The sequence below is a fragment of the Anguilla rostrata genome, chromosome 6 (assembly GCF_018555375.3).
Source record: "Anguilla rostrata isolate EN2019 chromosome 6, ASM1855537v3, whole genome shotgun sequence".
Lineage (NCBI taxonomy): Eukaryota > Metazoa > Chordata > Actinopteri > Anguilliformes > Anguillidae > Anguilla > Anguilla rostrata.
Window position 1 is genome coordinate 47,395,202 of NC_057938.1, and position 121,896 is coordinate 47,517,097.

A 121,896-nucleotide genomic window follows, 5' to 3' on the forward strand; every position below is an offset into this window, starting at 1 on the left:
ATTCAGGGCTTCTGAAAAGCTGTAACTGAAGAGAGCTCTCAATGGCTGTTTACAAAAAAGAATGAGCTTTTTATTCAAGTTTTGGCACATTTGCAAAAAATCAAATACCTTAAAAGAACCGGTGTAGAAGTCCAAGTCCTCTGTGGGCACTTAAGCTTTTCCCTGGAGAAAAACTGCAGGCTGTTTTTGTGTCTTTCAGTTGCACAACTCAAGCAGAATTTTAGTCTATAAAACATTTCTTCCATAACCTTGAGTTAAGCGGATTGTACTGGTAATCGTTTAACTTAATGAAAAAATAAAAAAATAAAAATAAATAGCTGTATCAGCTCACTGCAGAAGCTGGGCCATTCCTAAGAATGTCATTATGCTTTATTACACCCATATAGGTTGTTATTAGCATGTCATAACACCTCTCATAACCTTTAAGGTGCAATTCTTTCCCCATGCCTTGACACTGCCAAAAAGCATGCAGTGATTTGTACTGATTCACATTGACATGAAACACTGTGGCAAATGTTGTTTTTACTGCTGTCAGTGATTTGTATATAACCACAACCATATAAAGAACGAAGCCTGTGACAGAGTGAGATAATGTGAGGACGCGCGAGTATCCATATAGGAAGTGATGTCATCATGTTGAGCCAAGGCCAGAGTGCAGTTAGTAGCTGACCTTCATCTGTAGCCCAGTGAGCTAATTGTCTCACTTAGTGTGATATCCCGCAGTAGACCCACCCTATTATGTGGTCACAGAGAACATTCAGATGAATAGATGGTTTATGCTATGTTGCTGTTGTCACACATTCAGTTCAAAAAGCACAAATTGTTTCATATATTATTACTTGACTTTGAGACATTGACCTGGATTAAATGGGTATGCATCCTTTTTAGTTTTGATGTGTTTCTGAACTCCAAACTGCCTTTGTTTGGAAAGATACAGCCATTCCTTATGTTTGAGTCAAATCTAGGTATACATGATGGACCACTATTCTTATTATGTAACACTATAATTATGATATAGCCATAAAAGTCTTTTTTTTTTAATCAAATAAGCTTCCATTTTGGACAGCAACCGTTCAGTGTTTTCAAATGTGATTTCTGATGTGTCATTGCTGTAGCTTACAGCCTTGTCAATCTGAAATAAAATAACCTGAAAGCTTTTGCAAGACCTTTTTCAACAGCTACTTTTTAGTTTTTTACTGAGGATGATTCACGCATTGCTCTATCAATGTGCCTTTGGCCATTTATGGTATTTCCTTTTTGGATGAAGTGATGTGAATCAGTCCTTCTGTACACTTTACAACCCACATTATTTTTAAGGGTATGGCATGTAATTTAATCCAAAGATGGAAGGCACAGCTGTCATGGCTGTCTTGACATAGTTTCTTTACCTTTTAAGTCATTGAAGACTTTGAGATAAGTTCAAAGACATTATCTTATGCAAACATGTCCATTAAAAACTCTCATGTATAAATATACTGCATCTGATATTTCCTTTCTTCAGTCACTAGCCAATTTTAGTTGCCACGGCATCCACTTTTAAACCATTGGCATTATGTTTTGTAATCAAAAAGAAATTCTGTAATGAGGCATCATAAGTTAATTAATTTAAAAGGTTATTTCTGTATAATTACTTTCACTTCAATGGAAACTAAAGGATATACAGATATGAAGATATGCCTCTCAAGAACGTCCTGACATTTTCCTTTTTAATTTAATGAATTTGTCCTCTTCTGTGCTTTTAAGTCACATGATTTATGATCTTATAGGATAATCTCTATATCTAACATGTAACTGACCATAACAAACATTACACATATTGTCTTGAATATACATCGCAAGAATGAATTCTACAGAAAAATGTATGACCTCTTTACGTATCTTATGAGATACAAAATGATGGCAGTAATATGCTTGGCACGGAGCAAACAAGCCTGAAATAAAATTATTATTTTATTTTAGAGTTTGAACTGATATGCAAACTCTCTCTCTCTCTCTCTCTCACTATATATATACAATTCCTTGTGTTCCTTTTTGATTAGGTTTGAGGCCATGTTCTCCAGATCACAGCAGAACCCCATAAATCAGACTGGGGCAGTCTGTGTATTGGATAGTTTGCCCCTTTAACCTCACTGCATGGAGAACAATGTCACATCCTCACTCCACCCAAAAGACTGGAAATCTCATGACGATATTTGGCTTTCCAATAAAATAACTATGGTGCTATGTAATGGGAACCTTATATTGACTGAGAGTTCATAAAGCAGCTGATTAGGAATAGTACCCTGAAATATCATTTAAATGGAAAATAATTGAAAATAGCATATATTACTGCTGTGCACTCTCCAACATTAGAACACTCTCCTTTTCATACCGACAGGCCAAACCTAAATGTGGAAAAAAGCTGTGCTGCCATCAAAAGTCACACACTGTTGAATTCATACTAACAGTACATTAAAAAAAAAATACCATTTAAGGTAAATGGAGTCAGTAGTTCCCATGTTTTCTGGGTCTACATAACCGAGCTTCAGTTTGTGATGCTGGATTTTCCGCTGAAGAATAGGAAAACCATGATAACGTTTTGCAAGATACTTTACTGCATTTTTATGTTTTATTATCTTATTGTGTTTTATGTTTTTTGCCATGAAATGAACAAACTGTTCCAATATGGTGAGAAGAAATGCAACGCTAGGGCATTCACAGAGGTCAGAAGGCTGGGCCAGTCGGCCCAGTAAAACAGCTTCACAACAGCTGTTTCATTGTCATAAGTGATGAAGCCACCTTGACCTTATTTTGCTTCATTTTCAATATATACTCTGCATATTTTCTAGGCCTAACCCCTGTGATACTTGTGAGCACAACTGCGCACAACACAGAGAGGGTTTTGACACTATAGATGCTGGCACCGTTCTCTAAAACTCAAGGTCCACTGTTAGTCCTCACATTTAGGGCAACTGCATAACATGTTACATTTGCCATTCATTTTGCAGTTTCACTGGTGAAGGTAGCGATTTGAGACTTGCGAGAGACTTTCAGACCCGAAAGAATGTGTTGCCATGATTTCCATGCACCAGCAGAGGTCAATATGGAGCTTAAGGCTCAAGTGGCTCATAACAAGCAATCTATTTAGAATCAATTGGTTCAAATGTCTCTTGGTTTCAACCTGGTTCCTTTTCCCCATCACTAGACATAGTAACCAATGCACAGTGATGGGGAAAAGGCAACCAAAGGAAGACACAGAAAACTGCAACCAATTCAGCAAGAGGTTGCACTTCAGGTTTTAACCTCCAGACCAAAGTATTGTATTTAAACTGGAGCAGCTATGCCTAACCCTTGAGATAGATTAGGTTTGGTTGACATACTTATGCAGTCTGTGGATTTAACCTATGGTATGAACTTGTAAGTTAGTTGAATTTTCCTCAAAAAGACCAAAAAGTCCCAGAAAATATAGACTGAAACAGCCACAAAAATGAAGATCAATTTTCGTACACACAGCACACATGAAGACAAGCCACTACAAAAAAAAGGAGACAATCAAAAACCTAGGATGCATCCCAGTCCATCAATATTCTTTCATGCTAGGTCTGATGGAGGCAATAAGACACAGCTAGGCTGATCACCAAGCAGCTTCAGCTGTATGTGCCTATAGGCTAAACCACTGGCCAATGGCCTTGCAGAAACACTGTAATTGGGAGGTAACAGGAACACCTGGCATTGAACCGTAGCCTTCTGCTGCCTCACTCTCTCCATTGCCTTCACTGAAGAGCTCCATTTCAAAGGGTTACATTTATAAGAGTCTTAAGGGTCCACTGCTGGCAGATATACAGTGGTTAATGGCTTTGTTCTCTAGGATGGTTACTGCATCATTAATTTTAAAACAAATGTTTTATTTCTGAATCAGTGGTTCTTTTTGGGTCTTTGAATATGCAGTGCATCAGCCAGGACCATCCCATACCTCAGCTAGAACCTGTCTGAAATAATTCACTTGCTGTTGGTGATTTTAAAACATTACCTCGGAAATATTTACACTGAATAGCTCTGCCAAATTATTAAACAGTATTTAAGTTCATTTGTTGGCTTGTGAGGCACTGCCAGATGTGTAATAATGACGTTATACTGCTTAGCGGTCTGTAGGTTCACAGTCTTCCTGCTGTGTCAGTTCAGCACTGAAAGTGCTGCTAGTGAAAGCAGCCTTATGTCAGACAGTTATATTGTTCTCTGCAGTTCTTCTCAGAGTACTACACTATAAACACCCTGCTCAGGAATTGGTTTAAACACACACACGCACGCATGCACTCACATAAGCACACACACACACGCAGACCCACAAATTCACACAAACGCACACACGCACTCCTGTAAGGAACCTTTATGTTAACTGTGTATAAGCGCTTCATAAAAGAAAGAGCGACTATTTAAAAGTTGTTGTTTTTTTTTTTGTTTTTCTTATAGCTATGTTGTCAATTAATTTAATGGCCACTTTTTATGAGCCTGACTGGCCAACCTTCCTTAAACTTGGGAACGACACCACAAAGCTGAACCCTTGCTTGGCTTTCTCAAATGGATTTGTACTCTTTTTAAAATTTGTATTTTTTTCTATGAAGAAATGAAATGGCATTGATTTCCATGTCAGATAAAGTACTGGAATTCCCAAGATATACTGCCATTCTTGATAGAGAATCAACTATTGTATTGTGCATACCAACATGGACGTTTAATGAAACTTTTACAATTTATATGAAATCGTTGGCTATCTGAAGAGGAATATATTACTCCCAGAGTCAGTGTATATTTATATGCTATGCATCAAGCAGTCTAATGCTCTCTTGGGAATATTTATTTCATATATTAAGTAGAAATGATTTATTGAATGTCCATCGTGCATGGTTAATGAGATGTAAGCCACCTTCTAGGCAGACTGTGAAACTCGATGACCTGTGCAGTTGAAATTAATATCCGTATTTGAAAGCTCTTGTTATGAAAATAATATAAAATAGTTCAACATAAATATCACTCACCATTTCCTCCTTATTATACGAGTTATTGAATGTACCTAAAAATTCTGCATTAAATGCATACATGAGAAATTACATCCAAGATCCGGACGAACTCAGTGCTCTTATGCTGTCATCACTTGTTGCAGTACTCTATCACACTTTGTTCAGTATGACTGTTTAATAATATATTTAATAATATTCTTTTTTATATTTTATCTTTGCTGATAGCCATTAAGCAAGTTTCATGATATTAGACATTTTTCAAAAGACCCAAGTGGTTTGCTTGTGATGGGATAATATGGTGATAAATTATTTTGAATGACCTCCATAACACAGAAAATTACCCCCAGCTTACATATATTCCAACAGTGGCCACTGGAACAATGACCATTATGGAAAGATCCATTGTCTATATACACTGTCATAAAAATAATGTGAGGCTTTAAAAATCAATTATGCTCTAATGAATAGGAAGACAGTGATCGGTTGGAGCTATTAATGTTACATTTATTATACCCCTCATTGCTTTATTCAGATTTTTTTATTTATTCATTCTTAATATACATACACACACACACACACACACTGCAACAGCCCCCCACTGTTAGGGACAGATGGCCACATACAGGGTTCAGTCATTGTCTGTAAGGACATACAACAGCAGCAGACCAAATTGATGTCCCCGGGAAATCTGGGTTCAATGTAGATTCCTTCCTGGGAATGTTCACGCTTGGCAGTTATTAGACCCCTGACCAGGGTACTTAAAACTCTCACTTGTGGCTATTACGCTGAGATTCTGAACGCTTTGTCGAGACACCCTCACAAATCTCCCTTTGCGCATCGTCATAAAAACTTTTCAATCGGAAAGTGGTCGTCAGTGCGTTATTTCGTCGATCCCGACTTGGTTCCACAAAGAGGAGAAGATTCCCAACATCAGTCACGTTTGATAAAGGGTGATCAGATCAGAGAAAGTGAGTAGTGATGTTGGAACTATCAAAGAAACATTTTGGACCCTAATAATGTCTTTGCAACATAAAATAATATGAATGCAAATACATGAGAGATTTAAACTTGAACGTTCCCGTTTCTTCACATCCAGGTCTCGGGTGATGCAAACCCCAGAACGATGCCTGCGCTGCATTCTTTGAGGATTTGAACATCTCAGATGAAACAGTAGGGGACATTTGGAAGCCTGAGTCCGACGTAGGGAAGGTAATTAGTGCAGAAATCCTCACAGAAATGTCTCTCATTAAAAAGCAGTGAGTCCAGCGCTTCTCGGAGAACCTCTCCCGTGCATCTGGTCCCTTTTCTTGTTCCATTTTACAATGCGAATGTTTCCCTTTTTACGTTCTCCTCTTTAATGGCCTCCAGCACATATCCACCTGGCAATTACTTCAATCGTACGTTAAATGTGCCGACGGTATTTACAGTGCAGGCCTAAGACGAGCAAGTACAAGAACAGTAGTTCATAAAAAATGTCCATACCATGATATCCTTACTTTCGTGCACTGGATTTTGGTATTTGATATATGGACATTTTAACACTCCTTTAGAGACTCTGTAAAGAGTCTTAGCTTTCTGAAGACAAATGTTACAGGAGCCTTTGCTTTTAACAGGGCAATGCTGTTCTGCCTTTGGAGTCGGAAGGAAGTTGATTGGTGAGGACGAAATGGGAGCAAATCATTTTTTGCAAGCTGCCGCAAATTCATTAAAATGTTCTGATCACTTTCCTAAAAGCATGTGTTGGCTGTAACGAGCAACTGATTGATCCTTAATTACTGGATAATGAAGCGCTATGAACAGTACAGACAATACAGGATGCATCAATGTTTCTAGCTTCTGTATTGAATTTCTGTCTCTCAGCAAATCTTGTGTGTCTATTGTTTCCTTTAATTCCTCCAAATGCATTAGAGCCTCATGATTTAATTTTTTTCCTCTCCTGTCCTTTATTCCCTTATTTGGAATCCCCATGATTTATTTCAATCTTCGTGATTTATTTCACTCTTCAAAAGGAACTTCATGGAACTTCTGAATTATTTATGGAAAAATGTATACGATGGCTTAACTTCATTCTTACAGCCATGCTGTATATGTGTATATATGCATTCTAAAATGCCACCATACCATTTGAAAGAACTATGAAAAAAGCTACAGACATTCTGTTGCTGATGACAGCCATACAGTAATTAGATCATGAACAAAAGATAATTGTCAACGATTGATGAATGACATGGTTTTATACTTGATTGATAAATGTTTTTAACACAACTTTCAAGCCAGGATGTAACTGACATGTCATTCTTTCCCACAGAAAACTTTTGAACCCACTCTGAGATAATTCGTGAAAATCTACCCTGTGGAGTTGGATTTGACAACGCAGGAAAATCCAATTGTCACAGTGTAAGACAGCAAATAAAAACAGTCTGATTTATCTGTTAAGTATCAGACTACTAATCAGAATACTAATATGAGAAAAAAAAATTAACTATTGACAATCAGGTACTGCCACCATAGCAGGAAAAAAAACAGTATTTGTTCCAGTTATTGATCAAGCTGGGCATACAAGCTTTGCTTTTTTTTTCTCGCTCTTGATGTTTGGTGTTACTCCCCATCTGCTACTGATAGAAATGGAGCACGAAAACTGGAACCAAATCAGTGTGGTTTAAAACCGACATTTCCTTGCAACTTTGGGCGCACGCAGGAATCCTCATCCATGGGGACAAATAGAGCGCTGTTCTTTTTTTTGTGCGTCTTGGCTGATTGACTTGACTTTTCCATTGGCTTCAACATCCGCGCAACATCCGTTTACTGTTAGTCATACCAATACCAAAAGTTGTTTGCGTGGTGAACATTTAAAGTTCACGAAAAGTAAACTATTTTACACTGTTTTTCTTATTTATTTATTGTTTTATTCTGAGTTCAATGAGGTGGACCAATAATGTAAAAGCACCAATGTACCATGTGAGTCTTCTTCCACAGAAAATTGATTCTGCTGTTCTGCTGCATATTTAAGATTGAACTCCACCTGAGCAAACAGGTGCATATATATATATATATATATATATATATATCTTAGGAAAGCTATTGTGACACTGTTGGAACAGATATGCACCTGGGTGGGATAGCCTTCGGCCCGTCGCTTTTGGAGATCAAAGACGTTAAAATACAGGACCCGAGTACGAAACGAAGAGGAATTACAGGCGAACGCGGCGACGACCCGTGGGTCACACGGCGGGGGGCGGGGGGGGGTCCCGCCTAATTGAGACAGTTTAGCTCGCGGGGATGTCCTGGCTCCTCGCCCGGCATATGGGGGGGAAAAAAAAAAAAGCGACGGCTTTCAGGTCATCAGCTTGCCGCTCTAATCCCCGGTGATCTTGGAAGCCCTACGCCCAGAGCCGCTCCATAGCATGAGAGAGAGAGCGACGCTTTCATCCCCGTCGGGCCCCTTTGTTTCCTACGTCATGTTACTCTTTCATAGGTGACTGACTGACCCCTGCCTGGAGATTAGGTAATTTCTTTAACAACTTCGGAGCGATGTCACATCCACTGCTGTCTTGCGCGGGACGCTGTCCGTAGTAGCCGTGGAGCACGAGGAAGCCAGGTTCTGTTTTTTGCTGGCTGTGATTGACCGAAAACAACACGGGCATTGCTAACCTAGCTGAGAAAGCAACATTTGATATAGTCTAAAAACCACAGCAAAATATTTTACAAATGAGAGTAAGGCTGGGACTCTAGTATCAACATTTGTCATTAGTGTTGAAAAGTTGTTAAGCCATTTATATAGTAGGATAGAAAATGTTATTATACCAGTTTATATTGATTTATAAAGTAGTATTACATTATTTGCATATTTGGAAAAAGCCTTTCTGTTTTCATTTTGTAATGTACATTTTTTACTAATTATGTGTTGCTTGTAGCACTAAGCTAATGAGCCAAAACATTTCATTTAAAGACCTAAATTAATTCTCTAAATTGTCCATAGAGCCAATGCCAGAGGGCTAAGGTATTTTCTGGTTCATATATCTGCAAATATTTTAATTGTGCGCAATTGCTCATGAAATTTGAGCTGTCTTTCAGCGATTTGTGATAGATGTGACCTGCCAGCAGGTGGTCAAACAAACATTTCACATTCCTTCATCCCTCTTTCTCTGTTTCTCTTTGAGCTTCCGAAGAGGAGACTTCACTCGCATTTCTGGAGAGCCTATCTGGTTGCCTGCAAATCCAGCACATCCCCCCATAACGTGCGTAACCCAGGCCAAGAAATGCCAGAGAAGGTGAGCTACTCTCTCATCTGCTTTATTTGGTATTTCTGGAAAGGGTTCGTTTAGGGCCGGTCAGGGGGGGAGGGGGGGAGGGAGGGAGGGAGTGAGGCAGGGGATTTTGGGGGGTTATGCCCTTCACTATTTAATCCAAGCATTGCCCCTCACATCTGGAATGTGTGCAAGCTAGCCATAAAAATAATAATGCTTTGAACGAAAACTAAAAACGAGACCATAACTGTTTGTAATGCGATGTTTATGTTCTGGCTGGTTACATACAAGTGAATCATCAATGAGTCAAACGTGCTGGCTGTGAAATGAAAATGCCTGCGTGTGCAATGGAGGCAAAAAGGAATCTCTCTCCTCTGCACATGCGCAAATGCGTGCCCAGCTGTGGCTATGACAACAGTGCAAACAGCAGCCTGTTTTCAGACCAACAAAGCTACCTGGGAAGTCACATTCCAGCCAATCAGCTGTTCTGAAATAAATCATTTTTTTTTTCTTTTTTTTCTTTTTTTTTTGAAGGGACCAGGCTTTTTTGTCTCATTGTCTCATTCATATATTTTGCCACCTCGCTGTACCTTCCAGTACGTCCTACCTTCCCTAAGTGTGTACATTGTGACACTGACTGAATATAACGCTCAAACATGGTGCTTAATAATTGCAGACACAAAGCTGACATTCCTATTAAAATATCTATCATTTCAGTTTAACCATGCACATTTCAGTTTTTGGAGGTCAAGATGCAATGTAAACCAAACCCCTTGCCTAAATTTGCATGTTTAAGAAACTATTTCGGAAGCTTATGGAGTAGACGGTCAGTCACACTTCTATCTATGATCGATCTCACTTTGGTATTCAAAACTTTAAATGGGCACTTCCTGCCAGGCTACTCAGCTCAAAATGCAAACCCTCAAACCTTGCCAAAAAGGTAAACTGTCAATATATCACTGAAAGACCTGGATATAGAGGGTGGAAATCCCAGGTCTCATGTCCCTTTGCACAACTCTACCACTCTGCAAAGCTCACAGCTGCAGAATTGGTTTCCTAAAACATTTGTTCCATTAAATAGGATTGCTTTGGCCATCGTAGGCCCATGTGTTGATCAGTCCACTTCAGCATAGAAATCCTATCATGGATTTCTCATGTGAGATCCAAAAAGGGTAAGAAGCAATTAATCCGGTTTCATGGATCAGACCGGATTGGATCAGATTACTGAGACAAACATGATTTACAAATGTCCTTCTCTATTTCCCACTGTTGAATTTGCAGTGATTATATAATAATCAGATTCAGACGGGATGTGGAGAGCTCTGGCAAAGCCCAACATATTCTCTCTGCAAAGAGTCTGGCAAATGATCGTCAGAATATTTTGTAGTTTATATTTCAGAAAAGCGATTATTTTTTTTGCTCCGTAATTTGTCCGTAGGCGATACGTTCGCGTGTGGCTGCTCATGCAAAAGGCTACATGACTGTGTGCGTGCGTGCATGTGTGCGTGCATGCGTGCGTGCATCTGTTTGCATTGCAGATGGAAAAATGTGCCGATGGGTTCACATTTCCTTCAGGAGACACCCAACCTTCCAAAAATGTTACCGCAGAGAGCAGATCATAAAGCAAGACATTAAGTGAAGAGCTTGGATTGGGTACAGGAGGTAAACAGCACGTCTTTAGAAGCACATCAAGTAGGCCCTTTAAGTTAACCAAACAGAGCATAGCACGATGTTCCCCCAGTCTTAGCCTAGCATTTCCCAACTAGCTTTCACTAACTGCGAAGGAGGCCCATGTCAAACAAAGGAACCAGACATTTATCATTTGATCTTATTCAGTTTGTTAAATACATATGGCAATTCAACCCTCAACACTCAAAGGTCATAGATAGACAGACGTCCTATGACGTTGTATGCAATCGTGTTTGGAACTGTACAGAGCAGATATGTGGTGTTCCGTGCTATTGTTGCAAAGCACAGAGAGCCAGTGCCACAAGCCGGTACCATGACGTCTGTGTCGCAGGGTCTTATTTTTTTTGAGGGCAAGAGAAGGCTGACACATTCATCCGGCTTTATTTCTGCTCCCAGCTGTGTTTACACGACACAGAACCACCAGCACCACATGGGCATCCTGTCACTGCCACCAATGATGAATAATCTGTTAATAATCTTAAATGCAGTGACATTTTGTAAATATGAGTGTTTACTGGATTTAAATACAGCGTGCAACAAGCTGCTTTGATGCAGATGTTTTGGAAACAGGCATGATCACACTCTCCAAAAGGTGCTGAGTTGATGATTTTTTTTCTCTTAGTGAATGCCTAAAGTAAGTAAACAAATGCTTTCTGCTTTCAATAGATGTGGACATAAACACCTTTTTTTTTGACCGGAATGACAGAAAGACTTTGTTACAAGCAAAGTGGGAACACATGTCATCGTGACTTTGGTTTTATGCAATATAAAAAGGACGCTGATTTCAATGCAAAATTGGATATGCGAAATAGCTTTGGTGTTTTCTCTTGAAAAGCACACAGTGATGCCTTTTTGTTTTACACAAACCAATTTCAGCTACTTATACATTTGTATAATTGTGTATTTACATTTAAATGAATGATGAAAACATGTTATACTGGAAATGCAAAGCAATGTGATGAACCGCGTAGTCAAGTATGCTTTATGTTTACACAAAATTGCAGTGGCTCTTGAAGAACTGTAGATACTTTTTTTTAAGAACAACCATTTTTGAAAAAGAGGGAGGGCACATGCAAATTGTCCCAGCCAGCAAGCGTAAAAAAGGTGAGATTCACACTGTGGAGGACTGAACTTGCACAGTCTGAGCCCGTTAACAGGGGGGAAAAAAAGAACATGATGGTACTCATTATGAAGTCAGCTGTGTAAGCAATGGACATCTTCTAAAATAAACACTGAACCAAAGGCCTCAAAAGCCTTTGCAACAAAACTCATATAGTGGAGGCCTGTAAAGTCACTCTTTTGCTTTGTTCAATAAATCATCGTGAAATTATTACTAAGAGTCTGGGCTTTGCTAGTTTCAGCACTTGGCTCGCGTAGTCACAGTTGGATCACTTATTTTGCTTAAAGACAGCCTGTTTATCTTTACCTGAAACTTAGAAACAGGGATTTGTTCTTCTAGGAGTCCTCCTCCCAATAGATCCGGGTTTATATTGCATAATGTTTGTGCACCGGGTAGATGCTGCATACTGGGGGTTGATAAGATGACTCATGTTTTGTTACTTATGTAATGACTGTAGCAAATGCCCATTTTGTTCAGAAATGAACTGCCAGCAACACCTGTGCACATAATCATGAGGCATATTATCTTCTGTATAAAACACAGTTCTGTAAAATTTAGTAAAATTGTAAATCACAGTTCTTTTTTTACAACTGCTGAATGATCTCTCTCTCTTCTATGCAGATTATACATGTGCACATAAAGCTTACGTTTATGAGCTTTGGTGTTATCTTTGATCCAAATGTTAATTTTGAATTACACATAATAATCTTCTAAACATAAAAAACAAAAGTCAAGTCTTGGCACTTTCAGCAAAGAAATACGTCCAGAATAAGGTCAGTCCCATCATTTACTGACGCGGGAAGTCATTCACTCTATTCATGCTCTAGCCGTCAAGTGCTTTCCTGTCCTCGGCTACTTCAAAATTCAGCGGCTAGGCTTTCGGATAAGACAAACAAAAGAACTTACATAACCCCTATCCTGGCCTCTCTGCTCCAGTTTCCAGTAGCCTTTAAAATTGGTTTTAAAATTTTATTAAATACTGTTAAAACAAGAAAAAGATTAGCTCCTGATTATGTTGCTGGGCATTTAACTCCATACATAACTAAACACCAACATAGATCTTCAGATAAAACCCTTCTAACCATTTCTGAGTCCAGACTGTAAACTAAAGGAGATTGCACTTTCTCAGTAAAAGCTCTGAGGCTTTGGAACACCTCTGTTAAATAGATCAGAGCAGCAGTCCCTGTCTTCTCCTAAAACCCTTTAAAAATTACATCCTTACTTTTACATGCCAGTCTGTTTTAGTTGTACTTTATTAGAAATCAAAATTATTCTAAAGCTTTTGTAAAATGCCCTTTTTTCACTCTTTAATTTGTCTTATCTATGGTGCATTACCACAGAGTGGTAGCAAGTGCCTGTAGCATTGTCCAGGGAGAGAGGGCCTTTGGTTGGTAGGATGTCCGTGTGCCTTCTCAGACCAGCAACCCTGAACCCAGGGGTTATTTCTGTAATTATATTAGTACAGTACAGACTTCTACAGTTATTGTTAAACATTAATGTCATTGATGCTAAGAGTATAATGTTAGAAACCTTGGTTTCCTTTTAAACAGCAGTGATGCACTGCTAAACCTGACTGTGCGCTGTAAGCCCTTGTGAGCTGGCCAATGGGCACGCTCTCCTGTTCTGACAGGCCGTCTCGAGTCTCTCTGATACGTGTTAATTGCATTCTGCCTTACTCCCTAGATGAGAGGAATGCGAGTGTTATTTTTTGATTGAGGTTCATCAGCACATTCCTCCGTCAAAAAAGGAAAGCCACGCCCACAGGGATGCGGGGCACGCAATAAAACAAACACCCACACAGGCGCTCCCGGGCCACCCCCTCTCGCCCCTCCATTATCTCTGAGTGGCGGGATGCGGCCCGGTCGCGGGTGCGGATTCGGATGTAACTGTTGCTCGCCGTATGCTACATGTTCCGTAGCGGCACCCTCGTAGCATTGCGCTTCAAATAATAAATCGCGAAACGAAATAAATAGTCAGGGCGAGCCGTTAATATTTCAGAGGTGCAAACAAGACACAGAATGGTTTTCGTTTGCATTTACACGGTTCCCTTCAAATGGCAACTGTGCGGAATACCTCTTCTGCCAAAACGAAATTCTTGCCAAAGCCCTATTAATCAGAAACACAGTTAGTTTTACAACCGCATTGTCTAAACTGTCTGGCAGCATCGTAAAAACACATGATCTTAATCTCAGTCTTTCCTTTGGACCTTCCATTTTAGGATTTGTGTTCTTGCCTTATCCCCATCTTGGACAGGCTCAGTTTTCCTGAATTTAATCACATGTAATGACCATAATTCAATCAAAAAGGACATCCCTACATGCCCAAATGCCCATCATTCAGATTAAAACGAATTGGTTAAATTGCATCAAGTGATCAAAAGTGAATCACTTTACCGGAATTGCAGGAGAAAAAAAAAAATCCCTCATGGGCTTAAACAGTTAAAATTCATAATAGTCACTGTACTTAATCAGATCAAAGTATTTTCTGCCAGGTAAGAGCTGAAATTACATTTGAAAGCTGTTTTCTTTCATTTTGTTTTCCAGTTGAATGCTAGATTTATTTATTTATTCATTATTTTTCTTATAAGACCATGCAGACATGATATTCATTTGAAAACTCGTTGCAGAAAAATGATGACTCCATACTTTTACACCGCATTTCCCTACAATATTCTAGAATAAACAATTAAAATGGAAAGACACGTTGCTCTCCACAATACCAACACATCATACAAAAATTCACACATTTTTTATGACGAGGGGTAACATTGAATGTGATCTCCACAAAACATTTGCATTGTTGTCTTTCTTTGCTGACAGACGGACTAAACTTCCATCAGAGCTGTTGCAGCTGGTATACTTTGTTGCAAGCTTCACTATCCAGGGATCTTTGAGTATTTCTGAGAAATAATACAGTCCGCTTTCTTCATGCTTTGCTTTGATAAATTGACCGATCCAATGAGGTACCGGGATGGAACAATCTCGATCTTTTCCTCAATTGGTGCTCAAAAGCTAAATAAAATCCAATCCAACTTATCCATTTCCTGATGGGGACTTTGGTGATAGTTCAAACCCTATCTGGTTTACCAGAAATGCTTAAAAAAGTGCATTTTTCTAGATTGTGGGTTTGTTATGATAAATTATGAAGTAAGTCTGAGTAGCCTGCAGTTGCAAGAGGGCAATTTGCTGATGTGCAAATAGCAGAACATGAAATGTCTAAGCTGAAATGGCTTACCTGAAAAACTGTGCCACCACAATAAAGCAACCTTATCTACTTTCCCAAATGCAGATGATCACAGGGCCTTATAATCTCACATTTTTTAATTCTTCTTATCAAAGACTGGCTTTGCCATAATAAGAAGACGTCTGCATGGTTGGCAAATCTGCAGCAAATATTTACTTACAATCCAACTGTTATCAAAATGAAAGGCAGTCTTACAAAGAACCCTGTGTTTCGACTACGTTTTTCATGTAGTCATTCTGTCAATTAAAAAAAAACACTTAGGTCAGCTCTTTGTGCAAAATGCATATCTATCAATTACTACATACAAACCATTCAGTTTATGAGAAAAAAAAAAGACACACTGCTTATTTGAGGCGTGTAACAAATAAGCAGAGAGCATTTTGTTAAAGATTTTGAAAAGCATTTTGTTAAAGATGAAAAAGTTACATGTTACAAAAGGCTCATTGTGACAAGGTCATTTCCAGGTCTTATGTATGTCTTTGTCTGATGGTGTCCGTGACATTGAAAGATTGTATGCGTGCCATTTGTAGCCGGTAAATGTGTAACGTGTGTGTGTGTGTGTGTGTGTGTGCATGTGTTTACATGCATGCTTGTGTGTGTGTGTGTGTGTGTGTGTGTGTGGGCGTCTGTGTGTTTGTGTTTCATGCATGCGTGTGTGTAGGAATGCTGAGTTTGCATTTTTAAAACTTCCTCCTCCAAAAAATGCTGACCATCCTCAACAGCACTTTGCACATATTAAATGCAAGTGGTAACAATTTATATTTATTTTAAGAATGTTTCACAAAATTACAGGCTGGACTTTGGTGCTGATACAAAAATGCTTGTATCCTAATTGTGAGCACAGCTAAACTTTAAGCCATTGCCTGGTGCGATTTTCTGCATTTAGAACATGAAGATGAGCATGGTTAAATCTACTAATCTAATAATAATATAGTATAATATACCAACCAGTGACATAAAACTCGGGATTGGCCATACATTTCTTGTCCTTGTACGCTTTATCCATCCCATTTATGCAAGAAACAAAGAAAAAAGTTGATTATCTTTTTAATTAATCAAAGTTAAGCACATAGCACACTGAAGCGATGCCAAAATCCCAGGAAGCCAGGAACTCCATTGTTTCTGTTTAGAATAGTGCGCAGAGAGATGTGTCTTGTCCTACAAGTCAATCTTCCCTCAAACAATAACATCAAAGTATGACATGATGCAAGAAACTTAACAAACTTAAACAAACAACATTATATGGTCATATGTGGAACTTTTATTTGATGAGATCAATTTGAAAGGCTAAATAGTTAAGTAGCTTATTTCTGAGGTGAAATCATTAGCTCAGAAAATCTACATCTTTTCTTAAGTTTTACCACACGGAAAGATTTTGGTACGCTAGTGCCGCTCGTGGGGCAAAGCGTCTGTTTTGTACCTTCTCTGGCCCATTCATTTTCCCATGAACATGCTTACTGGTCCATTCCTAATCTCCCATCTCCCAAGGGAATGCACACAAAGCCAATCTCGGGCTGCCTTTGACTTCTTGGTTCTACTGAATGTGCTGGTTAAGCCTGTGGTGATTAAACGTAACCATCTGGTGATTCGCTGGTTTGAAAAAAACGTGAAAACATGCCTTTTTTTCTTTCTTTTTTTTTGTAGATCTGCAGTCCCGAGAGTTAGAAACATGGCAATGAACCATTTCTGTGTTTGATTAATTAGAAAATAAATAAAGGGTTTCCTGTAAGGATGGCGAAAGAGAAACAGAGTATCAGCAAAGCACTAGGGTGGTTAAGTTAAAGTTCATATTTAAATAACATATACTCTCTGTTTTTTTTTTTGCCACAACAGTCAAATGCATGCTTGTCTGTCTGTGAGACTGTGCCAGTTGTTCTCTTCTCAGGACTGACAAAGGAGATTGGGCAAAAAAGTGTCGTCGCATTCCTGAGATATCGCTGTGGCAACCTTGGAGCCGAACAATAGATGAGACCGTCTCCTGCTGGACAGGTGATGTGGTCAGCCAGCAGCCAGGCCTATAGAAGCCCACCATCTCAACGACTGCCCAGCCCTTCACAATAGATCTCCCAGATTCGATTTAACATAATAAAGTTCCCGGCTCCCTTCCCCGGGGTTTGGATTGTGTTCCGCATCGGAATGAAACGGAGGGGAAAAAAAGGCAAGTTTGATCTGACAACTGTGAATATCTTCTCCCGGTGCTTTAAACTGAAAAGGAAAGAGAAATGCTAATTTTAAAGTGGGGGGGAAAAAAAGTTCTGTCTCAGGCCCAGCTCCAAGGGCTTGTGTGCTTTTGGAATTAACGCTGGCTTTTCTGCCAGCGTGGCTGGTCCCGACCATTGTGGCCCATTTTCATGAGTGCCCAGTCCGAGAGAGGGGCAGCGTGACGTGAATGTGATTTTTTTTTTAAATGTCCTGGAATACTCAGAAATGTGTGAAAGTAACATGAGCTGACCCACAGCTGAGTCAGAATGATTCTCGATTCCAGTCAGGTGATCTTTAATCTTCATTTCCAGAATTGGAAAAAAAAGAAAAGTGCTCCTTACGGTCAGTAACCGGGTGGGGGTTCATAAGGAGAGGGAGCAGCTGAGCAGGAAGCTCTGAAGCCTTGTCGCGCTCTGAGAACAATAATGGGAAAACTGCTGGGTACGTCCCTGCCCATCGACTCAGAGCGCTGCTTCGTCGCCTGGAAATGTGTTCTCATAGGTGCAAGATTAATTTCCTATATAAGTTCTGGGAAGTTAATGACTGAATCACAGTATAACGGTTTCCAGCATATCGACTACAGTGACTAATATAAATATGATGCTCCCTGAAACTAAATATATACGTCACAATATTCTAGTGTTTGAAGTATTTTGCATTCTAGGTGTTTCAATATTGTGACAAAAACAAGATGATCTTAAATAAATATACTTTATGGGAGTAAGAACAATACAAACACGTGTCATGTTTGCATTCCCACCTTCACATCTGTCATATCATACTGTTTATATTGAACACATGTGGCACATCTGTCTCTGAGAGGTGAGAAGCATTTCTAAGCAAAATAAAAATCCTCGGCCGTTCGAGAAAGTTGCAACAGTTCCCATTTGTTCAGGTGGTATTATCAACAAATACGGCGTGAGAGGACGTTCGCTTTCTTCCTTTTGTCCGCGGGAACTCTCTGCGGTCGACCGGAGTTCTCTCGCTGTTGTGCTGGTGTCACCTGCTGCGTGGATATCGATACTGTGCATCGCTCCACGTGTTCCACCGCAGGGTGTGGGTTTCTCGTTACATATCCGACCAAGGCGTGGCTGAACTCGAGCTGAAGACCCTGACCCGTCCTGTTTCTCATTTTGAACTGGTCGAATCAGGATCGTACCAGATCTGCTTCGGATTCAATAAACTTTTAGAGGCACGTGCAGTCGTGCACCCAGAACTGCTGCCCGTGCTGTGCGTGCGCGCGCGTGTGTGTGTGCACGTGTGTGTGTGCGTGTGCGCACGTGTACGTATGTGTGTGTGTGTGTGTGTGTGTGTAAATACACATGCATTCTTATAAATGAATGCCCTAGAAGGTCAGATTCTTCAATATTTCATATGCATACAGTCATTAAATGTAGTAGTCACACAAGTTGTTTTGTGAGGCCTAATAGATTGTGAGCATGCAGATAATTTTTTTGAAAAGTATTCAACAATAAATCAGTTATTATTTATTAGGATCGCCATTAGTTAATGCCATGACATCAACTAGTCCTCCAGGACTTTGATATTAACATGTTATTAACATGTAATGAAGAGTATGTAAGCAAAGGTATGTAAGCAAAGGTAAGTGAAAAGTTATGTTTATATTTTTATATACAAGGAATTATGCAACTCCTGAAATAAAGATAACTTTTATTGTGTTCGCAAGACATCTTACACATGGTTAACTGGCACACTTACGCAGGCCTTTTTTTTGTGTAGTTTTCTTGTTATGAATGTATTCTTAAATTGTAAATATATGCAATTATATGACAGAAATTTTCAAAAAGACGATTTTTGGAATGTGTACTCCAAAGTTCTAACCCGCTCTATTTATGCAGTGAGTTAAGTCCCTCCATGAGGGAAAGATTTTTTAAAAAGCATAAAAGCTCTGTGTAGGTTTGCGGAGGGTCCCTGGAGCGTGCGGTCGTGGCCGTGCGGTCGAGCCACCCTCACGGTCGTCGGCCGCGCCTGCCGCTCCCAGGCCTGTGCGCGTTTATCTTCCGCGAGAGGTGTCCCGATTGTTTACTAGTAAACATCTGCCGACAAATAGACGCGGCTCTGGACACAATTACGTGCGGTTTGCTGCATTTTATTGTAAACAGACTGGATTCTTGTCAACCAATTTGCCCCATTTAAAATTTTTTTTTTTTTTTAAAGCATGCTTCTTGGCATCTGTATAACAGAAAGGGCACAATTAGGACTTGTCCCTATTAAATGCCAGGCGACTGTAAAATGCCTGTATGTCCGCATTGCTCCTTTTGGTTTTGATAAAGTAATAAGTATGTACTGTATATAATACATGTGTGTATGCTTGTGTGTGTTTGTGTGTGTGTGTGTGTACTACAGGTATTGAATTGCATCTTTTATTGCAATAAAAAAAGCAGTATGTAAAAGCACACTCACATAGCGCCACGCTTCACACTTTGAACATTCAGCTGAGCTGGCTGGAGTGGGTGGCATTCAGGCCGGGGGGCTGAGGGGGGGGGGTGGGTGGGGGCTCACGCTCCGTTTGATGGGATTTGCTGTGAAGTGCAGGTGTCGCGGCTCTGGGGGCCGCGCGGTGCCATTGTGAGGCGGACAATGGCGCGGAAAACTCCAGAACCTCAGTTCGGCTTTGTTCTCCGCCATTGTTCCTTCGCCAGGACGTCCTTCAGGAAAGTTACAAAAAAAAAAGTCACGTGGAGACATGACGTACAACGGCCCGTGTGAGAAAATGGAGAACGGAAGGAAAAGCGGTGTCTCTCGCCCTGCGTGATTTTTCTGAGAGCCAAAATAGATTAATACGCAGGAAATGGCTGAGCCCAGCTCTCCTAAAATACATTTGCGCAACTTTTCATAGAATGAATGAAATAGAATGAATGAAAAACCATGGAAACAGTGTTCACAAACACACATACACAATATTTAAAGACAACGTCGATGGTTTTTTAATGTTACTATTTCATTATTTTTAACATAATTTATAATGCATGTTATACATTGAGTCAACAGTAATGTACTTTTTCCCTGCCTAAATTAATAAGCAATCTTATAAAATTTATGCAAACTGTATAGGCTTACAGTGGTAGTCCCTTTGTCTAATATTTCTAGTATATTCAGGTTTTTATTAAATAAAAGTGTGACTTGTCTCAGCTTATTGCTCAACTTTCTGCACCAGCGACAATAAAGGGCTTGCTATTGTTACAGTTATGTCTACATTTTAAGCCTTTTTCAGGCATACGTGACATATGCATTTGTAGCTGTAAAGTCTGTAAAGCTGTGAAGTTTAGTGGTGGCAAAGGAAAAGATGGAGTGTTACTGGAAGTAGAGGAGAGGAGTAAACTGGAGAAGTGAAGAGTGTTGAGAAGGGGGGGGGGGGAGTGGGGTGTTTCTTTTTTCTTCTGGGGATACCTAAGAGTGAAAATTTTCATTTCCACCCCTGGGTATAATATGTAATAATGTATTCCATGCCAATACAGCCCTGTATGTATTACTGTAACATCGTTTCCATAGTAAATGATGATTTGTTCTCCCGCCCCAAGTTTTCCAATGTGTCTTGCTAAAGGATACAAAGGGATTAGCTTGGAGAGCTCCCTGTGAGTTAAGTGGTTGTCGAAGCCCTTTCCACAGTGGAACGTGGGTCACCTCACTGTATACACAGGGCACAAGTAGTACAGCCAGACTGAAATAACAAAGCCCTCCACAGAGGCGTCAACCCAGCCAGCGGAATGGAAGATGTGATGGCCCCAGTCTGGAGCCAGCCACAGATTACTCAGGCTACATTAGCCCGTAGTTATTCCTTACCAGAAATGTTATTTCTAAGGATTCAGCTCGGCAGAACTGTGCAACGCCAGACCGATGGGACTCTGACAGTGAGTCAATTCTCCTTCCGGTTCACTGCTCGCTATTTTCACTTTCACCGAGTGATGAAAATGATTTCAAGGAAAGTGTTATGCAATTTTAGAAACCACGTTTTTTGAAATGCACTTTAAAGAGAAAGAGAGAGGTGTGTCATGAGAATATGGGTGGACATCTCATGCCAGTGTGCATCGTGCTACGTGCTCGTGTGCCACCAGTCCAAAATGTTTAGTTTTGCCCCCATGTGCTAGTTTGTCAGCACAGGATAAATGTTAATTGTTGAAAATATATATCCTGGGTCTCGACCCCTCTCCTTTTGTTCTTTGTCAATGATGCCTTTCACCAGCCGTAGCTATTAATAATCAGAAATTAGACGTGCCTGACGCAGGGAGACGGGAAGACAATTACGACAGGAAGTGACCCGTGTCTGAGTTTACAGTTGTCAAGGCGAGGCGTGGAGGAGTACATCATGCAACAAATGAATCCAAACAATCTCCCTGCCCCCCCCCCCCTCCCCCTCACTACCACCACCACCCTCCCACACACACACCTAAAGCCCTGTATGATGCACATTAATACGACCAAGAAAAGTCTTACTGCTAAACTCTTAACTGTCCTAAATTCCCAAAAAACATTATTTAAGGATAAACATGGAAAAAATGTTTTTGTTTTTTTTCCTCTGTCCTGCAGTTTGTTTTGGAATATTTTGCTTACCACAAAGTTGCTTAATATTTTCCATTCAAGTATCTTTTTTCCTTTGAGTAACTTTCATTCATTAAGATCCACATTCTACATTTCTCAGTCATGAAGAGGCTTAAGATTTCAGTGTCTCTAAATGGTGCCTTCATTAGTGCAATGGTGTTATACGCAGGTGGCTGTGACTGAGTTCACTGATGTCAACAGTATGCCAAAATGTTTGAACCTTTAGCCTCATTACTGCTGAAAACTGTAATGTGGTAGACTTTCAAAGACAGGCCAAAAAGAGATGGCCTGGATTCAATCGACAATTGTCCTTAAATTTGCCCACAATCAAATGCAAATGTTTCTTTTTCTTCACAAAAGAAGAACTTAAAAAAATCCTAAATTGGTGAAGTCATAAGTAAACAAAACTGCATCCTGCAAACTGTGGTTGTGTAGAAAAGAGCAACACTTGCACGTTTGCCTAAGTCAAAGCTTAAAGTACAAACCTTTATTGAATTCAGGCCATTGGGTGGGTGGTCAATCCCTCACAAGCTCAGAAAGCAATAGCAAACAGCCTGAGCCCTTGTTTGTGTCTGGTTGCCGTCGGTAATGACACGGTAACATCTAATGTCGGGTGTGGGTGGTCATGAGAGACACTTGAAGGGCAGCAATTTTGAAATGATCCACCCATAATGACGAAAATTGCACAATGACAATGACTGTTATCATGGAAGCCATATATAAAGACCTCACTCTGTCCTCTTGTTAGAATTCATTATCTGATTTCACATAACATGCAGTTATCACTGGGGTCCCTGTAATTATAGTTGTTGTTTTTTTTTTTTTTTCTTTCAACCATGCTAAATACTTCCCATGACCTGTTTGGTCAGCAAAAGCGCTGATGCTGAGGAACACAAGAGGTTGGGCCACCTGATTCTTTTCCTCTGGGCCACCTGTATGCAGCGCAGTAAGTTGAGGTCACCAAGTGTAACAGAATCAGATGAGTGACACGAACACTAAGGAAACACATTTCCTGCAGTCTACGGGCCTGTGGTGGTCCCTGGGTTTTCTGCCGAGCCTCAGCTGACCTCATACGACACGCTGCATGGAATGTTTGTCTGTCACCGGTGCTTCAAAAGGTTCTTCACTGAAAACGCTGTAGCAGTCAAGTGGTCAACGAAATCATTTGTGCTCTATTTTATCTCCTAAAAAAATATACTACTTAATAACTTTCTTTTTAGAAATAAAATTTATCTGAGATAAGATAGATGGAACTTTAAAGAAAACCAGCATAAACCTGTCTCAATGAAAATTTGTGTCAATTAAAAAAACAAAACAATTGCAATGTGGTCTTCTTTACCTGTGCAAAAGTTTGTATTTTCCTCACAATCAAGAATAATGAATTGTGGTTTCCTATGCTAAATGAGGCTACCAGGCCTTTACTGAGCACTGCACTGTCCTTCTCTTGGTAGACTCACACAAATTACATTTAAAATTATGCTTTTGTTACAAATTCTTTTGGTTACATTTTAAAATGCAGGGTCTAAATTTTTGGCAAAGTTATTTCCTCCCTCCTTGGAAAACGCAGACAATCGTGTTCTCTCCTCTGAAGCACGCGATACCAAATGTCACTTCTTATCAGGCGTACTCGCAGATATGAGTCACAGGAGGACTCTTTATACGCAGCTTAACAGATGAACTTTCAGGTGGCCAATCGACCTATGGGGATCACTGGAAAATAATGATATGCGACTCCATTCCTACCCCAGGGCGATGCAACTCTGAATTACGCTCCACCCACTGGTGCTACTGGCCACAGCTGGCACTGGCGTTGTCAGGATTTGGTCACGGACTGTGGGGCCCATCCATTCACTAGAACAAGAATGGTGCACTAACTGAATGAGCTAGCCGAGTAGCCCCTCATAGTACTTTGTATAGTGTTTGTCTGTGTATTGTTGGGATAATAGCATGGATTGTTGCCTGTGCAGCACACAGATACATCTGTGTGGTTTAAAGGCGAATGTGTGGACCTGAAAATAATTACTTAAGTGGCCATTTAGGGAAAATGTCAAACACTGATATAAGAGTATGGAAAAATTGTTAAACTGTCTAGATTATCTGCTATGAAACTGGCCCTAGTCTTTCAATATGCGTGCCTGCTAATCTGTATGCTAAAAATAATTAAATAAAACCTGAAATTTGGGTGACGTTACCCTTTGAGAAGTCAAGAAGAAAGCCCCTATGCTCATTAAAAAAAATACATGTCTCCCAACAGGCTATCACGGTTACTTACAGGCTCTTTTATGAAAGTGCTTCCTTGAGACTGAAAATAGCACATGTAAAGGCCATAGACAATCCCAAGTTTTAATGCACAAACTGAGTGGAGGAAAGCTTCCCAAAATATATATACATGATACAATTATGGAGTGGTAGACATGAAATCCACAAATAACACATCAGGAAGGATCATGAAGGAGCCACAGCAGCACGTGAGTTATACAGCCTCATTTACAGAAGAAGAAATGTGACGATGGAGTGGATATAACTGCCAAAATAAAATAAAACCAAAAAACCTCAAAAATAAACAACAACAACCCAGGAAAAAGAATCGCATGCCGTCTCTCATGCCAAAGCCACTAATTGTTGGTCCATAGTAGAAAAGTATGAAGTGCACATTCAAGATGCATTTTCAAACAGCTCCTCGTTCCCATATCAAAAGAGCTTTAAAGGTGTCGTCGAAACCATAGCTGTTTATTTATATTGAACTCAGCCCTTCTCTTTCTCACTGCGCCCTCACCCGTTCCTGTTATTAGGTCAGAAGCCTTTAGCCTGGATTTTTTTTTTGTAACAACAATGATAACACTGAATCAACATTGTAAACGTGTCATACTCGGCATCCCCGTTGTCCAAGCTCAGATAAGATCCACAAGCTGCGATCTCAGGTATCCGAAAGCTTTGACAGCGCGTTTCATAAACAGTCAGAGATGATGTGGTTTTTATTTAAGGGCGTTTCAGTTTGACTTTTGCCACCGCTGCTTTCAAATCTCTATCAGGCCTCAACAAAGTACTCTGAAATGAGATTAGAATCCCTAATGGCTTATTTGGACAGCAGATCAACTTAAATAAACTATCCGACATAACAAAGAAGGGAAAATAATCCGATAAAATCATTTCAGATGAGTCTACCCTGCCCATAAAACCACTTCTGGCAAACTTTGATGTGCATTGTTACAATTTATCTTGTTAAATGTAATTTCGTAGTTGTAATAATTTGGCATAAAAGGGCAACTAGGTACAGCATAGTTATGTGGCCCATGCATTAAGAGGCCTGGTCATCCACTGGAATTTTTAATTTTTTGTTTCCTCACAGTACATAGCTGGGGCAAATCTGGGGGAAAATACAATGTCACCAAACAGGAAAATGGGTTGTATTTCATATACACAATGTAATTATGAAGCTAAAATGGTGGGCCAGAATTTCAAAGGGTTTCATGGTTTCCTGAAGAGTCTTGCTTCCATGATGTCTTGCATTCTTGCATGCTGACTGCCTGCATGTTGAAACTCTTGGAGGTTTCCACGAGAGATATTTTTATGCATCAAGATTTTCCGAAAACATGCCCGAGCAGGGACTATTTCCTGCCCCTCTTCCTTTCTGAAGAAGCTCTGACGTGCGTGACGTGTATCTCCGAAGGCTCTGGGGAGAGAGCGCAGTGTCACCCTGCAACCTAGAGGCCGCACTCTCCCACAGCCGCTCCTGACGCGGGTGCAAGTCAAGGCGCACGCTCAGCGCTGTCATAGTCTGTCGGATGTACACAGCCACCAATCCTTGCCTCAACTTTTTTTTTTTTTTCAAGAAAATTCTGGAGATATCAAAACATGTAATTTTGTTTCTTTGTTCAGGATGCACCACTGTCTTTGCCTCCTTCTGCAACACCCCTCTGGGAGGCAGTGGTCTGCCAGAGCCAAGGGAGAACAGTGTCATTTTGGAGTTAGGCACAGCAGGGGTCAAGGCTGTGCTTTCAGCAAAGGGAATACTAAGTTGTTTACAATGTACATCTTGCAACAAGGTCACAGCAAGGGCTTTTGAAACTCATTATTTTTCCAAAAAAAAATGCATTTTGTCCTCATTTTGTATGGTTTATTGTAGGGACGGCTTACAAATGTAGTTAAAGTTTTTAAGCACAGCCAACATGTTTAATTAAAACTGCCTCTTTTCGGCATGTTAGAAAACTTTGAAGTCAGTGTTTAAATGCAGTATATATTGGCCATTTAAAAAAGTTTAATGAAAATTTATGGATCTTTCAAAGTGCATTTAGAATAATCACACTAACTATACTAATGTATTTATCATGACAGGAAAATATGGATAAAAGATGAACAAACCACTATTACAGTGTGCACTCTTCAGTAGCCCAACAGTACAGACAGTGGCCATTATTCAATCAACTTTTCTCTTTAACGTCTACATAATTGTTCACAAACGCAGTTTGGCAACTTTATTCAGTAATTCGGAGTTAACGATCTGCTGTTTATTGAATCCAGGCCAGTGGAACCATTAGAGGTTATTTAAGGCGAGTGAGGATTTGACACTTACGTCTGAAGGGCGCCAGTGGTGGCCCACAGCACGTACTCACAACATACCCAGAGAGCAGGCTGGGCTGGCTCTGGACGCACAGCTAATGCTGAAAAGAAGGAGCCACTGAATGGAGCCCCGAGCCAGCCGGTGAGGTCGAATTTTGCATGTGAACAGCCAGTTCAGCACAAAAAGCGTCCGCGGCTGGCTTTGTTCCAAGGAAATGGAAACTGCAACTGAGGGGGACCGGAAAGGCCCACATACGCCGAGACAGGAAGAAGAGCCCATTTCCCTTCAGAAACAAACGGCACATCCTCTTCTCTTTCTTTCAACGCCATTTGAAAAGGATGGGGAAAAAAACATATTTTGCTGAGGTGCCAACCGCTCAGTTTTCATTACATACTCTAGATTCCTTCACAAATAGTACATAGGATAGTATCTATCACCGTACCACACATAGAACAATACAAATTACTGTCCTGAGCCTATCCTGTTCTGTAGGCTTTGTGTTCCTGTTAGGCCGGGCTGCCCAGCCCTGTTCCTGGAGATCTACTGCCCCGCAGCTATTCACTGGCACCCTAACAATAACTAGAGATGTTGTTGAGCTGCTAATTAGTAGAATCAGGTGTGCCAAACTGGGGTTGAAAGGAAAACCTACGGGACAGTAGATCTCCAGGAACAGGGTTGAGCAGCCCCAGTCTTAGGAATCATTGGGAATCTTGCACGGTTGAGAGAATAAAGCCCTGGCAGAAAGTGGCCTTACTGACAGCCATGTGTTAGTGTATTGCAGAGATTCATGTAAGTCGCCTCCCTCTGGGGCTGGGCTTTTATATTGAACGTGAAATGAGAGCTACGTATGTGTTGACAAGCTGTAAACCGAGATCAGAATGAGGTCACTCCATTCCAGCGACGGTCTGCGTGACCGCGTCTTTATTAAGATTCCAGCCGCGCTCTGCGACTGCCGATTTATTAGCAGCCACCCGCCACTGCCGTACGAGAAAGCAAAACACACTGCGACGTGACTTGCGTAGTCTCTCTCTCTCTCTCTCTCTCTCTTGCTCCCTTTCTCTCATGTTCTCTGTATTTCGTACGGTTAAAGGGAAGCGGTTATGGCGGCAACAGTGTTCGCCGGCAGCAGGGACTGTGCACCCTCCCAGTTCAGCCCGTGCTTTGCCGCGACGGCCTCGGAAGACAGTTGAGCCGTGACCCTGTCTCTCTTCCTGTTGATGCTTGGAGCCATTGCACATGTAGTCCCACTACCCGCTGATTCCCACGTTGACACAAATACTTGCGGCCCCTTCATAACATCCTGTGTGGAAACGGGGAACAATGACTGACACGTACATAAAGACATGGGAACTCTCTTCAAGGATACGGCCTCACACCTCTGACACTGCAGTCAGGTACACACTTACGTGCAAACTGACACCGTCTTAGAGCTTTATGGATTCATAATTAATAATGGATGTTATCCGATTGCATCACTGTACGATGTGAATTGCAAGAGCTGAATCATTTTTGGGTGTATACGTTCGTGTTAAGTATGATTAATGCCTTTGAGCAATCGGCTGCCTGTGCTTGTCATTGGAAGAATTCACACTCATCAGTTTCACTGTGAGAAGTTATTATCACTGAATTGACAGTGTGCTTTTATTGAGCAGACATAACAGAGAATAGATTTCATTTTTGCCATGTAAACTATGTGGGATATTCAAGGATATTCCTCTTCTTTTTTAATGTTATTTTAATTTAAGAGTAGAACTGGAATTTTTTTTAAATCCAGGAACAGCGCAGAATTGAATACTGAAAATGTCAGTGCTGACTGTGGGTTGGAGTTCCAGAGGTTGATGCTTAATTACAAACTTCCATTGAAAGTTGTGCCAGCTAAGTAGTTTGTGCAGCCCTCTTGTGCCTTTTACCTGGTCCATTGCAAAGTAGAAAGAATAAGTGCGTTTACTAGTGTAATTACTTCCAAAATTTTCAAAGGACTTTTCAGCCAAGGGATGGGCCTCCAGTTACAAGGAATTCCCAGGTGGGGAATTTTAAAAAATGAGGATAAAAAGGATTGGACTCATATTTATTTTCATTTTGACTCTCCGATTCACTTAAAACAACACTCCTAACATTTTAAATAGCAGCATTCAAGCCTGAACAGCTATGGTTCGGCAGACATTATAATTTCTCATATGCAATTAACTGTTTCTCCCAGACTTGCCAAGATAAGCAAGCCAGCCCTGGCATTGTTTATGGTGTTGGCTTTGTTTTTCCCTAACTTGCAAATGGCATTACTCTGCTTTATGTCTGAGACTGCAGGCGTGCTTGGTTGCCTAAAGCATGAACCAGCTTCCGCGGAGCCAGAGAGCAGAGACATTGCTATTAGCGCAACTTCCTGTAAATATGGATACACTTACCTTGAGTCCATAATGACTTCCTCTCCATACATGTGTGACTTCCCTCCCAATACTGCATGTATGCAGCACAACACAATAACATACTAGAAGCAGACTGAGAGAATACCAAAGAAATGTTCTTTTTTTGCTGTATCATCAACCACAGTGACCATCAGTATGGCAGATGAATGCACATAAGAGAGGTCAAGGACAGCTGTGACGCAAAATCATGTTTTGAGACAAAATAGTTACATCATTGTGCAACATTAACATCTCAAACTTTTTTTTTTTTACCTCAAAAATACAGCCTTGGAATTGTTGAGCAAGATATGAGCTTGCACTTATTCCGCACAGTAACTACTATGATTTACATTTCCAAACCCGCTTATTAATTCTTCTCAGTCAGAATTAAGTTCAAGCACGCTGCTTTGCCACCACCTGTTTTAAGCTCCTTAGTGTTTACTGTGCAACTTAGAAACAGACTTCGTTGGAACGAATGACCATGATTTTGCACTGCCCGTGTGAACAACTTGCAAGTATGATTCGACATTTTCATTTTCAAGGGTGATAATGTGATTTGGTACTGTATTGGTATAACCAGAGGTTTGCAGGTTTGTATCCATGCTAGTATACCGCTGTTGTACCCTTGATCAATACATTTTATCCCTGGCTAGTGGTATCATTTAAACACACAAGGTACACAACACATAATTATGATAATGAGAGGAGGCAAAATCGCCTTGGCGTAAATGTTCTCTGTGATACATGATATGCGAAAGCTTCTCTTTTAGTGGTCATGTCAACCCATAGATAGTGCTCAAGTATGCGGCTTTCCAAATGTCATGAGTTCAACAACAGGAAATGCTTGCGGTCTGATGTATTGCTGCACTTTTCTTAAAACTTTTGCTTAAATATCAAATAAATCACATTCATTGAAAGGCTATAAAAGTGGCCTTGGTTCACATACATTATGAACCCCCCCTCCACCCAGTCAGCTACTGAAGTGTCCAGGTTGATGTATGTGCAACATTTCTTTTACAGTGTAGTGTGACCACGGCATACATTCCCTTCAGACTGTCCGCAGTAGCGTTAGCATGGGAACAGAGCACCCAAGAGGGAGGCCTTAGTAAAAGTGATTATTTACGGCCGTGGGCCAATGAGAGGAGCAGTCACGAGAGGGACTGAACCCCTGTGATCTTTGCCGAAACACAGCTGCGCTCCCCGCTGCTCCCTGTCCTCACTTCCTGAACCGAGACAAGCGCAGATCCAAGTCTGCCAGAAAAGAGACAATCTAAGGGACAGGCTATCCCTGAGTACTTTCCCAGCAATGTGAAAAGGAGTACATTCTGTATGTAGGGTAGTGCTTCTCAGATTTCCAAAAACATAATGTCCAGTGATCTGTTTTCATTTGCATACAGATAGAGCCACACAACAATACAGGTATGTCAAAACAATGATGATGTTTATTTAACCTCTTAACCCCTCAAAACCATATTTAATCTTGAGGGATGCATGCTAATTATCTCATGCTCTCATCATTACTTCTTGATAAGTCTATGAGGCTTAGAGTAGCATTCCAGAAAGTTTATGACTGGACTTTCCAAAACATGAATTAAACCTGTGAAATGTCTATTTTGAAAGCATCTATACACTTGCATATAGATTAAGGCCATATATATATATAAATTACTGAGTAAAAAGTTCTGTTTCTTCCCTCGTTAGTTGGAAGTAGTTTTTCCCCATTCAGAAACACTCTGTCTGACCTACCCTGGAGAATCACGTGTTAATTAGTGTGGATTAGTTCAAAACATAGAGGCAGGCATTCGACTCCTGGTTGAAATTGGCTGTCTGGCCTTTTTTTTTTCTTTTTTTCTTTTTAATAAGCTCTAAGAGACGCTTTTTGGTGTGATTTCTCCTCATTACAATGGAGCTGTGAAAGAGACATTAATACACCAAGGGGCTTGTGAAGTGTCCATTATAACATTGGTGAGTTATGGCCAGTTTGTTTTAAAGCAGAATAAAGCTCTCTCACCATCACCACCCACCCAACTCCCCCTCCCCAAAGCCCGCTTTCAGAATTGCTTAGTGTCTAACCGACTGTTTCTTTTAAAAGCGTGGCTGAGGGCCCTATTGTTTTCTTGAAAAAACTTTGGCATGACTGGTCCATTTATTGTGTAAAACTAATAAAGTTTTATAGGAGTGAAATAACAATGTATATTTTGCCACTGTGAGTTTCATCCTCTGTTCAACAGTTTAGACGCTAAGTTGTATTACGTTTTGTGGTTAATCCGTTGACACAAGGTGGGCTTTCTCTCAACTTTCGATGAATCTATCATTATAGAACAGATGACATGAAATATTGGCTGTGCTTCAGCATGTAGAACTGTCCCCTAATTAACCAGCTTATTACTAGATTAAAGGATACTGTCCCCATATAAGGTGCTTTAATAAGAAGAAAGTGAAAAACTTAGTTGTGTTGAATTGGGAACTGTAATAACCTGGTTAACTGCGCTTTTATAAAAAGTAATGAACCCCCCTCCTACCCACACACACACATGCATACACACATGCGCCCACGCACGCACACACACACACACACAAAGATATTGGTAAACAGCTGGCAGTAGACCATTTAAGAATATTCTATCTGGGCCTTTGCCATGCGCAACATCTCCTTATTGTCAGGCCGAGGGGAATCTCTATTTTGTCCCACGATCTCTTAGAAACATGAAGTAAATCAGGGGCGACAGCATGACCCCCCCCAACTCGCTCTGTTTGGTGTGAAGTCAGCCCTGCAGCGCGGCTGCCCCTCCGCTCTCTCTTCTCTCCTCTCTCTCCGGCCAGAGGTTCTCAGAAACCGTCTCCAGTTCTTTCCCTTTGAAACGCAGCCCTCCGGTCAAAGGGACCGATTACAGGGTAGCGCTAGCGCCCTGCGGTCCGTGGCCCCAGCAAAGGAGCCTTTTATGAGCTCCTGTCTCCAGCTTGCCAGTTTGGCTCCACATGTAAAGGCAGGCTGAACAAACGCTAGAGTAGACCCCCCATTATAAACGCTGCCCCATTGTAGGGTACATCTACAAAGCTATAGAGGACTAAGGCAGAATGAAGTTTGCTCCTGAAAAATCCTACGTATCACATCTTATGAAGTAACAGCTCAATGAGTTTATTGTGATTATTGGATCCTTTAAAGGTATTCCAGGATATATTACAATGAAACTTGTAAGAAAAACACCCCACCCCCCCCCCCCCCACACACACACACACACACACTAAGTACACAAATGGAATAGCCTCACTTTAATTGAATAGCCGCAACTAACTTTACATAGAATATGGTTTTTGTGGTTCTTACACTGATAGGCTCCTTCATCATTACACAGGGCCCAACCAACCCATCACGGTCAAGTTCATAGCCTCTGCTGTTCCTTGCAGAGAACTGCTATTTTTCATTTTTAATAATATAGAGCGTACGTGTTAAGTTTAGATTCTCTATTGCATTTTCAGCCCCTGTTATTAATTGGTTAAGTAAACCCAAAAACACTGAAAAAATGAGGGACTGGGTAAACAAACGAGAGGCAATTTGTTTCTCTTAAAGTCTGTAAAGTGGAACCATGTGAAGCAGACTTATATCTCCAAAGACTTTGTGAATCTTTGCAAATAATTGGAAATCATTATTTCTGGATACCACATTTCAAACATAATTACAAGTTGCAGGCATAGTTTATTGTGTGTGATGTGGTTTATGGTGTTCCTTTCCTCTCTTTTTAAAGTTTTGAAGCAGCATCAATAGTTTTTTTCCATAAAACATATTTTTCTTTTTATTTAGCCCAAACAATGTCCTAATACAAAACCCAAACAACCACTTAAAGACAACATACTTTTACTTTGCCACACCATATTCTCTTTAGATGTTAAAAAATATTGCTGACAACTGTGATGTTATCTATATTTTTCCAAAATGCATTTTTCTCCAAAACAGCAATTGATATATTTCCAATAAAAAAAGGCTATTGGAGATAAAATAAAAGAAAATAATCTTTCTCATTCTTCATTTTAGAAAAAAAATGCAGCATGTTCTCTCTGTCTGCTTATCCCTGTGAGCAGGCCTGATATTATCTTGACAAAAATAGCAACAGCATGTGGTCAGGTGGTCAGTTATGGAAAGTAAGAGTTATGTCCTATAATTACGGGCCAAAGAGGGATATGAAATCTGCTGCTTGCACTTGTACAATATGTGTTCTCTGTATGGACTATAAGAATAGCAGAACATCATCCCCTTCTGCAGCAGTAATAACCCAGACACTTTAATACATCCCTCAGGCAACTTTGTTTATAGCTTATAGGACCAATTATGTTTGGCTGTTCTGCACAGAAAATGGTCCAGTGTTGAATCAACACCGTTAGAGTAAATATTAGCCCTTCCAGGCTCAGAGAAACCCAGTTAGAGATTTAATTAATGGTGCTAAGAGTCCATTTAACACTAAACAGCTCAAGTGGGCAGGAGTCTTTCTAGGCCACACAGGAACTCTCTCCTTCTGCTTCTGTGGCTGTTGTCATTGGCTATTTCATATGCCATTTGACACTGTGTCTGCCCAAAGTGCAGTTTGGCTCACTAGAATGTCTCCTCCCACTTTTGTAGTTTCAGATCGGTTCACTGCCACATAAAATCATTGACAACTTCTGCTAATGCATGTCACTTTCCCATCTCAGATTGAACTGTGTGGTTTATATTCTCTGATAGAACTCAATAGCATGTCAAAGCTCAGAGGAAAGTTCATGCAAAGACTCACTAGACTATAATATCCCTCAGTGGCTCCACCATTATAGAACCCAAATAAGGTAGATAGCAGATATTTACACAAGTTTCTAGACAGGACAGCACACCCTCTGTTGACCACAGAATGTCAAGCCAAGGCAGTGAAATTGGATTTATTTTCTTTGTTGGCAAGATTTTGGGATGTTTAGGGCCAGGTGTATAAACACAAAGGAGAACAATAAAATAATTAGCCCTAATTGAAAGAAACAGGCGATATACACAATAGCCAGACTCAACATACAAATTGTTTGGGGGAAGGAATCTTGCCTATTGAACTTTTATCACTAGATCAGAAACCTTCTGTACCACATTCCTTTTTTACTGGCTGCACAAAGAAAAATAATCCAATCAAGTCTAATTTCTGACACTGGGCGAAGACATGTGACTTAACTGGAGATGGCGATGATTATTAAAGAGGCTATTTTTGTGACTTTATACCAAAACATTTGGAACAAACTTCATGGTCATGGCTGAAGTGAGAAACATAATTGCACTTTCATTTTATTTTTGGCAATTAGAACAGATATTCATATGGGGCTCTACCATCATAATAAATATTAGTACCTGCAGTTCTATGGAACAACCAAGCATAAACAAACATAGCGGCACATGTACGAAAATTCATGTGAAGCTATGTTCACTTCAATTTAAATATTTACTCAGTAAGTCTGTACACATTTGTAAATGTCCCATTTGTGATCAAGGTTTCATAAAGAAGGCCTGATCTGTTCCACACACCCAATATTTTAATTCAGTAACTGCATTAATGATAATTAAGAAGCACCTTTGTCTAAGAATAAATGTCATATTTGTAAAATATGCCTGTGTACATTTTTGTGGTGAAAAGTGGGTGAAATGCTGTGTAGGCGTTCAGGTGAAAACTCGGCTACATTTTGTTGAAAAGTGAAAGCTTCCAGCCGACTATGGCATAGCCGGGCTATCGCCGGGTAAAACCTGAGCTATATTGACCTACAGTATAACCTAGTTTGTTTATGTCAAAACAGTTTGCCACTGTTAATTTGCATTGGTCTGTACTTTAGGGTATTAGTAGCTGATCTGTACTTTCCGTACTCAACAGAAGACCGTGCATATCCTTGAGACCTTATCCACTGTACAATTGTATCAAGAAGCTTCTTCTTCTATTATTCATTTTTAATAAATGAGTAATAGCTACATCACACTTGATCAAAAACACATTGGTAATGGTTAATCAGTGTTAATTACGTGTTAATTAAATGTATGCACTGTAGAGATGAGGATATAAACAGCTGAAACTCACTGATTAATGGAAAACAACAATATTATGCTCTTGAATATGTTTTGAGTTCAATTATTAATCCATTTCAGCTAAAGGAGACATTTACACTCTGACTTACATAGGCAGAGACCACTCAGAATGTTGTACTATGCTCATATGAGCTTTTGAGCATATTTGATTCTATAAAATATTATTTTACTCCAAAATTACTCCATTGTGGCTGCCTGTCAAGACCCAGATTTCAGGAAAGAAAGAGACAGAAACAGAACAAGAGGGCATAACACCAGCTGCTGCAGTAATTTTAACAAATAATCACGATTAGCTTGGGAATGGCCATTATGTCAGCTTTAGTTTAATTTCAAGTTATGATGTGCCTTTTCGGCCAGAATAATGCTATTTATAATTGTGGTCGTGTGGGATAGACTGTGACGCAGTGTGGCAAAGACAGAGGTTAGGAAGCAAGAAAAATAAGTTTTGTAGGCGTTTTATAAGGGAGACGGGTGTAAAGCTATGCTGCATTGGGTGCAAGGAAAGGGTATGTAATGACACGTTACTGTGCATCAGTGTGCTATAAAACTGCCAGTGTCATTTTCAATAAGCAGACAAACACATAAAACATTATGTAGTCTTGAGACATTTAAAGAAGGGGTGTGAATTCCTTCATGTTGTTTTACTCATTCCAAAATAATGCCTCACCACAGCATCAAAGTCCTTTTGGGTAAAGTTATCAATCAGTCAACTAGTGTCAACAACAAATAGTTTCAGTACAGTTGTGGTTCCATTTCCGTCATTCCATCACGAGAACTAGATAAGATGGGCCATAGAGTGAAGTGTCGGCCAGCCTTGGAACTGACAATGCAGTTCAGACACATTCCATCACTCTTGTGTGTGACAGTAATCTTGCCAAACCCTGTACACACATGGGTGTCAGGGAACTATAGGCTAACGAGTCGCTTTACCCCCACAGATCCACTGTCGAGAGCCTGAAATGTATGTGAATGTCCGTTATTGTGCAGTCCTAATTTCTATTTTATTTATTTATTTATTCATTTATTTATTGTATATAAAATGTACAATACCTTTTTTTGAGAAAGCACAAAGCAATAAATGATGACACTATGATAGGGATTACCACCACTGTTCCTCTTCTCGAGTCCTAAAGGCTGTTGATGACTTGTCAAAGATATTTGTACATCCAAAGTAAGAAGGCTATGTTTCACTGTATGTCCATAAAATGAAACATCAACCCACAAATTAAACGTTTACATGATGTTATATGTCATAAACTTTCAAGAAAAACTTATCAGTCTGAGCATTATCTTGAAAGTACAGAAGCTGATGAAGAATTGCACCAGATGATCACAAGATGACTTTATTATGACGATTCAATGATTATTCAATGGGTTGTACATTTCTTTATTCTCATGAATGAAAAGCTGTGATTGGTAGTTCGGTAAACCTGAGATTGGTTGGCAAGGGAGAGTTTTGACTTTTATTTAGGCTACTGCTTCACCCAACCCATGTCAAAAAACATTGTCAATTAAACATTTTTTTTTTTGTGTGTGGGGTGCTTCAATCACATTAGAAATATCACATTGCTTTGGAGCATGCATTTCATTTTCTGTGTATATAGAAGATGTGTGTAAAGATAAAATAAACTGTTCATTGGCAGTGTGACTGTATTTCTTAGCTTGCAGAAACTTCTGTTTCTCCCAGACTCCCTTAACACCAGGACCCAAGGACAAAATGAGAACATCAGATATTTTGGTTGTCTGCAACATTACCAGAGATTGCACATAATAGCTGCTTGGATGGATCAGGCAATCACCGCTTGATTGCTTTGGCCTTTCATGAGTGATGTGACTGCTGTGTTTGAAGTCCAGACCAAAACCCCATCTCCTCTCAGTGAATCCTTTGCCTTTCACTGATAGGAGTATAATAAATGCTTAACTGATGAAAGTGTGGGGAAGAGGGAATTTTTTTCTGGTTAAAAGGAACGCTAACCAAATTCTCCTGACAAGAATCTTGCACTGCCTTTTCTTGAAAAAAAACAAAATGTCTGAAATTTTGAGTCCGGTAATGGCTGAATAATCTAATGAACTTTCATGTTCAGAAGCATGTCAGCGTTTTCTTTTCTTATTTACTAAATTGCCCTTCATCATGTTTGATACAGTAAGCACTTTTAAAGGAATCTGTTAAAATCTTGCCAAATAGAATGAACCAACTAATTATCTGCCTGAGTGAAGGCTGCGTTGGAAAATGTTATTTATCTGACTTTTTAAAATCTGACTTTTTAAAATGTAGCCAAGAATAAAAAAAACAGTAACATTGTGAACAAATGTATTCTGCATTTGTTTTTAACAACCTTTTTATTATGTATTTTACTTCTTTCCCGGAATTTCCTATCATAATTGCTGGCCCATTCGCATCACTGGAAATTTCCTCTGGCAGTTTTGGAGAGTGAACGCTATCACGCATGTCTTCGGAAATGTGCCCAGCCTGCCACCAATTCACTTCACTCTGCAATCTACGAGCTCAGCTGTGCCAGTTACTGGGGAAGATAGCTCTCCTAGATCAAGCGGGCGACATAGCTCAGGAGGTAAGAGCGGTTGTCTGGCAGTCGGAGGGTTGCCGGTTCGATCCCCGTCCCCGTCCCCACGTGTCGAAGTGTCCCTGAGCAAGACACCTAATCCCTAACTGCTCTGGTGAATGAGAGGCATCAATTGTAAAGCGCTTTGGATAAAAGCGCTATATAAATGCAGTCCATTTACCATCCTAGATCAAGCTAATTACAGGTCAACCAGAGGAGGCGCTGGTGCGCAATTACACAAGGCATACCCTACTCAGTGAAGCTCTCCCTCCTGAGTGACGTCATGACCGATTATGAATCAGTCTGACTACAGTTGGCTTTGGTGTATTTAGGATTGATTCCAGACCACGGTGCCCATCGCATCATCTGAGAGCGTCCATTTTGATGCTTTACAGAGGTTTTACGCTAGTATTGTTTTTACTCAGATGCCCTTTTGGGTTCATTGAGTTTGCCGCTCCATGATCCTCATGGAAATTAGTCACATCCTGCTCAGGAACGACCGACGCTATGGGATATTTCCGTGAGGCTCAGATTTTGTTCACGTCTCCAAGCCATTCAGTTTGCTTGGAAGTCAATGGATGAATGCCTGAGGGTGTGGTTAAAACATAGTCCAGTTACAGTTACATTTATTCAGACTGATGACACGTATGGTGTGTGTGAATAAATGCTCAGAAATATGTATTGTTTTCCGCCTAAATGCCTAAATATGTGCATCACCAGTTTAGATGTGCACCACCATCTTCTTTTTGGAGAGTGGGTTGATGATGCAACCATAAGCATGTTTGACAGCACTTGTTTTGGGAGTCAGACATGTACTGTTAAATGAGACAGACTGCACACATGCAAGACAATCGCTCATACGAGGCTGTTCAAGGGACGTGAAAGACAAATTATTAAGCTTAGCACAGCGTGTGGTTATTATCCTTTCTCTCCACTGTCCGGCCTGGTTATGCTCGATGTGTTCACTCCATCCCAGAAGTAAGCACACAGTGTCCTTCTCACCGCTGGCTGTTACATCTTCTCTGGACGTCTTCAGGCTTTAACAATAGGCTTTTTCATAGTCTAGGGCGGCCTGTCATGGCACAGACGTTGTGAATGAGTAATAGTTGTGTGTGCAGCCTGCTGAGGTATTACAAGAATATGTTTGGGCAACCTTTGATGGGCGGTGGGGATACAGACAGTGGAGGTAGACATTACGTGTGGTTAAGCACCAGTTTGAGAAAGGAAAAAAAAAACGACTGGCGGGTTCTTTTTTTTTTTTGGCCAATTGTTAATGCGAGGCTATAAATAAGTTTAAGCTTTTAAGATTGTTTAAGAGACTCTCGTTTTTTAAATCAGTGACACAGCTGCACCGTAAACCACGTTTAATCACACCATCATATTTTGTCAAGTACAGTGCAGAAACGGAACATTTTTAGAGAGTGACATCTGGGAAAGCCACTCTAAGTTACCCCGATGGCCTCCACACTGCCACCGGTAGCCTCCTTTCTGCAGTCAAAAGCCCTCCCAGCAGGTGATTTGGGCAGCTACTGTTTATTAAGCTGTTTTGTGGCCTGTAAAACTCAAGGAGAGGGTTATTAGACCCTGTCTAGGTCTGAAAAGCTCAGCCCAAACAGTTCAGTAATTACAGCTTATAAATCCTCAGCAGCTGTAATTTCATTACTTAGAGCTGAGCCCAGCAAAAAAGGAAAAACCATGTGACAAAACGGACACACACTGGGTATATGATCAGTAAAAAAATCAGTGAAAATGATTTTGCGATTTAGGAATCTCCTGTCCCGTAATATGACGATTCAGGAACTCAAAACCATGACCTGGAATCTATCAAATTTTGTCCATGAAACTGAATGCAGGTATTAGATTCACAACCGCAGTTTGGCAAGTATATTTTGATGATTGTTGAGCATGGCAAAGAAAGAACACAAAGCATGTATTTCTGTGTAGGGCAACATAAAAAAATTCAAGCCATAATGCTGCTGCCATAAAATGTAATTAAGAGTTGTGACATGTTTAAAATGCTATGAAAGTGCAGGATTATAAGATATTATAAAATCCTTTAAATAGTGTTGCGTGTATTATTATACTGTGGGACAATGACTTAAATCCCAAAATAAGAAATCTGTAAATCTCACGGATCTTTATCCAGGATAACATTTTTGGATAATTACCTGTGAAGTATGAAAAACATTACCCCAGAATAGTTCTGAAATATTTAGCATCTTACTGAAGCCAGCTTGTGTATTTTTGTATGTTTACCTTTATTGCAATTGAACCTCTTGTCCCAGAATCATAATACTCTACAAATATAACCCGTATTCACAGTCAGTCCTTTGTTTTCCGTGTCAGTTTTCCCTATTAGGATATGAAGATGAGAACCTAGAGAAAAACAGGGCTGCAAAGAGAATAGGCCAAACTGGATAAGAGGGTAAGATGAACATAACAGAGGGTGAAAAAAGAGCAAGCCAAATCAAACACTGGTCTGTTGCTCTCGAGCTTTGCTATGGTTACCGTTCTTCTCACTTTCGAATCACCTCTGAACTTCGTATTCATTTCTTGGAGATACAAGTACAAGGGACTAAAATGACAACAAACCAAGCTGAACTCAAAAAAATAAAATTAAAAAACATCTTAATTTCCTTGAAAAAAATCTTCATAAGATCTAAAACTCTCTTGTCCAGGATAAATGACTTTTGGCATGATGGTACTTAAGAAGTGAACATGGTCTTCCATGCGTAATTCATTTTTGTTTCACGGTGGAGTTGTGGTTGAGAGAGTCACGTAAAGGTTAATGATGCGTGCAGCAAATTGTATTAATGTCTTCCTGTGGTACTTTTCAGACACACAAAAAATTGATGAAAGACTTCAGCGTCCTCTGGGGAGCAGTTGTCCCTTTTGCATTTAATTCATTGGATCCGGTTTTGATGGAGCAAAGCAATGATGCACAAACAGATGCTTGTGCGTGAGAAGTGAGTACTCCCAGCTTTTTCCAACTGTATTTGCATCCTTATTTTATGGCCTTTTAAATTAAATAAAATTGATAATAATCTGACATGTGGTTAAATACTAATACCCACTATGGTTGTGTGCTACACTTTTAATTTAATTTTAATTAGGGTGAATGCTAGCTTATATACAACCTTTAAGTAGCAGCCACATACAATCTTGTTGTGTTGCAGTTGGGATGGATTGATTTGCACGTATGGCACAACTTTTAAGAATTCCAGCCCTAAAATGTAAGTCCAACATCACCCAATCACGGGCAATCACGGGTCAAACATGGCTTGGCTCTTCATCCATATTGCCTTCAAACCTTAACCAATGAGCTTTTATTTCGTTCAACCTCATCATAAATGGCAGCACCTGAACTTCCCACAGCCGAGTGCCCCTTCGCTGACTACACTAAAAACAGAAAGTGAAGCGAGGTTATCGCGGAGTATAAGAATATAAGTGTTCGTTTTGGACCTGACATAAATGCATCTATTGACTCCTGCTCACTGTGCTCACGTATTAATCCCTCTGTTGTCAGTGTCACACAGACCAACAGGCAGGCGCTCTGAGACGTGCAAAACAGAGGTGTGGTTGCATAGGAACTGAATTCCTGACCCGGACTCATGTGGTGAAAACAAAACACATTTGGGGAGGGAATGAAAACTGGTCCTATCTATTGTGCCGCATGCTTTCTCTGGGTGAGAAGCTCAGACTTAATGATCAGCATGAAGTTCGGTTCTTAAACAGTTAAGACCTTGGTCTTGGGTATCCCACGAAAAGTGGTCCAAAGTGGGCAAACAAAGCTTGAACGTATTTCTGCTCTTACCATGTCATTCACAGAGAAGGGTAGACTGTTTCTGCATTTTTAGAGGTCATTAAGAACCTTAGCTGCTGTACCTTGAGTTACACCTATCACCATGATCCTAATCCTCCTATGTATTTGCTATTGCATCATGTTCTAATCCATTTTGTACGGCCACGGATGCTGGACGTTGCTGCAACAACAACTCATTGGTTGGTACTTTAAACGCTGCGAAATTAAAGAGATTATCTTCGTCGCTATGTGCCGTTTTTTTACGAACGCAAATCTCCGTCCCGTTCTGCATTGTTTTCGTTGCGCGCCATTCCGTGGATACGAGGAGAAGACTGGGCCATTGAAAGTCACTTCAGACACAGCCGCCGTGGGTGTCAAAGTCCAGGCTGCTAATGAAGGGCCAGGCGCTGCTTCCAAAGCTTCTGGCTTCCGTTCCCCTGTGAGCTGATTACTAATTAGCGCCTCGCTGGGTTTGCTTATTTGTTTGTTTGCTGCTCACGCATGGCTGGGCTTCTGAAATCTCACACTTCCCTCTGGTTTTTCAGCACATTTCCTGCTTTTGCTGTCATGGAACTCTTCTAGTTTACCCCTGGGAGACTGCAGGAGGGAACCGAACTGATACAAACAATCTAAATTGCACTGAGAAAAGTCTATAAATGTATCTTTAAAATCAGGAAAGGTGGCAACATCTTTTTGCAAACAAAGCCCTAAATACCTGTGACTATGTACTTGGAGTGAAATGATTTAAAACCACAGATTGGGACAGAGGTTATTTTCATGGTCAAAATGAGCACTTGAGAATTAAAATCATGGCTTTAGCCACCTCTTGGCAAAATGTATTTATTTATTTATTGAGATTTTTTGTTAAAGGGAAGCTGCGTTATGCCTTTAAGTATTTATTTATGTGTGCTTATCAGATACAGAGTGGAACACCCCAAGCTAGGACAGAATGCTCAAACAATTGTAATGTTTTTTCACATGTAAGTTGAATGATTTCACTTTCACCTGATACATGTACTAAATAAATAGCATACAAAATCAAAATGTATTTATGCTGATCCAAATTCATCTTCCATACCATTATACATTAAAATACTGCATGGCACATAACCAATATGCTTATGTTTATAAAGATCTTGATCATACGTATGTTAAAGTGCTTTTGTTTGTGTGCTTTTGATTTATTTGTGTGTGTGCTGAATGTGTTTACAGTAAGAAAGGCTGAGCAATGTTGAATAAATCCACCTCAACGAGCTCAAGAAAGGTTTGTGCTGGGAAAGGACATGGAGGTAATTTAAGAAAATAAGCAAAATGAGGTACAATGGGTCATTACAGCACTGCTACCTGCAATTACCATCGTGGACAGGCAATTGAACACTGACAATTAAAGCTTTTAAATACAGTAACTGGTCATTGTGTTTGAAATAGCCTGTGATTAAAGTTAATTATCTGATAAGCTGGCGCTCATTACCTGTAAATGTGACTTCTTGGACATAAACAGGGGATAAAGGGGAAATAGTATACCTAGCAAAGAAATCACTACAAACTGATATATCACCAGTTGTTCGGTTCTTGTTGGGCTATAAACATATTAGTATTTACAATACTAAATGTTTTGGTTGAAGCTAGCCGCAAGAAGAACAAATACGAACGTACATGTATTCAAAGGTGTACTATAGCGTTCAGTACACCTTTGTTCAGTGGCAGGGTGATGGATTTAAGAGATGTAATCAAATACAAACTGTAAAAGATCTTGGCTGAAAAGGGTGTGGCCTGTATATGTAAAACTGGGGTTCCTAAACTATAAGTTGGGTCTCCCAATGGGCTGTAAGAGGGCCTGAGGTGGGCCACAGGATACATATTAAAAAATACATCCATCATACCTTTTCTATCATATTAGAATAAAACACTGCAGTATTTGCATTCACAGTACTGACAGCCATTTTGGGATATAAATTGAAATGGGGATGTCAAAAGCATTTGTTTTCTGTATTGGAAGATAAGAGGTTAACGTTAACTTCTCTGAAGGTTGGAAACCTTAATTCCGAGCACCATGTGGCCATCCAGGAAGGCAAGACTGGAAAGTGCTTCAACAATGAAATCGGAGAAGACCGGGAACATTGAGTAAACTTTGGGTTTGACAAACAGCACCATGGTAGATATTTCATAGAACTTCATGTACTTCCTAGCGCTAGCATTTGAAGGTTTTTTAAAATAAAAATTTTGTTTCACTGTAGTCAAGTCTTGTGTGGGATCGTGCTGACAGATTCATTTCTTAAATTGAACAATGCAGACTAGGTTTTAATGATGGATTTCACTGTACACAAGTCCTGGAAGCCAGCCATCAGTAAAACGGTTTCAGAGGCCTAACTCAAGTATTTCTGGCCACCAGCCAGAGACATCGGAGTCCACGTCTCTGCTCCTCTTTCATGTGGCCCTGGGAAACCTGTACTGGCTCTGCTGTGGGTGGAGGAGCATGCAGTACCCTGGACTTCCTGTTTCCCTGCTGGCCTGTCTGTTCTCCTCTACATATGCTGTTCTCTCTCTCTCTCTCTCTCTCTCTCTCTCATTTCTGCTGTCAGACCTATTAAGCAGGTTATTACCCTTATGGGAAAAACAGCAGGCAGGAAACAAGCCGTTCATTATGGTTCTGGGACACTGTCCTTAGCCAATGTACCTTTCTGTCAGGAACAAACAAGCTCTTTTGAAAAATTAAATGATTGGGCCCTTATCAATTATCCACAATATATGACAGTATAAAGTTCAGCTAAAATGACAATGAGCATATCATCCTCATTAGTACACAGTTGACATGGCTACAATGCATTTTCTGACATTCTACTCTGAATTTTTTGACGCATTATTGTTGTAAAGGCCATGTTATTATTATTATTATTATTATTATTATTATTATTATTATTATTATAATATCATCTGATTTAAATTCACTTATTAGTGTGTAAAAATCAGTTGGCAGGTACAAAGAATAAGGCGTGGGAACTATCACCAGTCCTCATTCATCTCAGGTACAAAACTTTCAATGTGGAAACTGTCTGTCAGTTTAATGTAATTTTAAGCATCCTGCTCTTTTAAAAAGTCATCAATCAAAGGCTTTTATATCCAGTGGTGGACAGGCAGTTTGGTAAATATTCTAAGACGCTGTCATTGCTGTCCGGTTTAATAATCTGAGGGAAGTTGACATCATGGTTTTACAAAGATTTTGTGTTCTGGCTTAAAATAAATACTTGGTTGAATGTGTCCCAGGCAGTTATATAGGTGCTACATTATATTCAGAGTCCTGGCCTCCCTTCTGTTCTTCAACAGAAGGTCAACGTGCTTCTAAGCTGCCTTTGTGTTTCAAAGGTCGTGAGGCAGCAAAATTCAACACTGAATACAGCCATAATTAGCACGTGAGGAAATTTCTTTGCTTTGCTTTTTTTTTTAGCCGTGTTAGCAAGACTGCGAAGGTAATTTCTTAATTAATTACTTGAACCTTGTTGTGATTTATAGCCTGTCATTCGGTTCATTGGTGAGACAAAAAAAACAGGGGGTTGCGAGGGTGGTGAAGCTCCCTTCACTTGCCTTGGACGAATTGGAACAACACTCAAAATGGACAGTTTTACACTGGAATCTCGGTGGGGATTCCCTTTAGTCAATAAGTACCGGGAGCCCGGGATCATATTAGTGAATTGGAATGAGCTCAAATGCCCTGGAATGCCCATTCTCCATATTGACTGATGAATTATCTCAGTGGCAGTTACTGTAACTGGGTTTCACTGGTACATGAGTAGATTGGGAATGGCGCCATTGTAAACAGCCTGTCCGATTGTATTGAATACAGAAATTCTTTTGTGAGTTTAAATCACACCCAAGCAAAACATCTAGCTGTGCCACAGATGGAGCAAAAGACTAAAAACATTTCCGGTATGGTGGCTCTGGAAGCAAGGACACAAAACAGGATGACAGTCCCATCGTAGGGCATGTAAGGAAAAAAGGACGTCTCTCGAACGTAATGAAAATGTACAAAGTTTATTTCCAATACCGGCAGTGACAAAGCGCACGAATGACACTTTGGATTCAGCAGAGTCCGACTGAACCATGAACCTTTCCAGAGGCTGCTTCTCATTTGTTTTCAAAGCTTTGATCAGGAGTGTCGAATACACATACTAAGACGGATGTAGTCAGTTTTGTAACACCTATCAATTAGGCCGTAGTGTATTGGCTGTCCTGTTGTGATTGAATTAGCACGTATGTTGACTTAGATGGTTCCCAATCTCTCACTCCCGGTCGCTATTCTACCATTGTACCAACTGTATTGTGATAATGATAAGATCAAGGAAATGTGTGGCCAGCAGACATATTGGCATCAGAGACAGATTTCTTACAGACATGACCAGTGAGGGCTGCTTCTGAGATGCTATGGAGGGAGGGAGACTGTTCAACGGTGTGGAAAAAATGGAGAACGCAGAAATGTTTACTGTGCATGTGCCTGAGAACATAGAACAGCCAAACAAATGGAGCCTGATCTAGAGATGTGATCTGTGACAGCACTACCCCCCCCAACCCCCCTTTATTCCATCACAAATGGTAACTCTCTCTCTCTCTCTCTCTCTCTCTCTCTCTCTCTTCTTTAAGTTTGACTTTCAGTGCATTTTGGCTCAGGTTTTGGTGCTAAAGTTCATTTCACCAAATGCCTGTTAGTTACAAGCACATGGCTGACAAATAGATTCTCCATAAAATGAATGTAATGGCCTGTAGGAATAGCGAGAGGGGGAAAAAAATGCTCTCCAAGAGAACCAATTTCAGAAATACTTCAAATTAGGTAAGTGAAATATAACTTACTCTCCGCTCTTAGAATGTTCTTGGCCTGTTCCCTCAGATTTGGATCTTGCAGTGGAAAACTGAAACTGGGCTGGCTAAATTTAGAGTGGCAGCCGCAGTCTACGCACAGGTCGACGTAGCCGCTCGGCGCTCATGTGCAAGTGTCAAGAAAACACAAGGAGTATTTTAGGAGGAAATGTGGAAATGCCTGACGTGTGCCAGTTCAACCCACTTGTTGACATTGGCTGTACTCTGTATACATTTTACTCTGAATTCCCCGGACATTGGTGACAAATGCCGTCATGTGGTCTTGGTTTTGACCTGGCTGGCTTAAACAGACATTGGTCACAATCAAAAACATACTGTGACTGCGATTGCTGATTTATAGTCACTAAGCTGAACAAGACCCTCAAAGTTATAGCCTACTAAATTTCTTTTTTCTTCTTCTTCTTCAAGTTCAACATTACAAAAACGTTAACCAGACCAGTATTCTGTTTGGTGCTGTCACATTACAAATTGTCTTCATTTCCTTACAAATGAAAGTCTTAGTTTTAAATGGAAGGTTCTTTCTATTATTAAAAATATTTCACACCTCCAAAGACATTGAGTACATACAGGCAACCCTGACACGTGCTTGTTAAAGAGAAATTTATATCAGGGCTCTTTTTCAAGTATTATTCATCAAGATGACTGCAGAGGAAAAAATCCCATTAGCCAGAGAGCTGTGAGTATTGCTCTATGGAAACTGTCAGTAAGGTGAGCTATCAGACATTGATCGAACAAACTTTCTTTGCTTTGTTTTCCGCGGTGTTTACAGGGATTTAATTACCGCGATTGTTCTTGGCTTATAAAAAAAGGGCAACGCGACACGCGAGGAACGCTGGCAGCGCGATAGCCGTGAACACGAGCGGAGCTCGGGGAGGACTTTGTGGAGAGGACAATGGCTGTTCGAGACGAACCGCAAAGCTAAAGCGTTCCACATGTCGGACGTTCCGCTCCAAGAGCCGACTGCACGCACGGGACCGTGTTTACGGTCCTCCGCACGGCCCGGTCACGTGGGACGGGGAAGCGTTGTGTCAGACTCTCCGCGCCGCTCGCTGCTCGCTGCTGCCCTTCCCCGGCTGGCGCACGTGGAAGCGGGGAGCGGCGTCAGAGCGAGGCTCCGGAGCTGCAGTCAGTGTGTGTGTGTGTGTGTGTGTGTGTGTGCCCTGCCCTGGAACTTCAAAGGAAGCGCTTGAGAGAGAGAGAGAGAGGGACAGCTTTTTGTAATCAGTGGTTTATGTGCCTTGAAATAAAGCAATGCTTCGCATCATAATATCAGTCACATTTTCATGTGTGTAGGTCTGTGGGCGTGCACGTGTGTGTGTGCGTATGTGCGGGTGTATGTGTGTGTGCTCGTGTGTGTGCTTGTGAGCATGTGCTTGTGTGTGTGTTTTAATTAAAATGTCTGCCCAGCTGCAGGGTATAAAACATATCTGTTTTTGAGGCTCATTTTGTGCTGATAATCCAAATGAACAGCAATATTGAGGAATATTTCACCTAGGAAAGTTGCTTATACCTAGGGAAGTATATAAATATGTATGTCCTGTATGCTGCTACTCACATTTGAACAGTTGAACACTGACATCCTATCAATACCGGCCCCACAATGCCTACTGGGAGATGGTCATATGACTTGTTGTGTTAGTGCTGTCTCCAGCAAGCTTTCTGTCACTGGCAGTGAACTACATTAGCAAAACATGACTCAACATATCTTTTTGCTCTCATTAACCCTGTTTTGGGCAAGTTTTTTTTCTGTTGAATAAAACCATGGATTCTCTGCTCTCTTGGAATGGTCTAGTCCAGTGATGGAAAATTCAAAGGAAATAAATCCAATTTCTAACCGCAAAAAGAAAGCTGAGACACTGTTTGAAAAAATTGTAAGCGTTCTATTGTTTTTCTTTACTTATGCTAATGTGAACAGCTGGGAAGATTTGGACATTTTGTAACCCATGAAACATCCTCAGTCACCATGATCTTCAGCAGTTTGGATTTGTGAATGCTGTTTTATTTGAGAAACTTCACACATTTACAAAAGAAATAGGAAAATAATCACTCTCGTTGTGTTCTCTGTCCACTGTTCTCTTAGCCAGGAGAGCAGGCCAGCTCAGATGGATGCAAAATAAGTTTTGTGGGGCAATTTCTCTGGGGGCACGTACTTTACACCTGTGGGTGAGTGCGTCAGAGCTGTTTTGGTGTAGCACAAGATTAAAATGAAAAATGGGAGAAGGGGGGGGGAAGGGGGGGAGACGGGGTGGAGGGGGTAGGGGGACAGTTATGAAATTACTCATGGTGGCCATCTGACAATTGTCTAGATTTTGACAAATGGTACACTAAATGGTTAACAGCACTGAAAATGTTACAAAAAGTATGTAACGCAAGGGCTGTTGTCTTGCGTGAGTTATTACAAGAATGATTTACAAGCTGTTTTTATTAGCGCCGGGTCAACGTTAAAATGAGAAGCCGTTTGCCATTTTTTAGCTGCAGCTTTTAAGTTAGCAGCTTTAACTCGGTCAGCACGCCTCAATGTGCGGCACCACCCCGAAGATGTGGCCTGAGTGGTTGCGGGGGCAGAGGAAACGTAAGTCAGAGGCTGAGGTTTTCAGTAGTCAGAGGGGAGAATAAAAGCTGTCCTCGCTCACATCCTTGAGCTCCAAAAATAAACAGCGAAATGCACATCCAGGCATCCAGGCTGCACCGAAGAGACTCGTTCTCTCGTTTCAAACGGGACCGGTTTTAAGTCCCCGCTAAATCAGCTACACACTATCAGAACAGTTTAATCATTCAAGTGTGACTGCTTACAGTATGCTGTGGTTATTCTAATTAGAAAGTGCAGGGGTTTGTTCTTTGAAAGTGTTTGGAAATGAGGCCTACTGGAACATGTACCCCTGTTGAATGACGTGTTTTTGAACATGCAACCAAACTTTCTTTTAACAGGCATCATCTCATATTTGTTTTGGTCTACAATAATCGACAAAACAAATGACTTTTAAAGGCAATGTGAGAAAAAACTCCAGCAAAGACTATGGCAGTTACCAGATTCTAATTGCTTACTGCAATAGGAACACTTCCAATTTCAACTTAATCTGACTTTTAACCGATTAATTAAACCTCCATATTACTCTATACATTACTTACACAAAACATAATCAATTCATCAAGCCTGTTAGATGACTGACAAACCAAACATGCTCATTTAGGCCACCAGTTTTGTACTACTCTCTGACAGAAAGCATTCTCATTGGTTTGCACTACAAGCTGTTTTTAATTTTTTTTTTTTCTAATGATTTCTTATGTAAATGGATTATGTAATAAATCCTTGTTAAAAAAACATTATGCGGCTTTAGAGGTGCTTTCCTTGAATGATACATTCTAAAATAATTCAGATTTTTAAAAAGTGATGGTTAAATTAAAAATCTGGATTAATTAGCACGAGATCAAAGTAAAGCCTTTTTTCACTCTGCTCAAGACACATATGGGCCCCAGAGCCCAGCCCAAACATCTGGTTTCATTTAGTTTTGAGCAGAGGTAAAAGAGGAAACTTGGATAGGAGAAGAAAGGACTACATCTTTTCATGTGAGGAGGACATTTTCATCCTTTCTAAAGCATTTTGAGACTTGCATTTACCGCCCTGACCAGTTTCCTCTTTTTTAACTCACTGTTTCATGACAAATCATAGGCTTTGAAACAGAGATTGTAATTAATGATTTGGCCTTTATGGAAAGCATGAACTGATATTGCTCTTCTCGCTGCATAGGGGTTTTCCTGATACATTGTCTAGCTGCCTGAGAATTAGTGACCACCAATGCAATAAAGCAGCCCCTAACCATATTAGATGTCTGCCATATGTCTGCAGTACACTTGACTGTCGACCTTTCATTGTCTTCCTCTGGTTCCTAAACTCTTTCAAGGTCTTTCCACCTATGTGTCTGTGTACCATTCAGCCACATTGTTTTATTGAACAATAACACATCCATGTGTTGACTCAAGGCCCTCCATTTTGTTTCCTTTGATGGAAACCAAGGGCCCTCAACCTTTGACCATTGTGTTCGAGTTCACCTTTGACCACAGCTTCCAGTAAAATTATATTGATATGCTAATTTCAGAGTTTTTGTTCCTTGTAGAAACCTGCTTAATGACCAGAATACATGGACTTATCCAACAGAGCAGGAGGTCCAGTTGTAATTATGCTGTAAATGTCCAAACTAATCCAAACCGGACTTACTTGAGAGCAAAAACATTTTGTTTGAGAATGTGGGAGAAGCTGAAGACATGTCAGTGCATTCCCTGAAACAAATAAAAATCAAACATAAGAAAGAAAAAAAATCTTTATTGGTTAAAATAGCCTTTTCACAGATATGATTAATGAATGACATTTTGTTGCTATCATGCACGTACACACTGTACAACAGTGGATTTCCATGGAATAACATGACCACACTGCTCTTCATCCAGCAAATATATATCCCAGTTTGTTTGTTCTGTGAATGGACGACCTTGCATTTGGTTGGGCTTTCAAGAGTGAGATCTGGTGTCAAAAGGAAGTACTGCTTGAATGTAGTGATTTTCTGCCTGGTGTATTGTAAAATAAATTAGTAACATGCATACTAGGAAACATTTGCCACTTTTTTCATCATATTACACCCTAGCCAAAGTCTCAGTGCAAACACCATTGTAGCTGAAAAATCCATGAACCTCTGTGTTTGAGTACCAAAACTCTATGGTGCAATGTCAAAACAAAACAAAAAAGTCCAAATTGAAATTCCATCTACTAGTGTTTGGTAGTTGTGAAGCTACAATGGCATATACCTCTTAATATATTTGACTAAATATTAGTCCAGCTCTATAAAGCAGTCTTCTAAAAAACTCACATTTGTGACTCAGTTAGCTTGATTTACAGTACTAAAAACTATCTCTCAAGCAGCAATGATTACATTGTTTAAAAAAAAATCATTCACGCCAAGTGTAAAACTGAGAATTTCTTTCTACTGCCCCCCTCTCCCATCCAAAAAGGAAAGAAAACACAATTACATACAACTTAAAAATAGAGATAAAATAAAGCCTTTCTTTCAGGAACACATTTTAGCAACAAAAAAAGGAAAATAAAAAAAATGTCAAGCTGCGTATCTGTCTTACAGCAACCACACTCCAAACACTTCTACTTTCCCAACAAAATCCCAAGACAACATATATAAAATAATACAACTGACGTCACATAAATTCAAAGTTTATCAGGAAATGACAGTCCACTATCGTTAATAAAAGTAACTCTTAATTGCAGTGAAAAAAGTATTGCTGAAATTTGGATTATTGTCAATAAATATGGTGTTGGGTCTGGTGACTTCATATAGTACTAATATGGATATGACCTTGGGTAGTAGTCAACATTCGTCTAGTGGTGGATGTCCTGCACACTTATACTAATAAATAAATATTAACTCATGATATTGAGCACAAGTAACCTATTCATAACCCTGTTTTGCAAGATGTAACTGACAACAGAAAGATGGTGGTCATGAAAACAAGGGGGAAAAGGAGACAACTGTTTCTTCAAACCACTTTCCAGACACAGAAAAAAGACACATTGGAAGATTTTGAAGTGCAATATTTCTAAATGGAATGTTAATTGTGTGGGAACACCAAAAACCTATACAGGAAAGACAAAACCAAGCATTTTCACCAAGGCATGCTCCTCAAGAGAGAGATCTGGGACCGTCGGCACTGTCAGAACACATTCTTGTGCTCGTCGCCTTCTAGTTGTTTGATTGTTAAAGCTTGTTAGCTCCACTAGTTTCATAGTCATTGTTAATGGATAGTACCTCCAGCAGTGTAAGTATTTTATTTAATTTTTTCTCTCTCTGTGTTCACTAGAGTCTGTAGTAAGGACAGTGAATGGGGGAAGTACCGCCCCTCGGCACACGAGAACATCTCCTGTGCTATCTGCTCTCTCGCATGTCAATCGCCCAGGGAGGGGCGGGGCTAGACGTCGAGGTCGTCCGGCCTCGGCCGGCTGCTGATGCGGCTGCTAGCCCGGCTGGACGGCCGGGGGTCCATCAGGGCCAATGGCTGCAGCTCGTGGCCAGCGGTCAGTTTCTTGTGCTCCTGGCCGTCGTCGGGGTAATCGAAGGCGTGCGCGTGCGAGTTGGAGATGGTGCTGCCGTTCTGGCCCAGCCGGTTCTGCTCGGTGCTGTAGTTGGCCCAGTTCTGCTCGTTGGCTTGTTTGTTGTAATTGCGACAGGAGTTGGTCCTCTCCCCAGTGGCCAGCTTGTACCCGGGGGGTGACATTGGGGACAGGGGGGCGGTGGGGGAGGAGCAGCCATTGTAGTAGGCGTACTTAGTCGGGGACAGGTCTTTGGGGGTGGGGCTCAGGGTACCGCTGGTGGGGTAGTGGTTATCTCTCCCTTTCACGCGATCCTTGATCCGTTTAAATAAGACGTAGAACAGCTCGATGACGTTCAGCATGAGGGACACCAGGGACACCACCAGCATGAAGATGATGAAGACCGTTTTCTCCGTGGGGCGGGACAGGAAGCAGTCTACCCTGTGGGGGCAGGGGTCCCTCTCGCAGGTGTAGACGGCGGCCAGCGAGAAGCCGTAAATGTACCACTGGATAATCAGGAAGCCCACCTCGAAGATGGACTTGAACAAGATGCTGACGATGTAGGTGCGCAAGAGGGCGCCCTTCATCTTGACCTTTCCGTGCTCCTCCAGCCCGTGCTTGACCTTCTTCTCCTCGATCTTCCTCAGTGGTATGTCCACGTCGCCGCCGTCATTCTGCACCACCTTCAGCTCCGCCTCCTTCCTGTTCAGCTTCTGCTCCTTGCGCATCAGGTAGAAGACGTGGGCGAGGTAGAGCAGCGTTGGCGTGGAGACGAAGATGATCTGGAGGACCCAGAAGCGGACATGCGAGATAGGGAAGGACTTGTCGTAGCAGACGTTCTCGCAACCGGGCTGCTGGGTGTTGCACTTGAAGGCCGACTGCTCGTCGCCCCAGGCGGACTCCACGGCCGTCCCCAGGACCAGGATGCGGAAGATGAAGAGGACAGAGAGCCAGACCTTTCCTCCAGCGGTGGAGTAGGCCTGGACCTTGTCCAGAAGTCTCCCTAAAGCGCTCCAGTCACCCATGTTCAGGGAGACCTAGCTGCAATTAGGACAAATTCTGTGATTACACATAATGCATTTAAACAAAAAATCACAAAAAAGCCTACAATAGGGTTTTCTTCCCTAGAAGTGTTATGTTGATCATGGAAACCTCTACAGGCTAATTACAGTGTACAGTGATTCCTATTGATAGAACATATTCTCTTAAAACCCTGCAGAAAAATGTTTTTTGACACAGTACACGTGTGTCTTGGATGGCAAAACACATGTTGCAATGAAAATACGTTTGAGAAAATTTTTTATTTTTTATTTTATTTAATATATGGAAATAGAATATATGGTTCATCAGATTAAGACTAGAGACTCATGTCCCCTATAGGAGACAAAAATAAATTGCGGGGCCTCAGGAGGACGTTCCTGCTAGCTAAGTCAATGATTCGCTGTATGCCTCAATCTTGCCTCAACTGTTTGGACAGGTATGACAAATAAATAAATGCAGATTCTGAAACAACTATTTGAAACAAGGACATCTTTCTTAGGCATTGGTGCAAATAATTTGATCCATAACTCTTTACCATGAAAAATGTGACTTGAGCACGTCATGTGAATGTCTGTATTAGACTGAAAGGAAAAGTGCAGGGCTAGCGTGTAGTGTACTATATGGGAATGTTGAGCAATGAAAGTTTCCTGAAGTAGCTAGAAATGTGCTGAGAAAGCAACCTGGCAGCTGTGATATTCTGTCTAAATGGCAGTGCGAAAATATTTCTGTTTTTAAAAAAGCCTAAATTTTTATCAAGGGAAGTTATTTAGCATTTCTAAAAATATGAAATATATGTGCACAATTTCACCAGCAAAACCCCAAGGTGTTAGGATTGCTCACACGCCGAAATTCGTCTTTTGTCCCTATACCAGGTTTGTTGCTCTCCCCAAGAACTCCTGTTGAATTGTGCTGCCTGTTTCAAAATCTTAATACTGCAGATGTCCTCAAATGCAACCATGGACTTATGAGAGACTGTTGGAACAAGACTTGCAGTGAGACCCCCCCTTGACCCCCTCCCCCAGTTCCCACAGTGGCAGGGAGAGCCCCCGTACTCTGCGCCTGCTATTAAGCTGATGTAGGTGCCAGCGTTGGGCTGAGCTCCAGCACGGTGCCGCAGGGCTGTGGCACTCGCTCACGCAGTGCAATAGCCTGCTGAAGCTTGGCATAACAGTGCCACAGGAGAGAGAGCGAACTAGAGAGTGAGTGAGAGAGACAGTAAGAGAGAGGGGGGGAGAGAGAGAGGGGGGGAGACACAGAGAGAGAGAGAGAGAGAGCAAGCATCTCTCATGACGTTCTTTGCAGCTCATGGAGAAAGCGTTACTTTCTCACAGAGATAACAGTTCAGCTCGGCCACTGAGCTACAAAGCGAATCAGACCATTCAGCTGAACGTATTGAACCCAGGCGTCTGTGCGGTTGTCGGACCCTGACATACTTACAAAAACAAGACGAAACAATTAAAACCCCTGGAAAATTAGCACAGAGTCATAGGCACTGTGGGAAGCCATCAGTAGACATTAACCCAGCTCAAATGCAGAGTAACATAAAAGGCACACAGCGCTGCTCTGTACACATGAAAACACCTCATTAAGATCCGGAGCGATTTACAACAACAACAAAAAAATTCATTGCCCGTTTCTACAGGATATGAGGACCCTTACATATCAAAATGTTTCTTTGATTTTGGAAAAAAAAGAAAAAGAAAACCAGGTGCTCTCGCTGTATGCAGGCTCACAACTGTCTTAAAGGTAGTGATGCTGTTTGGGAGCTTTGGCCTAGCACTCATTGCTATATGGCTTCACATTTAATTTTTCCTCCAGGAAACAATGGAGGAACCTGCAGTAAAAGTATTTTCATTGATGGACTAATAGTTTCACAGTGAACAGGCTGCAGTAATGTTGGCTGGGTCTGTTATGCAATCACCTGGTTTTCAAGGATATTTGACTCCATATTGTATTAAAGGATATAGTTAAGCGTTTGCAGTGTGATGGAAGTTGTGATAAACATAGTGATGGAACTTCTATCTGAACAAATTTGCCATGACAAGAACAACAAAGAGGATATACTGTTAACAGACCAATATACAGATTGTAACTGTTTTATATATCCTCTCAAACACATTCATTATGTTTTTATGCGTACAGTCATTTTCATGTCTTGACATCCGAGGCGACAGAATGCATTCACATTCCACAAATAACTGGTAACAACATTTATAGCAGAAAACATGCACACGTCGTAAACAATTTGCTGTTAAATTGATTAATTCGACTCTCCTCGTTTTTTCCATATAATCGCAAAATGACAGGAATAAATAGAATCAAAATTCGGACTTGAAAATTTAAATTAATATTGCAGTGGTACAGCCACCGTTTGCTTTTATCTTTTAGATTCCTTCAAAGTTACTGCTAGCGGAGCAGCTTAATACTTGAAGTGTGCCCTCCAGATGCGAACCATGCACCATAAATTAGAGTCCATGTCTAGTCTTCTTGGTCTTTTTGTGGAATTGAAGAATCGCAGAGTAAAATTATGGCAGTTTGAAAAAGCAAAAGGGACGATCACTAGAATTAACCTGTTATTTTACCCTGACAAAAAGTACAGAAAGTGATTTTTTCCAGTTTGCTTTAGCTGTATCCCCAATGCACAGAACTGCCGCATACCTCACATAACTGTGTCAAAAGTTTTGAGTCAATTATAACGGGCTAACAAAGAAAATCCGGATGAAAATATTCAGCAATCGAATTAAACCGTTTGAATGTTTTGGTAGCCTACGTAATATGCTGTCCTAGCATGAATGCATAATATGTTATAAAAACAGACTTGAGAAAGCAAGAAAAGAACAGAACAGCACACGTTATAATCCTCAATCTTAATTTCTCATCTGTTCCAAGACGTTAGCAGTCAATAACCAAAAGTAGGCTACTGCGCTGCATAACATAAAAGTTTACATTCAAGTTATTATTATGAAAATAATAAATCGTTTTAGCTTGAAGGCTCACCTGGAAAGTTTCTGAGATGTGGGAAGAGAGCCCGGAGGGACTTTCTCCGTAAAAGTCTTGATATCAGTCACTGTTTTCTGGAAATCCAAGCTTGGGACCACGGTGAAACTGAGGCAGACTTGTCAAACTTTCTTGCTTATAAGAGTCTTCATAGGGGCTGGGGTAAAATGAAAAGAGAGGAGAAAAGTTTGTCACCTGATTCCTACGTCAGAGGACCTCCTTACATTCTTTTTTTTTCCTTCAGAATTTCTTGAGAAGTGATGCATGGGAAGATAATTATGCATATTTTAATGTCCAACAGTTTTGGCAAGACTCCTAATATTTATATACATTATATATTATCAATAATATATTATTATTATTATTTTAAAATGAGTTTCTTTATAAAACCAAACAGAACATGAACTTTCTGCGTGTTGTTACAATGAATACATGTTTAATTCATTCACTGATCAAAATGTTAAAAGTTTCCCACAATAAAAGCAAATGGGCGTTTATTATATTAATTTGTATGTGTATTTGTATATAATGAAACTATTATTAGGCCTTACATTTATTGTACATACGGCGAAGGATGGTTATATAATATTTTAGTTATTTAAGTCTTATGTAAACCACTGTTGTGCTATTATACTATTGCTTGTATTTGACCTTTTAAAAAAATTATTCCTAATGTATACAATAATGCACGGTCCTATTGTGTCCACACTGTATCGTCATTTACCATCTGGAATAGGAAAAACGTACTGGCTCGAGCCAATTTGGAAAATGAATATTCTGCGTGCTTTTTGCGCCATCTGCTGTAGGTTACTCGGGCTCGTTGTGCGTTTTTGCATTTGATATATCTCCAATTCAATGATGATGGCTATAAAGAAACTATGAAGAAATATTTTATGAAATAGCTATTGGTAGTGTTTCAGCTGATATCATTTGCCAGTGTTGTTTCTGTGTGGCCACTTCCTGAAGCAAACGTATTACTCCAACCCCTTTGATCAAGGATCTTGCGGCCCATGGTTATTAAGATCACTGTTCTCCCTCGACAACACCCCTGACTGGGAAGACATATCAGCAGACCCAAGTGCGTGCACATGCAAGACTGTGTGTACACTATTTTTATTTATTTGTTATGTTTATTTATTTATTTATTTTAGAAAAACACCCATAGACCAAACTCGTTTCCATTCTGGGGTGTATAATGTAATTTTACCTCATTTACTTGGAGTCTGTGGTATGTATTTTATTCTGGTAACCACTAGAGGGCAGTGTACTCCCGGCTTTCAGACAGGAGGTGTCTGAGAAGAGCAGGTCATTGTGAATGGTTAATATAGACCAGTGGTCAATTAACGAGACTTTGCACTCAGGGATTAAATGGCTTTCCCTCTGCCTTATACACACTACATTGCTTGCATTCCCTTGGGTATTTACTAGAATTGTTGAATCCACTGGAAGATTGAAGCACTGTGTTCTGTTTATGTGTTTAAGGAGCGACGGCATGCATATTTGGTTTGCTGTCTTGCTTGCTTCTTGAAAGCACTAAGGCACACTATGACATATCCATACATCTAAATACTTTTATTGAATGACTTTTATTAAAGCTGTGATTAATGTTACCGATTAGCAGTTACCAGTACAACAGGTTGGTAAAAAAAAAAAATTAGGTGATTTCTTCATAAAAAAATGCAGATCCATATAAAATTTTTTCACTGTCTTAAGTGTCATATGAAGTGTCACAAGATATAAACCACAGTAGGCTGTGTACGTGCAAAAATATAATTTATGTCACACCTGAAGGACTTTGAAATGTCCTCGCTATATTCTTGCATGCGTGCAGGCACAAACTTGTTTATACTGTGACGTAAAAAAATATTTGTCCGTTCCTGATTTCCTCTATTATTGCACATTTGCGTCCTTGTGTTCTCCTTGTGTACACTGAGCATGACATGTCCCAGGTAGACCAGGGCTAGCGTGGAGACAAAGATGAACTGCATGACCCAGAAGCGGGTGTGGGAGACAGGGAAGGCGTGGTCGTAGCGCACGTTCATGCATCCAGGTGGTTTGGTGTTGCAGATGAACCCCGACTGCTCGTCCCCCCCACACTTTCTACACTCCGGCAGAGAGAACCAGGATCCTGAAGATGAAGAGGACGGTGAGCCAGACCTTCCCGATGACCGTGGAGTGGGTCTGGACTTTGTCTAGCAGTGTTGCAATAAATTGAGCAGTCTCCCATCACTCACTGATTTTATAAGCTTTTCTAAAAGAGGAAAACTTGAACATGCACACAATGCAATTTGGTTCAAAAAAATGTATGAGGCTGGCATTTGTTTATCCCAGACAGACAGAAACAGCCGTGATCACCCTTAGTCCTCCTTATAAATCATTACCACCAGCCAGTAACAAGAAACGACAACTAATGTAGCTTTTTGAATTTAAGAGCTGCAGTAAACAAATTGTCCCAGACTTAATGTGGTCGAAAGACTGCTTCGTTTGTAGTTTTTCACATTTTCCCGCACTCTTTATATTTCATATCTAAAATGTGATGATTTTATGCATCGTGGAGGATGGTAGTCCTAGGACAATCATGTACACTGTGTTCTGATTTGTAATCATGCAAATTAGGACATACTCCTTGGATTTTTTATTAACCGTTTGGACAAGTTTTTTTCCCCCTTTGGTGCAATATGCTGCATTGTAGTTTTTTTTCAGAGCAATATAATGATTACCTGCTGTATGAGCCTGATAGCTAAGCACCCAAGATGTCATTTGAGGTTGATTACAAGATTATCTGGCTCTGGCTCTATCTCTCTTACATAAAAGCATCTGTCAGAGACAGATTAATTTGGTTAGTGTTACCTCCTCACCCACCCTCACTCTCTCTCTCTCTCACTCACACACACACACATACACACACGCTGACACACGCACAAACACACATTGATGCACACACACCTCTATGCTGGTCAAAGAGGTTTTTTTTATAGACATTATTATAATAATAAACACCTGAAGGTATAATTCATATGAAGTGTATTAACCTAAATTTGCATTAACTTAATATGCATAGCTTGATATAAAACTATATATTAACAAGTGTAATGGAAGACTGGTATCAGCTGCCTTGCTTTTTAAAATGAACTTATTTTCTTTAACATGATACTTATTCCTTTTCAATTAAATTTTCAAATGTTGTTTGTGTTTTCTTTGAGCTCTGTGTTTTTCAGAGTTGCGTAATACCTTAGGACAAGCAGACAATGTTTTTTCCAGACATTAGCAAATGATAAATCCTGCCAAGATCATTTGGAAATAGCAGGCTATCACTGGATTGTAGATCAATGATTGACAGCACCTTAAAAAAACTCAAATGTAAGACAAGGTAATGTCAAAAAACCCTTTCTTGTCCAATGAAGATCTGAGTTAGATTAATACATACAAATTGTGTTGTTGCCTTTCTCTTTCATTGAACACAATCCTGACTGGCTCACGCATTCAAGATATCCTTCATACCAGGCCTGCTGTCTCTTTGGCCTTTGAGTACCATGATGTGCTAATAAATCACGTGCATTTTAACAGGTACTGAATGTCTGCCACCACATAGAACACAAGACCAGGCAGAGGTCATGTGACTAGGATACTACTAGCATGGCCGTGGTTGAGGGAGACCTTGTTCAGGGGTTCAGGCTGATGTTCAAATGCTTCTGTTTGTTGTGTGGGAGAGTGCAGTTCTGTCCCTTCCAGGATCTGTTCTTATTTTACTTACTTTGGCGTGCTTAATGAGCGTGCTCTTTGAAAATCCACTTAGGTTGGACATAGCTTAGCTGTAGATCACCCATAGTGCCACATTCACATTTACAGTAAGTGGCTGTCGGTTTCAGCTTAGACTGGTTAACCTTCTCTTTCATTGTACTTAATGAAGAACCTGATTCAACGCTAACAAAAAGCTGTGGTATTTTATCCTTTTGTTAAAGTGTTCTCTTTTTTTTACATATTTACCATACAGATATACCATCTTACTGCTTATGAAGCATAATAGGAATAGGAATAGAAATACTTTTTTGGGATATCATTCCCCCAATAAATTCTATTAACATGCATGAGGGTGGTCTGAAAATTCTTGCTCCATCTTTCTATGTTGTCCTAAGCGGTTTTTTGTTTTGTTTTGTTGTTCAATGACTTTCAAAAAACATATTGTTCACATCCAGAATGACAAGTAAATATGTTTAAACTTTGTATCACTCTTGAAACTTCAAATGGCTTTTGTTTACAAAATTTTTGTGTGTATTATGTATTTAATGCCTAGACAATTACATCATCCAGATTAATTCATAATGGTTGGACATGACATTTTTAATTTCACTGAAATACATCATACAACAATATTTGGCCATAGCATTAAGAAAAAACACAGAAATTCAGACACTCTAAGATAAGTTAAACATGAAATGTAACAAAGAATATGCTGATTTAGTGTGTTTGCACAAAATGGCAACTTATCTCTGGATAATGTCATTGTGCTATTTATATGAAAATGTATCTCTTTTGTTTGGCTGAACAAGGTCATGGCAGCATTTAAGACCCATTTAACAGCTTTCACCAAAACAATCAAAGCAGTCCAATGACAGTAAACTCCAAAAAGGTCTTTGGAAGTGTGCCTAGTACATGCATTCAGTCAATTTGCATGAATTTACAATCTCGTTATCTGTCTTTTTTGCTTGTTGTTTTTCAGAAATTCTCTGTGGAACACTACAGAGTTCCGAATTGAGGCACATTTTTCATCCTACGCTGTGCTCTGATTATCATTCTGTCCAGCTCCAAAGCTGAGATCGACTTTATCATGCAGCGCATTCTCCCTATTCTGCAGAACTGCATCGCTGTGAAGACGAATGCTGACTGGAATAACCTGATCTTTCCGGTGTCTGCGAGATCCACCCTTGAACCTGGTGCAAATCAAGTGAAAGATCTCCACCACGTTTAACAGCAGAGACACGCAGGCCATCACCAGCATGAAGATGATGAAAATGGTCTTCTCCGTGGGTCGTGACATGTAACACTCCACGGTAAACGGGCAGGGAGTTCTGGAGCACTCGAACATGGGCACAAGCATAAAACCGTAAAGATAATACTGGCCCACGATGAAAGCTGACTCGAACAAGATCTTAAAAAACACGTTCACCAAATAGCTACCCATCAGATCGCCCTTGATCTGAACCTTCCCCCTCTCGTCACTGTATTTGGGCGCCTTCAGCGCGTGGCCCTCCTGGCTTTGCAAATGGCGCCTCAGCTTGTTCTCCTTGTGCACGATGAGCATGACGTGGCCCAGGTAGAGGAGCGTCGGCGTGGAGACGAAGATGATCTGCATCACCCAGAAGCGGATGTGGGAGATGGGGAAGGCGTGGTCGTAGCACACGTTCTTACATCCGGGCTGCTTGGTGTTGCAGATGAATCCCGACTGCTCGTCCCCCCACACTTTCTCCACTCCAGCAGAGAGAACCAGGATCCTGAAGATGAAGAGGACGGTGAGCCAGACCTTCCCGATGACCGTGGAGTGGGTCTGGACTTTGTCCAGCAGCGTTGCAAGAAATGACCAGTCTCCCATAATTTAATAAATCGATGGGGCTAAACGGGGAGAAAATTGATCAAAGATGAATACATCGTAGTCATGAAACAATTCTAAAAAATAATGTGATAACACAAAGAACTTTATAACATTTGTCAGATCTTAAACCTGAAGGTAAATAATTCAAATTTTTTTGAAGCATATATGACACATCTCAGAACATTTTGAAGATGTTTGTTTCCAATCTATGAAAAGGCTTAAGAAAAAAAGAAAGAAAGAAATTGTTCTGCATAAACATGCATATTGTATGGTTTAGCTTCCCATTTCATCTTAACTGGCTCAGTCTGAGGCCACACAGTGTGCATTATCAATAATGCGAGTCAGACAGGCCACCTCTATCTCATTTTCAAATTACTTATTACCTATAATGATAAACCTGAATGCTGTTAAAGGTACATAATATCTTCGGACACTACATAAATGTATACAAGTATACTTTTAATATTGATTTATCTGAGAACTGAATCTGTGATGAGAGCCAAAAACACAGCTATTCTATATACAGTATATCCACCACGTACTGTGCCTTAAATTTTAATAAAAATTCAAACAAATGTTTCCAATGAATATCAGGAATTTAGTGATCTTTCTTTTAAATTCTGTGTAAGAAAAATATATGTCAACTCACAATTGTCACACGTACATGCTCAATAAATAACATGTAAGTATACGTATATAATTCCTTACCCCCCGGTACACCACAACTGTCCACAGGAACAAAAAGATCAAGTGTATGCCTTACCTTAAGATTTATCTCTTGGAAATGGTGTAATTCCTTCATACAGCTGACTGTCACTTTATACGTGATACCTTTGAAATATAGGACTGGGAGGAACTTTGGTCAAGAATGACCACGAAAAATTAATTAATGATTGATGGAAGCTGACAGCATGCCAAACCCAACCTCTAGTAACAACTACATTTTAAAAATAAAAACTTCTCCCAAATGGTCAGTCCTTCTTTCTTATTTTGAAGTTTAAACTGATGCACGTAAGAGAGGATAGTTCAGGCAGTAACTGTCGCAAGGATTTCGTTAATTATCATTCAGATCATGTGACTTCTCTTTTAACGTTAGCATTTCTTAATATTTGTTTACCACTTACAAATATTGAAAAAGAATAACCAAAGAGATGGCACAATGATATTTTTCTTCTTTCTAAACTAAATGTAATGGACACAAACCGCTTAATAGGTCAGCAAATTTCAGGATAAAAACAATGTTTTAATGTTTGTGTCGGAATAAATAAATATTGGCTCACTGGCTGAGCTGATGAAGACCTATAGCTCACATATAACTAGACTACTGATGCCTGGTCCACTAGTTCAGACTATTTCAGCAGTCAGTTTTGCCCACCAGTTCAGAGAACAGTTAGTTTCCCCCAGCCTGGTTATCCCTGTATTTGCCAGGCACCTCCACTTGTATGAGTTGTTGTAAGGGGAACATAGTAAAGGGAAATGAAATGTGTATACAATATCACTTCTGGCCTCTCAGTTTTAAAGAAAATCAATTGAGCTGTAGCTAGGTGATAAATTCAGAGTGTAATTTGAATCTAATCAAAAAGAAAAAGATTAATTAATGTTATGGTGGGGTGTGCTACCGTGAGAGCTGCATCATTTTCAAATGCTTAGTCGTTCCAAAGGGACTGCAGGTGGTAGAAAGACATTCTGTCTTAGCCGCACCTAATGTCTGTCCTTATTTCACCAGATATGTCACCAACACTCTAATTAATATGGTAAATCAAGGACGGTCAGATGTGTTCATCGGAAAGATAAATTATTTCCCAGAGGAGGTCCTTCTGGAAGCATAACCATAGAAATGTATTTATTGTAAGTATAACAGAGAACACCTTTTGATTTATCTATGGCTTTTATTATAATAAAAATGACAAAACCAAAAAACATTACAAAGGGAAAATTTACAATACAATATTTTCATAGGTTAAAGGTCACTATCATTTTCCTTGAAAGGAACGTTCAACAGCGAACAATACTGAGATCATAAATATTTAATATAACTTAACAATCAATACATTTCAATATATTACAATGAATCTACTGAAATACACATTGCAACATGGTTCTAGACATTGACTGTTCATCACCCACAGAGTCTGTGATCATGGGTTATCTTTTCTATTATTTCATTTGGTTATTTTCAGTCTGGCTCCTTATCTTATTTAACTTCAGTGCTTTTATATTTTTGCATTATGTCTATTGTATTTCTTTCATACAAAAATGTATTAAAATGTGACATTGTGATGAATGTACAATGCACCACTAGGTTCCTGGAAGAAAGCTATGTGCTGTGTTTTAACAACAGTTTCCATTGAAAAGCAACGGTTAAGCTTTGGAGCCAATGCATGAGACCTATACAAATGTTTTAGTTTAAAAAAAAAAGATTACAAGTGAGACTCCAGTCATACACTCTACTCATAACTTGCGTAAACATCTAATTCTGATGGTAAATAAATAGAGAGATTTATAGAGAGTTATTTTTCGGCTAGTAAGCGTTTCTCCTCCTTGGCTCCTTCCAGGCTGCCCCCGAGGCTCGGACTCTGCCCATTTTCGTACTGCATGTTCACCGCGTTCTGCCGCAGCGCCTCTTCGCGGCCCTGCCACCCTAGGCTGGCGGGGTTTTCGGGGGAGGTGCGGTGAAGCGTGCGCCTCCTGGTCCGGCACCCCACCCGGATGCACATCAGGTAGAACACCTCCACCACGTTCAGGAGCAGGGAGACGCAGGCCACCACCAGCATGAAGATGATGAAGATGGTCTTCTCGGTGGGGCGGGACATGTAGCACTCCACGGTGAACGGGCACGGCTTCCTGGAGCAGGGGAACATGGGAACCATGATGAAGCCGTACAGGTAGTACTGGCCCACGATGAAGCCCAGCTCGAAGACGATCTTGAAGAACAGCTGCGTCAGGTAGCTGCCCAGCAGGTTCCCCTTGATCGTGACCTTGCCCCTGTCGTCCGTGTACTTGGGGCACTTGCCGTTCTGGGTCAGGTGCTGCCTCAGCTTGTTCTCCTGGTGGATGATGTGCATGGCGTGGCCCAGGTACATCAGGGTCGGCGTGGAGACGAAGATGATCTGCATGACCCAGAAGCGGATGTGGGAGATGGGGAAGGTGTGGTCGTAGCACACGTTCTCGCAACCGGGCTGCTGGGTGTTACAGATGAACCCCGACTGCTCGTCCCCCCACACGCTCTCCGCTCCCGCCCCCAGAACCAGGATCCTGAAGATGAACAGCACGCTCATCCATATCTTCCCTATGACCGTGGAGTGCGATTGCACTTTGTCCAGCAGTTTTGACAGAAATGACCAGTCGCCCATTTTGTCTTTGGTTTCTTAAGGACTTTCCTGGAGGAGTACAAAAAAGAACAGACACTTACTACAAGGAGAAACTTTAAAAAACAGCACCATGATTTTGGGGCACATGGTTCCATAGTGTATTAGCCAAATACCAAATCGAATCCTCTCAATCTTATCAAACCATCCATCTATATATTTGACAAAAGTAGGACTAATTTTTCACCTCTGATGAAGACTTTCTGATGTCAAATGGGTGCCATGCCATACCCAGGCATTGCTTCAGTACTCGTTGATGGTGGTTGAGATTAACTTTTGTCCCTAGTTCACTACAGTCATTTAACCCATACCTCAACCAAGCAGCTAAGCTGACAGCTTTGACTGGCAGTTTTACCACTCGGTTGAGATGCCACTTAAAGGGATAGAGTGTTTTGGGATCATCAAAGGTATTATAATTATAATTATAGTTATTATTGCTGTGCTTTTTCTTCAACAAAACTTAACTTAACATCCTGTTCTGCATTGATTTGTTTCCGTTTGAACTAGCTGGCCATGGGTGAACCCGGTCACAGAGTCACAGGATGTGTTCGATCAATGAGTAAAGATATTAATGTTCACCAAGTGGTGTGTCTTAAAAATTAATCTGTTTGCTGTTACTTAAACACGGACAAAAGTGTGTTTTCGGTCTGTGCGTTTCAAGCTGGTAAAATTGTTAGAAATCAGTTATTTATGGACCATTACATAAAAATACAGGTGTATATATTTCTCCTAATAGTCTACCATTTCCCTGCCTATGGTAATATGTCAGTGGATATATGGATAATCTTATCTGTCATTGGCACATTTTCCTTTTTCTACCTTAAATTCAGCCTATTTTCAAATCATGCAGTACCATCTGCAACCAAATAGTATCTATACTGTTCCAGGATATGCTGCATGCAACAGTGTTACACATTTAATGTTCTGAAACAGAATAGATGCAGCATTAGCTTCTACATTGAATTGAATAGTTTGTGAAACATATACCCAAATATCAATATTATTGAATATAATTTTGTAATGTAATGGAGCCAATTTCTATTATAATTTCACACATGGGAAACTGATATACATATATATATATACATATATATATATATATATATGTATGTATATATATATATATATATAATTGTATTCTAAACACTATTATCTAAATTTCAGCAATGGTCGATACAAAATTTGCACAAACGAGAAGTTTTTTCTTACCTTGAGGAACAACCACCTCTCCGCGTCAGCCACCACCGCTGAAACTCTGACAGCTATTTTAAAGTGGACCTTGAGTTTTTGGTCAGGGAGTTGTGCAACGCAACACCGGGGGACCGTCACGTCTTCATACAATCAGCAAATAAAATTGCCTGGGTTTTAAACTCCGAAGAGAGCCACACGAGTACAGAGCCATTAATGATTGACGGGCCACTGCAATCACACGTAGCAGGCAGAGGGACTTCAAACGACCCTTCCCCGAGTCACATACTTTTTACTCGTTATGTCAAGATAAAAATTGACACAGTGCGGAGAAATAATATCTGACATACTTTAAGCCATATTTTGGTTCCTACCCACCTTAATTTAATTGGTTATCATTGCGAAATACTTGGCTTCTCAGCAGATCCTCCTGAATAAAGTAAGATTATAAATAAATAACATTATAAAGAATTAATAATATAAAAAATAAGATAACAATTGGTTAGTTTGTGACTTATTAAGTGCCATTATATAATCTATCTTGGAAGCATGAAAACAGTATTCACCATTTTTCCAAATAAAGATAAATGATAAACAGACCATTATGAGTATATGTTGTGTATTTTATTGATGAGGAAAAGTATACAAAAAAATGACCAACTTCATATTATAAAATATCAATGACTGAAAAGCAACTGAAATAACGGTAAAAAAAACCAAGTGAATGTTACAGTGCATATATTTTCTGAGATAGATATTTGGCAATAATGTGACTATATGTTTGTTTTATATGGTAAAGATCTTAAGAAAAAAAGGAAAAAAATTGCATGTGCGCATAAAAGTACATAAGAACTTACAAGAAATGGAAACATAACTCACAGAAACTGGCACAGGGTGTCATATGATTTAAAGACACATTCCATAACTACTTAGATGCATGAAAATAACAGGGCAAGATTAAATTTTAATAAAAACTGAGGAAATATTACTTTTTTAACAGCTTACAGAATGAGCTTGACAGTGACGGAAATCTTATTCACCCTGTAAGAAATTAAACCTACAACACCTGCCAACACAGTTTTCAGGGCAAAGTGCTTTACAGTTAAGTCTGTGCCTCAAAGCAGCAGTTCAGATGTGGACCTCCTCCATGTTAGTGCTAACGTCCTCTGATTCCAGGCTTTTAGTGACCCCACTGCCTAGCTTCCTTCCCTGTAGCTCCAGCTCCAGGTTGACCCAGTTCTGGATAGCCAGGTCCTTGTTTTTGAACTCGTTTCTCTGCAGGACTGGAGTTACGCGAGTGACCATGTAACCCTGCTTCTTGTCCATGCACTTGGTGACGGCTCTGGTGCACAGATAGAGGATCTCGACCAGGTTCAGGACCAGGGAGACACAGGCGACCACCAGCATGAACCAAATGAAGATGGTCTTCTCTGTGGGCCTGGAGAGGAAACAGTCCACCTGGTGCGGGCAGGGGAACCGGCTGCAGACGTAGCGGGCCTGCAAGGTGAAGCCATAATAGTAGTACTGCCCCAGGATGAACCCCACTTCCAGCAAGATCTTGAAGAGCAGGTTCACCAGGTAGCTCTGAAGGAGTCGACCGTGCAGGCTAACCTTCCCCTTGCTGTCTGAGTATTTGGGGACCTTGTACCCGTTCCTCAGTATCAGGCTGCTGAGCTCCTCCTCTGCCTGCTTACGCGTTCTCTCCCTGTACTTCTTCTCCATGTGGACCACGTGCAGGACGTGCCCCAGGTAGACCAGGGTCGGTGTGGAGACGAAGACGATCTGCAGCACCCAGATGCGGACGTGGGAGATGGGGAAGGCGTGGTCGTAGCACATGTTCTCGCATCCGGGCTGCTCCGTGTTGCAGATGAAGTCGGACTGCTCGTCCCCCCACACCCTCTCCGCCGCGGCCCCCAGGACCAGGATCCTGAAGACGAACAGGACGGTCAGCCAGACCTTCCCGATGACCGTGGAGTGGGTCTGGACTTTGTCCAGAAGCCGTCCCAGAAAGTCCCACTCTCCCATTCTCTCTTCCAGTCTGTCGAGCTGCTGAGGACAAAACACGCAAATCAGAATATTAACATAAACCAGATGCCTGTAATCCTGCTCCAGGAGGGCCACAAGGGTTTTGGTGGTTTATAAGTTTTACCTTACCAATTCAGAATAGGAGGCATCAATGTATTAGCTATAAAAGACATTCCCCTTAGGACCACTTGTATGGTAAAAGGCCTTGATGTCTCTTAGAGATTAAAGCACTTATTAAAATCAGGGGCATAATGATAAATTTATCCCTTACTAATTAACTTTCCTCCAGAGTTGACACATCATCCATTTACTTCATATAGCTGAAACATTATGGAAGCCATTCAGATTAAGTAGCTTTATCAAGGTCATACCTGTTCTACCTGTTAGGCAAAAATGTAATGAAATGTGTTAACTGTGATGTTCACTTCAATTCACTGACCTGCATCATTATCTATTATCTTCATTACCTTTGCTGCCATTTCTTTGTCCACCAAATAAGCAGTAAAAAGTGCAGTAATATTTTAATTCTTTCAAGGCCAGAGGTTTGAACACATTTTGCAAACATTGATAAGTTGGCACCCGTCAGTGGCTTCCAGACCTTGCATCAATAACACAGCTTTACCCATGTGGTGGGAACCAAGGACCTGACCTTATTCAACTCCTAAACAATGTCTCATATCACGTACGCAGTTACTTAAATTAAAACCTTTTAATTCATTTCTATTTCTATGTAATTAATTCCATTAACATTAGTATGTTCTTGCATCCTGTCAACACAATCAGTTACTCAAACCATCAATAACTGGAAGTTTTTTTTTTGTTTAAAAAATAACTTTTGCTATTAAGAAATGAAATGGAATTTTTTTTTTAAATGTAAGAAATAAAAACAAAGCCCCCAATATTTTTGCTCCTCACAGAATATGTATTTTCTAAATACTGTATTGCAAGCATTATATGTGCAAACACAAAAACATTCATACATGCTTTGCTGAAAAATTGTAAAATGCAGTGCAATAGATGTTGGATTGAAATCTGAAAAACAACAAGCTATAATTTCTACTGACCAACACCAGAACATATTAAGGAATTTATGTAATTCAAATTTATTTTGAAATGGAGACAAAACAAGGCATTGCCTGTGACCACAGCTTTTCATTAAAAACCTATTTTTACACGCTGCATTTGCTCTAATTTCCAACTGTTCAAACACTCCACATAAATCAGGGGAACGGTCCCATACTCACCAAAGAAGCGACTGTAAAACCAGATGATGCTCCCCCAGAGGCTCATCAGCTCTCAAACGCTCACAATAAAGACGTCTCAGAAGTACAGACAGGACGGAGTTATGAAACCCTTCCCCCAATAGATGAGGAGGTGCTGTACCATCACAGCAAGATAACGTTCCACATCTCTAGTTTCCCAAATTTAAAATGGTGGAGCAATGCACGATTTCAATTCATTTTCTCTATTATGACCCATAAAATTAGAAAATTAGAGGAAAAATAGAATATATTATAAACGTGGTGTTAAATATTTGTAATAGTCTTATGCAAACTTCTAACTAGTAACATAATGGAATTAAAAATTCACGTCCCCTCTCTCTCATGCTGTAATGTCATCATGTTTGCGACAGTGAGAAAGACATATTTTTTATGATTTGGCTCAGTACTCCACCATTTTAGATTTGTAATCAAACAGCTCACATGTGATTGAAGTGCAGACTCTCAACATTTTTATATATTTTGGTTTCACCGTGTAGAAATTACAGCACTTTTTACACACAGTCCCCCCATTTCAGGGCGTCATGATGTTTGAGATAAATGTCATCACAGGAGCTTCTGATTAGTCAGGTGTGTACAATTGCTTCCTTAATGCAGGTATGACAGCTTAGACCTAGTTCAGATGCTTTTGACTGTTATTGGCATTTATCAACATGAGTACCAGTTATGCCAGTGAAAGTCAAGGAAGCAATTATGAGGCTGAGAAATATGACAAAACAGTCAGTGGCTCTTTGTGATTGTTGAGCTCAATCAGGGCTCTCTTTCGTCTAAATACTGTTTTAAACAGTTGATTGTGGTTAGCCTAATGTTTGGCCTAGGTCCCTGACTGTTTTTTTTTTTTTTTTTTTTTTTAATCGTTTCTCAGACTCATAATGGCTTCCTTGATTTTCTTTTGCACAACTCTGGTCCTCATGTTGGCAAACACCAATAACAGACTTCAAAGGGAATATTAAAGCCAGAATCAAACTTGGTAACATGGGTCAGTTACCGAGTGGCCTGAAGCCCTTCCTGAGCACTTTTCTTTTTTTTTTTTGTTTGTTTTTGTTTTTCACCAATTGTAGGCCACGCGTCTGGTGTCCTTGAAAGGCTTCAGGAACGTTTGATATTTCTTTCCAAAAGCACAGATAAACTTAGTTTGTCAACATGGCTGTGTCAATCTTGTGTGCATTAATGATTGACCTCTTTCACGGGCCTAAACGTACGCACATGCTACCTAATATGTTGATTTTCAATGCAAAACAATTGGAATAAATTCACATTTTTTAAACAAGGGTCTTATGTCATTGTGAATGAGATCAAAGCAAAAAATAAATGGTGAAGCTTGAAGCTTGTCCTAACATAAATATCACATGATATTTAAAACATTTTTGTGTACAGTAGTGACATTTTCTTTAAAGCACAGACCTTTATCTCATCTTTTCTTACATATGGAACCAACAGGCTTGAAAGTCTGGCCTTGTTTTATGGCAGGAGTGCAGTAAAACAATATCTGCAGTGAAGTCTGCAAAATATACATTCCTTTTCTTTTACATAACAAAGGACAACAGACAATATCAACGAGTCACCAGTGTTATTTTATTGTTGATATTTATTGTATATTAAGAGTTTACTTGTGTTATGATCGAATCAAAGACATGAAATAACCCAAGAGTGTGTGTGGTCTACATAATGTATAGTGCACATTACATCATGATATGTTATTACTACCCTAACCTGGCATAGCAGCAGTAATACAGAGTAGTCACACTTTACTACCACACATGTAACAAAGAGTTATTCACTGCTCACTATCAGCAATTGTATTTTGTAGGATTGCACAACCTCAGCACACCGACAAAGTCATAAAGCTCCTTAGATTTTCACAATAAGTACAATTTGTTTGTAACACAATGTTCTTCCTATATTAATATAAGGAAATCATAATATATAGAATGATAAAACAATGTTCCAAAAAAGAAACCAATCTTAACACAGTGGGGAAAAGCCACTTCATATATATTTTGCAAAAACTGTTTGCAAGACTCTTGAATTCAGGCTGAAATTCAGTACAACTTAATTTTGCCCTTGACATTTTTTCAATACATAAGCAGGAGTTACAAAATATTTTTGTGGTTATTGAAATCAAATTTCAAAAATGTTATTATTAACATGTCACAAAAAATGTCTCACAGTTAAGGACAAAGTGCATTGCTAGACTGAAATCAGCCATAGTTGTGAAGTCTACATTTACCTATATGCCGTAGTCATCCCACTGGCAAATTGGGTATTTATACTACAGCATCAAATATAGATTTGGGTTTATATATGGTAGAAGTTATTGGAAAGTGCTCACAAAATAATTCTGTAAAAATAAATAAATTCAAGAAATCACTCTACATATCTTGAGCAAAGCAAAGCCCTTTCCGGCTCCCAGTGCAACCTTTCAACATTCAAACTCGTGTCTTTTTGCTCATTTTTCATAAATTCATATATTAAAAATGTCAGCACACCAAAGTAAGACATAGAGTTGTTGTCAGGTATAAGTGGCTGTCAGTATAACAGCACACAGGAAGTGAGTGTACCAGTTCAACCTGTTCCACTGAGCATGTGCGTTCCCCAGATCCACATCCACTCAGGCATGTACTGCAGAAACCAAAACTGGAAAAAAACAACAAACAAAAAAACACATTACACACAGTTCCCTACACTCAATCAAGTATACAACTACACTTCAGTGTACTTTCATAGAGGTCACTCACACACGTACTGAAAAACAAGCAAAAAGATTTAAAAATGCGATCCTCTTACAAGAAAAACAGCAAAATAATGTAATAGGTCTTAACCTTTGGTACAAACCCATACAGAGCCATACATAAGGCTCTGCTTCCAAGAATCCACCACTTATAAAATGAAATCACTTTGGACATGAGGCTCGTACAAAAGGATCACATTATACTGCTTTTGTTTTGGGCTATAATGCGTCTAAGAATCATGAGAGCTATTCATGCTAGCATCAGCTTAACAAAGCAAATTAAGTCTGCGTAAGGAGCTTTCCTCCAGGGTATGGGAGAAATGCCCTCCGCCGCAATTTAAACCTACAGTGCCCCACACGGCCTAAGTGCAGCCCAGTTTCGCTAATTTACTTTCAAAAGGTATGGTCTAACTGTACCTGCAAGGAGTGGGGCCAGTACCCAGTGGTCCTGTGGGAGATGCCCAGGGTGGAGATGGCGTGGCGGGCGTACACTCGTGGGTGGGGCACCAGCCACCTGCTGCACCCCGCCCTGGCGCCGCCGTCCTCGGTCTCCGGGGAAGCCACGCCGAAGGGGACCAGGCTCTGCACGAAGATGCCCCTGCGGCTGTACTCATAATGCAGGGCACGGCTGATGTGGTCCAGGTAGGCCTAAGAGAGAGGGAGCCACACTGGTTTAGATGAATTGTTCCCATTATGTACCCAGTTGTTCAGATGACACAAAATCCTAAGGCCCAACTGACTGCCTAGGAATCGCCTGGTCGCCTGTTGGAAAATTCAGCAAAACCATTTCAAGATGGTCTAGCTGATGACCTGCTTCAGTTCAGTCTTTGTATCAGAAACCAGAACCAACAGACCACAAGTTTACCATCTTAACCACATTGATGTCAACTTTCCCATAAAAAAAACTGCAACCAAATGATGATGCTGCTATTTTAACCAGTCATTTACGTGCATCCTAAAATGCTGTCATTGACTGACCGTGGATGCGGAGAAGGCTGCCTTGTTCAGTGTGGGTTTACAACACCTTCCAGAGGAGATGTTGATGACAGCCCCCCTTCCTCTCTCCGCCATGCCGGGCAGAACGACGCGGGCCATTAGCGTGGCCGCCGTGACGTTTCTGTTGATGGCGTCCCAGAGCCTGTCTTCAGACAGGTCGGCAAACCTCTGCGAGTAGTCCAAAGACGAGTCAACGCTGTTCACGAGAAAGCCTACGTCTTTATTTATCAGTGCGTCTTGGACTGATCTGCAGGCCGCGTGGCCGTGGCTAAAATCTGCCTCAACCAGAACAGTTTCAACTCCGTGTGAATCGGCGATGGCCCTCGCAGTGCCCTCCACACTACTTCTGTCTCGACTGATGAGGATGATGCTGACGCCGTGGGTTGCCAGCTCTTCTGCATAAGCTTTTGCAACAGTCTCTGACGCACCTGCATGAAAAAGAAAACTCGTTTCATATTTTGATTAAGTGAAAATATATGAGGTGGAATGACACAAGACGCACCCTGGAATGTTAGGTTGGCAAGCAGTTGAGTAATGCCTGGGTAATCTTAACAGATTTAGTAGAATGTTTCTGTGCTTATTATTAGTCAGCATGTATGGGCTAATTTATATGAAACTTTTTCATATGTTCTGTACTTATGGTCATCAGCCAGTCCGAATCGTGGATTTACCAATTAGCGCATGTGTGAGTGGCTACATATAACATTTATTGTCTCAAACCAGCTTACCATAGATGACAGCCCATTCACCAAACCGGCGAACAAGATTCCTGTTGTACATCAATCGCGGTATAAAGTGTAGCCTGATCAAGCTGTAACATTCCCGCACAAAGACTACAGCTTTACTAGCCGTATAAAATGCGCCCACTAAGGCCAGTGTTTCTACATAACAATTACATGACCGAGCAATTTCTCGATACAATAGCTGAAAACTGTCAACAGCAGCCATGGCGCTCACGAGTTTTGGTTATTTGGCTCTTTAGCAAGGGACGACCTATTTATTTTCTGAGGCTGTATTAATTTTAATAGTAAGTTAACTACGGCACTATCTTAACCGATTACAACAACAACTACTAAACATTTGTTACGAAGAAAACTGATTCGAAAAATGCAAACTAACTAATTCAACTAGTGCCCTCAGATCTTCTGACCGCCGAAATAATCCGGAAGGAATTCTGACAGTCAGTGATCATGTGACACACTCATGAGAATAAAATTTAAAGGCATGGTGCAATATTTTCGAAGATAGAAAACTTAGAAAACGATAACTGTATATTTCCGAAACGGGGCTTGGTTAGTTTGCTATACTGAATTATGTGCAACGTAACGATTAAATCTGCACCACTGTTAATTGACAAACCGCTCTGAAGAACTGCAAATACTTTAGGGAAACCCCAGTCTTGTTTCACGATGAAGGGTCCACAATACCGCGCGTGCGCAACAGCTTCCTCGTTTCCATAGAGACTGGACTTGTTGCAAGCATCTTGCTTGGTTAGCGTCATATTCTCCAAAAACGGAGAGTAGTACGCGAACCTGTGCATTAATAAATGCTTATACATGTTTCCAGGATTGCACATTTTCAATGCAGTTAGACTTTTTGACCTTTGTTGACTTCAAAATGCATTTAAATGACTTGTACAACATTGGATAGCTAGCTACAGTAGCGTCAGTCAGTAACGTTAGCGATAACAGCTAACTGGCCGTGCTGAGCATTTCTCCAGTAGAGAGATTGGTCTGGAATCTTGCCGGCTAGCTTATCGCTAGTTGGCCAGCAAATGCTGGAGGTAATTTGCATTTAATACTCTCTGTCCAATTAATTTTAAACATTGCAAAAAATATTGAGCTTGCTAGCTAGTTAATACAAGGATTGGCTATACAAATGACAGCTAATATAACGTTGGTATCCATAACACGGTATCGGTTTTTGCTAAAACCAATTGCTACATCTTACTCTGTTACTCAATATTATGGACGTGTATAAGCTGTATCAAATATGTAGCCTATTACCTAACTAACTGTTACTAGCTTGCTAAGATTTTGTGCCTGATTAAACATTTGTTATTTAAATAACTAGGTTATATTTGGTACAGGCTACTAAGCTGGGAAAAGGCTTAAATATTGCATTTATTAGCTAAATGAAAACATAATATTTTAATAAAATGTATTGTTCTATATTGTTAAAACTGAATTACTGCCCCCCAATCCATCTAATTTACATCCATACATGTAATGGACGAACAGATACTTGATTTATGTTATATAACGTTAATTCATTTAGTTAAACTGTGATTTTAAAAAATGTACTTTTCACATACTTAACCGAAACCTGATTCAAATGCAGTTGGTACAAGCTTACCCAAACGTTATACCTTCCTCTATAGAACTTCAGAACCACACTTAAAAGCACAAAACAAATCTTGAGAATAGACAGATCAGTTGTACAGTATGTACAGTAGTTCATTTGGTAACCAACCCTATTCCTGGAGATCTGCCATCCTGTAGGTTTTCATTCCAACCCTAACAAAGCACACCTCATTCAATACCTAGAGGTCTTGCTGAGTTGTTAATTAGTAGAGTGTATATTGTAAATAACAATTTTGTCTGAATGTTGAGACATTTGTGTTGAAGTAAATCGGCTGTACGTGACAGCAACTATAATCTCTAAGGCTCTCAACTGGCAAAGCCCTGAATGTCCAGTTCACCTTAATTTCATATTTCTGTGCTTAATTGCATATGAAGATGTGATGGGCTCTGTAATATCAAACGTACGTGCTCTCTGATTTGGTGCTAGGAGGGAAAGGCTGGCATTTTTTTCGATGAGCAGCATGTCCCAGTTTTCCGCAGAGGACGAGGCAGAACTGCAGGCTCTGCTGAGGAGGTTACTCAGGAGCGTGCAAGAGAGAATCTCCGGGGCGCCTTCGGTCGAGTGCGCCGAAGAAATCCTCTTGCACCTCGAGGAGACGGACAAGAACTTTCACAAGTAGGCTGCAAACTGCGTCTCGTGCTAGCCTTGCTATTTTGAGTTTGCATATACACATGCATGCGGGCGGCGGTGTAGTATAATGGGTAAGGAGCTGGTATTGTATCCTAAAGGTCCGCAGGTTCAATTCCCAGATTGGACACTGTCGTTGTACCATTGCTTCTCTGTATATCCAGATGTATAAATGGATATATCCAACACTGTAAATACTATGTAAAAAAAACTTGTGTAAGTTGCTTTGGATAAGAGCGTCTGCTAAATGCCTGTAATGTAATGTAATACATGTGGTCCATGTCTTCCTGACAGCTATGAGTTTGTAAAGTACCTGCGGCAGTATGTGGAGAGCTCACTTGGGGCGGTCATCGACGAGGAAACGGAGAGCTGCGCTAGGGGCGACAGCCATGCCATTGGCTCCGGTCAAGATACCCTGGTCCACGCTGTCACGCGGAGAACGCGGGAATCTGGCCAGTGAGTACTGTAGGCTCCGCCTTCATCTCAACACTAAAAAAACATGGTCACCCTCATAATATGGAGTTTACACAGACTCTAGTCATGGTTCCTGTTTTCCTTGACTCTGGCTTATATGATTGAAATTTAGCCTGGGATTTGAGAGGTTCAACTTTTTACCTATGATTTGGAGAACTGCTTTTTCTTGGTCACTGAATTGTTTGTATTCCATTCAATTTAATTTAGTCTTCATCCACATAATTTAGCTGAACTCCATAAAATCATTATTTCATTCAATCATCATGGCCAACCACAAGATGATATCTCAACTAATGTGAATAGTAAGCAGTTATCCTGAAAAAGTGTATAATTCCTCAGCATTCAAACAACAAATAACATATTGATATTTCTATTTTGATTTGTTTACTTTTTTAAATCAATAGATACAAAGCAATGATGCTAACGCTTAAGAATACCATGATGGTGGTGGTGGAATCGCTGATCAATAAGTTTGAAGAGGATCAGCTGAAGAAGGAGGAGATGCAGAGGAGAAGCCAGCGAGAGCAGTCTGGCAGCCATTACACGGACAACTGCTCCGACAGCGACTCCTCTTTCAACCAGGTGCTTCATCAACCGATAGGCATTTATACATTACACATGCCTTTTTCAGATTGGCTGCGCGTATCCATTACCCTGCCAGAAGCTGCGTGAATCGTTACGGCGAGCGCTTTTTCAAACGTCCATGGCGGCGCTCAGGCTTCCGAATGAAGCATCACTGTTTGAGATGCTTTTCCTTTCGGTGTCTCTGAGTTATGTGGCGTCTGTAACATAGATTAGATGTTAGGCACTTTAGATGTGCGGTTTTTTGACTCAGCGGATCCCATAGATTCTGCTGAACCTGAAGCTTAGAAAAAAACCTGAAAGGAAAGCCAAACCCTGGACCGTAAATGTCTGACCTGCTCTTTAGAGAACCGCTGCATTTGTTATTCTGCGATATGCTGGGAGGCATTTGTTTTTCATCAGTCTGAAGAAACCTCCTGCCGTAGTATCGCTTATTCTCTCATCAAAGATCATTGGCACATGTTTTTTTTTTTTAAATCTCTTAGTCCTTAGCTGACCGATAAAATGGGGTGGCCTTCCTTTTCCGAAATGCTCACCAATCTGTTTGTTCAAACGGAATCCGCATGAAATGATAAATATGCTGCATTGTTATTCTGTCAAATGTTCTGCTTTTGAACATACAAGAAAAATTGCTGTTTCTGTCTTTCTTAACAGAGCTATGCATTCATCAAGCACGAGCAACTGCAGGTTATCGCAGAAAAACTTGACCCCAGCCGCCCAAAAGAGGTAGTGTGACTGCTTTTCATTTACCGGCATTCTTTTGGATATCATTGTTTTCCCTCACCTTGTCTCAGTACATAAGCTTCAGCTAAAAGGAAGCATGATTTCAGGGTTTCCTCTTTCTGCAGTGACGGATGTGTGCGTGGGATGACATAAAATAAGCTTTACGCGCTCTTGGATCTATTTGACCTTGAGCTTGACCTTGATTTGAGCCCTGCCCTGAAACAGGAAGTGTACTCCCAGGCAATAGCGACAGGGTCAGGGTTAGAAACAGGAAGCCGGTGGTGGAGGGAGTGTCGGGACCGTGTCTGAAATTGACCTCTGACCCCAGGTGCGCTGGGAGGCCCTGCAGTCCCTGTGCTGTGCCCCGCCCTCTGACGTGCTGAGCTGCGAGAGCTGGAGCAGCCTGCGCAGGAACCTGTCCGCAGCCCTGGCAGACCCCGACCCCAGCCTGAGCGTGAGCCCCCCCCCGAAACCAGCCACCCCGGTTCCTGATTCGGGATTGGTTCTCTCTGCATGGACCAGGCTCTATTGTACTGTGCGCTAGGGCTGCGCTATAACAGCTCAGTTAGTAAAAGCAGATGCTAAATGCACAGGTTTAGATTGTATTGCTGGTAGCTGAATGCACAGGTTTTGATCGTATTACTGGTGGCCTCTTGGTGTCTAAGTGAAAATCATCGGGACAGTAGGCCTCCAGGAACAGGGTTGGGCTGCCCTGGCCTAGAGATTACAGGTACAACCCTGAGCTGTGTCACACCAGACTATGACAATTAGCCTTTTCCCTCCTGGAGTAGGGTGGGTGTTAATTGGACCGGGGTCCTTGGATTATCTGTGTAAGCTCCTCATAAAAGATGTCCCACAGGCTACCAGTTGTCCTCACTGAGCGATAAGACCCTCCTCTGGTCACCTGTTAATGTACCATGTGGTCTGAAATTGGAAATATGTTTTCCGACTTGCTGACAAGTGCAGAATAATGAAAAAGGTCATCAACATGAAAGATGACATTTGAGGAGAGGTTTCAGTATGAAAATAAGTATTAATTTATCAACAGTGAAAAATTGAAATTTTCTGTCATGGTTGTGTGTCTCAAATGTCTTTTCTTAGGACAAGGTCCTGAGATTTTTTGCGAAAACCTTTTCCTCGTCTCCACTGAATGTAACAAGAGAAATTTACACCAGCCTAGGTAATATATGTCTTACTAAGCCTTGTTTTATTATACAATTATTTCCTTAGAACAAATTTAACTGTATATTTTAGGTCGTAATATGTGATAAAATGCTGTTATTAAAGTTTAATAATAAAATAGGTTATAATTCCTTTTTGATCGATCATATTTTGTTGGCCGTGTATGTGAGCAGTAATACTTTTATTGTCTCAATTTATATTTCTGATATTATAAAGTGTGTCTCCATTTTTCTTGAATTTTGTCATGTAGCCAAAAGTTTGGAGTCTGACTTCCTCCTCCAGAAATGGACCTTTCCAGTGGGATCTGCTGGTGTTGATGTAAAAACACAGGAAATGACACGCGTCCTGAAACAGGCATGTTATTCTGCTTATGCTATTTGTCATTATTATTATTATTACTGTATATCTGCATTGATGCTAATGTTCAGCTAAGTAAATAAATACATAAGAAATTAATATACACGTTTTTTTTTCAATGTAGATGCGATTACTGAATGATTTCCAAAAGGAAGTGACATCATTCTGGATTCGCCACCCAGAAAAGTGAGTCATTTGCTACTTTAAGTAACGAGATGTTCCAGAGATCTGTATCACGAAGCAGGATTGCTGAGTTAGCCGGATAACTCCATTGAGTAAAACCCGGAACCCTCCCAAACCTGGAACATGGACTGAAGTAAAAAGTGCTGTTCCGGGCTTTACTTCTGCTGGATTCCTGCTTTGTGGTACAGGTCCCAGGTGTTAAATACACTGCCTTTGACTGTTTGTTTTGACTGTGCATGTTTCTTTCTGCCGCTGTAGATATATGGAGGAGATCATTGAGAGCACCCTGTCCCTCCTCTCTGTGCACTCGGAACACAGTCTGGGGACGCCGGCCTCCCAGAAGCCCCTGGAACCCGTCCACCTGATCACAATGCTGGACACCAAAGCCTCGTGGTTCAAAAAGTGGATGGTGAGCATGAGGCCGTCTCCATTTTAAGAGCAAGCGCAGAGCTGCAGTTAAGGTCCAGACAATGGGTAGGGACAGAGGGCAGTAAGTGCGAGAGGATTTCAAGCCAAATCCCGCCCTTAATGATTTAATTAGCCCAGTCATTTTCATTTCATTTCACCATTTTGAGTCATCATTTACATGATTTGAAATTTCAGCTACATTTCTTGATCAGTTAAAATGTCAGCTGAAGACTGTTCTTGTGTCCCTGCATGAAGCTCATTACTGTAGTTTAATCTATGAGACAAGCAGCAGAGCTGGCTACCCATAATGACCTAATTTAGCCATGGTAATTGGTGGGGAAAGAAGTAAGCGTGCACACCGACCCTCCAGGAATGGATTTCTCCACCCCTTGTCTAGATGGAACAACGATGTCAGCTTGTGCTCCAGTTGCAGTCGTATAGCGCACAAATGGAACATGTCTACCTCCCATCTCCCTGTGTTTCAGCACGGCTACTACAGCAGAACCGTGGTTCTGAGGCTCCTGGAGATGAAGTACAAGTCTCTGGTGAGTGGGTCAGTCTTGACGGCCCTTTTACTCAACACGAAGTCGGGCTTGGTCTTCACCGCCAGAGCAGGGGTAGACTGCCGATGCGAATACCTGGAGGATGACTTGATGGTTCGGCCTATCAGTTCCCCCGAGTTTACCTTTTAGAGCATCCACTGTTTGTCATGCGTATCTCCCTCTCGCTTTCCGACGAGGCGAAAATTGGATTCGCAAATTTGTTTTAGGATTTTCTACGCCGGGTACTCGGTAGCGCAGCTCGGCACAAATCCGAAAGCCGCTTCGCCGTAAACAATTTCCGAGGCGGCCTTTATTTGCCATTACGAACGGTGACTGAGAACTCATTTCTCAGATGATTTCTTTAATCACTTCCTTGTCTAATGGTGTTTGTTTACTTTTTTCTTCTATTTTCGAGATAATGCGAAACGCTAACATTGAAGATTTAAATCGGCGTCCTTGTTCCGCAGATTGCCGCCGCGGTTCAGCAGTGCATTTATTACTTTGAGTCCTGCGACCGAGTTCCAGAGGAGGCGTCGGACGTCACGCACTCCGTGGAGCACCAGCTGATTGGTTTGTGTGAACTTTTTTCTTTGTGTCTTCTCGTTCCCTCTTGCGGAAATAACATGTCTAATTCTGTTCGTTCTTATCGATATGTTATGTTAATTCTGTTCATTTTATCAGTAAATTAAGTCATTTGGTGGAGGGATTCATTTACTAACATATTTGAGCTAACTCTATTAGATTAACTGTCAGCCTCACAATCTAAAATGTGAATTTCATAAATATGGCAGCATTCCATTATATGCTCCCACCCTAACAGTGTGTTATTTTGCCAAAATCCATTTTGACCATTATCGGCATGGTTAAACGAACTTTCTAATACCTAAGCTAATAGCTTTGCTGAGAAGGTTCAGTTTAAAATCCTTAACAAATAAGACACTGTATCAGCAGCAGTTGTTTGTAAGTGAAGCCTCCCCTTTTTTAAAAGTATTCTGCAAGCATCCCAACATTAATATTCAATAAACAGATCTCAGTGTAGACCGTACATTTTCCAGAGTAAACATGAAGTCACAAACACCCAGATAAGACTATCTGTGGGTTATCTTACTAAATGCAAATAATGTGTCTCCAAAGCTGCGTTCATTTATATGAATGTACATTACTAAGCTGTTCAGGCTTCGTATCCCTTACCTGTCTCTCTACATTGAGATTATTGAAACTCGCGTTGCCTGATAGCGGCAATTTGTTCGGGCCCAAATAAATGGTGATGACTTTCGTTTGTGCTCTGAATGTCTTATGGGGGGGCCCGAGTGGATTTCAGCAAACGAAACAAGGCTCGTCGAACGGATCTGCTCTCAATAAGCAAAAGCGCTCTGTTCCATCGCAATCGCTGGAAATACACGACGCGCTCTCGAGTGTTTAAAAAGAAAATTGGTTGCTATTCCCCCTGGCCCGCCCTGCCCCCACACAACCCTCCCCCCCCACCCTTCCAGTTTTGGAATGGCTGCTAGCTTTCCCAGAGCTCTGTGTTGAGTTCACCAGAGGCAGGTTTGAGCGCAGCTGCACAGCTGGCTTCCACGGTAACCTCTTGGAGGTCCCTCCCGCCCGGCTCTCAGTCACTGCTGACAGACCACCAGGAGCTCTGGGGAAAAGGGGCTAAGCAGAGGGACATCTCGCTGCGTGTTGGTATCTGACCGTATCTGACATCTGTCCTTCTGGGCCTGGTTTTCTGTTCTCTCTGGACCGTTACAGAGTGCACTGCCGCTCCCCCCCCACCCACCCCTCCAGCCCCCCGGTCCACGCTATCGTCAGGGTCGAGAGTATCTCGCCCTGGAGATAGCGACCGTCTGCGACCAGGCGCAGCTGCATGGGGACAGGGGCATTGTGGGTGCCGGGTCGGGGGCGGGGAGGTTCGTACCGGGCCTGAGTCAGCGGCGTCCCCTGTGAAGGACAGAGGGCCGTCTAACATTGCGCGGCTTCTGAGCCGAAGAGAAGAGATTCGGGCTCTGTCCGTCCGCCCACACGCACATCGCGTTTCTCCCCGAGAGGGGGAGGGTTTTCAGATTTAAAAATGTGAACGCAGCACACATTTTAAAAATGTGTTTTTTTCGTTTGTCTTATCTCTTGAGTGTCCCTCCTCGTTATGCACAAGGTTTATTTCATTCTTTTTTCTGTTTGCTCCGTAAGCAGTTTGGCCGACCCGGACGGCGACGACGCGGAATTCATTTGCAGCGCCGTTGGGGGAAAAAAAAAAAAAAAAAAAAAAAAACAGATTCAGCGCTCCTTCGCACAAATCAATGCGAGCGTCCCAGAGCTGCCGGGAGGTGTGCTTTTTCCTAAAAAAGAAGATGGCTTATTATTCCCCCCGGCGCGCGTCCCCGTTCGGAGCGGCTAATGGCTTTTCTCGGCCCTCTCGCCGTCCCCGGCGGGCCTCCGGCGGGCCCGAGCGCGGTTTCTCGAACCCGTGCCGACGGCGCACCACGCCATCACCGTCTCTCCCGCCTTCAGCGCCCCCCCCCATTCTCATCTGATATAGTGGAGCTGGACAACTAATAGAAGCCCAACCAAAGGACGTCTTGATAACGTGCCTGTTTCTGAAGCTGTTTAATTTCCCCCCCCCACCCCCGGAATCAAAGCCAGGTGGCTTTGGCATCGTTAGGACTGGGGCGTTTTGCCTGAGAACAGTGTGTGTGTGTGTGTGTGTGTGTGTGCGTGTGAGTGTGCGTGTGTGTGTGCGTGCGTGCGTGCGTGCGTGAGTGTGCGTGCATGCAAGTGTGTGTTATCCAGGGAGCAGCAGTGGGCGTTACCAGCAGCCTTGGATTGCGGGGACGAGGTCGGGAGGGCGAGAGAGAGAGAGAGCGAGGGAGAGATAGAGCGCAGGTGGAGAGAGATGTAGCGGTCCTGCAGCAGCGGCGTGTTAGCGGGGGTTAGAGGGGATTCACACTTTAACGCTCCCGTGCTGAGAGCCGGCCTTATCAGCAGGAGAGCAGTCGCGGCGTTGCTCTCCAGACGGGAAGGTGAGGGAGAGTTCTTAGTTCAGTCAGAGTAACCCCCGATAAGGTTTTTCTGCACACACGCGCCCTTGCCTATTTACCACGCTGCTGCGCATCGGAGATTGCGTTTTACCGAGCGCCAGCAGGGCGTTTAGAACAGTGCTGGGCTCGTAACGAGACGGCTTTGGGTGTAAACAGCTTAGCGTTGCAGCCGGGGATGCCGCTGTAATAACCCTGCACCCTTAACTCACTTCACTGAATGTCCAGCTGCTCATATTGATAACATTATAAACCGCATAAGTCCCCCTTCCAAGGATGTCGACTAATCAAATCAATAACGAGCTTGAAATGAAACAAAAGCGTGCCTTGTGTCTTATGTACTGGCTAAAAAGCAATGTAGACAGCGCCCCCTTGTGTGCGGGAGGCCCACTGCTGGCGGTGCATGGTGCTGTAAGCGTTCAGAGTGTTAAGTGTTCAGTGTCTCCAGGTGGTGCCCAGAGGACGCTGTACACGGCCAAGGAGCTGGAGTACATGTATTTCGTCCACTCCCTCTGCCTGCTGGGAAGGCTCCTCATGTACACCAACGGAAGGAAGCTTTTCCCCATCAGAGTGAAGAAAAGGAAAGGTATGCCTTCCCATGATGCTCTTTTACTGCTTGCAGCTTTCTTTAGAACTCCCTTTTCAAAGAAAAGAACAAAATTCTACAAAATTGTAGTTTTACTATGCAGTCCTCCAGCTCAGCTGCGCAGTCGTTGTGTTGGTGGACTGGACTCTGCGCAGCTGACGTAGGCCAATTTTGTGCCTTGGCTCTTGCCCAGGGCTCTGCCAGTACACTGGTGTCGAGCACTTGGGCCTTCTACTAAAGTTCTACAAATGGAGGCAGCCCTGATAAGGCTATCGCTAAAGTAGCATGCGCGCCATTGCGTTATACAGTATTGTGTCATGAGAAACATTACATTGATACCGAATAATGTCTTTGCAGATCCGGTGACTCTTACAGACTTGATTGCGATCCTTATAAGGACACTGTACCAGCACCCTAAACCGGCACATTGTGACATCTCGCACGCAGGTGGAGTCCCCCGTCCCACCCTAACACACCTCTCTGGTTTAGCAGGAAAAATGATTGGAAAACTTCACCTCGTTATGACGCACTTTATTGCAGTTATTTATGCCAATGAGTACAAGTAGCAATCACCTTTGGGCTGTGTCAGTGATTCTAAGTTCAGCGCTGCTATAGTGAAATAGGCTGTGCCATATCACTGGGCTTGGCATCAGGAATCTCATAGTCATAAAAGGGCCAGATAACCTGAAGCAAACCCTGCTCTTCCTTCCTTACACAGATTAATTAGGTACATTGATTAAGAGGTTTTTCATTAACCGGTTCTGGACAGACGAACATAGAGTGTGACTAAGAAAGTTTTCTCATTAACCGGGTGTGGACAGACGGACGTGTGACGAATGAGGCACATCCTTGTGCAACGCTGAGGAACACGTTCCTCAGGAGTTTTGCTCAGTGAGAATTTCAGGAAGCTGAGCAGACGATGTGTGGTATTTTTTATAGACTCCCTGTCGCCCACCGGTCTGGTGATGGAGGTGCTGCGAACGCTGTGTGACCGCACGGAGTGCGCGGTCGAGTGCCTGTACCAGACCTCCGTGATCGAGACGCTCCTGTGTCCCATCGTCGCCTTGCTCAAAGGAAAACAGGTCGGCGGGATTCAAACACACTTTCCATTCAAGATACAGTAGTTCCCAGCTTAGTTTTCACCCATCTCTGTGATTTCTTCCAGTAAAATTTGCACTCATTAACTTCCCTTATGAACTTTGGCAAATCATCTTATACAGATGTTAGATTTAGTCACAGATTTGAACTAATAGGGTTCTGTTGAATCTCCTAGTTGAATCTCTACCACTATCTGGTAAAAGTACTCACTGACAATTGGAAGCTATTTGTAGCATGTTAGTAAATCTTCATTTTTATGGGACACTGAAGATGCCCATCTCTCAGGTGTGCATCTTAGGTCTCTCAGTGCAGTTATAAGAAGCAGTCCAGTGTGATTCGGTGTCCTCTGTGTCGCGTTTCTGTGCCAATTCATTATGCTCTTATGCTGCAGGCTAAATTGAACTCCCCTGAAACCACGTTGACCCACATAGCTGACATCCTGGCAAGAATCGCCACCACCGAACGGGGACTGTCCCTTTTTCTGTTCGACAGGAACCTAGTTTCCGTTGAGGGACAAAGGTAAGAAACACTTCCCATTTACTGTTTCTTTATTACAGCAATATAATTTCCCTTTACAAAGCATTGTTGTTAACCTGGTATTCTTCGCTAACTTATATATATGATGTACCAATGCAAAATTGTATTATCTTTATTACGATTATGTTTATGATGTGGAAGTCAGTTTCAGTGTTTTCCATTTTAACTGTATATTTTCAGTTCACCACTGACCATTCCACCAATGGATCCCAATATTATAGTATTTGTTCTCATTTTCGTAAGATTAATAATGGCCTTTGTGATTGGCTTGGCCTTGTTTCATACGTTAATAATGTCCTCTGTGATTGGCTCTCTCCCTGTTCCAGTATATCAGTAGCCCATGTGATAGTCCAGTTCACCCAGAAGCTCCTGGCCAAGGAGCTGGCGGTGCTGACGGAGTCTGACACGTCCCCCAGCGTGAGCGGGGCCTTCATCTTCGTCTGCAGACAGATGTACAACACCTGCGAGGGGCTGCAGGAGCTCAGGCCTTACGGCCTGCACGAGTGCATAGCAGAGGCGTGGAGAAAGGTGTGTGTGTGCGTACGTGTGCGTGTGCGTGTGTGTGCGTGTGCGTGTGTGTGTGCGTGTGCGTGTGCATGTGTGTGCGTGTGCGTGTGTGTGTGCGTGTGCGTGTGTATGTGTGTGCGTGTGTGTGCGTGTGTGTGTGCGTGTGCGTGTGTGTGTGCGTGTGCGTGTGCGTGTGTATGTGTGTGCGTGTGTGTGCGTGTGTGTGTGTGTGTGTGTAGTGTGCGTGTGCATGCGTGTTTGTGTGCCTGTGTGTGTGTGTATGTGTGTGCGTGTGTATGTGTGTGCGTACGTGTGCGTGTGTGTATGTGTGTGCGTGTGTGTGTGCGTGTGCGTGTGCGTGTGTATGTGTGTGCGTACGTGTGCGTGTGCGTGCGTGTGCGTGTGCGTGTGTATGTGTGTGCGTACGTGTGCGTGTGTGTATGTGTGTGCGTGTGTGTGCGTGTGGTGTGTGTGTGTGTGTGTGCGTGTGTGTGTGGTGTGTGTGTGTGTGTCGTGTGCGTGTGCGTGTGCGTGTGTATGTGTGTGCGTGTGTGTGCGTGTGTGTGTGTGTGTGTAGTGTGTGCATGCGTGTTTGTGTGCCTGTGTGTGTGTGTGTGTGTATGTGTGTGTGTGTGTGTGTGTAGTGTGCGTGTGCATGCGTGTTTGTGTGCCTGTGTGTGTGTGTGTGTGTATGTGTGTGCGTGTGTGCGTGTGTGTGTGAGAGAGAGCATAAGTGCCCATGCACAGAGGAATGACACAATAAGTTAGTTTTAGTGTGTGGCAGAGAAGCCTCAATATAAAAACTCAGGCAAAAGGGGACATTTCTTTTCTTGTGGGCCTTTAAGGACCAGCATTCTATTGTATTGATTCCATTTCACCCAGACTGAATGATAAACTTTGTAATACATTCTGGTGTACATGACTGGGGACACGAGCATGCAGGGAGTGGCAGACCACGAGTGTGGTTTATCAGCAGACGGATTACGTGCTGACCCATGACTTACTCATGGATAACGGGAGTGAGCAACTGTCTGAAGCTCATTCGTCTTACTCCCTCTCTCCCAGGGATCCAAGACCTTTGCGGTCTCGAGTCCGTCTGTCCGCTCCACGCCCCAACCGGCTATTTCTGATTAACAAAAACGCCCCGGCCAAGTCGGGTAAAAGATTGACTGCTCCCGCACCCACGTTTTTCCATTTTCTCGATAAAATGACCTCATGTTTTTGATAAGGAACGCTCCTACTCCTTCTGGATAAAGAAAAGACGGTCGATAAAAAAGCCGAACAGAGGAGCTTTTGTTGCGCCGCGCGATCGCAGATAAAAGGCCCCGGTCGCTCGCGGAAAAACGACGACCTTGAGCGGACCCCGGGCGCCCCGCCGTCCGTCGGCTGTCGGACCCCGCCGCTCCTCTCCGCGTGCGGCCGCTTGTACCGTAGACGGCGCGGTTCGAGTTGTCCGGCACGCTGCCCGCACCTTTATAAAAAAAGGCATTTTGTCTGTTTGACATTTTAACAATCCCGCGCGGAGAGATAACACGATTCCCTTTTAAATGTAAATTCCCCGAGTCCGTGGGGGGTGCTTTCAAAAGGACTTAAACACGGGGTCTCGTACAGCGAGACGACACCAGGGCCACGGGACAGGTCACTCTTCATCTGTGACAGGCTGAAAGTGTTGAATTGATGACCGGTGGTTACAGCAGACCAATGGAGTTCTCAGTCAGTACATGCTACGCTAACATAAAGGGGCCAACTGTACATTGTGCATAGGCATGTTGTAAAGACATGTGATGCCATTCAGTTAACATCACGCCTTAACTCTGACTGACAGTTGAAAGCAAAATCGCTTCAGAAACGTAGTGTGACAGGTTCGACGATCGCCCAACCTAACAAAACAAAAGTGTAGCGCTTGCATTTGCTTATGAGTCAAAGTCAGAGTTGTTTATGATATACAGAGCATTTTATAGAAACAGTGTTAATGAAGTACTTGGGCTTCCAGCAAGCGGTAAAAAACAATCCTAAAAGCCACAGGTCCTGCCGAAGAGACAGGCCTAATTGTGAAATGGCGAAATGCTCTTGTGACCCGTCGCCCATGCAAGTAAACCAAGTAATCACTAGGAAAGTCCTTAATGGAATCTTCAGCAGGGTTTCAGCTTGACAACTTGAAACGGCAGCATCCCTGAGAATTGCGATTTCCCAGCATGGCACGCAGACTAAACAACATGAAGAAAGAAAACAAAACCTTGGCCTCCAATTTCATAGCTATCTGAAGGGCGAAATGACAGCTACAGGAAGTGGGGAGCTCCCTCCGCTGAGCCCGCGAACAAGGCTTCGGAGAGAGAGGGGGGGGGAGAGACAGAGAGAGAGAGAGACAGAGAGAGGGAGAGAGAGAGAGAGAGAGGCGCGGGGGGGACGAGAGAGGGGCCCTGGCCCCCCGAACCGAAACGGCTCAGACGAAAAACGTAATAAATAATTCCGAAGTTTTCTTTTTTGCAGACGAGCCGCCTGTCGGAGCGGGTTCCCACCCCCGTCCCCGGAGCCACCCCGGGCCCGCTGTCTCAGGAGCGGCAGAACGCGTGAGTGACACTCGCCCGAGTCTTTCCCTCAGGCCAACAAATAATGGAGAGGCCGTATTTAGAACAGGCTGCCGTTCCGAGTGTTATAATTGCCGTCTGGCGCGCGGCGTTAAAGATAGCGAGCTGCGGCGCAGCGGGGACGCCGACATAGCGTAACTATGTGTTACCTGCGTATATAGCGTGTATATATATATATATATATATATATATATATATATATATGTATGTATATAGAGCGTAGCCTGTGATGGTTCTCGTTTGGGAAACGCACGTGTTCAAGTGTTTATGTTTACAGTTTGTGCATTATGGAGCCTGTGCATAGGCTGGTTCATGTTGACAGAAGGAGTAGCGTGTGGTTTAAGCGTTTTACATGAAAGTGGTTGAATGTGTTTTGACCGTGCCATCTCCCTGGCGACCGCAGGCTGGTCTGGGAGGAGGCGCTGCTGGACAACCTGCTGAACTTCGCCGCCACTCCGAAGGGCCTGCTCCTCCTGCAGCAGACGGGGGCCATCAACGAGTGCGTCACCTACATGTTCACCAGGTTCACCAAGAAACTGCAGGTACGGTGGCCCAGCTGGGACATGGGAGTGCCGCCTAGCGCCCCCACTATGTGTTCATCACTAAACTCTGCCGTCAGTGTGGCCCGTATATGGAACAGACTTAAGTAGAGGGATCCAGTTTTATTTTGCTTTTTTCTTCCATAATTTGGAATACCCGGAATGCCCCTTGAGTGAGCATTGCTGTCCTGAGCAGTGAATGTGCACACTCTTATGTCCCCTATGGGCCAGTGACTCAGAGAGATTTTGCTCTAGCTGGAGGATAGCCATACAGTATCTCACTGACTACAGCTCAGTAGCCTGTGGGCACTGGTTGGAGGCTAGCGCATTACCGAGGGAGTTAACGCCATAGTAACCTGTGGAACCCTGCCCAGTTTAAACCACGGATACTCAAATCTGGCCCTCAAGTCCAAATCCAGCCTTGGTTTTCTTTTCTCCCATGTACTTAACTGAACAAACAGTGCTGCTGATTGGCCAGACTGCCCTCACACCTGACTCCCAGGTAAAGGGAGGTTGGAAATTTGAGGGCTGTGATTTGAGTAATAGGGGAGTTTAGGCCCCCCCACCCCTGTCAGAAGGAGGGCATTTGTGTCCCAGCAGTCTAGACGTCCGGTAGAGGCTTTCACGGCGAGCTCCTTTACTGACTTTTAGAAGCTCCTACGTCTGCTTCCCTCCTCCCTCCCAGAAGCGGATATTCCTGGCGGGGCCAGCGCGGCCTGTTCGCAAGGAGACGTCAGACGCCATGTCGACCTCGGCGTGTCGCGTGATTTAGCGACTCTGCTGCCTGCGCACGATCCGGCCCGGATCGGCGCTCGCCCGCCCGCCCGCTTCCGGGCCGACAGCAGCCGACGCGGCCCTCTGGCTCGTCCTCAACTGAACCGCCGAGAACGGCTCGCACGAGCGCGGTGATGAATTTTTAATCGTTGCGTCGGTTTTGCTCGCTTTCCGCCATAAAACGGTAATTATTCTCATCCGTTTTTACATGGCTCTGCGCTTCGGTTAACCGGAATGTATTCCGCGAAGGCCTGTTGTTTTAACGTTGCTATCGCGCGCGCGCACAAGTCTTAAAATCCCTGTTGTTCACTGTACTTAACAAGCAGCCATTAAGGCTCATTACTGTACGCCGTAGGTGCTGCATGAGAGTAAAAATTGAGATGTAAAAATCACCTTGATAATTCTCTAATTCTCCATGATGTTGATGTTAAGCGATTTCTCTTTCCTTATTCGTCTGGTTTTTTTTTTCCTTATTGCGTTCGTGCACTTAAAAAGCGCCGTCTGTTTATGAAGGCGCAGAAAATCTTGAGTCCTGGCCTGCGTTTTCTCTCCACCGTTGTGCTTCTCTGGGGATGGAGCTACATGCTAATTGGAAACTGCCTCCGCGTTTCTACAATCTGTTTCTGTTGCCTTCGACGTGCGTGTTTTTCATTAATCATGCATTGGTTTCGGATTATGTAAGCAAATAGCTGCCGGCCAGTATGAATCACTGTCCGCCCTTTCTCTGTCGAACCGTTGTGTTGTCTTCCCCCCGTCTCTCTCGTTCCAGGTCAGCAGGTGTGAGAAGTTCGGGTACGGGGTGATGGTCACCCAGGTGGCGGCGACCGCGCCCGGCATCGCGGCTCTGCGCAGCTCAGGTAAAAACCGCGGGCCGACCGAGCCGCGTTTCAGAGCGGGAAAAGGCCGAGGTCACGTGACGCGACTGGACCAATCAGACAGGAGAACAGACGAGATTTTGGTTCATTTTACGGTGTTAACACGTCTTCGTGTTTACATGTGTTCAGTTTGGCACGGCTGCTATTTACTGCTGTGACGCCCCTTATCTCAGTCTTACATTCATCTACAGCACCTTTTGAAATGATTCTCAGGAATTTGGACAAATGTATCTGCCCCGTATCTGATATGAATATCTTGCAGTGAATATTTTTCTGCTTAATTAACCCAGCAAGAGAAAAAGTCACGGTTGACTCATATCACCTTCTGCAATTAACGACCCACTGTTATTACAAGTTGTTTTTCGAGGGTTTGTTTAAGATTCGACCCGATTGCAAGCCTTCGTTCGTTCATTTCAGGTTTTGTCCAGGCCATAGTGGTGGAGCTGTGGTCTGCTCTGGAGTGCGGGAGGGAGGACGTGAGGGTGGTCCATCCCAAATCCACCCCCATGGACCCCATCGACAGGAGCTGCCAGAAGGTAGCGCCTCGCGCACGTTTAAGCGCCTCTCCTCGCGCGGTATCGCCGATGCCCCGCGGCATCGTGGGTAGAAGCGAATACCTCGGGATTGGCGCGTAACCCGCGGCCACAGTGCTAATCAGCGCACCTCGGGCCTTCGTGATCTGACGAACGTCACGGCGGCGAGGGCGTCATTTTGACACAGCCTGTTTGTTTGAGTGAAGTCCCAGACGTCGCTCCCCTCCGAGACTGATGGGCTGCGCATGCTAATGAGGCTCGGAAAGAGCGGGAGATGAAAGCCAACGGGTTGAAAGTGAGGGGAGCAAAGGTTTCCTCCTTTCTTTTGTTCTTCCCGCCATTTCGAGACAGAAAAGAAAGTAGAAAATATTGAAGCGTTTTATTTTGATTTGTTTTCGTCTGAATCAAGGGTGATGGTTTTTGATAAATGTTTCATTGTTCTCTGGAGTTTTAATGTCGTCTCTTTTTTTTATTGAACCTCATAAAAAAGTCTCCTTATATGAAAGCGTATTTAGTCAAGTCTTCATAAATATTTTGGTTGATATGTCTGCTGCTTTCAGCTTTCATTAGTGTTTTATGTGTCGGCAAAACTTTGATAAATCCGATCTGAATTTAATCACAAAATAGTTTCTTAAAGCTTTGTAATAAGACGTCCTTATATGACATCTTTTTGACTATCTTAGTTTAAGGCAGTGGTAACCAACTCAGTTCCCGGAAATCAACCACCCTGTAGGTTTTCAGTCCAACCCTAACCTAGTGCACCTTATTCAACAGCTATAGATCTTGTTCAGCTGCTAATTAAGTCAGGTGTGCCAAACTAGGGTTGAAATGAAAACCTACAGGATGGTAGATCTCCAGGAACAGGGCTGGTTTCCACTGGTTTAAGGTATACTATCAAGATATCCATTCCCTATCAATGCAGGAAAATCATGCACTTCCAAATGAATGAAAAATCCTGGAATTGCGTTAGAGTTGTGGACGGTGATGGTAAATGGTAAATGGATGATTTATATAGCGCTTTACCAAAGCGCTTTACAAATGAGCTCTCTTCGCCAGAGCAGTTAGAGGGTTTGGGGTAGGTGCTTGTCAAGGACATTCGTATGCCAGGCGGGTTTGAACGCACCCTCCGATGCAGACAATCGGTCTTACCTCCTGAGCTATATCGCCCTGGGTGATGACGATGATAACCCCGTGGCTCTGACTCAGACGACCCGTACGTGCTTTAACTCCTGGCTGACTCTGTGACTCCGCCCCCCTCCTCCCCCCCCACAGTCCTTCCTGGCCCTGGTCAACCTGCTGTCCTCTTCCCACGCCGTGTGGGAGCTGCTGGGGCGCCAGACGCTGCCCAACAAGGCCCAGTACCCGCTGAGGGAGATGCCCACCTCCATCACCGTGAGTTCCGGCCCAGCGCACCACACCGCGGTTCCCCCCTGGGCCCTGCAATTCAGTGCCGGGGCTGGCAGCCTGCCGCTTAATAGCAGCGATGCTAACTGTGCGCAAGCAGCGATGCTAACAGTATCAGCTGCATAACAGCAAGTTGTGTTCTGACTTGTGCGAAAACCTCAGGGATTCGGTACGTGTGAAACGTGAGGTCTTTTGCTCTCTCGGCTGCAGAATCGGTTTGCACCAAAAGAGGGCGTGCTTCGACCAACTGATCTCAGCAGTGTCGAAGGCCTAGTAACGTATTTCAGTCCAGTTCCTGTGCAATGGATGACTGGTTATGGATGACTGTAGGTTATGCATGTGCACCGTTTCGATACTGTGAACAAAAGGTCTCAGCTGTTACCCATATGCATGTCAACATTTTACTATTTAGTACATTTAAGTACATTTTTTCGTTCCTACTTTAAAACCGTATACAGATTCTTTCCCCCTAACTGTACCTGTTACCTGTTTTCAATATAGCAAATCCATAATCCGTGTGCTAAACGTATTGAATGGATTGATTGGGTTTTCATTTCCCCTTTTATTTCCCTATAGGACTTAATGGACAGGCTGGTTATAATCAATTCAGATGCGAAGATCCACTCGCTGTTCAACTACGAGCAGTCCCACACCTTCGGCTTGAGGTAAGGTAGAGTGAGATAGCCAGAGAGCCTGAACCCTGAATACTACATGCGTTTAAAGACTGACCTCCTGATTAGCATTCTGTGAGTTGAGCTCATTCTTCTCCAGATCATTATGGGATTCATTGTGCCGGCATGATTGTATTGAAGCGCCTGTCTGGTATAATAATTATTGTCTTTGTATTAAGTACACCTATTTCTATCTTAGTTCTTATAGAACATATAATATGTCTGTAATCGTGCATATAGCCTAGTTTTTTTTTCCCCCAAAGGTGATAGGAAATTATAATAGCATAATCACCTCAGTATGTATAAGTAAACTTTACCCTCTAACATTGCCTGGCAGGATGGCAGAAAAGCGAACGCGTATCTGGTTTTCTTTTAAGCGAACGGAATATCGTCTGGCAAGTGTGCTTGCAACCAAGCAGCGTGATGCTTAAAATAAACAAGGTGGCGCTGAAGAAACATCGGGGGACCCCTCAGAAACTCTCCGAGACCAAACTTTCTTCATCTGCTTCGGTTTAAAACGCCGATAAACGACTTGTGCGCTTCTGTCTGGAGGACTGCGGCCGCTCGCCGCGCGCTCTCAGTTCCCGTGGCGACGAGCGCAGGCGGGAAGCGATTTTCCTGCGCTTCCCCCCCGTGGGTAATGCCCTTTTCTCCCGGCGGTACCGCGCGCGGGCACGTACCGGTCGCGCCGGAGTCCCCGGGGGGGGCAGAGCGGGATGGCGGGTTCCTCAGCGGCCTCCCGAGTCGCTCGCGAAACGGCTCGTTATCGCCGAGCGGGGTGCGCTCCGGCCCGGCGGAGAGGAGCTCGGCGTCACGCCGCGCCGCCGCAGGACCGCCGAGCCACCGCATGAGCGCACATGGCCACGCCTCTGCGCCCGCGGCGACATTTAAAGCTCCGTCACGCGCCCGCCCCCCCCGATGCCCCACGTACACCTCGCGGCTGAAAGCCCGAGGACTGCCAAGACAGTAAACGCAACAGTAGAGATGGGGGGGAGGCCAAAAGCGATTATGCGCGCGGTTACGGCGTCGGCGCGGAGGCGCGGCAGCTGGCGCGTTTACGGCGGTGTAAAGCGGCGCCATTAAAGCGGGGTGTTTTGTTTTGGAGAGCTGGGGCATAAATAATGCAGAGCGCTGCGAGCGCAGGCTCTGAGAACATTACTCCACACTCAGACGCTCCCTGTTTCCTCCGGCTCACAAGTGGCCCTCGTGGAGAGGCATCACATGGCCCTCCACCGCTTCGCTCTCTCACTTGGGGGCGTGCCAAGTGGTAAAAACAGCGGCCGAGTGTCTCTGTAGTGGAGTGTAACTGACGGGGTTGAGTGTCTCTGTAGTGGAGTGTAACTGAAGGGGTTGAGTGTCTCTGTAGTGCAGTGTTCCTGAAGGGGTTGAGTGTCTCTGTAGTGGAGTGTAACTGACGGGGTTGAGTGTCTCTGTAGTGGAGTGTTCCTGAAGGGGTTGAGTGTGTCTGTAGTGGAGTGTAACTGAAGGGGTTGAGTGTCTCTGTAGTGGAGTGTTCCTGACGGGGTTGAGTGTCTCTGTAGTGGAGTGTAACTGAAGGGGTTGAGTGTCTCTGTAGTGGAGTGTAACTGAAGGGGTTGAGTGTCTCTGTAGTGGAGTGTAACTGAAGGGGTTGACTGTCTCTGTAGTGGAGTGTTCCTGAAGGGGTTGAGTGTCTCTGTAGTGGAGTGTTCCTGAAGGGGTTGAGTGTCTCTGTAGTGGAGTGTTCCTGAAGGGGTTGAGTGTCTCTGTAGTGGAGTGTTCCTGAAGGGGATGAGTGTCTCTGTAGTGCAGTGTTCCTGAAGGGGTTGAGTGTCTCTGTAGTGCAGTGTTCCTGAAGGGGTTGAGTGTCTCTGTAGTGGAGTGTTCCTGAAGGGGTTGAGTGTCTCTGTAGTGGAGTGTTCCTGAAGGGGTTGAGTGTCTCTGTAGTGGAGTGTTCCTGAAGGGGTTGAGTGTCTCTGTAGTGGAGTGTTCCTGAAGGGGTTGAGTGTCTCTGTAGTGGAGTGTAACTGAAGGGGTTGAGTGTCTCTGTAGTGCAGTGTGACTGAAGGGGTTGAATGTTTCTGTAGTGGAGTGTTCCTGAAGGGGTTGAGTGTCTCTATAGTGGAGTGTAACTGAAGGGGTTGAGTGTCTCTGTAGTGGAGTGTTCCTGACGGGGTTGAGTGTCTCTGTAGTGCAGTGTAACTGAAGGGGTTGAGTGTCTCTGCAGTGGAGTGTTCCTGAAGGGGTTGAGTGTCTCTGTAGTGGAGTGTTCCTGACGGGGTTGAGTGTCTCTGTAGTGCAGTGTAACTGAAGGGGTTGAGTGTCTCTGCAGTGGAGTGTTCCTGAAGGGGTTGAGTGTCTCTGTAGTGCAGTGTTCCTGAAGGGGTTGAGTGTCTCTGTAGTGCAGTGTTCCTGAAGGGGTTGAGTGTCTCTGTAGTGCAGTGTTCCTGAAGGGGTTGAGTGTCTCTGTAGTGGAGTGTTCCTGTGGTTTCAGTGGCTCTCCATGGTGTAGTGTGTGTGGGTTTCTGTGCACGGAGTGTTTCTGGGGGTTTAGCTGTCACTCTGTAGTGGTGTTTTCCTGCAGCAGAGCGTCTCTGCCTGCTTATTCTCATCACACTGAAGGGTAGCTCTCGCAGTGCTCTCCGGTGCACATTCGAGGGCTGTGCCAAAGAAAGAGTTTGGAGGAAGGAGTACACAGTGTTCTTTTCAGACCTGTTGTGCTCTGGTGTCATTCTCCGGGGAGAATAACTGAACGAAGTGGGGGGAAAATGTGTGCCGTCTAAAATGAAAATGTAGCCAAACAAGCAGGACCTCAGAAAATGCATTTTCTCGCCTGCGTTATTTGGTAATGACGGAACCCATAGTGCCCGTGGATAATTCTGCTTTCAGCACAATTTGAGCCTCGCGGATGATTGCGGCTTTGGAGAAAACGTCTGGGGAAAATAATCCCTTAATTTGATCGAAAGGCCGACCCCATCGGCGCTTAATAAAATGATTGCGTCTAACAAAGCGAGCCGAAACGCGGGCAAAATTTGTTTCGTCTACGCACGGGCGCAGCCGCCGCCTATTAAAAAGCAGTCTCTATTACGGGAACGCCAGAAGGGACGGATCGGCGCGTGCTTTACTGGGCCTGCTCCCTGCCTGAGGGGCAGTTTGATTTTGAAACGAAAATGTTTCTCTCGCCCCGGTCGGGACGCCGGCGGCGAAGACCGGCGGGAGTAGAGCGGCGTCGGATGAAAGGGAAGATGCGGAATTTCCCTCCCGAGAGCCGGTCTCCGCGAAATATGCAAAACGGATCAATTAAAAGCTCTTGTTTCGGAGAGAAATGGTTCCTGTTTACAAATGGGAGGAGGGCTGATTTACATGAACCGCCGTTCGGGTTTAATTTCGCGAGTCTTGCGGCGCGCTTTCCACCGCGTGGCTTCAGACGCAGCCTGATGGCAGGGGGCTCGCTTTGCCGAGCCTTCGATCCCACGCTGCTGTACAGAGACGGTCGAGTCCCTTCATTGGAAGAGTTCAGTGGCGGTGTGTGACACGCGTGCACTAAGAACCCTTGGTTCGCATTCATCACTGTGACATGGGTTTCTCAGGGCCAAATGGAAAGAGCGCCCTCTGCTGGCCAGTAAACACTTATTCTTGTCTGAGACGTTGATCTGCTAAACATTTGATATTTGGAGATATCTCTCTCTCTCTCTCTCTCTCTCTCTCTCTTGCTCTCCCTCCCCCTCTCTTTCTCTCTCTCTCCCCCCTCTCTTTCTCTCCCTCTCGCTCGTTGTCTCTTTCTCTCTCTCTCTCTCTCTGCCTTATTTTAATGGTAAACATGAAAGGCTTTGTGTTCATTTGTTTCATAAGGCTGTGTTCTCCATTATCTTAAAGGGCTGCGCCACAGTGTTTCCTGTCCTCTGTGCAAACACTATACAAACAGGACTCTTCAACAGTTAAAGAGTGCCTGCTGGGAAACTCTTGCAGTTATTGTTTTACTCTTAAGAAATGCGTATTTAACAGCAATTTAGGCACCGCCGTTGTCAGGCGCTTTTGAAATGGCCGCATCGCTGAGCACTGGGTAACTAGACTGCCTTTTTCAGCCGCACATCGCAGGTATAGTTGGGGAAATATGATTTACGGTTGTGTGTGACCTCCATAAGATGTGCGGCAGTGTGGAGTTGTGGACCAGGCTCTGCAGTGTAATGTGTTCGGTGGGCTGCAGGTTCACCTTGTTTTCATTTGCTGAGTTGGCTGTAGGTTCCAGTGAATGAGAATCACCGTTGGCAGAGGCCCAGCCGAATGCTGAGCGTCACCCCCGTCGCTCGGTCGATGTTTCTTGGAATCGTTCACGCGAAACGTGATGTGCGAACGGCTCCGTGGCCGTCGTTCGGTCGCGTCGGGTCAAATCGGTCCAGCCGTTACTGAGAACAGAGCGGGTCTCGACCGTCCGGATCATTCCGCCGCTCGCGATCCCTATCGCTGATCGAAGCTGCCGGCGGGTGCAGCGCACGCCGAAGGGAACTGGCCAATCACGCGAGACCGTCCGCGGGCCACCGTCGGAGCGGGAACCCGCTGTCGCTTAACGGCTTCGAGGAGCGCCGAACCTTTTCACGGCCACTCGTACCCTTTTCACGTCGCGTTTATGTATTTTCCTGTTTCCGTTCTTTTTTTCCCCGGATAGTTCCTGCTAGCGTTACACCCACACGCGAGCTTTGTTTTGTGATTTATTACTCCCTCTGCCGTGGAGCTAATGCAGAAACCCGGTTTCCCGCGGCTCGGTTAAGGGCTCCGTTCTCTCTATTTATGCAGAGCAAATTTGATTTACTCCTCTGAGGGGCGTCGCGATGTTGCCGGGCGATAAGTCAGGACGGCGGAAACGCATCACGGCTCCTCGGAAAGACGACTTCCATTACTTATCGGAGGAGACTTCGGATGAGAACAAAGTGGTTTTAAGCGAGGTATTAAAAATGAAATGTTTCGAAGGGCAGGTTCCCGCTATAACTTCTTTAAGTGCTGTGGATTTCAAGGCAAACAATTTACCTTCGCGAAGCGCCAACAGAGATTTTTCATTATTCGGTTTTTTTATAAAGTGGCTTCCTGCAGTGGCATTTTCTTTTTTTTCCTTTTTCTTTTTCTTCCTGGAACGGACTTTAAGTGAATAATAGCGTTCGAAGTCTCCCAGCATTAAGGGCTCATAATTGTGGGTTACGTGGATCAGAACTGAGTCGCAGTTGTGCGGTTGAGAATGTCTGGGATTACCAGCAGGATTTTCAGTGGTCTCGTAGGCATTGTGGAGCGTGCGGCGGCCTATCCGTCAGTGTCAGATTTTAACAGTATTAGCTTATTATCTGGTGATGTGCGCTCTGTGTCCCCCTTCCAGACTCCTGAGTGTGACCTGCTGTAACTTGGACTCTCTGCTCCTGCTGGAGTCGCAGTATAAGATCTCTGAGATATTGCTCCAAAGCCAGAGGGACAACATCACCGACCCCGCTGCCGGCGAGGGGTGGGTAAAGCTTTCTCTTTTCCTTTCTGGAATTTTCTTTTTCCAGCGCTCGCTTCTTCTTGAGGTCTGCTTGTCATACGCAGTCGCTGCAGGCAGACTGCGGTTGCCTGATCAGCCAGAGGAGGCGCTCTCGAGCAGCGAGGTGGAGAACACCCTGGCGGCCGAAAGCCCCTCCCTCTCTGTGACCCACTGCAGCCAATAAAGGGCCGCCTCACGAGGCTGCTGACCAATAGGCACTGGCTCAGTCCGGGTTTGGTTCAAGACTGTTCAAGACATGCCCTCTGTCCACGGTTGTGGTTGTATGAAGTTAAAGTTAAAACAAGATAAATAAAGTAATTTTACTTTTTGTAATTAAAGTATTACAATTCCGGAAGCGTGACAAAACTCATTTATTATTTGTGAAACAAAACTTTGGCCTTTTTTTTGCATTTCTTTTTTTAAAGTATAGTTCTGTTCATAAACACACTCTGATGGCACATTTGGCTTGGACACTTGAAGCATTTCTTCCTCCGGGACATTTGGAGTGACATTTTTAAAGTTTGCCTCCAACTGTTTTATTTAGAAACGAATGGCAGCAGGAAATTAACTGTAGAATTATGGCTGCCGAATGACATTATTTGAAATGGGGCCACAGCAACCGCGCTAGCCCTTTAAAGCTCAAAATGCGCGATTTTCTGAATATGTCAGTAATGGATTTTGCTGCTCTCTTCCCTGGATATGAATTTAAATTGTGCTGAATTGTCCTTCTGACGGAATAACAGGAAATGAATGGCACTTTAGGGTGCTTGTCTATCAGCCTATTCCAGATATCTATTCTTGGTGGGGGAGGGGGAGTACTGACATTATTTGTGCTGTTCGATTTATTTATTTATTTTTTACATGCCGGCTACAAACTATCTTCTTTGCCAAAGTGCTAATAAGCATCCTTTTTTTGCAGCTGAGAAAGCGTAGATTTCAAAGATGGCGCACTAATGGCGATCTGAACGGTGTCATGGCTGCCGTTGTTCATTGCTACCATTGCCGCGTTTCCTGATGGGTTCTGTTAAATTATTTACGTTAGGTCTGTTTCTCCGCAGTGACTTCATCATCGACGGGCTGTCCGTGGAGAGGAACCACGTCCTGGTGCGCGTCAGCACGGTGGGGGGGCCGTCCGAGCGGAGGCTCCCCCCTCGGGGGCTGCAGAAGGTGAGCTCTCACCCCCCTCAGACCACTGCCCCAGGCCCGTTCTGTCCCATCTCAGCCCTTCTTAAAACTCTGTCAGAAACGTTCAAACCCCAGCCCAGCAATGCAGCTTCGACTGGGACTTACCTCTGTAGCATTGGGACACAGTTGTCTTTGCCTTATATGGAAGAGGTGAGTTCAACTTCCTTGAGGTGGCTTCCTTGATTGGACCACTGGTTGAACTCCTCCTGAAAACGACCACAGGCTACCGGTTATGGGCAGTTGATATATGGGTATTTTTATAACGATAAGTGCTCGCTCTTCTGCTGCACTCTGTGACACTGTATAGTGCTGAATGTAGTCACTGGGTTTTTAGGAGAGTGCGTCAGAGGAGCGTAATGTGTTTCAGCTGCGAGGGTCCTTACATGGTAATGTTTAGCATAACAGTTGGTTCAAAATTCGCTCACTCTCTCAGTCCTAATTGGGGAAAAAGGAAGGGTAAAACACGTTCAGAGAGTTATTGATTGTCAGTAGTATTGCCATGGTCACCGCGTTTCATTTTGCTCAAAGAACCAGTAATGGCTTCTCAATTCATGCTGCCTGCACCATATTATGGGAGAAAGACTCTACCTCTGCTCCTATTCCACCATACAGGTGCATAAGTAATGAATAAGTTATTGCGGGGGCCGGTGGATGAAATTCATAACCGGGGAGCTGTATTTTACTGCAGGTTTCCCGCTGCAAAGCTATGAAAGCGCGTGGACGTTTCAATTTAACAGCACGACACGTCTTCTCCCCGGGTTTCCATCGTCGAGATCGATCTCCTCAACGGTGAAAAAATAAAAAATAAAAAAAACCTGGCCGTTCGGCCTGCAGATTGTTCAGCAAATCGCTCGAACCCTTCCGCTCGGCATTTTGCACCCGCGCGCGGTTTCCACGGATACGGCCGGCTGCGTTTGAGCCTCGACAGCCGTACTCCGTGGACCGCGCGCGGGTGCCTGGGGTCTCTCCGCCATTTTACAAAGGGCGCGCTCTCGCACGAAGACCGCTGAGCACGGGTCAGCTGCCGGGGAAGACATTTGTCGCCGTCGCCGGGGGAAACGGCACTTGTGAAGTGACAGTCAAGAAGTCAGGAAGATAAACAGTGGTGTGGAAAAGCCCATTAACGCTTGGAGTAGGTTACACTGTGTCTCCTAGAAACCGAACCAGAGTGCAGGTTCCCCCATTTACTCTATAGCACATCATCACCAATGTCTGACTGCCATGTTATTTTTATTATTATTGTAGTTCCATCATTCCATATAATTTCCCCTTTTAGGCACTGACTCCATTGTACATGCCAAGTGTATTTCTGTGTAGGGTACTGAACCTTACTATGACCCTTTGGACACGCTGTGCTTCTGCCTTTTAGGGCACTGACCCGTATCCTTGGCCAATGTTCTCATCATACCCGCTGCCCAAGCATTACATCATCGATGCCCCCAGGACACCTCGCGGCAAACAGGGTAAGAACAGATCTCCTCCCCCTTTTGTTAATCATCCATTGTGACATCATAACAAGGCTGCACCGCTGTTATTTTAGTCATGCTATCGGTCTCAATGTTGGTGCACGATGGTTTTCTTTCTGGAATTCTCTAAAGAAGACAATAGAGAGTAGAACTTAAGAGCAGCCTGCATTTCTTTGTTGGGATGTTTCACTTTTTAATCATATCGAGTAATGAACAGTTTATAATGGGTACATAGCAGTGTGTAACAGAATATTTATATGGTTACTTTTTCCACATTTATTATAAACCATATATATCCATTATAAACTGGCATGTCGGTAATGTTGTTTAAGCACCACAGAAGTAAATAGCTCAGTCGGTAAGAGTAAAACTCGCATTTGTCAGCTCAGCTGAAGTTAAGGACAGCATTGCGAGGCATTTGGTTTTAACACCAGCCTTAATCTGCAACTCGACTCAAAAATGGGTGTCCTGACTGTTTTACGAGCGGGCCTCGATTGAGTCGCGCGCATTTGGGGCCGTCGAAGCGGAAACTGAAATGGCGTTGGGCGCCGGCCGGGGTTTTTGGAACGGAAGTCATTAGCGAGGCGGGCTGAGGAGAGATTCCGAAGCGTAACCCGCCGGAGCCGACGGAGCGAGCTGACGATCTCTCGCGGGCGAAACGAATCCTCCTCGCCACGGCGAAGCGCCGTTCCGTGATGTCACTCTGAGTCAGCTCCTCGGTTTCCCCGGCGATAACGCGCTCGCTGATTTATTCACAGTTTTCCCCCCGCTTCTCAAAACAGTGAGAAAATACTTCTCATCCCCTGGGCCAAACATAGAAGACAGTCATTAATATGCGGCAGTTAACTCTAATGCACCTTATGCTTTGAAGCTGTATGGAGACTCGCCGAAAATGCCTGAGAATACAAACGGCGTGCTGCTGCCTGTTTTTGAAAAGCTAACAGTGGCTCGCTGTTTGTAAGAAACACGCGGGGTCACAGGCAGGCCTAATGAGCTATCATTGCCACGAGCTCCTCCCCGCCTCAAATCTAAATCTTGACCTTTGAAACGCTGTTAGAAGCACCTCGCGTTTGGCTGCTTGAAAAGCGGTAGGGGCCCAGAGGAAAGAGGGTGTGCTGCGATGAATACGAATGAAGGCGTTTTCTCCCCCGAACCTCTCTCCCCTGCCCAGATTCGGAGATGAGCGCCTTTTTGGCTGGTGCCCCGAGGGACGAGGAGAAGGAGGGAGACTGGATGAGGAGCTGCAGGAAGCTGTTCTGCAAAGCCATGACCAGCAATTCCAACATCGTCTCAGGCAGCGGTGTGTTTCGGCTTCGTCATCATCACCATCATCATCGTCATCATCATGATCGTTATAATTGGGATTTTCAACATCGTGCCTCAGATGGATAATGAGTCTGTTTGTGAAATCTTGTGAGCATGTACACAATGTGATGGTTTATACAATTGCAAGCAGAAGGCCGCTTTACATTTCCCGATGCCAAATTACAGCTGAATTAAAGAGCGTTTGAAGTGAATCAGGCCAACATATTTCAGCGCTCACGTGCCCAGCTCACTGTTCATATGGCCCGTAGGTTTTCCGCTGTCTTGCGTATCAGCCGTTCCATGGCTCATTCGGGCAGGCAGTTCTATCGGTCAGGTTGAGTGTAAGTATGCGGGTACTTCACGTCCGCCCTGCCCCCCCCCCGGAGTTTCCAGAGCCCGAGTCCGAGGTCAAGGCTCGAGACGCCTCTGCGTATCGGGTGGTGTAGCGGAGGGATGTCGGTGTAATTAACCGTAGGTTTTGTATTCGCGCCGTGGTAATGGACGGTTGTTGACATTTCAAAGTCCATTAAACGTTCGACGAATTCATGGCTAATGCTCTTTCTGCGTCTGCACTATTCACGAATGGACAATCAATTGTTTAGCGGATGAAATATTAGCCCATTGTCAAGCACTCTGTAGCAGGGACGTTAGTCTTCATGTGAACGTGTGTTGATGCTACACGAGGACTCTGCATATCTGCTAACTAACGATAAGCACATTGTAGCACTATGAGTTTGGAGAAAGGATGACGTTCCTTTCTTCAGTATACGATGAATATCTATCTTTTGATGAGATTTGTTATTTTTTCCCCAGTTTCTCTTGACTAATATTACAGACTGAGTTGTGCCTCCTTTTGTGCAAATGCTCAATGTTGGCTACTCACAGTACAGAATGTTCTAGCACACACCAAGAAGTGCATAAAGCCAGAAATGAGTGTAGTACATGCAACGGGATGTTTGTGTTAAGGGCAGGTTGATTCCGCTTCGTTGAGGTTGTGTGAACCTCCTGCGGGTTTACAGCCCCTCGTTCTCCGAACGCTTCGCGAACACCACTCTCAGCCCAAGGTTCGCCCGTTCGCCCGAATGGCGAAAGCTAACGAGGGAAAACCTGAACGACTAGCGTACACAATACCCGAATTGGGTTTTTCAGTGCCACCAAATTTCTTCGTTCATCGACAGTAGCGCGCTGAAAACGAAGGCCTCCCGGTGTCGTCGCGGTTACGAGAGGAGAGGCGCACGCTGCAAAGCCGTGACTGTTTCTTTTCTCCTTCAGGAGTGAATAGGGGGGAAAAAAGCAGCTGATTGCATTCCCATATCCCCCGCCTCGAGAGCGACAGCATCGGTGTAGCTGTGTTAGGACAGCCAAGTGTATGGCTGGAATATCTATCTGCGTAGGCTCATTACGTTACAGGCATTAAGCAGATGCTCTTATCCAGAGCGTATTACACAAATTTTTTTTACATAGCATTTGCATTACCTTGCTCAAGGGTACGACGGCAGTGTCCTACCGGGGAATGGAACCTGCAACCTTTGGGTTACAAGACCAACTCCTTACCCATTATGCTATGCTATGCGACGCTCTGGTGTTCATAAATGCCAGCCCTGCTCTTCTGTCCCCGCAGTGCTAGCTGACTTACTGGAGAAGACGGTCTCCCATCTGGCCGCCTCGCCAACTGACTGCTTCTTTCCACCCGTGGAATACAAAGGTCAGTCCAAAGAGGCAAACCTAACCCTAACCCATCACTGCAATGTGCTGAAAATACATGGGCTGTCTTTCATTTGTAATGATGAATAACACATAAGGGCATAAAATAAATATATTGCAATATAAATGTGGCAGTAATATGTGTAGTTGCCCATTGTGATGAGTTGCAATATGTTGCCAATATATTTTATTTCTAGCTTTAAAGAATTGTGGACTTTAAAGAAAATGTTATGCTGTGCAAGCTACATGGTTCTGAAAGTAACAGTGATATAGAAGAAAAAAAACTTATTTCATCTTGAAAATCTAGAATCAGCAGATTCCACAAACAGAATTATTTAGAAAATATACAGATAGCACAGACTCCATCGGGCTTTAATTTATTGAAGATAGCAGTTTTGGTTCTGGATAAGGAAAAACATTTCATATATCGTACATTTTATTCATTTTCTGCTTGAGAATATCCCTGCGGAGCAATGAATTCAAGAAAATAGAAGAAGAAAATCTGTCAAATTTCCTTTGGTTGAGTTCCACTGCTGCCCTCTTCTTAATGGCAGCTGTCCTTTCCTCCCTCCCTGACCAATCATTCCAATTTATTCCGAGCCTTTTTCCCCTTCGTTTGAAATCCTGGTAATAGCTAGTTGCACCGCAAGCCTTCTGATGAATATGTCCTATTTTTACTTCCTCCATTTGAGATTCAGGAGCTGCGACGGGCACAGCCTGGGGGCGTGAGCACTTTGATTGGTCTCCTTATTGGCAGACCTGCTGACTGGGAAAGTTTGGCCTGCTAAACAACCTTTTTTCCCCCTTTTTTGTGTCCTCTCAAGTTTACAGTTATGCCAGTTGCTATAGGAGCTTATTTAGTTGCTACAGGAGCTTATTTGACCTGTCTGCAGTATTATGCAACGTGTCTCATGTACTTATGAAAACTTGGCAGTGTCATGGGCGTATATTAGCTAGTCTATCCTAGACTAGCTGCTGGTTAGATCATTTACTTGATCATTGGCACAGCTTTGGCTTCATTATCAATGATGAGTTTTCACTTCTTAATTACTGAAATTATCTCAGTGTTTTGTTTAGCAGTGAAAAACTAATAGAAATCCACCCCACCTCCCCAAAAAAAACAAAATAGTAATAATAATGTTGTTACCAAACCGGCTAAATCCAGTCTACAGGACACTAGCTACTGAGAGCCCTGGTTTTTTTAAGGAAGATGGCATCCATACTGTAGATGATGACATACTGTTCAATCACAGCCATTTAATGCTCTACATATTAGTGCCTTTGTCCTTGGGGAATTGAAATTAGAGCACAGCGTTTTTAGTCTAGCAACTCTGATACTCTATTAATTCAGCCAGTCAATCAGTAAGTCTGAGTGGCACTATCGTTTACATTACATTACATTACAGGCATTTAGCAGACGCTCTTATCCAGAGCGACGTACAACAAGTGCATTAGTTCAAGGTGCAGAGGTGCAAAAGAAACACACTAGAGTGAAGTAAAGATCGTAGTGCCAGAAGTGACCACATAGATCAGGACTCCAACCCTGTAGAGTAACCTGTTCAGCAAACAAACAAACAATCCTGCCAAGTACAAACTAGCACTGAAATCACATTTGCCTAATCAGAATCAGGCAAAAACAATCCTGCCAAATAAAAACTAACGTGATCGTATTTACGCTTAGTCACAACCAAGACTGCACTTTCAGAAAGCCTCAAAAAAACAAGCCCAGTTGTTTACTTGTACAGCAAAGCGAGCCTTTTAAAAGCAAAAAAAAATAAAGTCTGTACTCCGAAGTACTTAGTTCTGTCTCATCTTTCAAGTTGCTTTAGTCCCCTTGAAGCTCAAAGCTCCGTGATGAAAGAACACGGCTGTTTCTCCATCACTGCGGGCCTCAATGATGGCATCAACATATATTTAAGCTTGAAAGCTCCACGGAGATAATGCAGAGCCTACGAGATTCCGTCATTAATTCATGCGAACAGGATTTTGTAAACTTCATAGATATCTCACTCAGTGCACTCTCCTATGTATTATTTAGTGAAACACACAACGTTATTAGCATTTTTTATTTTTTTTTACTTTTGCAATGAAGTGAAGACTAAAATTTACAATACCCAGAAAGTGTGACTTTGTTATATATCGAATTACTTCATGCATTCCTGAAATTTCACATGAAGGTCTGAAGTAATAGACAGCTTTTCTTGAACTCCCAGCCTTTCCCTTGTGTAGGCACACAGTGTCCGGTGAGCGCATTCGCACCAGGGGTTGTGTTTGAATGACTTCATTAGGCGGGTCAGACCGGCCCTTTCCCCCGTAGCGTTCAGACACCAGGCCTGACATCGAAATCAATAACAGGAATGTACTGCATTTGTTCTCTTCTTCTCTTCCATTCTGCGCTTCCCTGGCCGAGTAGGGAAGGCGGAGAGGCAGCGCGGTGCCTGTTGAGGGTTCGAAAGCGCTGCTGTATTTTTCCGGGGAGGCTGAAACGGACGTTATGAAAAGAGGCGGGAAACCTGCGGAGGGAAACTCCCTCTCCGCCCGCCTCACCTGCTCTCTGCCCGTCTGCGTCTGCGTATCTCTCCCCCTCTCGCTCGCTCTTCCATTTCTCCGTTCCCTAAATGATCCGCCGGGGGAGCAGCCTTCACCGCCCGCTCGGCTCGCTCCACTCTACCCGCTCGGCTCCTCCTCTACCGTCCACTACGTCGTGTCATCGCCCGCGGTCGCCCACTCTACCGCTCCTCTACCGCTCTGTCATCGCCGTCGCTCGCTCCACTTACCCGCTCGTGTCATCGCCGCTCGGCTCGCTCCCTCTACCGCTCGTGTCATCGCCCGCTCGGCTCGCTCCCTCTACCCGCTCGGTCATCGCCGCTCGGCTCGCTCCACTCTACCCGCTCGTGTCATCGCCCGCTCGGCTCGCTCCACTTACCGCTCGTGTCACGCCCGCTCGGCTGCTCCACTCTACCGCTCCACTCTACCGCTCCACTCTACCCGTCGTGTCATCGCCGCTCGGCTCGCTCCACTCTACCCGCTCGTGTCATCGCCGCGCTCGGCTCGCTCCACTCTACCGCTCGTGTCATCGCCCGCCTCGGCTCGCTCCCTCTACCCGCTCGTGTCATCGCCCGCTCGGCTCCTCCCCTACCCGCTCGTGTCATCGCCGCTCGGCTCGCTCCACTCTACCGCTCGTGTCACGCCGCTCGGCCGCTCCTGCCCCCGTGTCCCCACCAGCTCGGACTGCTCCCTCTACCGCTGTGTCATCGCCCGCTCGGCTCGCTCCATACCCGCTCGTGTCACGCCGCTCGGCTCGCTCCACTCTAACCGCTCGATTGTCACCGCCGCTGGCTCGCTCACTCTACGCTGGTCATCGCGCGACTCGGCGCTCCTCTACCCGCTGAGTAGCCGCCGGCTCGCTCCAGTTACCCGCCGTTCAGGCTCGGCTGTCCCTCTACCCTCGTTGTCACCGCCCGCTCGGCTCGCTCCACTCTACCCGCTCCACTCTACCCGCTCGTGTCATCGCCCGCTCGGCTCGCTCCACTCTACCCGCTCGTGTCATCGCCCGCTCGGCTCGCTCCACTCTACCCGCTCGTGTCATCGCCCGCTCGGCTCGCTCCACTCTACCGCTCGTGTCATCGCCCGCTCGGCTCGCTCCACTCTACCCGCTCGTGTCATCGCCCGCTCGGCTCGCTCCACTCTACCCGCTCGTGTCATCGCCCGCTCGGCTCGCTCCACTCTACCCGCTCGTGTCATCGCCCGCTCGGCTCGCTCCACTCTACCCGCTCGTGTCATCGCCCGTGATTGACGTTCTCAGAGGGTCCCGAGACCAGACCTGCCATTTTGCGGCGCGGAGCCATTTGCGGGGGGGGGGGGGGTTAACCCTTTACGCGCGTCTGCCCCCACCCCACCCCACTGAATGCTCCTCGCGGTATCATCTGTCAGAGTTCCATAAACGGCCGATTACAGATGTGCATTCGTCTCCATTAAACCGTGATTGCGGTCGCGCGGGCTTTTAAGACGGAGACACGGAGGCGAGGGCAACCCTCGGCGCTGAGAGGACAGCGAGAGGCGCCCAGGGTTGATTTCACACGCTCTTCAAGGGCATTCGTGTTTAAAGCCTCTGTTTACAGCGCTGTTAAACCGCGTCCGCCATTTATTTCGCGCTTTTACGGCGCCTTACGACACGTTAGCGAGCGGCGCCCGTTACCGCGGACCGGACGCGGCTTCGCCACGCTACACTGGACCCGTGGGATTGAAACTGATGATGGTGATTATTGATGACCGGCCGACACGCCGGAAACCCCCCAGTAACTCCTTCCTGCTTTATTGCCGTTTTACAGCAGCGGATAGCGGCGACCGGACGCGTAGCCTGTCACCTGTGGAGCAGCTGGGGGTGCAGATGTCTGTCAGGTACCGTGTTGCGCCACCGCCACCGCCTCCGACGACAAAGCACCGGCCTGAGCTCGCCGCTTTCCTCCGAGAGGCTTCGTAATTAGCCGATAATGAAAATTACGAGCGAATTAATTAAAATTAAGGACACTCTTACAGAACGATGCGCAATCTCACATCTTTTAGTGGAACTAAACTTACGACGAACTCAATTAAAGTATTGTCTGAGGGCAATGGGGAAAAGCACTTATCTTAAAATGCGCGCTTTGCAGAGTATTAAGTATTAGACTAATAATAACTGCTCGTTAGATAGAAGCCGCTCTAGTTTGTGACCTATTGCGTGTTTTGCTTCTCTTTAATGCCGTGCGTCTTTGCAGTAAGCTTCGGTACAGGATCCGTGGGATTTTGTGGGGATATGCTGGGATTTGAATCCGGTCTCTGTGCTCCCGTAGGTACGGGAAATACCTGCGGCTTCTGAAAGAGGATGCGGAGCAGGAGTTCTCCCTTCTGATGAAGCACTGCAAAGAGTTCCTTTCCCAACAGCAAGCCAAGATCTCATCGCACCTCTGTATCCTCACCACCGCCATCACGGCAGTTTGACTACCATTACCATTACAAAGGGGCTTTAGTACTGTACTGTGAAAGAATGTTACTCGCATTATATCTACACGCATTAACCATCCTCCCTAGTGTCTGCGTCTGTCAGTCACAGAGAGCGGCGCTGCCACTCAGCTAACCCCCAGCCCCTGACCCCGCCCCCACCCTAACCCTGACCCCACCCCCACTGAGCCCTCCCGTAGTAACAGGGTAGTGACGAGGCTGACCTTTGTAGCCGCCGTTGGGTAAGAAGCGGGCGTGGCAGGCGCGGCTACCCTGCGCTATCCCGTCCCGACGGGGCTCCAGACATGCTCCAGCAGAGCTCCTTAACTCCCCCCCCCTCCCCCCCCCCAGGCATCCTGCAGGGCGGCTCCCCGGGCCACGACTGGTTCGCCTCCACGGCCTTCCTGCTGATGTCGGGAGACGGGGAGCGGGCGCTGGCCTTCCTGCTGCGTTTCGCCCGCCTCCTGGCCTCCGCCTTCCTGTGGCCCGCCCGCCTGCATCGCTCGGTGAGTCCGGCCCCCGCCCCGGAGGACGTCGCCGCCGAACACGCTAGCGCGTCCGCTCTCCCGCTAACCTTGCGGTGCGGGCCTCTTTGTCTTGTTCTTCCCCCCTCATCTCTTTCCTTCTCCCTCTCCCTTCTCGTTGCACTTTACAATCAGTGAAGGGGGGGGGGGGGGTTCATCATCAGAAATAAGGAAATGAAAAGCAAGCAGGGCTCTATGCCGGAGATATTTTTGTGCAGCGTTCCGGTAAGTTCCCATAGATTTGTTTAGCACATGCTAATGGCTTTATTCCAGCGCACAACAAACAGCGTGTTTCCTTTGTCCTCCTCGTCCAAACGCTGACTCACAAGCGCTGCCATATAACAAATGCCATCGTTTAAAAGTTGAAATTGCATTACCATTTACTTCTCCGCTTTTTTTTTTTTTTCCAGACCCGCGTAGAGAATTGTTCTTAAAATCTCGTTTTCTTAATGGAAATGTTGAACGTTATGAGATTACGCCGGCGTAGTCATTATCTTTGTCCTCATAAAACTTGGAGACGCTAGCCCCTTCCCTCCAGACTGTACCCTGCAGTTAATGGAGTTCCGGGCTTTCGGCTGCGTGTCCGGGAGACGGAGGGACCTTGAAGAGTTTGCGCAGCTGATTGCGATTCCGCCGTTCTCGGCTTTCCTCGGCGGTGACGCGTGCCAATCAGGACGCGCGCACCGGCGGCGCGCATCGCCGTCGCCGTGCGGGAGAGTTTTGTTCAGACGCCGGCACAAATCCTCGGCAAATCCAACGCAGCGCGGGCGAGGAGAACGACGACTGGTCGTTAAGAGGGAGAAGCGCGTTCGTTAGCGTGCGCAGCCGCCACGCGGGCTGCGTCTGTCCGTTCCGTCGACGCGTTCGGCGCGCCGCGGCCTCTATTTCCTGTGCGTCGTGGTGTGTGACAGACCGTTTAGCGCGGTTTAGCGTGCGTTCAGAGTTCTCACTGCGGCGATGCCGGTAACGGTCCTCCTCCTCCTCTGTGCTCCTCAGGCGCACCTCCCCAGGGAGATCGCCCAGTCCGGGATCCACCCGGTCTACTCCTGCACGGCGCACTACGTGGAGCTCCTGCTGAAGGCCGAGGTGCCGCTCGTCTCCTCCGCCTTCCGGATGTCCGGCTTCACCCCGTCCCAGGTAGCGGAGCTTCCCCTGTCACCACGCTAGAAAACCGCGCATGCGCGTACTGCAGCGTAAATGCTCTGTGTTCTTACTGTTTAAGGCACGGGTGTCCAGTCTTATCCGAAAACGGCCGGTGTGGGTGCAGGTTTTTGTTTTGGCCCAAGACACCTGATTCTGCTTCTCAAGGTCTTGATTGAAGACCATGATTAGTTAAGTAATTGAATCAGGTGTCATAGTGCAGGACGAAAACATAAACCTGCACCCACACCGGCCCTTTTCAGATAAGATTGGACACACCTGGTTTAAAGCTAACAGGAACGTCAGGTGCGTGTGAGTTACATGGACTGTATTGTTAGAGTATTAGCCTACCTTGGCTCACATTGTCCTTGGGGTACTGTAGTGACACATCGTATGGGAATGTTCCGGTGTTTTTACCTTCCGGACAGAAGCGACTGAGATCATATCTGGATGGATAGATTAGGATATTTCATTAGATTCTTTGATAACACTACTTAGTGATGATTATGAAGTGCATCTGACTGAACATCTGTGTAAAAAAGGCACAGTTGCTAACAGATGCTAAGAAACCTATGCAGCCGGAAGCTCCTCCACACCAACTGCCTGCAGTAAAATGGTTGAGGCCTACGGGACTCTCTCCAGCCATGGTGAACGAAGCCAGCCTCTTTGCGGTAGACATCCAGAAAACCACGGCTTAGGACGCACATCGCAAATCCTGCTCAGTATGCAGCATGATGCCATTCTCACCTCCCCGGATTTTCATTCGCGGCAGAACCCGTCAGATTGGTCTCGCGCATATGGACTCGTTTTTCCGAGCGCTTCCTGGCTTTACGATCTTCCTTCCCTTTATGGGCCGACGTGCTGATCCCGCAAATGAAATCAGATCGGCGGGGGTCCATAAAAACCCAGTGAGGATTACGGAGAACACGTGCATGCGAGACAGAAACTAATAAAAAGTCGATCGCAAAAAAATAATATTTGGTTAGCCTCCCTTGAATGAGGATTTTATGTTAAATATTGTCTTTGAAATATTTATGTCCCTGATTTTCTGGACCAGCTTGTGAAAATATTTGTGGGGAAGGAGTTTTACTTTGAATGTTAACATTACCTCAGCACTTTTAAACATGCTTGTAATTCCTTACGGAGCTGTGGTCGGGAAACTGCTTGGGCCCATGCATTTAAAATAAACAATCTGTCGAAATAAAAACACCAAACCCCCAACCGTGCAGTTTTTCAGAGTGTAATTGTCCCCAGTCAGTATGTATATACTGTAGGAAATATAAGGAAATACAGGAAATATAAGTAAGAAATACACTGCTTTCTTCAGGAGTTCTATAACTATTAGCAAACATCAGGTGGTGTCCCATAAGGTTGAGTACTTGGCCCGATTTAGTTTCATTACTCTTGATGTACCCAAACTGATTATTCTTCCAAGTGGAGTGCATTTTCCTTTTCAAGGCTGATGATGCTTACGTTTATGAGAAATAGCATGAATGTTTTTTTTCACAAAGAGAGCAAGAGGACAATTTGAACCTTGAATTTTCACGGCCAAATCTTGGTGTCAAAGTTAGATAAGTATCCTGATTCATTGCCCCATCCGCTTGTCGTTCAAAAAATAATCAATGCCAGTTTTCTGTATACATTTCTGAATGTAAGCATTCAATGCCATCTATATATTCTGTGGGCCATATGTCACTGTAATTCAGTTTGAAGTCCTCAGGCAACCAGAACGCGAAAAGAACAATCTAGAAACCAAGCAACTGGGGCTGTAAAAAAAAATAAATAAATAAAAAAGGTATGTTGAAATGGAGTGTCACCCCCATCAGAGCAGGCAGAGCTTTCTGTGCACCTGAGCACCTTGTCGAAACTCAGCCTTGGCAGATCCTTCGACGTTACCTCAAGAAATGTTCTGGGTAAATTGTCTGGTGTTGGGCAGAGAAAGGTGTGATGAAACCGGCACTGACTGACTCCAGATTCTCGCTGCTCGCATGAATAGGATCAGCTGACAGGCACCGCACTTGCGCTTCTGCAAAGTAATTGAAAAGCACCCCCCCCCCCTTCCCCTCCTGCCCCTCCCACCCTCCCCCCACTCAAAAAAAAGGAAAAGAATTTATATGACTCTCCCATCGTCTGAGACGCTATTATAAGAACGCGCTGTAAGGTCATCCAGTGTCCCGATGCTAAAAGAACGATAGCATATCGGCCGGTTTCGTTACAAGCTCGAACACGGTTTCGCTATTGTATTCTTCGTTTCTCCGAGATGAGAAAAGTTTTTAATCTATTATAAATCAAAAAAGAAAAAAACACAATGACGGTGTGGTTCTGGTCTTTCTGCGGCCGGGCTTGACAGCTAATTACGGGATTAGCACCCAGCTGGTTTATATAGACCGCTCCCCGGCGGACAGATGAAAGCGAACCGCGGGACGGTTTATCTGCGCGCCGCACAATGGCGCCGCCGTTCGCCTTTTTTTTTTCTCCCCTTCCAACTTTTATCTGGATTCGCTCTGAAAATACACACTAATTAAACGGCATTTCAGAGCGATGTTTGATCTTTTATCTTTTATTAGCTCCGCACGCTGATTCTCCCCGGGTCCGCGGTACGGCTCGGTGTTTTATCAGCGGTTATCGTCGGCTGAAGGGCCCGGCTCCTGCCCCGTTCGACCGCCCTGCCGGTTAGCTCGCGGTCCCGCTCACGTGACTTTCACGGGACTGCGTCTGCGCCGGCGGCGAGAAGCGAGCAGGACCCACGGCGACGGAAAGGACAGCGAAGGCCCCTCGTAGATTCCAGAGAGCCCGCTTTTAATTCGCTCTCTCTTACGCCCCTCCTGGTTCCGCCCAGGCGCTGCAGCGCTCAGAGCCCCTCTGGGGCTGGACGTAACGCGCCTGCTTCCTCTCGTCCCCAGATCTGCCTGCAGTGGCTGGGCCAGTGCTTCTGGAACTACCTGGACTGGCCCGAGATCTGTCGCTACGTGGCCACCTGCGTCGTCATGGGACCCGACTACCAGGTGTACGTGTGCATCGCGCTGCTCAAGCACCTGCAGCCGGACGTCCTGCAGCACGCACAGACCCAGGACCTCCAGGTCTTCCTCAAGGTGAGCGACCCCCCCCCCCTTGCCCAATCACAGATGAGCACGATGAAGGTGGCCCCGCCCACAGGCTCAGCCTCAGTTAAACGGATGCAGGTTTTCCCACACACTGTCAACTCCAGTGAGAGTGTTCTCTTCTGCCTCTGTAGTCATCCTCAGTTTAGTTCAGGTAGTTTTGTCAATAGTCCTTAAGATGATATACCTCACATGAACCCAGCACACTCCTCTGCGAATTCTTTTAAGGTAAATTACCCACACTATTTTGAATCTGTGCTTACTCACTTTAACTTTGCCTGTCTGACGGTGTTGCAGTTCAGCTCGTATACTCACACTCAGAAACAATAGACTGTGCCAGAGGAAGTTAGTCACCAGCTTGTGCTCTTAAACTCACCTATCAGGTGCTGTTTTATATACACCCAGAGGAGCACCACAACCTATCAGGTCCTATTTTACACACACCCAGAGGAGCACCATGACCTATCAGGTGCTATTTTACACATGCCCAGAGGAGCAACACGGACATATGTGACAACAACATGAAAGACAGGCAGTTTGAGAGTGCAGCATACAATTGATATTTTAATATGTTATGGAGCGATTAAATATTCCGCCCATACAGAAAAGACAAGATATAGTAATGCAGTAATTTCATTGTCCTCTGTTCATTTGAAAAGTTTGAAAAAGGTCCCTCCCGGTAGATAAGTGCCATACAGGCAGGAATTGGGCAGAGTTCCTGGTAAAAAAAAAATTGGTGCACAGATCCCTCGTACGTGCGTTTCATCTAAATAAAAAACCGAAATGGAAATGTAAAATTGTATTCAGCGTAGTTCTTGAAAGCAGGATGCAGTGGGAGACAAAGTGAGTGGCGTCGGGGATGACTCAGATGCCGCACAAAACAAAACCGAAATAGAGCGTTTTTTTTTTTCTCTTCTTCTTCTTCTTCTTCCCTTCGAAACACAAAAGAAATTGCCTGTGACTACACAATACTTCGGTGGGATTTCGCGCAAATTGACGTGGCGCATTCACGGAGCCGCTCAGACGCGGTCGCTAAGGAGCCTTTCTCCCGCCCGTGACTGACAGCTAGCAGACAGGACGCGTCAGCGCCCCGAGTTTCTCGCCAGTTGCGTTTGAATTTTTATTTCGTCGGAAATTAATTGCGCGCGCGAGCCCTTTTTCAGGGGACGATTTAACCGGAGGGTGTTCCGCAGTCGACGAAACGGGCCATTCAGACAGGGATCTGTTTGAAGCGAATCTAATGGAGAAAGGACGGGATTTTTTCCCCTACGGCGCTCCAGACGGGCCTGCGTGCCGCGAAGATGCGCGGCAAAAAGATTTATATTTTTAAACGTTCCTTCTGCAAATCAGCACGCATAGAAACTTCACACACTTCTGCTCCAGCACGCACAAATGAGTTATTAATTGAATTCCCGGTGACGGCTCCGTCTCTTAATTGCCGCTTTGACGAGTGCGCACTTTAATTATCCGGCGGTTGGAGCGCAGGAATAGCGTTGCGTTTTTAAAACGCGCAGACCCGCTTTCGACGTGGCCTTATTCACATCTCGCGGAATTCGGCTGAATGGAGCCCTTGTGCGTTCCAGAGAGGCGTCTCATTAATAATGCACGTTCTTTCTGTTTCCCAGATGTTAGCATTCTGATTTACCGCCCGTGTTTGTGTAGGTGTGAAAGGTTACACCAGGATGCTAGCTCAGGGCTCGCTGAATGGGATCCGGAGAGGAAATGAGGGAAGAAGGTTATTGAGTTCGATAGCTCCTGATGACAGGACTTGGGGAAGGGGGGGTTTGCTGGGGATTCGTTTGGGGTTTATTTCTTTGCATTCATAAGTAGTATCTTTTCACTCTATAGCCAGGGCTGTACTGCGCTCCCATTTTAGTAGCATTCGCTGACTGGAAAAATAATTTCGGAGCACATCTACTAATTTGAATTCATTAGTGCACTTCTAGATTTTTTTGCTTACGACCACGTGTGTTCCTTGGGAAAACTTTTTTAGTGCAGAGCCCTGACAACCAGTCATAAGCAAACATTTTAAAAACAGACAGTTATTACCATGCAGAGACGTGCGGAGACACTTTCTGTATCGGCCTGAACGAGGGGGGAGGGTTTCCTCTGGGACCGCCAGTTAATAAATGCCAATGTCAACGTGTCGAGAAACGCATTAAACAGCCTTGCCTATAGGGGGTTTGTTGCCTCTTACAGTATGTTCATACTCAATTCTCTGCTGAACCCATCTTTCAAATATCTTACCGGAATGTCATTGGTCATAAACATCTGCTTACGAGCCATTATCTGTGCATCTCCCGAGAGGGTATTCTGGTTTGGATACACCCCTAGCGTCCACATTGGAACTTTCCTTCCTGTCCGTGTTCAAACACTTTGTTACCATAATGAGCTTTCATAATGCTCCTGCGGTCCCCAGTAAACCAGCGTAACACCAAGAGTAATTATGCACCTGTACATTAAGCTGCTGACTGAACAAATCGGTCTATGGATTTATTTCCTTTTGTCTCACCCCGCGAGTTTGGCCTTCGCCCAACCGCGGTCGTTAAAAACGGCGTCCCGCGTTAAAACGGGCGGGTACTGCGCCCGGGAGAGTGGAGCCGCAGCCCATCAGACCAGCGAGCGCGTCCCGCTGCCTCGTTCCTCACGGAAACGGCAGCGTCTCGGAGAGGCCGCCATCATTCAGCGCGCCGGCCGTCACCTCGGATGACTTCAGCACGATGAGCTGGTGTTCAAGGAGAAGAGGAAAGCTTCTGTTGAAGATTCTTTCCCACCCACGTGTTCTCATTAGATTTAGGCGGCAAAAAATGGAATACAGCGGAATTGTTGGGAATGCTGACAGCAATGGCGTGTGTGTGTTTGAGCATGTGTGTGCATGAGTGTGTGCGTGCATGTGTGTGTGAGCGCGCACGTCTGCGTGTGTGTGTATGTGTGTGCGTGTGTGTGTGTGTGCCTTTGTGTGTGCGTGTGTATGCATGCAGGCACTCGCAAGCGTGAGCATCTTTATTTGAAAGGCCTCTTCCACAGCTCAATGACAAACTCACATTTTCATGCTCTTGTGTTCCCCTGTTTCCAAACAGGAAGAGCCTGTCCAGGGCTTCAAAGTGAGTAATTACCTGGAATACATGGAGGGATTGGAGCGGCGATACAGAGCAGTCGTGCTCGCAGACATGAAGAAAATCACACAGGAAATCACGTAGCTCAGACAACCAGGTCTCTTATCTCTTCCTGTTACAAGACAGGCTACGTATGGCAATAACATGGCCTATTTCTGAGGACGTTGTGTACTGTACGTACTGAATGCAGTTGAGTATGTACACACACACGCACGCACACACACCCACGCATGCACGCACACGCTCTCACATGCGCTCACAGACACACACGCACACACATACACACACACACATATATGATTAATACGCATCTATAAATGTATGTGTGTATGTGCAAAACATCGCCTCTAATTCACATTTTGCAAGAGTGATTTGTTTAATAACCTGGAAGTAGAGTGTGTTCAGTGTAATGTACATATGTCATTGTACATTATTGATGTGCAGTATTTTATCACGTCAGCCCGTTCTGCGGTGTTTGTAAATACTGATATTTAAACCATGGTCCGGAGCTCATTTCCACATTGGAGAATAAATATTTTTGTGCACAAATTCGCTAACCTCTGCACGCTGTGGCAGTGTGTCAGATTCATTAATGGAGTGTATTGTGCTACCTATACCTTGTGTGCAAAAGCACCATTAATTTTGTATGCTTCATAACTCTGAAACACAGACTCAGTTGGAATGAAATTAATTTTGGCTTATGGAGGTATTATGCGAGAACCTTGCTTACAGGCAGTCATGCACATCGAGGCAAAATATGCAATATACATACACAGAACTGCTTTAATTACTATTTTCATAGCAATCGTTTCCGTACAAAAGAAAGCTTTTAAGAGTGGATTGCATTGACATATGCCTAGCGTTTGAACTTGGGCTTGGAGTCCAAGGTTTGCGATCTCATCAAAGGCAGAGAAAGAATAAAGCCAAGAAAGGAAAAACACGTCAAATGAAAACTGTCGATTGGGAGGGGAGAGGTAGCCGGAACGTTCTGGCACGGGGAAGGTTTTTAGCAACGCATTTTTATGCACGTAGAGAAACGTTTCGAAGGCCCAGGTATCGGTGTGAAGGGTCGCCTGGAAATTTCTCTCCAGAAACGTCATTTAAAATCCCGATCGTCTGCCGTTTGTGTGCGAGTCTCAGGGCCTCAGCCAGGAACCTGTGACTGACGTCCCCAGGAAACCGGAGAGTTCTGGCCTCGTTTTGGCCTCGTTCTGGCCTCGTTCTGGCCTCGTTTTGGCCTCGTTCTGGCCTCGTTCTGGCCTCGTTTTGGCCTCGTTTTGGCCTCGTTTTGACATCAGTCGTCTTCAGCAAGAGCAGCGTCTCAGAAGAGCAGATCGAGCCTGAAGTCCTGAACTTGGAAAGTGGAAAGTGAAAAAATAAAGGCTGCCGGAACAGTGGAAAGAAAATATCACTCATATTTCCTGCAGAGCGTTGCAAAAATGATTTCGAACACAGGTATGCATATTCTCCTCTATTAAAATCAACACTTGCCAAAGCTTTTTTTCTCCCTATTGACAGAAAGTAATAAAAATGGCATAATATGAGTCACCTGACATGCTGTTGTAAGGTCTTCTATCCAGTACAGTGAACAGTGAGTGTGTATTGTGTTCTGTAGCTCTTTTTCTGGGTCTTACTGAGGAACTTTTGTTGTGTAATTCCTGTATTCAGCCCATAGTGCCTTTAGCTGTTAAAATCCCGATACAAGAATGTGCTTGGCTGTCCTTGTAAGCAAGCTTTTTACAACAGCAGCATAAGAATCGTTTTCATTTTCCTTTGAAATGAGCGTGTTTTTCTCCTCGAGATTTTTCAAAGCCGAACGCCCCCCTATCTCCCCCCCCCCCCCCCCCTCCCAGCAGGCAATGCAGCAGCAAAGAGCCCACAGCCTGTGGGCTGAAACCCCGGCTGTAATAACCGCGCATGAATAAGAGTCATGGAGTCCCACTCCAAATTCTCCCATCTCTGCCTTTTTTTCATTTGGGATAATGTGGCATTCGCGGCAATATCGGACTCCGAATAACATTATGTACTGTTTTCATAAGGCAGACCGTAAAAGAGAATTCAAATTCTCGGAACGTTAGAAAAGTAATCAGCGAATGTTTACATTTTAACGATTTAGCTACGAAAGTCAGGCGTTTAATCGAACGGTCGACGCCATCTTCCCTTTCTCTTACGGTCACTTGTAGTTTGGTTTTCTCAGTGACGCAGAAGGGCCTGTCTCATTTTGTTTTAATCGGCAGTGATCCCTGTTTTATAAATCATGGAAAAAATCCCAGAAAAACCGTATGACTTATTTAAAAAGCTTCTTTATCGTGCGTGCTACGTGATTAAATGTGTACGACCTTTCATGCTGCGTACAGATGGAGCCTTAATTGAAAGTGTTACCTTGCGATTCCCTTGCAGAGGCGCTTGGCCCCCCCGGGGGGTTATAAGCTAACGCGCGCGCTCTCGCCATCAAAGCTCCGAGGGCGGCCATTGTTATGACAAGCCTTCGCTACGGCCCAGCGGAGCCTCTCCCCGACGCTAACCGTCCGAAGCTCGCGCGCGTTTGAATAATGAACGAGCTCATTAAAAGCGCTCGCTTTCCCTCGCAAAAAAAGCAACCGCTAAATATTACATGCTGTTTACCGCGTGCGCGGCGGAACCCGCCCCCGAAGCGGCCGCCGGGTGAGGTTTGCGTGGCGAACGCGCGGAACGATTTAAAAAGGGCCGACGTGACGTTAAGGGTTTTTATTTCCCTTCCTCGTCGCGCCGCTCTCTCCTCGGTCGCTGTGATCTGCGGCGTTTCCGAAATCAAGCGAAATAAATCCGTCTCCGCGTAACGAGCTGTTTATTTCGGCCGCGTTTAGGATGTCATTGTGCTGGACCGCGAAGTCAGCTGTATATCATGGCCAGATTATATCTTAACGATGACAATGGCGGCTTTTCCAGTACTCATTATATTAATAACTCTGCTCATTTATAGATTATTAGTGACAGGAAGTAATTTGAACCAGCTAATTAATTAAGATGAAACTGTTTAAGTGATAATTAAAACACAGCACCCAGCTCCCCCTTGACAAGTCACATGAATGTAATGCATGTTCTGAAGCTTATTTTTCCATTCTCTGCCAGATGGGATTTAATGTGTTGTTGGTTTTCCTATGCAGTATTTAATGTTTTGTGTATTATTGTTGCAAAATCGTTATAAAATTTGTACATTTATAATCATGCTTGTCATTAGATTTATTCTATCACATTACATTTTTTAAAATGTGTTTTACTCCATTAAATTTTGAAAACGGGGAATTTGGAAGTCGAGAAAAGTAAGAGGTATTAAGATGTGAACTAGATGGTCCGGTCAAGGGCTAAAATATTGTGTAGACACTCAAAGGTTCAGTGATTATATTAAAGCGTCTTAAATAGCACTTAATATTCCCGCAGGCTGTTGCCGCGGCTGTTCGCCGCACGTTGCCCTTTCCAGGGCCTTCTCCTCAGCTATCAAAGGAGAGCCGTGACAGTTTAATTCAGACATAATTCCTGAAACACTCCGAGCGTCATGTTTCACACCGGAGGTCTCTCCATGACCGTTCTTGTTTTAAACAAAATTATTTAGGATCTCTGCTTTTTTTTTGTCCGAGAATTTACCCGGTTTAACCTGATAGAGGCTTGCGTTAAAAGACCGGACA

At 43.6% G+C, this 121,896-nt stretch overlaps 6 protein-coding genes across 10 annotated transcripts; 1 reads left to right on the forward strand and 5 right to left on the reverse strand.

Annotated features, from left to right (window-relative positions):
- Positions 1-50,633: 50,633 nt before the first annotated feature.
- On the reverse strand, positions 50,634-56,617 carry gja1b (gap junction protein alpha 1b). 2 transcript variants are annotated; one of them, XM_064340133.1, is made up of 2 exons: positions 56,462-56,617; positions 50,634-53,464 (listed from the first exon to the last, which is right to left on the reverse strand). In XM_064340133.1, the coding sequence occupies exon 2, from the start codon at positions 53,446-53,448 to the stop codon at positions 52,303-52,305; it is 1,146 nt and encodes a 381-aa protein (XP_064196203.1). In that variant the 5' UTR covers positions 53,449-53,464; positions 56,462-56,617; the 3' UTR covers positions 50,634-52,302. The 2 variants fall into 2 exon arrangements, with proteins under 2 accessions (XP_064196203.1, XP_064196204.1); XM_064340134.1 differs by having other exon boundaries at positions 50,634-53,460; positions 56,462-56,603.
- Positions 56,618-60,781: 4,164 nt separating this feature from the next.
- On the reverse strand, positions 60,782-63,053 carry LOC135257421 (gap junction Cx32.2 protein-like). Of its 2 annotated transcripts, none has more exons than XM_064340136.1 (2): positions 62,760-63,053; positions 60,782-62,071 (listed from the first exon to the last, which is right to left on the reverse strand). In XM_064340136.1, the coding sequence occupies exon 2, from the start codon at positions 62,049-62,051 to the stop codon at positions 61,233-61,235; it is 819 nt and encodes a 272-aa protein (XP_064196206.1). In that variant the 5' UTR covers positions 62,052-62,071; positions 62,760-63,053; the 3' UTR covers positions 60,782-61,232. The 2 variants fall into 2 exon arrangements, with proteins under 2 accessions (XP_064196206.1, XP_064196205.1); XM_064340135.1 differs by having other exon boundaries at positions 62,815-63,052.
- Positions 63,054-64,462: 1,409 nt separating this feature from the next.
- On the reverse strand, positions 64,463-66,771 carry gja13.1 (gap junction protein alpha 13.1). The gene is made up of 2 exons (XM_064340137.1): positions 66,629-66,771; positions 64,463-65,431 (listed from the first exon to the last, which is right to left on the reverse strand). The coding sequence occupies exon 2, from the start codon at positions 65,402-65,404 to the stop codon at positions 64,562-64,564; it is 843 nt and encodes a 280-aa protein (XP_064196207.1). The 5' UTR covers positions 65,405-65,431; positions 66,629-66,771; the 3' UTR covers positions 64,463-64,561.
- A 438-nt stretch (positions 66,772-67,209) lies between these two features.
- gja11 (gap junction protein, alpha 11) lies at positions 67,210-70,001 on the reverse strand. 2 transcript variants are annotated; one of them, XM_064340142.1, is made up of 2 exons: positions 69,877-70,001; positions 67,210-68,656 (listed from the first exon to the last, which is right to left on the reverse strand). In XM_064340142.1, the coding sequence occupies exon 2, from the start codon at positions 68,630-68,632 to the stop codon at positions 67,736-67,738; it is 897 nt and encodes a 298-aa protein (XP_064196212.1). In that variant the 5' UTR covers positions 68,633-68,656; positions 69,877-70,001; the 3' UTR covers positions 67,210-67,735. The 2 variants fall into 2 exon arrangements, with proteins under 2 accessions (XP_064196212.1, XP_064196213.1); XM_064340143.1 differs by having other exon boundaries at positions 67,210-68,653; positions 69,877-69,982.
- A 1,466-nt stretch (positions 70,002-71,467) lies between these two features.
- Positions 71,468-74,806, reverse strand: hsdl1 (hydroxysteroid dehydrogenase like 1). Its single transcript, XM_064340140.1, has 4 exons — positions 74,368-74,806; positions 73,622-74,067; positions 73,061-73,291; positions 71,468-72,549 (listed from the first exon to the last, which is right to left on the reverse strand). The coding sequence occupies exons 1-4, from the start codon at positions 74,585-74,587 to the stop codon at positions 72,478-72,480; spliced, it is 969 nt and encodes a 322-aa protein (XP_064196210.1). The 5' UTR covers positions 74,588-74,806; the 3' UTR covers positions 71,468-72,477.
- Positions 74,807-75,080: 274 nt separating this feature from the next.
- On the forward strand, positions 75,081-119,784 carry tbc1d32 (TBC1 domain family, member 32). 2 transcript variants are annotated; one of them, XM_064340138.1, is made up of 34 exons: positions 75,081-75,422; positions 76,430-76,618; positions 76,925-77,086; positions 77,509-77,686; positions 78,341-78,412; positions 78,738-78,863; positions 79,511-79,589; positions 79,842-79,945; positions 80,073-80,134; positions 80,390-80,540; positions 81,025-81,084; positions 81,549-81,651; positions 84,562-84,699; positions 85,057-85,146; positions 85,639-85,781; positions 86,189-86,316; positions 86,661-86,862; positions 89,332-89,411; positions 89,833-89,971; positions 91,512-91,599; positions 92,035-92,153; positions 93,423-93,542; positions 94,131-94,219; positions 99,570-99,692; positions 100,769-100,877; positions 102,265-102,358; positions 103,533-103,661; positions 105,288-105,371; positions 109,702-109,771; positions 110,203-110,318; positions 110,702-110,856; positions 111,871-112,011; positions 114,918-115,106; positions 118,196-119,784. In XM_064340138.1, exons 2-34 carry the CDS (start codon positions 76,455-76,457, stop codon positions 118,313-118,315), a joined length of 3,927 nt encoding a protein of 1,308 aa, XP_064196208.1. In that variant the 5' UTR covers positions 75,081-75,422; positions 76,430-76,454; the 3' UTR covers positions 118,316-119,784. The 2 variants fall into 2 exon arrangements, with proteins under 2 accessions (XP_064196208.1, XP_064196209.1); XM_064340139.1 differs by having other exon boundaries at positions 76,473-76,618.
- Positions 119,785-121,896: the final 2,112 nt, after the last annotated feature.

Coding starts and splice junctions, on each gene's coding strand:
- tbc1d32 (XM_064340138.1), top strand. CDS start 76,455: ATGAGCAGCATGTCCCAGTTTTCCGCAGAGGACGAGGCAGAACTGCAG. Junction 77,687..78,340: donor GCGACTCCTCTTTCAACCAG/GTGCTTCATCAA, acceptor CTTTCTTAACAG/AGCTATGCATTCATCAAGCA. Junction 89,972..91,511: donor GGTTCACCAAGAAACTGCAG/GTACGGTGGCCC, acceptor CTCTCGTTCCAG/GTCAGCAGGTGTGAGAAGTT.
- gja11 (XM_064340142.1), bottom strand. CDS start 68,632: ATGGGAGAGTGGGACTTTCTGGGACGGCTTCTGGACAAAGTCCAGACC.
- gja13.1 (XM_064340137.1), bottom strand. CDS start 65,404: ATGGGCGACTGGTCATTTCTGTCAAAACTGCTGGACAAAGTGCAATCG.
- hsdl1 (XM_064340140.1), bottom strand. CDS start 74,587: ATGGCTGCTGTTGACAGTTTTCAGCTATTGTATCGAGAAATTGCTCGG. Junction 74,068..74,367: donor TGAATGGGCTGTCATCTATG/GTAAGCTGGTTT, acceptor TTTTTCATGCAG/GTGCGTCAGAGACTGTTGCA. Junction 73,292..73,621: donor CAGCCTTCTCCGCATCCACG/GTCAGTCAATGA, acceptor CCTCTCTCTTAG/GCCTACCTGGACCACATCAG.
- gja1b (XM_064340133.1), bottom strand. CDS start 53,448: ATGGGTGACTGGAGCGCTTTAGGGAGACTTCTGGACAAGGTCCAGGCC.
- LOC135257421 (XM_064340136.1), bottom strand. CDS start 62,051: ATGGGAGACTGGTCATTTCTTGCAACGCTGCTGGACAAAGTCCAGACC.